Source organism: Macrotis lagotis, chromosome 7, assembly GCF_037893015.1.
Source record: "Macrotis lagotis isolate mMagLag1 chromosome 7, bilby.v1.9.chrom.fasta, whole genome shotgun sequence".
Classification (NCBI taxonomy): Eukaryota; Metazoa; Chordata; class Mammalia; order Peramelemorphia; family Peramelidae; genus Macrotis; species Macrotis lagotis.
In genome coordinates this window covers 182,734,230-182,878,408 of record NC_133664.1, presented here as the reverse complement: position 1 = coordinate 182,878,408, position 144,179 = coordinate 182,734,230, and the positions used below count along the sequence as shown (strand labels likewise).

The window sequence follows — 144,179 nt, the reverse complement described above, 5'->3', positions numbered from 1 at the left end:
CAAGCTTTTTGTGCTGAGGCCAGGTGTCTGGCTTACTATGTCATTTCAGGTGGTAGTGTTTTGTCCCTTGCATTTGGGTAGCCCAACCCAGTCCTGTATGTTTCCTCAGTATTCCTGGTGTTTAAACTTTGTTTTCTGAGCTAGGATTGGAACCGTCACTGCTGGCCTTCTACACCACTGGCTTGCTGAGCCCAGTCCTGAGCTGCACTGTGGCTAAGTCTCCCATGGCTTTCCAGTACTCCCATTTCTGCTAGGACATACCCCCCCCCCGCCCCACTTTTACCCACATAAGATAGACATTTTCAGAATTTTCTTCATGAAATTTTGAATTGAGAACTTGTTTCACATTGGGTTTTTGTGAGTTTTCTTGCTTTAGGATTTGTTTAAGGGCTATATATAAAGTTATTTTGGGAAAAGCGCCAGGAACTTCTTAGTTTCATGCCACTGTCTTGACTCTACCCTCAGAAGTCCCCCTTTTAAGAAAGAAAAATTGTCCTCATATTCTAGAATCAGAGGGTAAAATAGAAATTCAGAATCCAGTGATCAACTCCTAAAAGAATCACAAAATGATAACTTCCAGGAATATTTTAGTCAAATTCCAGACCTCTAAGATCAAGAAGAAAATGCTGCAAACAATCAAAAAGAAACAATTCAAGTTTCATGTAGTCACAGTCAGGATAACATTATATTTAACAGCTTCTGCATTAAAGACTTAGAATATGATATTACAGAAGACAAGAGAACTTGGATTGCAATCAAGAATGTTCTAGCCAGAAAAATGGAGCATATTCTTTCAGGGGAAAAGATGAATATTCAATGAAATAAAGCATTTATTTGAAAGTAATTGAAATAAAGCATTTGAGTATCATGATAAAAGAAATCAGTGCTGAATAGAAAGTTTTCTTTGAAATACAAGAATCAAGAGAAGTATAAAAATATAAATAGGAAAAGAATATCATAAAAGACTTAAGTTTAAACTGTATATTCATACATGGAAAGATGATACTGGTAACTTATAAGAACTTTTTCATTGTTAGATCACTTAGAAAGACTATATCTATAGATAGAGGGCACAGGAGTGAGCTGAATATAAAAGGATGGATCTTAAAAATTGAAATTAAAGGGTTAAAGAGGAATGTACTGGGAGGAAGGGAAAGGAAAAGGTAGAATGGAATAAATCATCTCATTTAAAGAGGAAATGAACAGCTTTTGTAGTAGAGGGAAAGAGGGGGGGAGTTGAAGAAGAATGAGTGAACCTTACTTTCATAATATTTGACTCAAAGAGGGAATAAAATTCACACTCAATTGGGTAAAGAAATGTGTCTTACCCTACAGGAAAGTATGAGAGAAAGGAAATAAGAGAAGGGAGGAAATGGTAGAAGGGGAGATAACTTTGAGTTGAAGGTAGAAGCAAACCACATTTGAGGAAGGACAGGGTGAAATGATAGAGAAAATAGAATAAAAGAGGGGGGGAGGTTAGAGAAATAGCATAGAGGGAAATACAATTAACAATAGTAATTGTAAAAAAATTGAGGCACATTTCTCTGATAAAGATCTCATTTCTCAAAAATCTAGAAAACTGAGTCAAATGTATAAAAATAAGAACCAAAAGATATGAACAGTTTTCAGATGAAGTAATAAAAACTATAGCCATATGAAAAAACCTTCTAACTCACTATTTATTGGAGAAATGTAAATTAAAACAATTTTGAGACATTACTTCATACCTTTGAGACTGGCAAATAGTACAGAAAAGGAAAATGACAAATGTTAGGGAAGATGTGAGAAAAATGATACATGACTGCACTACTCATTCAACCCTTCTGCAGAGTAATTTGGAACTATACTCAAAGGGCTATAAAATCATGCAAATCCTTTGACCTATCAATACCTCTAATATGTATAAAAAAGATAAAAAAAACAAAAAGGGAAAGGTTCCATAATACACAAAAATAGTTATAGCATCTCTTTTCTGGTAGGAGAAGAATTGGAAATTGAAGGGATGTTCATCAATTGGGGAATTACTGAATAAATTGTGGTATGTGATAATAATAATGGAATACTATTCTGCTATAAGAAATAATGAACAGGATATTCTTAGAAAAACCTGGAAAGACTTAAAAGAACTGATGCAAAGTGAAATGAGTAGAATCTAGAGAACATTGTACACAGTAACAATATAGCAGGATGATGAGCTCTGAATGGCTTAGAGATTCTCATCAATACAATGGCCCAAGACAATCCTGAACGACTTCTGATGAACAATTCTGTTCATCCCCAGAGAAAGTACTGATGGTATCTAAATACAAATGAAGCATACTTTTTAACTTTATTTTTCTTGAGTTTTTTTTTTTGGGGGGGTCTTTGTACTTTTTTTTACATGACTATTATGGACATGTTTTGAATGACTACACATGTATATTCTATATAAAATTGTTTGACTTCTCAATGGAGGTGGAGGAGGGAAGATAGGAAAGGAGAGAATTTGGAACTCAAGGTTTTAAAAACAAATATTAATAAAAGTTTACTGACTCATGGTGATCATCTACTCCATGGATACAATTCATACTATCTTCTAGAATTTTACCAGAGTTGGATAGGAAGTTTCACCCGGTTATATAACTCAAAGCATTCACCTTCTTTTTGAAAAATCAAAACAATATTTGTCTGTCTGTTCTGACAACACCACTCCAATTTTCTGTGATTTCTAACCAAAGTTCAACAATCATATATATAAGTTCTTTCCATACTCTGAGATATGATTTGGGAGACTTGAAGTCATTTTGGGCCACTAGCAGTCAATTTTTCATCTTTTATATCCTATCTCACCTTCTAGTTTCCTTTTCTAGTTTTTATTCTCTTAGGACTTCTGTCCACTATCATTATCCCAAAACAAAGGTAAAAATCTCTTACTCCAACATAGCTTTTTTTTTTTTAGTTTTTGCAAGGCAGTGGGGTTAAGTGATTTTCCCAAGGCCACACAGCTAGGTAATTATTAATTGTCTGAGGCCAGATTTGAACTCAGGTACTCCTGACTCCAGGGCCAGTGCTCTATCCACTGTGCCACCTAACCACCCCTTCCAACATAGGTTTTAAAGGAGAGCTTCCTGTCCCTGGCATTTATCATCTCATTTCAGGTATGAGTCTTCTTGATACTGTTCTCATTTAGAATGGTACAATTTTTTTATATTATTTTTACAAGTACTTTTAAAATGTGAAATCTCATATGATCTGGTCTCATCTACTTTTTTGAGCTCTCTCATGTAAGAGGAACCTCCTTTTTTCTCTCCTTGGTGGAGTTATTTATAATTTTAGAGGTAGAGACTGGACCTTTGATTTCTTTTTTTTATTGTCGTTATAGAAAATTTCTAGGTGAGGAAATATTCTATACCAATGCAGACCTATACCTTCTTTGCAACTTGTGATCAAGTGAGTTGCTGAGAGAACAGAAGGCTTAAGTCACTTACTCAGAGTCATAGTGTCAAGTTTAGTACTTGAATATAGAAATGTTTGGCTACAAGGCTGGTTATCTATCCACTTCTATACACTATGTAGTTTGTAATTAGAAATTGTGATCAGAAATTCTTTCTAAGGAGTCATTTCTCTTGGTTGATTTCTATTTTAAAGCTATATCCCATAGGATACTATTTAGTCTATTGATGAGTTCTTTACGAGAAAATTTCCTAAAGTCTAGGTACATTAATAATTTATATTATATTCACTTTCTTAACTATCATGAACTCTTTGATGCTACTGCTTCCCAAGGTTCCCATGATTTCCAATTCACCAGCCAGTTCTCCTCATTGTCTAGAATCCAGTCCAGAATTGCAATTCTTGTTTCTTTATCTTTAAAATAGTAAAATTATCACCAAGGTAAGTCAATAATTTAATAACTACTTAGTTTAAGAGAGTTCTAAGAAATCTTTAGAGAGTTGAAGTGCCTCCCTCCCCATAACAACTCTACCCTGTATCTCAGTTACAGTGTTGAAATCTGTTAGGAACTTATTATCTGCTTCCTACAGCTGGTCTGGTAACTTGTAGTAAAATTCCACAATGATATTGCTTCTGCTTTTCACTCCTTTGATCTTCATGAAAATGTCCTCATCATGCTTTTCCTTTTGAGACTAAATTTTTACATGTAAACAATGATTTTATTGATGTATAAAATACTACTCTTGCATATGTTTTATCTGATCTGTTCTTTATGAGCAAAGCATAACCTTCCATTGGTCATGCTGAATTTCTCAGCAGCTTTTATTTTTACAATATAAACATCCTCTTCTTAATATTTTCATGGTAACCACTCTAGTTCAGACTTTCATTACCACTCATCTGAACTATTAGTTTAAGCAATATCCAGTTGTATCTCCATATTCTCACCATTTACCACTATAAAGCCTATACATTACCCACAACTGGTCATATCCCTCATTAAAAACCTCCAGTGGCTTTATTTCTTGCTCAACATTGTAAATTAAAATTTCTTGACTTTTGATGACCTGATTCAATTCTACCTTTCCATGCACTTATGTCACATATTGTCTTTATATACTCTGGGCTCCAGCTAACCTGGATTATTCCCTAAACATGTCCCATGCTTTCTTATAATTGCCCAGTCTTCAAGATGCAAATTAAATGCCAACTCCTCCTTCCTTACCTTCCTAAAACACATTGGGTAAAGATTAGAGTGTTAGCTTTGAAATCATCTAGGACCATGGGAGTCCTATGAGAGAATAAAGTGTTGGGTGAATGACAAAACACAGATGGTAGAGTAACTCATAATTGTACTGATTTAAAGACTGAATATTGACATTGGTACTTATAGATAGATAATTTATTGTGAGATTGTTTGATTTCTAGGTTTTGAAAATAATTTCTAGTTTTGATAACAGTGATATATTGCTATTCTTAACAGAGAGATTTAAATTCTACCTGAAATATTTACTAGCTATTTGCCATGGGCAAATTATTTACCTTTTGTGAGCCTCAATGTATTTATATGTTGAATAAAGATAGTATTAGCTGTATTGCCTACTTCAAAGGATTATTTTGAAGATCAAATGAGATAATGCATAAATTGTTCAGTCATTCAGTCATGTATGACTCTTCATGACCAGTGGACAACACCATAGATTTTTCTTGGCAAAGATACTGGAATGATTTCCCAGTTCCTTCTCCAGTCAATTAAAACAAACAGACATTAGGGACTTGACCAGAATTATACAGTTAATAAGTACCTAGGATCAGATTTGAACTGAGATCAGGAAGATCAAGTCCAACACTCTATCAACTGAGCCTCTTAACTGCCTCTACTGCACATAGTAATTGTTGTTCAGTCATTTCAGTTGTGTCCAACTATTCATGACAATATGAAAACCATGGGGTTTTCTTTCAAGGATACATAAGTGGTTTGCCATTTCCTTCATCAGTTCATTTTACACAGAAGGAACTGAGGCAAATAGGGTTAAGTAATTTACCCAGGGTCACACATCCAATATCAGATACCAGATTTGAACTCAGGAAGATAATTCTTCCTGACTTCGGCCCCGACCCTCTACCTACTATGCCATCTAATTGTCTCAATAGTAGGTATTATGTAATATGGTTGAAATAATGAATATAAATACAGCTTAGTAATTTTCCAGTCTTTGATGGCATACATGCTGAAATTGGAAATGTTTAAGAAATTGGTTTATCTTTTGCATGTGGTCTGTTTATTAAGAATCATTGAGTTATATAAACTTACATATTTAAAAATATATTGAAATGATATAATTGGAAAGAAAAATGGACTTGTGGTAAGGAACAAACTAAATTAAAAATATGATTCCAAAATTTACAATCTATCCTCTTTGAGTTTGCTTCCTAATCTGTAAAATTGGCATAATACTCAAATTATATACTTCAACTAATTGTGTTGATGAAAAATGCAATGAAAATGTGAAATTGCTGTGTAGTTATGAGTATCATACCATTGTTACTATCTTTTTCATGAGGTATATCCTTGCCACAGAAAATAATTCTGGGGGATTATGGATTGGCTTGACTAGACATTTCTTACAAGGTTTACTATTCAAGGATATAGGATTTGCTATTCAAGGATATGGTTCTTTCCCATCCAAAGGAAGAAAAACAAAGCAAAATAGCACACACAAAAACCCAACCCTTCAGAATATGACATTTTATAAAAATAATGTATCTAATGTATCTTTTCCACTTAATCCTAATTCCTCATACTGAAAATAAACAATCTGTAAACATGTTATCAAAAATATGTATGTACAATGCTAACCTGACTGCTCATCATTAAGGGGAGTGGGTGGGAAGGAAGGGTGAAAGGAAATTTTGTAACTTAAAAAATGTACATGCGCATATAGATGAAAATAAATAAATCGAGGATATATGATTCTATTTTGTCACTCTTAAGAAACAGAGAATTGAAGTATGTAGGAACTTGATGGGATCTTTATGTTGGCATGGAAGTCACAAAAATTCTATAGAAAGCTTCCAAAATGTGAACCAACATTTACAAGAAGGTTGGGTCACTACCTGGCCAGGGTTTTTTTATTTCTTGGTTCTCATAAGTTATTTTTGCAGGTCTCTCTTAAGAACTTTGGAACTGATTGTGCAGCATGGGAGACAATGGCAGAGTACCAAGCAGTTCAAAGGAAACATGAGATGCATAAGTTTACAATAATTATCCCAGGTGTTTATGTGAACTATTTCTGCCTGACTTGTGGTAGAGCATTCTGAGACCATATTGATCTGATCACACTGTAACTTATCCCTATGTCTTTCTATCATTTTGGTCTTCTTCAATAACAAAGACAAGAACTGACCAATCTCTATATAAACAATTAAGTTTAGAGATGTATATATTTTTTAAATAAATGATTAGGAACCTTTCTTTTGCCTTCATTTTCTTCCTTTTTGTTCATTTGTTTTATACTATTACAATAATTTTGTCGTGAGAGTAAACATAAACCCCCTCCCCACCCAAAAAAATGAGAAACCTCAAGAATAGTGAGAGAGGGGGACAGCTAGGTGGCATAGTGGATAGAGCACCGACCCTGGAGTCAGGAGTACCTGGGTTCAAATCTGGCCTCAGATACTTAATAATTACCTAGCTGTGTGGCCTTGGGCAAGCCACTTAACATCGTTTGCCTTGCAAAAACCTAAAAAAAAGAATAGTGAGAGAGGAAAAAAGTGTACTTCAGGCTCTGTCTCTGAGATGAATTACCTTCTTTATCGTAAGTCCACCAAAGAAATTGCTTCAATATTTTTCCCACAGTCACTATTACTAGCTGCATTTCCCTCCACTCTATTCTTTACCACTCTAATTTATTTTTTTCTCTTTCCTTTCACCCTGTCCCTGTTCAAAAATGTGTTGTATCTGAGTATCCTCTCCCATGATCTTCCCTCTCGCTATCACCTATTCCTCCTCTACCCCCACGTTCTCCCGTATCCCATCCATCTCTTTTCATTTTTCTCTAGGTTAAGATAGATTTCTATACCCTATTAAATATGTATGTTATTTCCTCTCTGAGCCATTTTGGATGAGAATGAAGGCTCACTCATCCCCCCTTGCCTTCCCCCTTTCCACTCAATTGCAAAAGCTTTTTTTGACTCTTATGTGAAATATCTTAGCCCCTTCTTCCTCTCCTTTCCCTTCCTCCCAGTACTTTCCTTTATCATTCACTGACTCCATCTTTTTATTATATTACACCATTATATTCAGCTCCTTCATGTGCCTTGTCTATATTATGCTCCTTCTAGTAGCTCTTATAAATGAGAAAATTCATATGAGCTATCAGTATCTTCTTCCCATACAGGAAAACAAACAGTTCAACATCATTAAGTTCCTCATCATTAAATTCCTTCTTTTCCACCCTCTCCATGGTTCGCCTGAGTCCTGTACTTGGAAATCAAACTTTCTGTTCAGCTCTGATTGTTTCAGTAGGAAAATTTGAAAATCCCCTGTTTCATTGAAAGTCCATCTTTTCCCCTGGGTAGCTGATTCTCAGTTATAAATCAAGATCTTTTGTCTTCCAGAATATCATATTCCAAGCCCTATGAGCCCTTAATTTAGATGCTGCCAGATCCTGTGTAATCCTGACTGTGGAGTCATGGTAGTTGAATTGTTTGTTTCTGGCAGCTTTTAATATTTTCTCTTTGACTTGGGAGTTTTGTAATTTGGCTATAATATTCCTGGAAGTTTTTCCTTTGGGATCTCTTTCAAGAGGTGATCAGTGAATTCCCTCAATTTCTATTTTACCCTCTGCTTCTAGGATCTCAGGGCAATTTTGCTGTATTATTTCATGAAAAATGAAGTTCAGGCTATTTTCCTGGTTGTGGCTTTCAAGTAGCCCAATAATTTTTAAATTATCTCTCCTGGATCTGTTTTTAAGGTCAATTGTTTTTCCAATGAAATATTTCACATTATTTTCTAATTTTTTAAAATTGTTTTGTTTCTTCTTGATTTCTTGCAAAGTCATCAGCTTCCTTTAGTTCTATTCTACATTTGAAGGAGCTACTTTTTTCAGAGAGGTTTTTTCCAGCTGGCCAGTTCTGCTTTTTAAGGCATTCTTTTCCTCATTTGCTTTTTATTTTCTTCAGTATTTTTTTGTATTTCTTTCACCAAGCTTCTGATTTGGTTTTCATGATTTACCTGCATTGCTCTCATTTCTCTTCCCAATTTTTCCTCTACCTCCCATAATTTCTTTTCAAAGTCTTTTTTGAGTTCACCCATAGCCTGAGCCCATTTTCTATTTCTCTTGGAGGTTTTGGATACAGAAGCTTCAATTTTGTAGTTGTCTGAATCTTCCATGGGACCAAAGTAGTATTTTATGGTCAGATTCTTCTTTTTGTTTTGTTTGCACATTCCATCAGTCTATGACTCATTTACTGCACTTCCAAGGCTTTGGGGGTTTTGGGGACATCCACAGGGACCTTAAAAAAGGTCTGCCCTGGAGCTGTGAGGAGGGTCCCTACTCAGCTATGATGGTATAGGGGCCCAGACTGTAACCTGGATCTGAGTGTGGGAAAACAGCTAAGTCCTGCCCTAGGGAGAGCAGAGGATCCCAGAAATCTGTGGGCTGTGCTCTGGAGGTGCAGGCTGACTTCCCCAATTCCTGCTGCAGGCTTACACCACAGGGCTGCCGAGGCCGGTGCTTGCTCCACACTCACTCTGGTTCAGCAGAGTTATCTCACCATCCCTTCAAGCTGTTCCCAGGAATCCCTCAGCCAGGAGGTCTGGAAACCACCCCCTTTTTCAGGTGCCCCAGGGATCTAGGCACCTGGCCTGACTGCACAGCAGCTTTTTCTAATTCTTGGTCCCGTTGAGACAGACCTTTCCTGAAGAACTTCTAAGTTGCCTTGAACTATGGAATTGTATCACTCAGTCTTTCTGTGGGTTCTGCCCTCTAAATTTTGGCTAGTCATAATTTAATGCCTTTTGGAGTTTTTGGGGGAAATGAATTTCTGGGAATTCCTACCTTCATGCCACATCTTTCTTTTGCCTTCATTAAAAGTCCAAAGTAAAGTTCCAACTTGTAGTCACATATGGTTCTCTACACTTCATTTCAAGGGCTCCCTCATGTAGAAAAAGCAATAAACACCAACGACTCAAATTTAACTCAATTTGCGAGTACATAATTATAATAGTCCAGGTTTCCCCTACCCATTATCATGCAAACTTAGATTTTGAAATTTCAAACTACAGGTTCTTGTCTTGCTACCCCAATACCATTATTTACTAGCAGTCCAATCCAATAATTTGGATTAGGTGTTTGGCAGTTATTAAGCAACTAGTCCTCTGTCGTTAAAGGAATTCTCTAATGAAAGTCAAGAAACATTTATTAAGTGCTTACTATGAGTCACACATTGTGGGAGGAAATGCTGTGATCTGATCAGGGTAAATTAACTTTGACATTTGCAAAAACCAGAAGGAAACCATTAAACTGAGACGAGACAGCAGCTCTATTTTGTAAAAGTTTGCAGATACTCATTAAAGCTTCCCACAGCAATTGCTTTCAGGGTTGCTCATCCCCCTTGTCTTAACAATGAAATCTCATTACCTGCTACTCTCAGCTGTCACCAGCATGCCATCAGATCTTGATCAGGGCAACAAGTGGGCTCAATCCCCCAACAATGCCAATGCCAGATACAGACGAATGACTTCCTGGTTACTGCAGCTGGATGAAGAAATGGAAATACAAAAGGTATATTGCAGGGAACAATGGCACAGATAATTAAAGTCCTATTTGAGTTCCAATATGGCTGGATACATATTGTATAGACAGATGTTGGAAGTGTTATTCATTATAAGAAAACAAGAGGAATAAGCAGTAAGTAGAAATGCCTAATGATCCATTGAGCTAATTAAGACTAAGGCTAAAGGACAGGACTCAGACTTAATCCTGAATTAGTGTCAACCTTTCCTAGATTAGACACATAACTCACATTAATGAACTTAGTGAAATAAGCATACCAAAAGGCAGAGATTCTGATTGAAGGAATATTATTCCAGCAAGAGAATGGTTTCATAGCAAGAAGAATTAAAAGCATTTTGGTCATATATTTTCAAATATTTTGAAAGGTGAATGAAATGACAAGGAAAATTAATATTTTAGTCATGGTTATGATGAACAAGGAAGAACTATTTGCTAAAATAAAAATGATTATCACACAACAATTGGGGAATGGCTAAACAATATGTAATGCACATTACTGATAATGTTTCACAAGAAATGGGAAGACTTCAGGGTAGCATGAGAAAATGTATATGAATTGATGCTAACTGAAAATTAATAAGTCCCATGTCTACAATAATGTAAGTGAAAAGAATAATAAAAGAACACTATATGATTATAATTATCAAGGGAAGCCCAGGAGAAGAATTGAGAAAATGTACCTTTCAGGCTTCTATACAGAGGTGACGAGACATATATGGGTAGAGAATACTGTATATAATATTAGTATTAATTAATGTATTGATTAATTTTGTGGAATTGGGTTTTTAAATTTTTAAAAATGATTATTACAAGGAATGGCTGACTGGGGAAGGGAGGTAGAAATAATTTAGAAATCAAGGTGACTTGAAATCAAATGAAATCAATGTGTTTAAACTAGATCTTAGGAGGAAGAATTGTTGGATGATACAGTTCTTTCAGAGTTGTACTGTTTTTGTTCATCATTGGTTACACATGTTGCTATTTCCACAATATTTAGAATTTGAATCCCAAAGTGAATTCCCTGTGTAGCTTCATTACTCTTTATCTTTTTTCCTCATTGAAGTTCTTCATGATTATATAGTCAAAATTTCTTCCTTTTAGAACCCTACAGCAAAATTTCTCTTTTTCTTCATTTTATTTTTTGAAATATCTTTCCTTTGCTGACTAATTCTGTAAATTACCAAAAGAACCATGTGGAGATGATCAAAGCCCAGAGTGATCAGAAGCTGACAAATAAACTCTTCTTATTTTAATGCAGAAGAAACAATATCAGAGGACATAAAGCTCAGAACAAAAGCTAATACATTCAATGACAGATTGCTAACTGAGTTGACTGCTTAAAACTAACAAAATTACACGTAACAAGATAAATGTGAAATTCTCCGTTGAGGTAGAAAAATCACTTGCAAAATAAACAAAATGTAGGATTCTTGAATCTGCAGTTATTCAGTCATGTTTGACTCTTCATGATACCTTTTGGAGTTTTCTTGATAAAGATACTGGAGTGGCTTGCCTTTTCCTCCTCCAGCTCATTTTACAGGTGAGTAAACAGAGGCAAACAGGGGTAAATAACTTGTCCAAGGTCCTCCAGGTAATAAGAGGTCAGATATAAACTCATGAAGATAAGTCTTCATGAAGATAAGACCCCAGGCCCAATACTCTATTCACTGTACCATCTAGTTGCTCTTTGATTTAGGTGATTGACCATGAAAAGAAAAACAGAGTGGCATAGATGCCAAAAAAATTATCGCAATCTTGTAGTACAAAAAATCAAATATAGGTCCTGATCAAGGGAAGTCACAGGTCCTTCATTGGTGTTCTACTTAGACTTCATTTGGAGATTTTTTTAAACATCTCCATGTCATATAGATAATAGGTTAAAAATAGAACTGGAAGGTATCTTAGAAATTATCTAGTCTAACCCTACCATTATGCAGATGAGAAACATGATGCATCAACAATGTTTAGTGCACATTTTAAGAGGGATTTCATAAACTAAAGAACAACCCTATTATATAAAGAATGAATGAATAAACCATAAATATTCAGCCTGAATTTAGAATAAGGAGGTCATAGTTGTCTTCAAATATTTGAAGGGTAGTCACATGGAAATGCAATCAACTTGGAACTAAAACCAATGAATGAAAACTGGAAGAATATAAATATAACATTTCCAATAATCAGAGCTGTCCTAATAAGGACAGATTTTGGAAACTAGTGATGTTGGGCATCATTTAATTTATTTCTTATTATTTCTTGCATTAGGTGGGAGGTTCCCCTAGATCTTAGGATCCTCTATCTTAAGCTAGAAGCAATCTTAGAGACCAACTAAACTAAATCACTTATATTAGAATGAGGAATATGAGATCCTTGCTCTTCGCCACACAGGTAGTAAGTGACAGAATTAGAATCCAGGTTCCTCACTCTTGATCCAAAATTCTTGCCTCCTCTTCCTTAATTACCCTAAATTACCTTTAAAGTCTAATTTAACTCTCAAATAATAAATTTTTGTGAAAAAACGTTTGTGTACTTTCCATGGTTATGCAAGGAAAAGACTATAATTAGGGTCAGAGTCTTCAGAGGAAAATTACACTATTTGTAGCTACAGAAGTCACAGTGAAATCAGACCAGGAATCTTCTACAAAGACTACCTGCATCATATTTTGTTACATTCACATTAAATATAATTTTATAATGGCTTTAATGATGTGTCATTATTTTTTATATACTCAAGTGATTATGACATGATTTTTATTTGCCTATTCTTCCAGCCTTACATTCCAGATTTTTTGGTTTTGCTTTGGGTCACAGTTACAATGTGTCTGAAACTAGATTTGAACTCTGGTTCTGTGCTCTATCCACTGTGTCACATAACTCCCCCTTTTACATTCTAGATTGTGACTTTGCATTAAGGCTAGGACCTGCATGTCTAGAGGGACATGTCAAGGCCTTGGTCCTGGGTTGAGTCCTGAATTCTTTAAATATCTCAGGGTTCATTTCAGGCCAGAAGAGCACAAATTTCCTTTTCTTCTTTTCTTTTTTTTTGGTGGGGGGTTGCAAGGCAATGGCATTAAGTGACTTGCCCAAGGTCACACATTTAGCTAATTATTAAGTGTTTGAGGCTGGATTTGAACTCAGGTCCTCCTGACTCCAGGACCAGTGCTCTATCCACTACAAATTTTCAGCGAGTCCTTTGTGTTTTGATCTAGATTGAGGTTTGATCACTGCCTTCATGAGGTTTCCATGTTCTGGACCTCAGTTTGGTCTGGGCAAAACAGCCCATGTCAGCTGGAAGGTTCTGTAGGTTGATAATTAGAATTGCTGGTCTAGTTCTATTCTGAGACCAGTGACTGAGTCTTTGATCTTGACCCATTCCTGATAGTAGTTTCTACATTGGTTGTCTATGGGTCAAAATTGTGATTTTGGTTTCAAAAGATGATACATTATCTTTTCTCAATAAATACTTTGGTGTGGTGTTTTTCTTAGATCTTCATCACGGTAATTGTGAAGGAAGACTGGGCTTTACCAATTCCTCCTATTACACTATCTTTGCTAGTCTCCCATTTTAAAAATTCATCAGAGTTCAAGCAGGTTGAGCATCTTACATAAAATATGTAATTTGATCATCAAATTTCATTATGAAATTTGACCAGAGAATCCATTTAAATGTGATATTTCTCAGTTATATTAAAAGATCTGTCTATGCACTTTACCAGCATATATGCAATTATAGATATAGACAACTTTCCACAATAACTGTTTCCAAAACCCTATAATTCAGCTTGCAGACTTGTTGTAGGCTTGACATTTAACTCAAAAAAATGTAAGCTTTAGACTAGCTGTGGGGTTTTACTTTATGTGTTTGTAGAAAGGTTAGCCATTAGGAAAAAAAATATCTCTTCTCTATAAAAGCTTCAGAGTGTTTGAAGTTAGACAGTGGCACCAGAAATAGTCAATACAGTTTACTCATTTTTAAATATCAAGTATGTGAAATTAGAAATATGATTGCGAGATCAAATCAAGAAGCAACTTGTTGTGATGGACAGGCTGAGCAAAAAATAATGTTGATTCTCTTTTTCATGGGTCACTTTGACATACTGCTGTAGGTAATGAGACTGCTAACCTCTGTTTACTCTAGGAACTGAACAATGAAACAGAAAAGATATGAGTAATTTATATTTTCAAAAGGTCAGTCCTATTTTGTCTGGCTTGGGTACACATAACTAGAACACTTAGAAAAATAAATCCATATGCAAAGTAGTATCTGAAAAAGTATTGTAGTGAGGAGAAAGGGAAAATATGAATTGAGGTCTTTGGTTTAGGAATGTCTAGGATTAGAGACCTCAGAATCATTTCAATTTTTTGATTTGGATGGGGCCACAGTTGTCATCTGGAGCCCATATCAATTAAATCTTTAAAGACTTGAAAGTAAGGGAAAAATTTGTTACTCTCAAAACATCACATCAGTTCCTCTTTTGTTAAAAAGTGTTTTTTTTTCCTGACATTGGGTTTTAAGGCACCTCTGTAATTTATACCTATAGTTCTTTATAACTATCATTTAGCAGAGTGATTGGTATGCAATAGGTGATTAATCAGTACTTTTATTAACTGACTATTCCTTTATACTTGCTGATTTCAGACCCCCCCAAAATCTAATCCTTTTTCTGTGACAGTGCAAATCCTTTTGCCCATCTAATGTTCTCTGCCCCTTTTAACTCTTGAGTATTCTATTTTCCTATTTGTGGTCTTCTGGCCTGAACCGAAGCCTGAGATATTTAAAGAATGCAGCACTCAACCCAGGACCAAGGCCTTGACATGTCCCTCTAGACATTTAGATCCTAGCCTTAATCTCATATAACAGACTCAAGAACTGTCACCATCCTAGTTATCATATTCATGACACTCTCTAGCTTAGTCCTTCCTAAACTGACAACCAGAACTGTCTACACTATAATTGGCTAATGAGATGATGAACTTCCTATTGCTGCAAACTCTCTTTTTTAATATAGTTTTAAATCACTTTAACTGTTTTGACTACCTAGTAACACTTGACTCATATTATGGTCACAGCCCTTGGAATACTGCACATATCTTTTATTTCTGATAATATCATTTTTTATTTTCAGTTCCAGAGTCTCATCCTACTTTCAATCCTTCACCTATCTATTGGAGAAGTAAGAAATATGAAACATTGTACATATGAAGTCATGGAAAATATATATATATATATATATATATATATTTATCAGGTATGTTTTAGGAAGAAAAAAGGCAAGAAAAAAAGAAAAAAATGTGCTTTTATTTCCTATCTGTGCCTATAATTCTCTATCTGGAGGTGTATTGTATACCATTTCTTTCATAATAATTATATCTAATCATTCCTTGCCCACTTTGTCGGGAAGTAGACAGAGACACCAGAAGTAAGCTTTTGAACTCTATGGCATAAGACAAGAGCCCTAGGTAAATCACTAAGACTATACATTGCAGAGCAGGTCCCAGTCAAACCTGGTAGAGGGATTTCCCTCATCTAGGGGGGTTCCTTTTATCAATGGAAATATATTAATATTCATCATATTTGAAATTAAAACGGATAATTTAGAGAAATTTATGTTTATTTAAATATATTTATTTTAGCATATTTTAAAAATAAAAATAAATTCATCACATATTAACATAAATGATATATTTGATGAAAAAGAACTATTTTTCCAAAACAAAAAATAAGAAAAATGGATTTGTTTTATATTTTTACATAACTATTCAATATCTGACTTAATAGAAGATAGTTAGATGCTCATATCTGTATTCTCATATCTGCTTCTGCATTCAATCTATTGGAATGATATTTTGGTTGAAAAAATATTAAGAAAATTCAACTTCACACAGGAAGTTGGAAATGGGACAAGTATTTTAATAGACAGATAATGTCTTTGTATTATTATGAAAATGTTTTTGATCTCACATACCCTCTGAAATGGTTACACCCCAAATGTCCACAGATCTCCATTTGAGAATCAATTGCTCTTGACAAGACAGTTTTAGATCATGGCTCTGTCATTCTATGAGTTACTTATTTCTCTCAGGTTTGATTCATCTGCAAATTTGATGAACATGCCATCTGTTCCTTTATCCAAATCATTAATAAAAAATATTAAACAACAAAAAGCCAATACAGATCCCTTGGGCACTTCACTGGAGACCTCCTGCCAAATTGATATCAAATCATTAATGAGCTATTGTTGGAGTTTGATCATTTAATTCATTCTATTACCATTGAATAAAACTTTAATCTTGGTACCACATCTCTCTACATTTTTTCCCATAATTTTATGATGAGATACTTTATAAAAATTTTTTTTCAAAAATCTAGGTAAATTATATGTGCAACATGGTTCTAATCACCAGCTTTAAAAGTTCTGGTAGTAAAGAAAAAGCCAGTTTAGTTCAACCTGTTTCAGATAAAACCATGTAAAAACTAACATCATCACTTCCTTTTTTTAGACATTCAGTAACTCACACAATCAATACACATTTATTAAGTAGCTACTATGTGACAGATACTTAGCTAAGTGTTGGGGAAACAAATGCGGATTTTTAAAAAGTGTGTCTTCAAACAGTTTACAATTTAATAGGTTAAAAACAATATATAAAAATAAATGTGAAATGGGAGCTAGGGTTCACTATTTCTTTAACAGCATGACATAGAGGTTTGCCAGGAATCAAAGTCAAGCTTATTTTTCTTCAATTTATATTAATGGGGATAGGGAGAAGGAGAGAGAATTAGAATTGCTGCTTTTCTCCATTCCTGAAATGCCTTTCCTGTTCTTCCCAAATGTCACTGACAGTTGCAAAGCAATCACATATATCAAGTCTTTCAGTACCTAAGGAGTAATTCAATTGGTCCAGAAATTTTAATTTATTAAAGGTTTAGGTGCTTCCTTATTTTTTCCTTTCTTTCTTTTGCATCAGTTCTCTTTCCAAAGACAGAAACAAACAGAAACAAAGATAAGATCTGAATGGCTTTCTCTCTATTGACCTTGCTCATCTAAAACAGTGTTTGATTCTTCAGTTTTCCAAATATGGCAAAAATATCTTTTTTTAAATAAAAACCATTTTATTGTCCTTAGCTTTTCCTACCAACTTAAACTCACTCTCAACTTTAGTATTACTGACAACTATTCTTAGAGTAGTATCAAAATGCTTTTTGTATTCATCCTATCACCTGACCTTATTTCCATCATTGTATATATCCATTTAAAATCTAATTTGATCCCAGAGTTCTTTATGCATCCCCATCAATTTCTTCAAGCAACTCTTCTTTTTTCCCCAGCTTTGTGTTTTCATTATTATTAAGAATATTTTGCATCCCACTTGAGTGAACTTTCAATATAGAATTTTAGTTTATTGCTGTCTTTGAACCATTTGAAATTTGTTGTCCATAAATCTTAGGTTTATTTCAAACTTTACCTAGCTTTCTTCTGTCACAAACTCTTGCTGAAGAAGTCAATTCTTTCAATGGTTCTCTATCCCAGGAACCAATGTTTACCAGAGAGAATCAGATCATGAATGGAATACATCCTTGCAACTAAAAATACATAGTCAAGTAAAACAAATTCACATATTGACCATGGCTGAAAATGAATTTCATATTCTGTGTATTTTGTACATCACATCTCTATCAAGAGAATGGTACCATTCTGATTTTTGATCCTCTGGAATCATGGTTGATCATTGCCTTAAGCAGTATATCTAAGTCTTACAAATTTTTTTTTCAGTGTCACTGTAGCATAAATTTTTAATCTGACTATTCTATTTAAGTCAGTTCATATAAGTATTCTCAGATTTCTCTGAAACTCTATTTCATAATTTCATATACTTTGATAGCATATTTGAAAGTATTTCTCCAATGAGATCTTTGGTTTATACCAGTCCTTTCCTACCCCTCTCCCATAATGGGATAACAGTAAAGGATGATCAAGTAAGACTTGGAAGGATTTGGAGCAGATGTTTTTAGCCTAATCTTTAGGTATTACATATTTTACTTTCCCTTTCAAGGCAGTAAATATAATTTAACTTAAATACTGGTTGTGTAAATTCTTTGGGCTGGTTAATGAGAGAAAACAAAATAGGAATGGGAGAAATATGCTGTTATGAATTATTATTTGGAATATTCATATTCCTAGATAGGAATCTTAGCAGACAAGTAGGGAGGTATAAAGACTCAAAAATAACTAGTGCTATCTGAACATGAATAGATTTAGTGAGGAAGTAACTTGGGGCAAGATCGGAGTTGTTTACATATGGAATTTGAGCATAGCATAACACCTAAAGATTTGCACCAATGCTACTGTTTGAGAAACTACACCACCGACATCATTTTAGTATAAATATTAGTTGAAACACTGACTTGGGTTGGAGAACGGGTGCAGGAGTGGAGTAGGATGGGAAATGCTTTACAGCTTTGACTTTTTGATCTCATTCAATCCCATATTCAATCAGTTTTGTAGGTTCAATGAGCCTCTTAACCAATACAGTCATCACTCTAATTCAATTTCGATTATGTCTTGTTTTGACTACTTTAATAACTCTTGACTCCAGGCAGTCCCATCTCTAATCATGCAAATACCAAAGAATCTTCCCAAGGCACAGATCTCATCTTGTTACTACACTGCCCACAAACCTTTGATGGTTCCGTATTTCCCCTAAGATAAAATAAAAATGCCTTCATCTACCTTATCAGCCTTTTCACAATCAAGCTCCTTTTTAACCTTTTTTTAAAACTTCATGATACTCATCTTTAATGAACCCTATTTTCAGAAATGAAGACATTGTCTGTGATGCTATTGGTTCTCTTAAAAAATGGATGAACATTAAAAAATTAAAAGAAATTTGTGATTTACTTGTATTACTATTTTCTCAATTAAATTTAGCAATTCTCATCTCCTCCATATAGGTTATAGTGCACTCCATACTTATCTCTGTCTTTCAGTCTTCATCTATTTTAGAAAGATTTTATTCATTTTGAGTTTTACAATTTTCCCCCCATTCTTGCTTCTCTCCCCCACCCCCAACCCCACAGGAGGCAGTCTGCTTGTCTTTACATTGTTTCCATGGTATACATTGATCTCAGTTGAATCTGATGAGAGAGAAATCATATCTTTAAGGAAGAAAAATAAAGTATAAGAGATAGCAAAATTTATTACTAAGGTAACTGGTTATTTTTCTAAATTGAGGGTAATAGTCTTTGGTCTTCATTCAAACTCCACAATTCTTTCTCTGGATACAGATGGTATTCTCCATTGCAGACAGCCCAAAATTGTCCCTGATTGTTGCACTGAAGGGATGAGCAAGTCCATCAAGATTGATCATCACCTGCACATTGCTGTTAGGGTGTGCAATGTTTTTCTGGTTCTGCTCATCTTCCTCAGCATCAGTTCATGCAAATCCCTCCAGGCTTCCCTGAATTCCCATCCCTCCTGGTTTCTAATAGAACAATAGTGTTCAATGACATACATATACCATTTGTTAAGCCATTCCCCAATTGAAGGACATTCACTTAATTTCCAATTCTTTGCCTCCACAAACAGAGTTGCTATGAATAATTTTGTACAAGTGATGTTTTTACCCTTTTTCATCATCTCTTCAGGGTATAGACCCAGTATTGGTATTGCTGGATCAAAGGGTATGTGCATTTTTGTTGCTCTTTGGGAGTAATTCCAAATTACTCTCCAGAAAGGTTGGATGAGTTCAGCTCCACCAATAATGTATTAGTGTCCCAGATTTCCCACATACCTTCCAATATTGATCATTGTCCTTTCTGGTCCTATTGGCCAGTCTGAGATGTATGAGGTGGTATCTCAGAGATGCTTTAATTTGCATTTCTCTAATAAGTAATGATTTAGAACAATTTTTCATATGACCATGAATCACTTTGATTTCCTCAGCTGTAAATTGCCTTTGCATATCCTTTGACCTTTTTTGAAATTTTGACTCAGCTCTCTGTATATTTTAGAAATGAGTCCCTTGTCAGAAATACTAGTTGTAAAAATTGTTTCCCAATATACTGCATTTCTTTTGATTTGGTTAGAGTGGTTTTGTCTGTGCAAAAGCTTTTTAACTTAATGTAATCAAAATGATCTAGTTTGTTTTTAGTGATGCTCTCCATCTCTTCCTTAGTCATAAATTGCTTCCCTTTCCATAGATCTGACAGGTAAACTAGTCCTTGATCTTCTAGTTTGCTTATAATATTGTTTTTTATGTCTAAATCCTGTATTCATTTGGATCTTATCTTGGTATATGGCCATCTTCATCTTTTTAAAAGGGTCAAGTCAGCAGCCTTCCCATGAAGTCTTCCTCCTCTGAGACAACAGCTGATATTTTTTTTCATTCTCATTCTCAAATATTTTTTTTAGGTTTTTGCAAAGCAAGCAGGGTTAAGTGGCTTGCCCAAGGCCACACAGCTAAGTAATTATTAAGTGTCTGAGACCGGATTTGAACCCAGGTACTCCTGACTCCAGGGCTGGTGCTTTATCCACTTTGCAACCTAGCCACCCCCCGCCAAATATTCTTAATAAACTTTGTTTAATTATTTGATCTCATCATTTTATTTGCTATTATACTTATTTGTATGTAAACAATATTCTATCCCAATAAAATGTAAATGCTTTTAGGAGAGAAAGTGGGCTTTCTTTTTGGACTATATCTTCATTAACTACCATTTTGTCTTACATATTGCAGTTGTTTAATAAACATTTATTTTATTTAAACAAAGAAACCTTTAATAATATGACCAATAATCACCTTCATTCTTTATATGTCTGGGATTTTTTCATATCTGATTTTCTTCAAGTGGAGCATAACATAGATAACACCTTTTCAAGTTCAGGTTCTTTTTAACTGACTTCATTTTCTACAAGATAGAGATGAGCAGGCATTACCTCAATTACCAGTTAAGGAAATTATGTAGCAAAAGATATAGCCAACAGAGCCATGGAATTAGAGTTAAAAACAATATAAAACAAAAATGAATTCTCTTAATGATTTTGCTGCTAATTGATTTTATGACTTTGAAAAAAATCACTTGATCTTTCTTGAGAAGTTGAACTAGATAGTGCCTGAGGTCCTTTCCAGTATTTGAATTCTCTTATTCTAGTAAATTCTGCCTTAGCATAAGCAACGTCTTTCCTGGGAAAATGTTTATATGCACAAAAAGGGCAGGTGGTAACATTAAAGTGACAGGGATTTGACTCCCTTATCTTGCCCCCAACTAGATATAGATAATTGTCCCATTTTTAATCTAGTAATTTATTTCCACTGGTCTACAACATTGGATTAATTATCATGCTTGTGGTCTATTAACTTCAGAAACTAATATGCCCTATGAAGAGATCATGGGTTTTATCCTCTTCTGGGACAGTTAGCTTTGCTTTGTCTATCACTGACTATCTCCCCCAACCCTTAAAATTGTGTCCTTAAAACTCCTAAGGGAAGCTGAATTATAAAGGATTGGGGGGGGGGTCAGGTCTTCTTGATCCATCAATTCTATTAAGAAAATGACTCAAAGTTTAAGTACTGTTGATGGTGGATCAGTAGAGCTAAACTCATATAAATTGGACAATTTATTACCATTATGAGGATGAGTAATGCTTGTCTTGCCTCTATAAGAAAGAGAAAAGCAATTATGAAATCACCTGAATGAAGAAAAAGTAAGAAATAGAGTGTCAATAATGTGCTCAAGATTATTCAGTAAGTCATTGAAACTGTTATGATCACAACCTTGCTATCTGGCTTCCAGCTAACTAGATTATGCTGCTTTTTTTGGAAGTAAGAAAGGAAATAAGCATTTATAAATCCCCTAGAATGCTCCAGACTCTATGCTAAGCATTCAACACACATCTCATTTGATTCTCACAACCACCTTGGGAAGTAGATCCAATTTTTTGCTCCATTATATATTTGGAGAAAGTGAGGTAGAGAGGTTGAGTGACTGTCCTAAAATCACATGACTAGTATGTATCTGAGGACAAACTTGAACTCATATTTTTCCAACTCCAAGCAGTGTTCTATCCTTCTTTGAGGACTATTACTCATTTTCATTCATTAATTCAGAAATCATATATCAGGACTTCCTATATCTTTCCTTAATCTCCTTTTTCTCACTGACACACTTAACTCTTTGAAGTCAATTCCAAAGTGCTAAAATGGAGTAGAGGGAAGCAAAGCAGCTGAATCCTTCTACCATTCTTCTTGAAACTATAAAATAACTCCTTAAATTGAATTTTGGAGTGGCAAAGACAACAAAGGATCAGGATGAGACAATTTTTCCAGTCCAAAAGAACTTAGAAGATCAGTAAGAATCTGTCATGCAAGGTGTGGGGCCATCCACGAACACACCCAGTGGGGCAGCAGAAGTGGGTATCGCAGGAAGACACACTAATGGCAACAGAGTTTACTGTCTCTCAGCCCAGAGACAGTAAGAAGTTCAGACAACTGTTCAGAAAAAAATTACAGGGGATCCTGGACTGGCACAGGAATTGGAAATGTTTGACAACACCATTGCCCATACACAGCTCTGGCTTTCAGTTTCAAGACAGAGAGAAGAGCTAGTACTAATAGATGCAAAAATCCAGGGGACACAGTCAGAGTCTCAGAGTTGGAAGGAGTATGAGTACCTGTGGCAGCAGAGGAACAAGAACCCTTTCCAGATAAAGACAATATAAAAGATCAGGAGAGCAATGATGAGGCCTCTCCCCAGATCACACCATCTTGCAAGAAATGGAAACTTACAATCTCCCAGAAGTGCCTCAGAAAAGATCAAGGCAAGAAAGCATGAAGCTTAGGACAGTGCCTCCCTACTACCTGCTGAGTAGAGTCCCAACAATTATATAGTCAAAAATCAAGAAATAAGTTGGAAAAATAAGCAAATAACAACCTAAAGCACTTGACTTCAAAAAGCTACTACAGTGTCAAGGAAAAAAACAAGACAAACAAAAAAGATAGCAATGTGAAAACAGAACTAAAGTTCTCTCTGACCCTGAAGCTTCTTCACCTTGGATTGTTCCTGTGCCATAACCCCCTCTCATTGGTGAGTTCTTCTGGGGTCTTAGATTAGTCCTTCTTTATTGCTCTTCAGACTATACTTCTAACTGTTCACACTTCAACACCATCATAACCCTTTGCCTCTCTACTCCCTTCTCCCCCAGTGTTTTTCTTACACAATATCTCTCACATTCACTCCCAGAAAGGGTCCTCTGATACCACCCCAGGGTAGACCCTCAACCCTTTCACACTTGGACTATTTCAAGAGCCTTCTGCTTGTTTTGCCTCCTCCAAATCTCTTCTCACACCAGTACATCTTCCACTTAGCTATCAAATGATTTTGGACTTAACATGTCACTACCCTATTAACTGAACTCTAGTGACTAACTTCACATTCAAAAAAAAAATTCTCTGTTTGGCATTCAAAGTCCATTTGTAATCTGTTCCCTGACTACATTTCTAGTTTTTTTACACCTTTCACTTCTCCATGCACTTTTCAATCCAGTGACTCTGGTCTCCTTATTGTTTTTCTCCTAAGACACTCCATCTCCTGCTAAGGCATTTTCACTAGCTGTGCTCCATCCTTGGAACACTCATCCTCCATCTCTATCTTCTGTCTTGACTGGCTTTCTTTAGATCTCATCTAAAATCCCACCTGCTACAAGAAATCTCTCCCAATTCCTCTTAATTTTAGTGCCTTCTGTTTTGATTTATCCTAATAGTTTGCTTGATAGTTGCATGTTAGATTCTGAGCAAGGACCTATCTTTTCCCATTGCATCTTTAGCATATAGTAGTACTTGACAAATACCTGACTGTAGCCTTCTTTTATGAAGGAACGGATTGTCTTTCTTTTTGCATGTGCTTGTATACTCATTTCATAAATGCCTATTGCCTTAACCTGTTGTCCCTAAGAAGCTGGAGTAGAAGAAATCGCTCATGTTCCCTCTCCTCCTAACCAGAAGAGAGAGATCAGCTTACACTGTGAACAAAAATGATAATCATTTAGGAACTATAGAAATACAAATGCAGAACGATGGAAACAAATCACATCACCATCCTCTCTGTATTGGCTTGAGTTTTATTGTAGTTACTGTTGACTTAAATACTTGTAGGCTTTCAAAGATTGCATGACTGGTTATTAACTGTTAACAGCTTGACAACCCTATTCAATTTCCTTGCCTTAGACTCAACAACTCCATAGGTGCACTCCCAGTTCCCCTTCTGTCTTGCATCAAAACCCCATTCATTTCATCTTCTCTCCTATCCACCAATCTACTCTATCAATTTGTTTAACTCTCCAATTTTTCCACATAGTAGGCACTTAATAAATGTCTCTTCCATGAGCTAAATTAATAAACAATAAATCATTCAATTAAATTGAATGAAGTGACCTTTATTCTAAAGTAAATTTGACATAATAATGATTTATATGGGACTGTAAAAGGAGCCTCTTTTCCCTTTTGAAATGCCATCCTAATGTTATGTTTGGTCATGATATTTGGTTTGTACTTGTGCTAGCAGTGGGCTAGTAATCAGGGAACTATTGTTTAAGTCATCAGTCCACCACAGACTAGCTTTGTGATTGTATTTAATACAGTTACTCAGTTGTGTGCTTTAGTTTCTCCATCTATATAGTGGGCACCACAGTAATCACTTAGCTCTCTACCACATTGGAAACTGATGAGGTTGAATTGAGATCTCAAATTCTCAAAATGCTCCACAAACATTATCATTTCCCATGTTTTTCATTTTCTCCATGATACCATGTATTCTACCAACACTGTCCATTTCTAATAACATTAACTTGTTTTGTCCTTATCATTTTTCTGTCTCAAATGCTTTTTGCTCCTCCCTCACTGCAAAAGGGTTTCATTATAATTGGAAAAGTGAACTGTAGCAGCCTAGAGCAACCCATTAATGCTGTATCCCTGAACAGAGAAATGTCATTTGTATCCAATTGTGCTTCCAACAGTCAATACCTACCACAGTCTCGCTTATGTTACAAACCCAGGACTTTAATTACCATCATTTGATAAAGTCTAACGTATTTATATCTGAGCTGTACCCTTGGTGGGAAACTGTCAGCAAGTATGAAACACATACTATTCTTTTTTAATACAATATTTAAAATAGCCATTAATATTTAATAGAACTATTCTGGTTATAGAACCCCAGTATCTCACAACTTCTTTGCCTCAGTCTTTATTTCTTCTTTTTATTTAAAGGGATTGGAAACACTTTTTTTTAAAGCCATCAAAAACAAATCCCAAGTTCTCTTCATAAATATACCATTAGAATTGTATTTTTGTTTTGACATATGAGTGAGTTTATTTATTAGGTCTTTTTGTCTGAGACTTGCGCTATTTTCCTCTTCTTCCTGGCTCATGAGTCTTTGTTATGATCTTACCAGTGTTAGAGTTGTGTGTGTTTCTGTGCATTTGTGTAGAGAAAAGCAGGTAAAGAATATAGTCAATTCTTCATTGTATCCTTTGGAAGAAGCATATAATAAAAATTATATTACCTAGTAGACATTCAATAAACTCTTGATTAGTTAATAATATTTAATCATTTAGTAAAGAATTCCATTAATTATGGTAGTAACAAATAACTACCACAAATATCTCTTAAATACTACTGTGCATGGGATGCTGTGAGGCCCTAGGAAGCTATAAACCAGACCTGGTGGTAGCTGTCTGGACAACCTCTACTTAAGGTTTTCCCTGATTTACAGCTGTAACAAATGAAGTAAGCTTTGTTGAGCATATATATTACAGTGATGTATTGCACAAGGGGGTGGGGCAGGGGGAAGGAATCTACCTCTTCAATGGCAAGTCTTTTGAAATTCTACCATTGATCTGAATTATTACTCAAACAGGACACTGTGATGATTAGTTGGTGCTTATAATAGCTTTGGTCCTTTGAATGTCATGGACCTGAAATTATGGCTGTCAGAGTGAGAGGAAATTCACTTTCTTATTCAATGTGAAGAAGGTGTTTTGGGACCCTCCTTGCTTTCCACAACCAATGAACTATATAGCTAAGACCTAGAAGGCACTCAGTAAGTATTGACTGATTCATCAGATGCTCTATTGAAAGCCAGTATGTTAAAAAAAAATTTTTTTAAATAAAATCCTACTTTAAAAGCATTGTTGTTCAGTTGTGTCTGACTCTTCATGACCCTGTTTAGGGGGTTTCTTGGCAAAGATACTGGAGTGCTTATCATTTCCTTCTTCAGTCCATTTTACAGAAGAGGAAATGGAGGCAACCAAATTTTAAGTGACAATGCCTACAGCCACATAGCTTCTAAATGTATGATATTAGTTTTGAACTCGCTGACTTCATGCCCTGTGCTCTATCCCTGGTACCACCTAGCTATCAAAAAAAAAGTTTTAAGGAAATTAAATTTATTAGGAAGCACAAAAAAGTTTTGTATAAAGATGTTTCTAAGGTAAAATTTCTTTTGAAATGAGAATAATTGTTCTCTAGGTTATCTAATTATTAGAAGTTATACTAGATTTCCATCATGAGCCCTATGCCAGCTCTGGATTTGACTTGATCAGGATGATGACCTGACAGATCTGATGATCCCATGATTTTATCTATGACTTATCTAGAATGAAAGGTCATTTTATTAAGGATCAGGAATCCTAAATTCTAGTTCTATTGCAGTCTCTAACTATATGTGTAGAAATGACATAAGTTACTTTGCCTCTTGGGTCTTTAGTTCCTCAAATATAAATTTAAAGATTGGACTGCTGAAGGAATGAAAATAACTTTTACCAAACTGTACTAATATTTCAATATTTACCCACTGGCATATTGTCATAGATATAGGGCAGAAAGGGTCCTCAATTGCTATCAAATCCAACCTTCTCATTTTTAAAAGGAAAAAACTGAAGCAGTACTCTACTCACAACAGTATATTGCTTCCCAGTAGAGTTTTTTGAGTTGTAGAAAGAAAATGCTCTTTTTTTTCTTGAGAGTGTGTTATACATCAATGGAAGTCATTAACTACAGACAGATGTCAAAGGTGGGGTAGAGGGGATTCAAGGTTTAGGTAGGACTTAAGAGACCATTCTTTGTTTCCTTTTATTTTTACCCATCTTAATCACTGAAAAGCATTGTCCTCAGTCAAACTGAGACTTGTTAAAGACCTTAGTCTAAAAAGACCAAGTCTCCCATTGCATTTAGGGCCCATCTCAGTCATTCTGATCCACTTTTGGCCACCAGACACAGATGATTCCAGAGGAAAAATGAGGTTGGTGAGTTTGTAAATTCACTTCGCCTATCACTTAAACCCAATTAATTTGCATGTCATGGCATCACACCTCTTATGTTATGGTCCTCTTCAAAATGAAGAACAAACCACAATAATAAGAGCTTAAGACAAAAGATAGAATTATAAATTCCTGAGATTTTACACATTTTACAGTTGAGGAATACTAAGCCCTCTGTGGTAAATGGGTTTATCCATAGTTATGCTGGAACAACTTGGTCCCAATTAGTGCAAATAATGAATCTCCTGACATGGTCCCGGATATTCAAATTTGTAATATTCAAAACTGTTAGTTATAAAATATGATAATTGGTTCCAGTCCATTGGAAATATTCAGACTGAATTCAAATAATACAGCCTCTTTAGGGGATTCATTATTTGCACGAATGGATACCTACTTATCTGTAAATGAAATGGTTGGAATTCAAACCTAGGTATTCCAATTACAAACCTAGTACTCTTTCCATTATACTGCTTATTATAATCTCTTATTTTTGACCCTGTTTCTACTTCAGGCACTTCCTCCTGTCTCTGGTCCTTTAAACTCAATTATTCATCTGCCTCATTCTTATCCTTGCCGTAAATATATTATGATTTTTCCTCACGTGGGTAAAAGTTCTCCTTTCTGCTATTCCCCCTTCACCTTACCTTCCTTCTATCATGTGGTCCAGTTTGTCCAACTCTTCATGATTCTGTAGAGTATAACATGTCAATTCTGTTCTTGGGAGTTTCTTGGCAAAGATACTGGAGTGGTTTGTCATTTCCTGCTTTAGTAGATAAAGTCAAACAGAGATTAAATGACTTTCTCAGGGTCATATAGCTAATACTGTCTAAGGACAGATTTGAATTTAGGCTTTTTTAACTCTAGGTCCAGCACTCTATCCACTGAACCATCCAACTTCACCTCTATTGTACTATGTGATCATTTTAAACCACTTCTCCACAAACTTGGGAGTGTTCTTCTAATATTATGTTGCAGCCCTTGATGGACCCTGGCACTGATCCTACCTTGGGATAGAGTGGGAACCAATGGCACAATGTCCCAATATATTATAGATCAATCTTGCCACCCCTAGTTATGGGTAACTGGAACCTTCTAGAAGAGACTATCATAAGCACATAAGCTCCTACTATATACTATGGGAGTAATCAGGTCACCCTGCACATAAGAATTTGACATTTCAGGACAGGGACAATGATCACTAACTAAATTCGAATGCCTGCCTCAATGGAAACATCATAGTAGTTAGCATTTTTATAGAATTTCAAGATTTGCAAAGCATATTGAGAATATTAGCTCATTTGATCCTTACCACAAACATGGCAGGTAGATTGCTAGTACTATCCTCATCATAAACAGGAAGAAACTGAGGCACAGAAAGCTTTATATGACTTACAGATAAGCATGGGAGGCCAGATATGAACTCAGTTCTTTGTGAATCTCTGTAAATTTAGATCCAGAATTCCTTCCATCACACAATGCACACACTTAGTGAATAACATCTGAGGTTCCTTGCAGTGACTAGAATAGCTCTAAGATACCCTCAAGTTATGTTATTCCATGCTATATTGAAAAGTATGATATACTGAAACTGGAACTTATTGGACTTGGAGTCAGGAAAAATCTGAATTCTAATCCTCCTGCTGACAATTACTAAAGTGATACCCTGGATGAATCACTTAACTAAGAGTCTCAATTATTTTCATCTGCAAAGCGGTGATGATTAAAACAAGCACACACAAAACTTGTATTTGGGGGAGGCAAATGAAAACAACATATAAAAATTGCCTCAAAAACCTTAACATTCCATGAAAATATCAGTTATTGTTTAGATTAAAAGGAAGTTTCTACAGCAAGCTAGAAAAGAAAATTTTACTTACATACAGTGATTTATTTTTTCCTATTTGAAGTATACTCAGCAATGAATTCCATGTTTCTTGAGCAGGGGCTTTCAATTCTATTGATTTCCTTTAAGATGTAAATTCAGGTCAGACAAATCATGAGCTGGGTTATTTTAACTGAGTTCCTGACAAGAGAGACAATTAGAGCTCTCTCTCTCTCTCTCTCTCTCTCTCTCTCTCTCTCTCTCTCTCCCCCTTGCTCTCCTCTCTGCCAGTCCTCCTTCCTTTCTTTCTTTCTTTCTTTCTTTCTTTCTTTCTTTCTTTCTTTCTTTCTCTTTCTTTCTTTCTTTCTTTCTTTCTTTCTCTTTCTCTCTTTCTTTCTTTCTTTCTTTCTTTCTCTCTCTTTCTTTCTTTCTTTCTTTCTTTCTTTCTTTCTTTCTTTCTTTCTTTCTTTCTTTCTTTCTTTCTTTCTTTCTTTCTTCCTTCCTTCCTTCCTTCCTTCTTTCCTCCCTCCCCTTTCTCTCTCTCTCCCTCCCTTCCTCCCTCCCCTCTCCTCCCTTCTCCTCCCCTCCCCTCTCCTCTCCACTCCTGTTGCTTTACCCATACTAGTGGGAATGTTGTTGGGATAGGGGGAGCTGGGCAAGCTTTGATAAGGACGTAGCTTCTTTGACTAAATCCAAACTAGCCCATAATTTTTGATGAGTCCTAAGTGAAGTCCACTCCATAAGGACCTATATTGCTAATGTTAATTTAATGGCAATGTCATGGCAGTTCAAAGGAGAAAACATATTTACATTAATGTTCTGTTTGTGTGTATGTGTGTGTGTGTGTGTGTGTGTGTGTGTGTGGTGGTCTGGTCTTTTTATGACCTCTAATGATATCATGTGATCATCAGGAGCTGATCCATGTGAAGAATATTATGATTCTAATTTTACATTTGGGGGGAAAAGATGTAGAGGGATAAACAGACTTGTCCAAGCCCATGCAGTAATTCTGGAAACAGGCCTAAGCAGGATAAGGACCAGAGTCTCCAAGCTCCTTTTGCAGCTCTCTAACATCCAACCTACCTTACATCTGGATTAATAGTCATGTAAAACATTACTATATATTAAATCCAAATTGGGTCTCCTATGGGGAATTCTGTCTCTTTGAGATGAAGTTATATCACTGAGCAACTAGTGAGGGAACTGCAATTAATTTTCCCCTCAAGAGTAAAACCATTATATAAACTATCTCAGCAGCCTCAGGGGCCAAATACAAGACCCTGAATTATGTATTATTGAAACTGATCTTAACATCAAACAACTCCGGCTAGAGTAAAAACTCAGAGGGCAATATTGGTGTATGTACCCTTGCCAGCTTAATGGGCAAAGCCAGCTTTCTAGTCAGTTCAAAGATTTAGAATCAGGATAAACCTCAATTCCCTTCAATTAGGAAATGGTGTCTATAGCATCTTTTTTGAAACCAGCAGGGAGTTAATAAGATGATCTAATGTTTTAGATTTTGGTTAGCTTTAGTTGATGAAATCCTTCAGACTCCTTTTTCCCCCCACATCATTTCCAGTATTTATTTAGGATGACATTTTAGAGGTAGGGAAAACCTTTCAGGCCATCAGGCTCAAGGCAAAGAACTTATTCATAAGAAGGCCAAAAGTTATTCCAAGGAGTTTCCATCTGGTAACAAGCCATAATGAACAACAGAAATGATATACCAGAGTAAACAGATTATTGCCTTTGCTCTATGATGCATATGTGTAAGACCAAACATACACACACACACACACACACACACACACACACACACACTGCTAATAACCATGTATTTGTTCACATTAAATTAAATTCAATAAATATTTATTAAGCACTTTCTTTGTGCAAAGCATTGTAATAGGTACTGGGAAATAAATGGAAAGGAACAGAAACACATTTATTAAATGCTTACTACGTGCCAGGAACTATATTAAACACTGTGAATACAAATAGAAAAAAAAAGAGACAATCTTTACTCTGAAAGATATTATGTTCTGATTGGGAAAGAAAATAGTTTGGCCACAGGATTCAAGGAAAGGCATAGTGGTCTTGCAGGTGCTACTGAAAGAAGAAAAGAGAAGGAAGAATGGAAAGAAGGAAGGAAGGAAGGAAGGAAGGAAGGAAGGAAGGAAGGAAGGAAGGAAGGAAGGAAGGAAGGAAGGAAGGAAGGAAGGAAGGAAGAAAGGAAGGAAGGAAAGGATAAAACATAATTTAGTGATTTTTTCTTTTATTGTGAACTAGGAACTTAACATTTGTTTCCAGGACTATTGTGTTTGGTTTCAAATGGCCTTCCAAGAGAAAGTCTGTCATCCCTGATCACAGACAAGGCCTTTGAGTAAAGCCCTGTCAAGATATTGATTGACAGCAGAACTCTTAAATTGAATGAGATTCCCTTTAAACAGTGAAGCAGTGTAGAAGAGTTTTGTATTATTATCATTTTAACTCTTCCTTCAGTGGCAAAGGGAAAAGAATTGTTGAATAAAAATTCACAAGCTTCAGGGTGTTTTGTTTAATTGGATTATTCAAGCTCATCATAGATTGTCCAAATAAATGTGTAGACAAAAGGCTGCTCTAAGGAACATAAAGGGATATTGTGGAGTTCATCACCTCTTAACAGTTCAAATCCCTCATTTTAAGGAGAACATAACAGTCCTGGTGACATGTCACTTTCCCAAGGTCACACAGCTAGCTAATTAAAGAGCACAGTCTAGAAACAAGACTTTTCTGTGCAATACTTTCCCATTGCACTGATTTCATTTTTTAAAGGGCTTTCTGATCGCTATAATGTAACACAGGTTACTAAAAGTACTGAATCATGAGTATTTCTTCCCAAGTCAGTTCCATAGCTTTATTCCTCTTCTATTGGGAAGCCTTAAATGCAAGGATTCGATATAACAGTGACTCATTTTCAGAAAAATCTGAAAAGTTTCCCTTCTGGAAGCTAAGATGGCAGACTAAGAAGGAAATTATCAGAACTCTCATATTCATCTCCAAACCACTATAAATTGTTCCTGCAGATGAATTCTGGAATTCACCCCAACAAAATGATGGGATGAAAGAATTTTCTAGTCTGAGCAGTGTCCCTACAGGTCATCAACAGACCCTACCTCACCTCATCAGAGTGAGAAACTGACCAGGGGTCAGAAAACAGCCTCATGTCAGCATTGGGCTCCCTCCCCCACCACACCCCTCAGCAAAGCATCAAGTTAAATGGACAGACTTTTGCAGCACCACCTAGCACCAGATACCACCACTGCCATCCCCACCCCCTTAGAGCAGCACCAAGAAAGCTACCAGTCCCCTACAATCCCAGCACAGAACAAATGATGCAGCAGACAAACATTCAGATTCTGCAGCCCTATGGCACAAGACTTTTTCATCAATGCTTCTTCCACCTTGGGAAACAAAGTTCAACTTTAAAAGTAATAAAATAGCTTGGATAAAGATAAGCAAAAACAAAAATAAAACAAAACAAAAATCTGATGATGGAATGTTATTGTGATGACAGTAAAGATCAAGACATAAACTTAGAAGATAGTGTTAAAATGTCTACATGCAAAGCTTCAACAGTTAATTATGAATTGGTCTCAAGCCCAAAAAAGAACTCCTCAAAGAACTCAAATAAAGATTTTTAAAAAATCAAATGTGAGATTTCAATACATCACCCTCCTTATATCATTAATCTTCTTTGAGAATGAAGGGCAAACAACAATCTGTGAATAGTTGTCCAACTAGGGACCCAGCTGGTTATTTCCAGTTGGGCAATGTTCCTTCCTTACTTGTTCCCTTCCTTTCCTTCCTTTCTCCCTCTTCTTCCTTCTCTCTTTCCTTTCCAAATAGGAAAACATGGGGAGTACTCTAATGTGTGGGTGCATTATTTAAAGGAATTTAAATTTAGATGTCTGAAATTTTGGAAAATATCTCTGAGTATATGGACTAGATATTTTTCTCTTCCCTTCTTATTTATTCTAGCATAAAAAATACCTGAGACAATTAACTCTTTTTTTCCCCCATGTAGTATCATTTATGATTCCTTGAAATAGAGCATTGGAACAAAGAAAATTTTGATCTAGCCTATTGGGATTCACATGGTGCTACCTGATCATGCCTTAAAGCTAATAACTCACTCTCACAAATAATAGGTCTCAGACCAAGACATACTTGGTCATTGTTTGGGTTTTGATGACTCAGAGAGAGTATAAATAGCAATTGTTTCTGTTCTAGCTACTAACTGAGGGTCTTTTCCCAGTTTGATTTCTTATTATTTGAATTAGGCAAATTAGGTCATCTTTTGCCTCACAATTTACCTAGTCTCAATCCACTGAATGAGTGTTGCTTCCAACTGAAACCTCAGAAAGATCTTAGCTTATAAAGATCATAGTCTCCCACTGCAACCAGAGGTTATATCTAGTCATCCTGATCTAGATTTCACCACTGGACTTGAATGACTCTGGAGGAGTTAGTAAAGCTGATGATTTTACACAGCTCTGCTTCACTTAATTCCAATTCATTTTCAACTAAGGACATCACCCTCCTAATGTTATTCATCCTCTTTCAAAATGAAGGACAAACAGCAACAATGAGACATAGAAAAACTGGAGAAAGAAATGAGAATGATGAAAAAGAATAATAAAACAAAGTCAACAGTTTGATAAAGGAGGCACAAAAATGGAAAAAGATGTAGAAAAATTGATGAAGAAAATAATTTCCTAAAAAGTAGAATTGGTCAAATGGAAAAGGGGGGATCTAACTGAAGAACATAACTCCTTAACAATTAGAAACAGACAAGTAGAAGCTAATGCTTCTATGAGACACCAGGAAGAATCAAACAAAATCAACAGAATGAAAAAAATAGAAGAAAATGTACAAAAAACTAAAAGACCTCATTAAAAAATAAAACTGACTTGAAAATAAATCCAGGAGAACTAATTTAAGAATCCTTTGACTACCTAAAAGCCATGATCAAAATAGGGCCTGCAGATTGTACTTCAAAAATTATCAAAGAAACTGTCCTGATATCCTAGAACCAAAGGGTAAAATAGACATTGAAAGAATCAACCGATTACCTCTGGAAAAAGATCCCCAAATGAAAACTCTAAGGAAGACTATAGCTAAATTTCAGAATTCCCAAGTCAAGGAGAAAATATTGTAAGAACCCAGAAAGATATAATTCAATAGGATTTAGCAGCTTTAGGATTATGGAGACGCAATGATGGCATGGAGCTAGTATGGCTCCAGACCTTTTCCTAACATATCATCAAAAAAAGACAAAATCAAAAGAAGTTTTCAACTGAACACATCATGGAGGATCTTCAGTGAAAGTCTGTCTCTTTGGGAAAAGGGGAAAATAAAGTCCAGTTAGGTAGGAAAGCAAGAAAGTCAGAGAAAGGCTTATAGCCACAGTGCAGTCCAGGTCTTGACAGTTTGACAACAGCATACCTCTGGCAGCTAGATAGCAAGCTAACAGGGAGCATCCCTACCCCTAACAAAGACTGAACCTTGGGAACATAGGGACAAAGGACAGGACCAGGTTGGGAACAGCATAGGCAGAGTTTGGACATAAAGGAAGAAACAAACCTCTGCAAAGGAAATGCTTGGGCTGCATAGCCAGGGATCAGAGCTCAAACCCAGCACAAAAAAAACCTGGGTTGATACTACATATTCCCCAGAAACAGAGTTCAAATAATGAAAATGAGTAAAATAGGCTAAAATAGAGCTAACCATAGAAAACTACTATGCAGGTTAATATGATAAAAATATGTCACTTCAGGAAAAGAAAAGAAAACAGTGAAAAATGACATACATGAGAAGTCTCAAAGAAATCTATGAATTGGATGCAAATTAAAAAACTAATAGAAGAGCTTTAAAAAGAATTTAAAAACCAAAGAAGAAAGGATGAAGAAAAATGAAAAAAAGAAATGAGAGCCATGCAGGAAAATTATGAAAAACTGAACAAAAAAATTCAGCTCCTATAAAAGTAAAAATAATCAACTGGAAAAGGAAAGTAACTCTTCAAAAAATAAAATTATCCAACTAGAAAAAGAATACAATTCATCAAAAACTCAAATTGACCAATTGGAAAAGAAATGCAACATCTAAAATTCAAATTGAACAACTGGAAATAGATTGCAACTCATCTAAAAGTCAAATCAACCACCTGGAAAAAAGAGAGAGCAACTCAGGCAAAACTAAAATTAACCAACTGGAAAAAAGTAATTAGATAACTTGAATGAAATAGATGAATATTTACAAAAATAGAAACTGCCCAGATTAACAGAAGAGGAAATAAATTACTTAAATAACCCCATTTCAGAAAAAGAAATTGAATAAACCATCAATTATCTCCCTAAGAAAAAGTCTCCAGGTTTAGATGGATTTACAAGTGAATTCTACCAAACATTCAAGGAAAATTAATTCCTATTCTACATATTTTAAAAAATAGGAAGAATTCTGCCAAACTCTTTATATGACATTAGCATGGTGCTGATACTTAAACCAGTAAGAACAAAACCAAAGAAAATTATAGACCAATATCCCTAATGAATATTGATGCAAAAATCTTAAATAAAATTTTAGCAATGAGACTTCAGCAAGTTATTACTAGGTTAAAACATCATGATCAGGCAGGATTTATAGGAGGTAGGCAGCGATGGTTCAATATTAGGAAAACACTCAACATATCAATAGCAAAACCAAAAGAAAATATATGATTATCTCAATAGATACTGAAAAAGTTTTTGATAAAATACAACATCCATTCTTATTAAAAAAAACACTAGAAAGTTTAGGAATAAATGGAGTTTTCCTTAAAGTAATAAATAGTATCTATCTAAAACCATCAACAAATATTATATGTAATGGGAGTAAACTTGGAGTATTTCCAATAAAATCAAGAGTGAAACAAGGATGCCCATCATTGCCATTACTATTCAGTATAGTATTAGAAATGCTAGTTGTAGCAATAAGAGAAGAAAAAGAAATTGAATGAATTAGAATTGGCAGTGAGGAAGCAGTTTTCACTCTTTGCAGATGATATGATGGTATATTTAGAGAAGTGAGAAAATCTAAAAAATTCCTTAAAAAATTAACAAATTCAGCAAAGTAGCAGGATATAAAATAAACCCACATAAATCATCAACATATATATATATATATATATATATGTATAGATATATAAACAAAAATGTTCAAGAGCAAGAGATAGAAGAATTCCATTTAAAGTAACTATAGAAAACATTAAATACTTGAGAATGTATCTTCTAAGCCAAACAAAGAAACAGTACAAACACAATCCTAAAGTCAAATATAAATAATTGGGAAAATGTCTATTGCCAATGGTTAGGTAGAGCTATTATAATAAGAATGATAATTCTATCCAAGTTAAATAACTTAATCAGTGACATACCAATCAAACTAGCAAATAATTATTTTACTGAGCTAGAAAAAGTAGTACCAAAATTCATATGGAGCAACAAAAGGTCAAGAATAGCAAGGGAACTGATGAAAAAATATGTAAAGGAAGGTGGCCTAATTCTACCAGATCTAAAACTCTACTATAAAGCAGCAGTCATCAAAACTGACTGGTACTGGTTAAGAAGTAAATGGTTAAGAGTAGTAAATGACTACAGTGATCTTCTGTTTGACAAACTGAAATACATTAACTTACTATTTGACAAAAATTTTGGGGAAAACTGTAAAATAGTATGGCAAAAACTAAGCATAGGCCCACATTAAACCCTATACCAAAATTAGGTCAAACTGGGTACAAGATTTAGACATAAAGGGCAACACCGTAGATAAATTAATAGACCAAGAAATACCGTATCTATCAGATCTATGGAAAGGAGATAAATTTATGAGTTGAACAAGAATCAGAGTACATTATGAACTGAAAAATTAAGGATTTTGACTATATTAAATTTAAAAGGTTTTGCACAATCAATACTGTCAAAATTAGAAGGAAAGAAAAAAGCTGGGAAACAATCTTGAAAACTAGGAGTTCTTTTTTTTTAAGAGAGATTTTATTTATTTTGAATTTCACAATTTTTACCCTGTTCTTGCTCCCCTCCCCTCCAACCCCACAGAAGGAATTCTGTTATTCTTTACCTTGGTTCTATGTTATACATTGAGCTCAGTTGAATGTGATGGCAGAGAAATCATATCCTTAAAGAAGAAAAACGAATTGTAAGAGTTAGCAAAATTACATAATAAGATAATGAGTTTTTTCCTAATTTGCAGGTAGGTAGTAGTTTTTGGTCTTTCTTCAAAGTCCATAATTCTTTATCTGGATACAGATGATATTCTCCATTGCAGATAGCCCAGATTTGCCCCTGGTTGCTGCACTGATGGAATGAGGGAGTCCATCAGGGTTGATCAATACCCCCATGTTGTTGTTAGGGTGTACAACGCTTTTCTAGTTCTGCTCATCTTGCTCAGCATCAGTTCATTCATATCCTTCCAGGTTTCCCTGAATTCCCATCCCTCCTGGTTTGTAATAGAACAATAGTGTTCCATGCCATACATAGGCCACAGTTTGTTAAGCCATTCCCTAATTGAAGGACAATCACTTAATTTCCAATTTTTTTGACACCACAAACAGGGTTGCTATGAATATTTTTGTACAAGTGATATTTTTACCCTTTTTCATCATCCCTTCAGGGTATAGACCCAGTAGTGGTATTGCTGGATCAAAGGGTATGCCCTTTGGGTATAATTCCAAATTGCTCTCCAGAAAGGTTGGATGAGTTCACAGCTCCATCAACAATGTATTAGTGTCCCAGATTTCCCACATTCCTTCCTGTTGGGATCCAACATCTCTTGACTTTTCTCCATATAAATTTACTTACAACATTTTCTAACTCATTAAAGTAATTTTTTGGAATTTTGACTGGTAGGGTACAAAACAAGTAATTCAGTTTTGGTAGAATTGCCATTTTTATTATATTAGCTCAACCTACCCATGACAGTTGATGTTTGGCCAGGTATTTAAATCTGATTTTATTTGTGTGAGAAGAGTTTGCTAATTATTTTCAAAAAGTTTTTGAGTCTGCCTTGGCAGGTAGACTCCCAGGTATCTTATTTTGTCTGAGGTTACTTTGAATGGAATTTCTCTTTCTAGCTCTTTCTGCTATATCTTGCTAATCATATATATATATATATATGTATATATATATATATATATATATATATATATATATATATATATAAAATGTTGAGTATTTATGAGGGTTGATTTTATATCCTGCTACTTTAATGAAGTTGTTAATTATTTCTAGTAGTTTTTTTAGATGACCTTTTGGAATTCTCTAGGCATACCATCATGTCATCTGCAAAGAGTGAGAGCTTTGTCTCCTCCTTCCCAATTCTAATTCCTTCAATTACTTTTTTTTCCTCTTATTGCTGAGGATAATATTTCTAATATGATATTGAATAGTAGTGGTGATAATGGGCATCCTTGTTTCACCCCTGTTCTTACTGGGAATACCTGAAGCATATCCCCATTGCAAATAACAGTTGTTGATGGTTTCAGGTAGATACTGCTTATTATTCTATGGAGCAACCAATTTATTCCTACACTCTCTGCTGTTTTTATTAGTAATGGGTACTGTATTTTATCAAAAACTTTTCAGCATCTTTTGATATGATGATATGATTTCTGATAAGTCAGTTATTGGAAATAATTAATATATTAACAGTTTTTCTAATATTGAACCAACCCTGCATTCCTGGGATAAATTCTACTTGATCATAATGTATTATCCTAGTGATAGCTTGTTGTAATCATTTTGCTAATATTTTATTTAAGATTTTTGCATCTATATTCATCAGGGAGATAGGTCTATGATTTTCTTTCTCTGTTTTAACTCTTCCTGGTTTAAGTATCAGCACCATATTGGTGTCATAAAAAAAAGTTAGGTAGAATTCTGGCTTCACCTATTTTTCCAAAGCTTTAATATAGAATTGGAAACAATTGTTCCTTAAATGTTTGATAGAATTCACTTGTGAATCCATCTGGCCCTGGAGATTTTTTCTTAGGGAGTTCAAAAATGGCTTGTTGAATTTCTTTTTTCTGAGACAGGGTTATTTAGGTTTTTAATTTCCTCCTCATTTAATATGGGAAATTTATATTTTTGCAAATATTCATCCATCTCACTTAGATTGTCAAATTTATTTGCACAGAGTTGGGCAAAATAATCCTGAATTATTACTTTAATTTCCTACTCATTGGTGGTGAGTTCACCTTTTTTATTTACAATACTAGTTTTGGTTTTATTTATTAGTTCAATATTTTTCTTGCTTTTGATTTTATTAATTTCTCCTTTAATTTTTAGAATTTCTAATTTGATATTTTATACCAAATTTGTTTAATACCAATTTATTCTTTATCTACTTTTTAGTTGCACATTTAATTCATTGATTTCTTCTTTCTCTAATTTATTCATGTAAGCATTTAAAGATATAATATAAGGGGCGGCTAGGTGGCATAGTGGATAAAACTCCGGCCCTGGAGTCAGGAGTACCTGGGTTCAAATTTGGTCTCAGACACTTAATGATTACCTAGCTGTGTGGCCTTGGGCAAGCCACTTAACCCAGTTTGCCTTGAAAAAACCTAAGAAAGAAAGAAAGATATAATATATCCCCTGACAGAAACCTTGAGTGTATCACATAGGTTTTGGTATGGTGTTTCATTATTGTCATTATCTAGGATGAAATAATTCTTTCTATAATTTGTTGCTTGATGCACTTATTCTTTAAAATGAGGCTATTTGTTTCCAATTAGTTCTGAATATATATCTCCCTGGTCTTGCATATGATTTTTTTTTTGCATTATGATGTGTGAAAGATATATTCACTATTTCTGCCTTTTTGCAATTGATCATTAGGTTTTTATGTCCTAGCACATGATCAATTTTTGTGTAAATGCCATGTACTAAAGGAAAAAAAAGTATATTCCTTCCTATCCCCATTCAATTTACTCCATAGGTCTATCATATCAAGGTTGTCTAACAATCTATTTTCCTCCTTAATTTACTTCTTGTTTATGTTATGATTCGATTTATCTAAATCTGAGATTGGGAGGTTGAGTTCTTCCACTAGTAGAGTTTTGCTGTCTATGTCTTCCTGTAGCTCTTTCAACTTCTCTTCTAAGATTTTCAATGCTGTCCCATTGGGTGCATACATATTTAGTATTAAAATTACTTTATTGTCTATAGTACCTATTAGGAGGTTGTAGTTTCCTTCCTTCTCTCTTTTAATGATATCTATGTTTGCAGCTGCTTTTTTCACTTTAGCTGAAGCAAAACATATTTTGCTCCAACCTCTTTCCTTTACTCTATATGTATCTCTAGACTTCATCATTGAAGTCTTGTAAGCAGGATATTGCAGGATTCTGGTTTTTAATCCACTCTGCTATTCACTTATGTTTTAAGGGAGAGTTCATCCCATTCACATACAAAGTTATAATTACTCTTTATTGTCATCCATGCTATCTTCCTTCTGTTTGTATTCCCCCCTTTCCCTTTATCCATATTTGCCAGGGTTTTATTTCTGAATACTACCACCTTCAATGTGTTTGCCCTCTTATATCAATTCCCCCTCCATTTTCTTTCCCATTACCCTTTTCCCCTTATACCCTTCTGTTATTTCCCCTTTTCCTCCTCCTCCCCCTCCCCCCTCCCCTTTTAATGCTTGAAATATAAGTTTCTTTTATTTTTTTTACGTTTTTGCTAGGCAAATGGGGTTAAGTAGTTTTCCCAAGGCCACACAGTGAGGGGATTATTAAGTGTCTGAGGCTGGATTTGAACTCAGTTACTCCAGACTCCAGGGCTGGTGCACTATCTACTGTACCACCTAGCCACCTGTAAGATAAGTTTCTTAACTGAGTGTGTCTAAGTTAACTTTAATCAAAGTCTGATGAGATGAAAGTTCAGATGGTTCTCACCTCCTCCCTTCTCCCCCTCAATTACAATAGGTCTTTTGTACCTCTTCATGTAATGAGATTTACTCCATTCAGTCTCCCTCCAACCTCCCTTCTCCTTACTGCCCCCCTTTTTAAGGAGGTATTGTTTTTAAATCATTCTATCTGAGTAACAGAAAAGTTATGAGTGTCCATCACTTCTGGCTATGTATATTCTCTCTAATAGAATTATAATTCTCAAGAGTTTTGAGACTCTCTAAAGTGGGTATATAGTCAGTTTCATCTTACTGGATAGTAGTTTTTTTTCTTAATCTTTCTTTTTAACCTATTCATATGTCTCTTGAGCCTCCACTTGATATCCAAATTTTCTATTTAGTTCTGGTCTTTTCATCATGAAATTTTGGAAGTCTCCCATTTCATTAATGTCCACCTTTTCCCCTGGAAGAAAAGGCTCAGCTTTGCTGGGTAGTGCATTCTTAGCTGCATTCCAAGCTCACTTGCTCTTCAGAATATCTCATTCCAGGCCCTTCAGTCCCTTAATGTTGATGTGGCAAGGTCCTGTGTAATCCTTACTGTGGCTCCTTAGTATTTATTTTTTTTTCTTTCTGGCTGCTTGAAGGATTTTTCCTTTTATCTGATAGTTCTGGAATTTGGCCACAGAATTCCTTGGGATTTTCATTTTAGGATCTCTTTCTGGAGGGGATGTATTCTTTCAATAACTATTTTGCCCTCTGGTTCCATGATCTCAGGGCAATTTTCCATCACTAAATTCTGTCATATTTAGTCCAGGTTTTTTTTCTCTTCAGGTTTCAGGAAGGCTGATCATTCCCAGGTTCAACTGTCTTGATTTGTTCTCAAAGTCAATGGTTTTGCTGATGAGGTATTTTACATTTTTTTCTATTTTTTGCTTTTGTTTAGTGCAATCTTGTTGTCTCATGAAGTCATATGTTTCCTCCAATTCCATTCCTTTTTTTAGAGAAGATTTTTCTCCATTTATCTTTTGCAACTCCTTTTCCAGTTGGTCAATTCTATTTTTTTAAGGACTATTCTATTTGCCCAAGTGTAGTTTTGAGAGAATCATTTTCTTTTTGTATTTGCCCAAATGAAGATTTTAGAGAATTATTTTCCTTTTGCATTTGCCCACTTGAAGATCTGAGTTTTTCACATTTTGTATTTGTCCAATTGTATTTTCCAAGAATTTATTTTCTTGTTGTAAGATGTTAATTTTCTGTTGCAACATGTTAATATTCTCTTGAGTTTCTTTTCCCAATTTTTTCAATTGATTTCTAAACTCCTTCCTGATTTCTTCAAGGAAGTCTTTCTGGGCTAGAGAATAATTCATATTCTCCTCAGCAGTGCTCCATCTCTCTGGGTTAGAAACTGTTCTCTAAGTATTTCTTCATAAGCCCCCCCCCCCTTTTCTCTGGCCTTTTTGCATTTTTCTAGAATCTTGTGTTGGGGGGGGGGGGGAGCTGGCTCTCAGAGATGTGCTTTTGAAGATCCTAGAAGCTTTGTTCACTTGGCTTAGTAATTACAAGTGCCAGGCAGTAGGGGGCGCTGGTTGCTTTCTCTGGAGTGTTTGAGGTCCTCAGCAGCAGCGTCTTAGTTGACCTTGAACACTGGGCTGGGCCCTGGGGGAGGGAGTTAATCTTTCTTTTGAGTGATCTCTGTTGTCCTGAGGGGGTGGTAGTGGTGGTGGGAGTGGTGGTGGTGGTGGGAGTGGTGGTGGGAGTGTTTATTGTTTGTTCTGGGCAAAGGACTCTGCTGAAAGTATGGAGCTCAGGTTGTTCTCCAGGCATGCTCTGAGACCCTGTGCTAGAACTCACCCTCCTGTAGCTCCTGTCCCCCTGGTCATGATTCTGTAGCTGACACTCATCACTCACCAAAGTCTCTATGGCTAAGGCTGATGCTGTCCTTCCCCCAGCTGCTGTCACGGTGCTGATCCTCTACTTTCATCTCTTGGTTTACCCACAATCCCCTGAGACAGGCCTTCTTGGTAAGTGTTGTTCTCCTAGCTTCTCTTTCTGGGTTTTGTTGATTGAATTTCTGTTAAGAGGCTTCTCTCATGTTATTTTTGAGGGGAAAGGGGAACACTTATCACAGTGCCTGTCTTCTCTCCACCATCTTGCCTGGAAATTCACAACTAGGAGTTCTGATAAAGGTCTCATTTCTAAAATATACAAAGAATTGCATTAAATTTCTAAGGTTACAAGTCATCCCCCAACTGATAAATGGTCAAAGGATAAAAATAGATAGTGTTCGAGTGATGAAATTAAATCTATATATAATCATATAAAAAAATGTTCCAAATCATTATTGATTAGAGAAATGCAATGATGAGATATCACCTCACACCTGTCAGATTGGCCAAGATGAGGAAAATGGGAAATGATCAATGTTGGAGATGTTGTAGGAGGATTGGGACATTGATGCATTGCTGGTGGAGTTGTGAATGGATCCAACCATTCTAGAGAGCAATATGGAACTATGTCCAAAGAGCAATAAAACTGTTCAGTCCCTTTGACCCAGCAATTCCAAATTTAATTCTATATCCAGAAAAAATCATAAAAAGTGGGAAGAGTCCTATATGTTCCAAAATATTCATAGCAGTTCTTGTAGTGGCAAAGAACTGGAAATTGAGGGAATACCTATCAATTGGAGAATGACTAAACAAGTTATGGTACATGAATACTATAGAATATTTTAGCTTCGGGGGGCGACTTGGTGGTGCAGTGGATAGAGCACTGGTCCTGGAGTCAGGAGTACCTGAGTTCAAATCCAGCCTCAGACACTTAATAATTACCTAGCTGTGTGGCCTTGGGCAAGCCACTTAACCCCATTGTCTTGCAAAAAAAAACTAAAAAAAAAAGAATATTATAGCTCTATAAGAAAGCATAAATGATCAGACTATAGAGAAGTATGGAATGAATTACAGGATCTGATGCCAAGCAAAGGGAGAAGAACCAAGAGAACAATGTATACCACATTAACAACAACATTGTGAGATGGTCAACCTTGATGGATGTATCTCCTCTGAGCAGTTCAGAGAGCTAGGATAACCGTATTAGATGGGCTATGGACAATGTAATCCCCAACCAGAGGGAGAAAAACAAAATAAAACAAAACAAAACAAAAAACAACCCTTCAGAATCTCATGTACACTTTATAAAAATTACCTCTTATATATCTCTTTCCCTTAAACCTAATTCCTCATACCGAAAAAGACCAATTTGCAAGCATGTTTATCAAAAACATGTATGTACCATGCTAAATTGACTGTTTGCCATTGAGGGGAGAGGAGTGGGAAGGAGGGTGGAGGGAAATTTTGTAACATAAAATATATATGTGCATATTGATTAAAAATAAATAAATGAATTTAAATAAAAAGATCTAGATGAATCTAACTATAAAAGAAACAAGAAGGAAATTAAGAAGGAAAATAAACTCTTAGAAAACTTATATATGATAGAGACCTCTCAAGAAAACTTAATGAGGATAGAAAAGAATATACCTTTTTCTTTGCAATACTTGTTATATATTCCAAAGACTTATGATCAAATGCAGAAAGGCAGAAATAATAAATGCATACATTTCAGATCTTAATACAATTAAAAATTGCATGTAATAAATCATCATGGAAAGGTAAACCAAAAATAAATTGGAAAGTAAATCATTTTAAATAATGAGTGGATCAAACAACAAATTATAGAAGTAATCAATCATTTCATCCAAAAAAATGATAACTATGAGACATCATTCCAAAATGTATGGTATGCAGCTAGATAAGTTTTTAGAGGAAATTTTATATCTCTAAATGTGTATCTGAATAAAATAGAGAAACAGGAGGTCAATGAACTGGTGGGCAACTAAAAAAGTTAGAAAAAGAACAAATTAGATATCCTCAATTAAATACCAAATTAGAAATATTGAAAATCAAGGGAGAGATTAATAAAATTGAAAGCAATAAAATCATTGGCCTAATAAATAAAACTAAGAATTTGTTTTATGAAAAGTCAAAAAATAGATAAACTTTTGGTTAATCTTATTTATAAAAAGAAAGAAGATAACCAAATTACCAGTATCAAGAATGAAACAGTGAACTCACCACATGAGGCAAAAATTAGAGACAATTCTGTTATTTTGTTCAGCTTTATGCCAATAAATTTCATAATATGAATGAAATGGATAAATATTTACAAATATAAAAACTGTCCAGATTAACCAAAGAGGAAATAAATTATTTTAAAAAAATCCATTTCAGAAAAAGAAATTGAAGAAAGCACCAATAAACTCCCTAAGAAAAAATCTCCAGGTCCAAATGGATTGACAAGTGAATTCTATCAAACATTTAAAGGAACAATTATTTCTACATAAACTAAATAAAAAATAGAAGGAGTTTTGCCAAATTCCTTTTATGGCACTAATATGGTACTGATACCTAAACCAGGAAGAACCAAAACAGACAGAGAAAATTATAGACCAATCTGCCTAATAAATATTCATGCAAAAACTTTTTTTAAAAAAAGATTGTTTTTAAATTGTTAACTTTCTTTTCTTTTTAAATTCTGAATTCCAAATCCCCCCTCCCCATAAACATAACCTGTGAAGACAATCAAAATTATATCAATTATACATGAGAATGCAAAGCATATTTCCATATTAGCCATATCACACAAAAAAACCAACAACAAAAACAAATTATACTTCAGTTTGTACTCAGACTTTATCAGTTCTCTCTTTCTCAAGGTAGTTAGCATTTTTTTTCAATTATTGTGAATGTTTGTATTGATCAGACTAGCCAAATCTTTCTCAGTTGATTGTTGTTATAACATTGCTGTTACTCTGCACATTGATCTCCTGGTTCTTCTCCATTTTATTCATGCAAAAAATCTTAAATAAAATTTTAGCAAAGAGATTACAACAAGTTTTTATTCAGATAATACACCATGATCAGGTAGGATTTGTATCAGATAGTCAGGTATTATTCAATATTAGGAAAATACTCAACATAATTGAACATATCCATAACAAAACTAACAGAAATCATATGATTATCTCAATAATTGCTGAAAAAGCCTTTGACAAAATATAACATCCATTCCTATTAAAAACATTAGTGAATATAGAAATAAATGGAATTTTCCTTAAAATAATAAACAGTGTCTATCTAAAACATCAACAAATATTATTTATAATGGGGATAAACTATAGGAGCATTTCCCAAAAGATCAGGGCTATAACAGGGATGTCCATTATCATCATTACTATTCAATATAATATTAGAAATCCTCACAGTAGCAAGAGAAGAAAAAAGAAATTGAAGGAAACAGAATTGACAATGAGGAAGCAAAGCTTTCTCTTTTACAGCTGATATGATGATGTAATTAGATATAATTAGAAGACCCAAGAAAACCTCTTAAAAACTTGAAAAAAACAAATTCATCAAAATAGTAGGATATAAAATAAACCCATATAAATCATCATCATTTCTATATATGAACAACAAAGTCCAAGAGCAAGAGATAGAAAGAGAAATTCCATTTAAAGTAAATGTGGACAAATTTAGATACTTGGGAATCTACCTCCCAAGACAAATCCAGAAACTGTACAAACACAATTACAAAGCAATTTTCACACAAACAAATGTCAGATCTAAATAATGGGGAAAATATCAATTACTCATGGATAGGTTGAGCTAATATAATAAAAATGACAATTCCATCCAAATGAAATTACCTATTCAGTGCCATACCAATCAAACTACCAAATAACTATTTTACTGAGCTAGGAAAAACTAGTACCAAAATTCATATGGAGCAACAAAAGATCAAGAATATCAAGAGAATTGATGACAAAAAATATAAAGGAATGTGGACTAGCTCTACCAGAGTTACCTAAAACTATACTATAAAGTGGCAGTCATTAAAACTGCTTGGTACTAGTTAAGAAACAGAGTAATGAATAAGTAGATTAGGATAGGTTCCAAAAAACAATAGTAAATGACAACAGACATCTACTGTTTGTCAAACCCAAAGACATTAGTTTCTGGGATAAGAACTTAATATCCAGCAAAAATTGTTGGGAAAATTGGAAGATAGTATGGCTAAAACTAGGCATAAACCCACATCTCACGCCCTATACCAAAATGAGGTCAAAATGGGTACAGGATTTAGGCATAAAGGATGATGCCACAGACCAATTAACAAATCAATAAACACTCTATCTGTCAGATCTATGGAAAGGAGAGAAATTATGATCAAACAAAAAATTCAATTTGCAAAATGAATGATTTTGACTTTATTCAATTAAAAAGTTTTTGCACTAAGAAAACCAATGCTGCCAAGATTAGAAGGAAAACAGAAAGCTGGGGAACAATTTTCACAAGTAGGCGTTCATTTCTAAAATATACATTGTATTACATTAAATTTATAAGGCTACAAGTCATTCCCAAATTGATCAGTGGTCAAAGGATATGAACAGGTAGTTTTCAAATGAAGAAATTAAAGCTATATAATCATATGAAAAAATGCTCCGAATCAATATTGATTAGAGAAATGCAAATTAAAACAACTATGAGGTTCCACCTCACACCTTATAGACTGGCTAAGAAGACTAAAGGAAAATAATCAACGTTTAAGAGATTGTGGGAAGAATGGGACATCAATTCACTGTCCATGTTGTGAACTAATCCAGTCATTCTGGAGAGCAATATGGAACTATGCCCAACCCAGCAATACCAATACTACAGATATATCTGGAAGAAATCATGAAAAGTGGGAAAAGTCCCACAAGTTCCAGCATCTTCATAGCATGTCTTTTTTTCTAGTGGCAAAAAATTGGAAATTGATGGAAAGACCATCAATTGGAGAACAGTTGAACATATTATGGTATAACAATGATATGGAGTACTATTGTTGTATAAGAAACCATGAATGATCAGACTGTAGAGAAGCATGGATTGAATTACAGGACCTGATGCTGAGCAAAGGGAGCAGAACCAAGAGAACATTGTTTACATTAACAACAATATTGTGAATTGATTAACCATGATAGATGCAGATACTCTCAGAAGGTCAAAGAGCTAGGACAACCCTAAGGGATCTGCTATGGATGATGCTATCCACATCAAAAGGAAGAAAAATAAAACAAAAACAAAACAAAAAACTCTACAGAATGAATACCTAATTCACTGTTTATAAATTTATATTATGCTTTTCTTTCCTATCTCATTGTTTTCTTTCTTTTCCCTTAATCCTAATTCCTCATACAGAAAATGACTAATTGTTAAACACATTAAACACAAATGTATATGTGCAATATTCACTAAACTGTTAGAGGCTGGAGGAGGAGGGGTGTGGGAGGGTGGAAGGAAATTTTGTAACTTAAAAATATCCATATGTATGTGGATGAATGTTGAAAACTTTCATTATATGCAATTGGAAAAATAAAATACCAATTGGAAAAAAATTTTAAAAATAAAATGGGGTTTAAGAAAACCTATAAAAACAAAAAAAAATAAAGGATCAGAGGGCATGGAATATTCATAAATATTATGTTTTATTTTGTTTTTAGGTTTTTTCCAAGGCAATAGGGTTAAGTGACTTGCCCAAGGTCATACAGCTAAGTATGAAGTGTCTGAGTTAAATTTGATCTCAACACCTCCTGACTCCAGGACCAGTGTCTAGTCAAACTGTGCCACCTAATTGTTGCGATACATGGATATTCTGGAAGGCAAAGGAACATGGACTTCATCCAGGGATTATATACCCAACAAAACTGAGCATAATCCTTTGGAAGGAGAGGGAGGAAAGACTACTCAATGTCATGGGGACTTGAATTCAAATCCAACCTCAGACATTACCTAGCTGTGTGACCTTGGGCAAGTCACTTAACCCCATTGGCATATATATATATATATATTTATATTTATATTTATATTTATATATTTTTTTTAAATGAGGGAATGAATGAAAGGAGAGAGGAGGATAAATAGGATGGAGGGAAATACAGTTAGTAATCATAAATGGATATGAATGGGATGTACCCTCACATGAAATGGAAAAAGAGTGTGGAATGCATTAAAAAAAAGAGTCCTACAATATATTATTTACATGAAATTCTCTTGAAACAGAGAAATAGTAAAAGTAAGGGGATGGAGCAGAATCTATTACATTTCAATTAAAGTAAAAAAAAGCAGGAGTAGCAATCACGATCTCAGACAAAACTAAATCTAAATTATATCTAACTAAAAAAGAACAGAAAAAATATATCTTGGCACAGACAATGAAATAATACAAATATTTAACAAATATGTACCAAGTAGAATAGGATAGAAATTCTTAAAGGTTTAGTGAGTTACAAGTGGAAATACACAGAAAAAACCATACTAGTTGAAGATCTTAATTTTCCCCCTCTCATAATTAGATAAATCTATCCACAAAATAAACAAGAAAGAAGTTAAGAAAGTAAATAGAATTTTAGATAAGTTAGATATGACCAACATCTGGAGAAAATTGAATGGGATAGATATGAATGTACCTTTTTACTCAGTCTTACATGGCACCATTTATTAGACTGAGGATATATTAGAGCATAAAAACTCAATGAAATCTAGGTACAGCTAGGTAGTACAGTGGATAGAGCACTGGCCCTGGAGTTGTGAGGCCCTGAGTTCAGATTCAGCATCAGACACTTTTAAAAATTTATGTTTATTTTATTTTTGTACAGATGATGTTTTTATACATTAATAAAGTATTCTTGTTTAAGAGTAAACATAGTACCTCTCCCCCCAAAAATAGACCCTCAAGAGCAATAAAGAGGAAAAAATTAAAATTAAAATAAAAAAACATTGGGGCAGCTAGGTGACACAGTAGATGGAGCACCAGCCCTGAAGTCAGGAGTACCCAAACTCAAATCTGGCCCCAGACACCAAACACTCACCCAGCTGTGTGCCTTGGGCAAGCCATCCAACTCTATCTGCCCCATAACCCTAATAATAATAATAATAATAATAATAATAATAATAATAATAATAATAATAATAATAATAAATGTGCTTCAGTCTGTGTTCCAACACCACCAGCTCTGTCACAGGTGGACCACATTCTTTAGGATAATTCCATCACAAAAGTTACTTCCATATTTTTCCACTGTTGCCATTACTGATCTCAACTCCCTCCATTTGTACTTCCCCACTACCATACACTATATTTTCTCTCTCCTTTAACTCTGTCCCTCTTCTTAAATGTGCTATAGGGTAGCTGAGTGGTGCAGTAGACTGATCATCAGCCCGGGGGCCAAGAGGCCCCAAGTCCACATACCACCCCTAAGGCCCAGCAACCACCCAGCCCTGTGGTGCTGGACAGGCCATCTAATCCCAGCCCCTTGCAAGAAGTATAAAAGAAAATGTGTTATATCTGACCACTCTCCCCCATGGTCCACTCTCTCCTCCATCACTCACATCCCCCTATCCCCGTCCCCCTTCTCTCCTTCTTACTCTAGATGTTTATACCCCATTGAGTATATATGCTGTTTCCTCTCTGAGCCACCTCTGATGAGAGTGAAGGTTCCCTCATTCCCCCTCACCTTGCCCCTTCTATATCATTGCAATAGCACATTGTAATAGGAAAAAAATCTTATTATATGAAATATCTTAGCCTATTCCACCTCTGCTTTCTCTTACTCCTATTACATTTCCCTTCTAGCCATTGACTCCATTTTTACACCACAGTATATCTTCAAATTCAGCTCTCTCCTGTGCTTCATCTATAAAAGCTCCTTCTACCTGCTCTATTAAATGAAAAGTTTTTTATGAATATTATCAGGGTCATCTTTCTCTGCTGCAATACATGTAATTCATCTTCATCATCATTAAGTTCTTCATATTTCTCCCTTTTCCTCCACTCTCTATGCTTCACCTGAGTCCTGTATATGAAGATCAAACTTTCTGTTCAGCTGTGGCCATTTCAACAGGAACATTTGAAATTCCCCTGGTTCACTGAAAGTGCATCTTTTACCCTGGAGGAGCACATTCAGTTTTGCTGGGTATTTGATTCTTGTTTGCATTGCAGGCTCTTTTGCCTTCCGGAATATTATATTCCAAGTCCTACAAGCCTTTAATGTAGTTGCTGCTAGGTCCTGTGTAATGCTGACTGCAACTCCATGATACTTGAATTGTGCCCTTCTGGCTGCTTGTAATATTTTCTCTTTGACTTGGGAGTTCTGGAACTTGGCTATACTATTCCTGGGGGGTTGTTTTTTTCAGATCTCTTTCCAGGGGAGATCGGTGGATTCTCTCAGTTTCTGTTTTGCCCTCTGCTTCTAGTATATCTGGGCAATTTTCCTGTAGGAATTCTTTAAAAATGATGTCAAGGCTGTTTTCCTGATCATGACTTTTCATGTATCCCAAGAATTTTTAAATTATCATTACTGAATCTGTTTTCCAGATCAGTTCTTTTCTCAATGAGATGTTTCACATATTCTTCTAACTCTTCATTCTTTTGATTTTGAAGTATTGTGTCTTGACTTCTCATAAATTCAGCAGCTTCTTTCAGTTCCATTCTACTTCTGAAGGATTTGTTTTCCTCAGAGAGTTTTCTTATCTCTTTTTCCATCAATTCTGCTTTTCAAAGCATTTGTCTCCTTGATAATTTTTTAAATTTTTTTAAGGTTTTTGCAAGGCAAATGGGGTTAAGTGGCTTGCCCAAGACCACACAGCTATGTAATTATTATGCGTCTTGGACAGATTTGAACTCAGGTGCTCCCAACTCCAGGGCCAGTGATTTATCCACTGCACCAACTAGCCACACCCTCAATAACTTTTTGAATTGTTTTTCCATTTATCCATCTCAGACACTTAATAATTATTTAGTTGTGTGACCTTGGGCAAGTCACTTAAACCCACTGCTTGGCAAAAAAAAATCAAATTTAGAAAGTAAAAATATTAAATGCATCTTTTTTAAGAGTATAATGCCATAAAATTATATATAATAATGATCAATGGTAAGATAACTGAAAATTTAATTTAAAACAAAATAGCATCAATAAAATAGAAAAAGAACAGATAAAAATTAAAAAATCACCAAGTGAGCAACAAATTGAAACTCCTAAAAATCAAAGATAAATTTAATAAAATAAGCAAATATTGAGCTAATAAATAAAACTAGAAGCAAAAAAGAAAAACAAACTAGAAGCAAATAAACTATTGATTAATTTGGTTTAAAGAGGAAAAAGAAGAAAACCAAATGCCCAATATCAAAAATTCAAAGGTTAAATTCACCTTCAATGAGGAGGAAATTAAAAATTTTCTCAATTATATGCCAATAAATTTGACAATCTAAGCAATCTAAGAATATTTATAAAAATATAAACTGCCCAGGTAAACAAAAGTAGAAATAGAATACTTAAATTACCCCATCTCAGAAAAATTTGAATAAGTCATCAATGAACTTTCTAAGAAAAAATTCCCAAGGCCAGACTTCTTCACAAGTAAATTCTACCAAACATAAAGAATCAATTCCAATATTACATGAACCATTTGGAAATTCTACCAAATATATAAAGAATCAATTCCAATATTACATGAACCATTTGGAAAATAGACAAAGGAGTCCTACTAAATTTATTTTATGACACAAATATGAGGCTGATACCTAAATCAGGAAAAGATAAAGCAGAAAAAGAAAGCATTAGAAAGGAAATAGATACAAAAAATTTAAATAAAATATTAGCCAAAAAGATTGCAACAATATATCACAGACCATAACTATGATCAGTAGGATTTATACTAGGACTGCAAAATTGGTTCAGTATTGGAAAAACTATCTGTGTAAATGACCAAATCAATTGCAAAACCAAGAGAGATCATGTGATTATCCCAAAAGATGCAGATAAAACTTTTGACAAAATACAGCACGCATTCCTATTAAAAGCACTAGAGAGCATAGGAATAAATGGAGTTTTCCTTAAAATGATAAATAACATCTAAAATTATCAGGAAATATAATTTGTAATGAAGATATGCTAGAAGTCTTCCCAATAAGATTAAGAGTGAAGCAAGGATACTCATCAGTGCTAACATTCAATATTGTACTTTAAAATGTTAGTTTTCTTGATAAGAAAAGAAAAAAAATTAAACAAATTGGAATAGACAATAAGGAATCAAAGGAATCACTTTGTTAATGGTATGTCTATACTTAAAGAAATAAACAAAAAATTGTTGGAATATTTAACAACTTTAGCAAAATTACAGGATATAAAACAAATCCACATCATTAGTGTTTCTATATACATTACCCACAAAGCCCCATATGGGAACAGTTAGAAAGAGAAATTCCATTAAAAATAGCTGAAGATAATATAAAATACTTGGAATCGGTCACAACACAGGAAATATATGAACAAAATTACAAAACACTTATTACACCAATAAAGTCACCAATTGGGAAAATAACAATTGTTCATGTGTAGGCCAAGCCAAAATAATACAATTTTGTCTAATCTACTTATTCAGTGCATTACTATTCAAACTAATAAAAATTATTTTATATAGCTAGAAAAGTAATAAAAAAGTTCATCTTGAAGAAAAAAGATCAGGATTATCAAGGGAATTAATGAAAAAAATGCAAAGGAATGTGGTCCGGCCATATCAAATCTCAAACTATATTATAAAGCAGTAACTATAAAAACTATTGAGGGGAATGGAGTGTTTGAGGTCCTCAGGAGCAGGGTCTGAGTTGACCTTAAATACTGGGTCTGTACAGGGCAAGGGAGTTAATCTCTTTCTGTTAGTGAACTCTGTTTCCCTGAGGTTGTATTGGTGGTGGTGGGGATGTTGTTGTTTATTGTTTGTTCTGGGTAAGAAATGACAAGATGATGAACTTCAGAAAAAGGTTAATATGGACTGGAAAGGCTAATATGAACTGTTGCAAAGTGAAGTGAGCAGAACCAAGAGAACACTGAACAAAAGTATCAGCAAGATTGTACAATGATTAACTATGGATGGTTTAAGTATTCTCAGCAATGAATCAAAGGACTCATGATGGAAAATGCTATACACCTCTAGAGAAAACTGAGATCCAAACCTAATATTTTCCCTTTATTTTTTTATTTTTTTGGCCTGTTTCTTCTTTCACCATACAACTAATAGGAAAATATGATCTCCATTACATACATAAAGTACATACATAACCTGTATCAAATTAAGGAGAAAGGAGTGAGGGAGAAAATTTGGAAATCAAAATTTTTCAAAAATTAAAAATGTCCCCACTGTTTTTTTGAAATTTTATTTTATTTTTTCAAGCTTCTGACCAAGATGGTGGAGAGAAGGCAGTGTCTGTGTTAAGTGCTTCTCTTTCCCCTCAAAAACAACATGAAAGAAATGTCTTAACAGAAATTCGATCGACAAAACCCAGAAAGAAAAGTTAGAAGAAGAACACCTACCAAGAAGGTCTGTCTCAGGGGACCATGGGTGAACCAAGAGACATGAGCAGAGGGTCAGCCCATGGACAGCAGCTGGGGGAAGACAGAGGGCCAGCCTCAGGAATAGAGACATTGGTGAGTGGAGGGTGTGAGAACCAACTTTAGCTGTAGTGGGAGAGGAGCTATGGGAGGGTGAGTTCCAGCACAGAGTTTCAGAGCATGCCTGGCAAGCAATCAGCTTGATGGGGGACCAGAACTCCTTACTTTCAGCAGAGTCCTTTACCCAGAACAAACAATAATCAACAACACCCCCCCACATACACACACACCACCACCACCACCACCTCAGGGCAACAGAGTTCACTCAACAGAAAGAGATTAACTCCCTCCCCCTGTACAGGCCCTGTATTTAAGGTCAACTCAGACCCTGCTGTTGAGGATCTCAAACACTCCAGAGAAAGCAACCAGCTTTCCCTACTGGATGACCCTTGGAATTACTAAGCCAAGTGAACAAAGCCTCTAGGATCTTCAAAAGCAAACCTCTGAGAGCCAGCTCCCTCCCCCCACAACACAATAGCCTAGAAAGATGAAAAAAGGCCAGAGAAAAGGGGACCCACTGAGAAATACTTGGAAGAGACAGAGTCTCACCCAGAGAGATCTAGCACTGCTGAGGAGAATATGAATTGGTCTCTAGCTCAGAAAGACTTCCTTGAAGAAATCAGGAAGGAGTTTAAAAATCAATTGGAAAAATTGGGAAAAGAAACTCAAGAGAAAATTAAAATCCTTGCAACAAGAAAACAAATCCTTAGAAAATACAATTGGACAAATACAAAATGAGAAAAACTCAGATCTTCAATTGGGCAAATGCAAATCTGCTCTTTGATAAACCCAAAGAGTCCAGCTATTGGGATAAAAAACTCTCTCTTCAATAAAAACTGTTGAGAAAATTGAAGGTTAGTATGGAAGAAACTGAGATTAGACCACCACTTCACATCCTATACCAAGATAAGATCCAAATGGATACTGGACTTAGACATAAAAAAATATTATAAGCAAACTAGAATATTAAGGAGTAGTTTACCTGTCAGATCTATGGAAAGGGAAACAGTTTATGACCAATTAATAGATGGAGAACTTCATTAAAAACAAACTAGATAAATTTGATTACATTAAATTAAAAAGCTTTTGCACAGACAAAACCACTGTAAAGAAATGTAGTAAATTGGTGAACAATTTTTGCAACTAGTGTTTCTGACATATATACAGAGAACTGAGTCAACTTTTCAAAAAAAAAAAAAACAAGCCATTCCCCAATTGACAAATGGTCAAAGAATATGTAAAGGCAATTTATAGCTGAGAAAATCAAAGTGATCCATTGTCATATGAAAAATTGCTCTAAATCATTACTTATTAGAGCAATTCAAAGCATCTCTGAGATACCACCTCATACCTCTCAGACTGGCCAATATAACCAGAAGGGATAATGATCAATGTTGGAAGAGATGTGAGTACTCTGGGACACTAATACATTGTTGGTGGAGCTGTGAACTCATCCAACCTTTCTGGAGAACAATTTGGAATTATATCCAAAGGGCAAGAAAAATGTGTATAACCTTTGATCCATCAATACCACTATTGAATACCATAAAATGATTTTGAAAAAGAGTAAAAACTTCACTTGTGCAAAATTATTTATAACAGCCCAGTTTGTGGTGGCAAAGAACTGGAAATAATGTGAATGCCATTAAGTTTGGGATTGGCTCAACAAACTGTGATATATGTATGTCATGGAATTCTACTGTTCTATTAGAAACCAGGAGGGATGGAAATTCAGAGAAGCCTGGAAGGATTTGCAGGAACTGATGTTGAGCGGGATGAGCAGAACCAGAAAACATAGAACACCCTAACAGCAACATGGGGGTGTTGATCAACCTTGATGGACTTCTCATTCCATCACTGCAACAACCAGGGACAATTTTGGGTTATCTGCAATGGAGAATACCATCTGTATCCAGAGAAAGGATTGTAGAGTTTGAACAAATACTAAAGACTATTACCTTTAATTAAAGAAAAATTATCTTATTATGTAATTTTGCCATCTCTTATACTTTATTTTTCTTCCTTAAGGATATGATTTCTCTGTCATCACATTCACCTGAGATCAATATATACCATGGGAAAAATGTAAAGACTAACAGAATGCCTTCTGTGGGGGAGTGGGGGAGGGAAGCAAGAATGGGAGAAAAATTGTAAAAACTCAAATTAAATAAAATTTTTCTAAAAAAGGAAATTTTATTTTATTTTTCTAATGACAGGCAATGACAGTTTTTCAATATTCATCCATCTGCAAATCTATAAGTTCCACATTTTTCTACTACACTCCCTTCCCTACCCCCTCCCAATGGCAGTGAATAGTCTGGTAAAAGTTGTACATGTAAATTTGCATTCAACATATTTACATATCAGTTATATTGTAAAAGAGAAATTAGCAGCAAAGGTAAAAGGGAGGAAACATGAGAAAGAAAAAGCATAAAAGAAGTATTATAAGAAGTAAACATAGTATACTTTGTTCTGCATTCAGACTCTATAATCTTTTTCTTTGGATGCGGATGTCATTGTCCATAGCAGATCTCTCAGGATTGTCCATGATCCTGAACTGCTGAGATCTATTATTGTTGATCATCTTACAATGTTAGGTTAATGTGCACAATGTTCCTTTGGTTCTGATCACTTCATACAGAATTAGTTCATGCAAGACTTTCCATGCTTCTTTAAAGTCTGATGGTTCATGATTTCTTATAGAACAATAGTGATGTCTCTCCATTTAACTGGGGGAAAAAATGAAAACTCTGGAGTACTGACTTGCTTTTGCTTTTAGATGATGTAGGCCCATCAACATGAGGAATGGTATCTGTTCAGCATCAACTTTTCCACACAGTCACAGAATATAAATAAACTCTCTATGAGGATTTCCACACTGACTATTATATTCAATTAAACAAGAAACAGGCTCCCTTATTAAGCACCTACTTTATGCCAGGACTTGAGCGACATACAGGAGATAATAAATATAAAGAATGAAACAATCCTACTTGCAAGGAGCCTTCATTCTGATAGGGAATAATACAAGTACAATTATAAATATATTTATAAAACATGTATAAGAACAACCAAAATAAACCAAAAGAGAATAGTTACAAATAAATACAAAGTATTTATTACTTATTCAATATGTATACTTATTACATAATTATTACAAGATGGAGAGCACCAATAATTGGAGAGATCAGGAAAATTTCTAAATAGAAGGCTATGTATGAGCTTCATCTTATAGAATAATCGAGACTATGAAATGGAGGCAAGAGAGGAGGGCATTCCAGTCACAGGAGATGACTAATGCAAAAGGTATAGAAATGGCAGATGGAGAGACTTCCATAAGCACTAGAAAAGCCAGTTTGATTGGATCACATTGTGTAGCGGTAGAAAAAATGTTCAGTGAAATTAGAAAGGTAGTTTGAGACTATGTTGTATAAGTTGTTAAGCTCTATAAAAAGGAATCTTGTATTCTAGAGTCAACAAGAAAATATTGGCATTGATTAAATAGAAGGGACTCATTGTTAAACCTATGTTGAAGAAAATCTACTTTTTTAATAGTGTGTAATATTTGCAGAGTGAGAAGTGACAAAGGTATGAACTAAAATGGCAGGAGACAAGAGGCTGGCTGGAAGTAACTCGATAAAACTTGTTAACTGGTTGTTATTTGTCCTTTGTTTTCAAAGAGAACCAATGACACCACAGGATGGTGTCTTGACATGTGTGAACTGGTTAAAAGCAAGACAGAATTGCACAATGTCATCAACCTCAATCTCTTCAGGAATCATCAATGTCTAATGACAAGATGAAAGTCAAGAGAATTAGCATGAGTGGATAATCTAAGCATCTTTGATGGTTGATCAAGCTCTAAGTGCTTCATGACCACAGGAACAAATTGCTCTCATCTGCCCATTCTACCAAGGGACATCTTCATGTGCTTAGAGTAGACATCCTGATAATTTGCCAAAGGATTTGAGACCCCTCAGTTACCCTCAATCTGGGTTAGCTTATCTGTTAGACAGTTTTACCATGATGTGGCTGCTGCATATACTACTAGTTCTTGCAGTTACAAGAAGTGAATACCAAAGAATGAATAAACAGCCCTGAAAAGGGCTCAACACTCACATCAGAGGTACTAGTTCTGCTTGAACACCTTAAATACCACTGGCAACTTGTTAGATATATGGAGTAAGGAAAGAGTGAAGAGTACAGGAAAATAGTGGGTTTAAAAGCTTTAGTTGATAGAAGGATAGAAGTGTTTTTGATTGAAATAAGGAAGTTTGGAAGAAGTGAGTGTTTGGGTTAAAAGATAATAATTATGTTCAGATTGGCACCTGGTGGGTTTAAGATGTCACCAGGTTATCCAGTTTGAAATGTCCAATGGGCAATTGAGAATGGGGCTCTGAAGCTCAGGAGAGAGAATTGAACCAGATATACAGATTTGTGAGTCATTTAAATAGTGAGCTAAAAAGATCAGATGACTGAGAACATACAACTATAAATGTTGATTTCAAAGCAAACTGGCTCACACCATCTAAAAAAGGTTAAAGTTGAGAAGTAAGAGAAATAGAAACTTCTCTATATCATGGTAAGAAAGATATGTTATAAAGCCTTCAACATACAGAAGATACCAACATCAAGGAGCATCCTCATCACCTGTATAGTACTGGATCTTCTGCATTAAAAAATAATATTTAGAAATGACATTTCTGGATTTGGTACAATGATATTTCCAATTAGAAGCATTTCTTGCAATGACAAAGAAATGGAATCATGATATCAAAACCATTAACTGAATTCTCAGTGGCACAAAACAAAATGCTTTTCCTTGCACAAACAGAAGCAATGTCTCATCCCTTGCACTCTGAGTATAAGGGAATAGAATGACATATTTATTTTGATTCATTCTCTTCCTAGAATCACTCTATAATTCCCTTTGGGCAACTGACTCATGAGATAGGAGATGGAGCATCTTACATGAACAATAGAGAGATCAGTTTGACTGCATCAAAGGGGGAGAGGAAAAAGCACATTCAAGCCTGGCTGAGCCACTTGCTACCTTAAATACCTTTCCCTATCTTTAACCTCTAAACCTTTCTTTCTTGCATATGTAGTGGGACTGAATTTGAATATATATACCTTTAGTAAACATTTATGAGAATGGATCATGTCAAAAACCACATATTAGTGCTCCCATGGAAACTGCCATGGATTTCAAGAATTTACAAATGAGTGTCAACCTTAAGGGGCTTATACTTTGAAATGACAAAGCAATAACCTTCTTAGTCACTCCATGGGAAGATATGAGTTTTTGGTTAATTGTGGAAGTGAACTCTATGCCTATACCAGAAAATCCAATAATTCTCTCTAAACAGTTGGTCTTTGTCTTTCTATGTTTCTCCATCTGTCTCAGATTCTCTGTTTCTATCTTTAAATATAAATTATCTGTCTCTCTCTTTCTCATTTTCTTCCAATAAGGATCCTGTCAGAACCATTTGATTCCATCCCTGAAGGGGTAGAGGGAAATGACTGATACCTTTCTCTCTATGCAGGCATTATGATGAATTCTCACACATGCTATGAAATTATCATTAATGCCTTTACTAAGAAATAATTATGCATACTACGTAACTGTAAGAAGAAATATACTAATGGAGACTGTTTAGCTACAATTTTCAGAGAATAGAACCATAGACTATTTCCTTTAATCTTTGAATAGTTACCCTCTGGAGACACAACTTCTTAGTTCAGTTTGTATAAATACTTCAAATGAGAGAAAGGATTTCCAGATCTTTCCTCACACACAAAAAAGTGCTATTATGAATAGCTTGGTATATATTTGGAGTAGTAATTTCTGACTTTGATCTACTCAAGGTTCTTGACTAGCACTGGAATCTCTGTAACACAGGGCATGGACATATTACTTATTTTATTAAAAGAATTTCAAAATCCTTTCTAGAATTTTCGTACTTTTCATAACTTCAGAATTAATGCATTAGAATACACCATTCAACAGCTCTTTCAGGATTATCTATTTCCATCTTTTATAATTTTTTATCAAATTTACCAATTTTTTGACTATGAAGTGGGTCCTGAGAGTTATTATTATTATTAGACAATTTATTGTAATCAAAATTATTTATCTTTTGTGATCTCTACTATGCTTTGTTTATTTAAAAATGCTTTCCACATTCATAATTATCAAAGTTACTTAATCTTGTTCTCTCCTAAATTTAATCCTAGTTCTATATCACCTGTTATTTTCAGGGCATGTATTTATTTTAAGCATATATATATATATATATATATATATATATATATATATTGCAGGTGTTGATTTAAATCTATTTTATAACAAACTGTTTTCCAGCTTCCTTGGCATTTCTTGCTGTGGTGAATCTTTCTTTTTTTTTTTAGGTTTTTGCAAGGCAAACGGGGTTAAGTGGCTTGCCCAAGGCCACATAGCTAGGTAATTATTAAGTGTCTGAGACCAGATTTGAACCCAGGTACTCCTGACTCCAAGGCCGGTACTTTATCCACTATGCCACCTAGCCACCCGGTGGTGAATCTTCTGTAAGTAATTTATATTGTCAGGTTTACTGAATAATAGGTTATTTAATTTGATTACTTCTGATTCTTCTTCATGTAGATTGGTTCACTGATTAATTTTTTCTGTTTTTAAAGTAGTAAAAATTGTCTTGAAGATTAGTGTTTTAAAATTTAATTTGAGGTATGCTAGCATTTTCCCCCCTCATTGATACTTTTCCCATTATTACTTTTAATTCTCAGAATAAATTTTGTTAGTGTATTTTCTAACACTTTGAAGTACATCCCAGGTCATTTGATTAATGTAAAACTAAATCTGTAAATAGAACAATCATTTTAATATTACTGATACTGCCCAACCCTAAATAATTGATACCTCTCTAATTTTGCAAATATTTTTTTCAGAGCATTTCTAAATAAAATTTCAAAAAATATTTTTGTGCCTTGGTAATCAAATATTATGCTTTTTATATGAGGACATATTTGAAATTTATATTTCAAATGAAATTTCCCTTATATCTTCCAAGGTTTTCTTAGTACTATGTACAAATGAAAATGATTTGTATTGATTTATCTTATATTTTGTAACTTGATTGACACTATTAATTCTTTCAATTAATTTCTTTGATAATTTTGTGGAATGTTCTCAATGAACTATTATGATAAAGACAGTAATAATTTTGCATTATATTTGTTATATCTGTACATTTAATTAATTTATTTTTATTAATATAATTGTTAAAATAATTTTTACTTTTACTATTTTGAATTTGACAGAGACACTTGAAAAAAGAGGGTAGCTTGCTTTTTAAAAATATGATATATTCAACACATTAATTTCAAAGTCAGCTTTAGTCCATTTTTGTTCTGTCTATTGTAAAAAATAATGCTTCAATTACATCTTATTCTTTCTTTTCTAGCATTCTATTTTGGGATACATTACTAATATTTATAAAACTACATTAATTTATCATAGTAAAGGAAAGGATTTCCTTATCATATACTTAGAATCTTGCAAAAACATAGGGAATTTTTTATTGTAAGTACTTTTAATTTCTGATTTTAGTCAATGCTATTTCATATTAAAATTTTCTTTTTAGTCTTTATTTTTAGAGTCTTAAAATAACTGATAAAACTTTTCAACTTCTTAGCTATGCATGTATTGTATTGGTTTTAATTATTTTTATTTTTAGTATGATTAATCATTCTAATTACTTTTCTAATTTTGAGTCACTCAAATTTGAGTCATAAATTCAATTTTTGTGGGGTTTTTTTACTATTTTGTTGAAGTCTTTTTGTTAGGTTATTTAAAATTTTTGAATTAATATTCAATAGTGATTCTGATTTAAATTTTTCTTCATATGTTTTATCTTACTCTACATTAGGACTATATGTATCACATAAAATAAGTTTGATTGTTATTTCTGTTATTGAAAATAATTTCATAGGATAAATATCAATTGATTGTATCCAATAAAATTTAATTGTGAGTCTCCTTACTCTTCTTCCATTTCTTAGTTCCTTTGTATCTTGTTTAGTTTTTGTTTTCTGAGTGTAGGCAGTCACATTTTTTCTTTAAAATCTTGGATTTCATGGGCAGAGCCAAGATGGTGACAATAGAGGAATGTCTCTTAGAAGCTCTCTCATAAAACTTCAAAACTAAGGACTCTAACTAAACTTTTGAGAGACAGAACCCACAGAGGAACCCAATGAGGCAGTTCTCCTACTCAAGGTAACCTGGAAAAGAGCAGAAAGACTCTGCTTCCCAGGGTTTGAGGGGTGGCCGCCAGAGGCCCACCAGAGCTAAAGAACTTCAGCCTTCCGGAGGCAGCCCCAGGGTGCTGGGAGCCAGGGCTCCCAGCAGCAGGGGAGTTCCCTGAGCTACACCCCCGGGGAGCACTGGGCACAAAGTGGGGGAATGGGGGGGGTCCTCTGCCAGAGGGAGCACATGAAGTGAAGCCCTCAGGGCACACAACCAGCAACCTGGTCTTTCCACAGCCCAGATCCAGGAATAGAAGCAGGCAGGCAGTAAGCAGGAGCCCCCAGGGCATGAGCCCATTAAACCTAGGGAGGGGAGTGAAGAGAGACTGCAGAGCTCTGTCCTCTGCCCCTGGAACAGGACTCTGGGGCTGTGACCACATTCAGATCCTGATCCCAGTCTAGGCTCCCCCCAATAGAACAGCAGGGGCCCCCTCCACCTCAGCCCCGTGGCAGAGGGGGGTGCATATGGTCATTCACAGACCAGGAGGGAGGACAGAGCCTCACACAATGAGACCCTTGTGGGAGTGTCCCAAAAGTTCAGGAAGCACCCCAAAACCAGGCTCAGGCTGGGAAAATGAGCAAGCAGAGAAATAAGAGGAAGACCATTGAGAAATATTTTGCATATGAGCCCAAGAAGGATCAAAATACTCAGTCTGAAGATGAGGAAGCACAAGCTCCTGCATCTAAAAACTCCAGGAAAAACAGAAATTGGGCTCAGGCTATGACAGAACTCAAAAAAGACTTTGAAAATCAAATGAGGGAGTTAGAAGAAAAACTGGGAAAAGAAATGAGAGACATGCAGGAAAAACATGAAAATGAAGTCAGCAGTCTAGTCAAGGAAATCCAAGAAAAATGCTGAAGAAAATAGCATGCTAAAAACCAGCTTAGGTCAAATGGATAAAACAGTTCAAAAAGTTACTGAGGAGAAGAATGCTTTAAAAAGCAAAACTGGCCAGATGGAAAAAGAGATAAGAAAACTCTCTGAGGAAAACAAATCATTCAGACAAAGAATAGAACTCAGGGACATTGATGAATTTATTAGAAACCAGGAATCATTACTTCAAAACCAAAAACATGAAAAATTAGAAGAAAATGTGAAGCATCTCATTGAAAAAGCAGATATGAAAAACAGACTTAGGAAAGATAATTTAAAAATTATTGGAATACCTGAAAGTCATGATCAGGAAAAGAGCCTTGACATCATTTTCAAAGAATTACTACAGGAAAATTGCCCTGATATTCTAGAAGCAGAGGGCAAAATAGAAATGGAGAGAATCCCCCCATCCCCCTGAGAAAAAGATCCCACAAAACCAACCCTTAGGAATATTATAGCCAAATTCCAAGAACTACCAAGTCAAAGAGAAAATATTACAAGCAGCAAGAAGGACACAGTTCAAATACTGTGAAGCTGCAGTCAGGATCACAGAGGACTTAGTAGCAACTACTTTGGAAGCTCATAGGGCTTGGAATATAATATACCGGAAGGCAAAAGAGCTTAGAATGCAACCAAGATTCAACTACCCAGCAAGGCTGAATGTCCTCTTCCAGGGAAAAAGATGGACTTTCAATGAACCAGGGGAATTTCAAATGTTCCTGTTGGAATGGCCAGAGCTGAACAGAAGGTTTGATGTTCAGATACAGGACTCAGGTGAAGCATGGAGATTGGAGGAGAAGGGGAAAATATGAGGGAGTTAATGATGATGAACTGCATGTATTCCTCTATAGAAAAATGACACTGATAATACTCATATGACCCTTCTCAGTTAATAGAGCAGGTAGAGAGAGCTTTTATAGTGGAAGCACAGGAGAAAGCTGAATTTGAAGATAAAATATGGTGTAAAAATGGAGACAATAGAAAAAAGGGAAATGTAATGGGAGAAAGAAAAGTAGAGGGGGAACAGGCCAAGATATCTCATATAATAAGTTTTTTCTTTATTACAATGAGCTATTGCAATGATATGGAAGGGGGGAAGGTAAGGGGGAATGAGGGAATCTTCGCTGTCATCAGATGTGGCTAGGAGAGGAAACAGCATGTATACTCAATGGGGTATAGACATCTGGAATAAGAAGGAGGTGGGGCAGGGGGAAGGGGAGAATGTGAGTGATGGAAGAGAGGATAGACCATGGGGGAAGAGTGGTCAGATATAACACATTTTCCTTTTTACTTCTTGCAAGGGGCTGGGATTGGATGGCCTGTCCCGGACCATAGGGCCAGGGGGATACTGGGCCTATGGGGTGGTATGGGGGCTCAGGGTCTCTTGGCCCCAGGACCAGGGATCTGTCTGCTGCTCCACTCAGCGACCCTACAGCAGAGTGAAAGGAGAGAGAAAATATAATACATGGTAGTGGAGAAATATGAAAGGAGGGAGTTGTGATCAGCAATGGCAACGGTGGAAAAATATGAAAGTAACTTTTGTGATTGACTTAGCATAAAGAATGTCATCCACCCACAACAGAGTTGTTGGTGTTGGAACAAAGACTGAAGCACATTTTATTATTATTATTATTATTATTATTATTATTATTATTATTATTGTTGGGGGGGTACAGGGCAAATGGGGCCGGGTGGCCTGCCTGGAGCTGCATAGCAGGGTAATCATTGGGTGTCTGAGGCCAGATTTGAACCCAGGTGCTCCTGGCTCAAGGGCCAATGCTCTGTCTGACATCCAGCTACCCCTACTATTATTACTATTTTATTTTATTTGGGGTCTTTTTTTTCTTTTTTTTTTTTTTGGTTTTTGCAGGCAGTGGGGTTGGGGTGGCTTGCATGTCACACGGCTGGGTGATTGTTCGGTGTACAGGGCCGGATATGGCCTTGGGTGCTCCTGGCTCCAGGGCTGGGGCTCCATCCATTGTGCCACCTGGCCATACCTACAATTATTACTATTATTTTTTTAATTTTAATTTTTTTTCTCCCCCATTTACTTTATCGCTCAAGTGAGTCTATATTTTGTGGGGGGAGGGGGCATTTTATTTACCCTTAAACAAGAATATTTTATTAATGTATAAAAATTATTTGTACAAAAATAGAATAAATAAATATTTTTAAAAATAAACACACACAAAAAATAAAATCTTAGATTTCCTTGTACATAATTTTATGAAGTAGATCCTAATAATCCTTTTCATTCCCTTTATGTTCCTTCTGAGCTCAAATTGTGCATTTCTGTTTTAATAATTTTACTTTTTCTTTTTTAAAGTGGAGTTTAATACAGCTTTTTAAAGTTTTTTAAAGTGGCTTTCAATTTTATCATTATGTATATACTTCATTATGTATATCTATGTTTTGTTTATATTCTACACTGTAATGACTACTTTTATTTCATCAATATCCATAAAGATTGTATTCAGCATTTCTGATATTTGCATTTATCTATAATTTCTCTATTTACAACTTAAGAAAACTAGAAGTTCAGCATGTGGGTGAGAGAGGAGCTCAGTTCAGTGCAGGCCTTGAAAACATAAAACCAGACCCCAACAACCAGGAATAGATCTTGGAGTGACTGAATCAGCAGTAGCAGCAGCAACTTCCAGAATTCTCAGCCTACAGACAGTAAAGAGGTTGAAAAACTGGTCAGAAGGAGATAACAGGGTCTATTTGCTGGCACTGAAACAGGCTTCTCCCAGTATTTCCAGGGCAGAAAGAATGCCTGTGGTTACTCACAGACCAGAGCATATGCCAGGAGAGTAGTAAACACAACTTTCCTTATATCATACCACTGTAATACTGAAAGAAGAACCTAGAAAAACAGCTGTACAAAACCCCAGAAACTTGGAATAGTGTGCCCCCCACACTAGAAGCAGAGCTTTACTTCAAGAAAGAGTCAGAATCAAGTAATAGGCTAGAAAAATGGGCAAGAAACTGCAAAAATAAATCTGACTAGGGAAAATTACTCTGATAACAAGGAAGATCAAAACACAGACTCAAAAGGAAAGAACAAGATCAAAAACAGTATATCCAAAATGTCCAAGAAAAATATGAATTGATCTCAGACCATGGAAGCATCAAAAAGAATTTTGAAAATCAAGTAAGAGAAGCTGAGGGTAAAAAATGGGAAGAGAAATGAGAGTAATACAGGAAACTTATGAAAAATGAATCAATAACTTGGTTAAAAGAGATAGGCACATAAAAATGAAGAAAATAATGCCTTAAAAACAGACTTGGCCAAATGGTCAAAGAGGGTATAAGCCATGAAGAAAAGAATGCTTTAAAAAGCAAAATCAATTGATATTTATCATATAAAATTATTTTCAATAACAGAAATAACAAAGAGACACAAAAATTCACCAAAGGAAAAAACTCGATAAAAAGTAGAATTGAGGGGCAGCTAGGTGGCACAGTGGATAGAGCACTGGCCCAGGAGTCAGGAGTACCTGGGTTCAAACCAAATCCGGCCTCAGACACTTAATAATTACCCATTTGCCTTGCAAAAATCTAAAAAAAAAATTAGAATTGAGAAAAATTGAAGTCAATGATTTTATAAGCATTCAAAATTAATAAAACAAAATCAAAAGAATGAAAAAAGAAGGCAATGTGAAATATCTCGTTGGAAAAACAACTGACTTGGAAAAAATGCATCCAAGAGAGATAATTTGTGAATTGTTGGATTATCTGAAAGTCATAATCAAAAAAAATAATCTAAACATCATCTTTCAAGAAAATATCAAGGGAAATTGAGATGATATTCTAGAAAGAGGATAAAATAGAAATTGAAAGATCTACTGATCACTTCCTCAAAGAAATCACAAAATGAAAACTCCCAAGATTATTAAAAATTCCAGAGCTCCCATGTCAATGAGAAAGTATTGGAAGCAGCCAAAAAAAGGAAGTAATTTAAGTATTGTGGTGTTAGTCAATAAAACACAAGATTTATCAGCTTCTACATTAAAGGATCCTAGGATTTGATATTCCAGAAGGTAAACAAGTTTGGAGTATAACCAAGAATCAACTCTCCAGCAAGATTGAGCATACTCTTTCAAAGGAGAAGATGGACATTCAATGAAATAGGAATCTTTCAAACTTGATAAATAAAAAGATCAGCTGAACAGAAAATGTGACTTTCAAATACAAAATTCAAGAGAAGCATTGATAAACAAGAAAAGGAAATCATAAGGGTTTTAATAAGATTAAACAATTTATATCCCTACATGGGAAGATGACACAGGTAACTCATAAGAACTCTCTTATCAGGGCAGTTAGAAGGAGCATATATGTAATTATTTCACATAAAAGAAGCAAAAACAGCTTTTACAGTGAAAGGGAATGGGAGGAGATGAGAGACAGTGAGTGAATCTTACTCTCATCAGAATTGGCTCAAAGAGCAAATAAAATCAATTGGAATAGAAATCTATTTTATTCTAAAGGAAAGTAGGAGGGGAAGGGGATAAAAGAGGAAAGGGAAGTGATTATAGTAAATGTAGATTGGTTAAAGGGGTAGTCAAAGGCAAATTTTTCTTAGGATAGACAGGGTAAAAAGAGTGAGAGAATAGAATAAATTGAGGGATTCAGATGGAGAAAATACAGTTACCAATCATAACTATGAAAAAAATTAAAGCAAGTTTCTCTGATTAAAGCCTCATTTCTCAAACATATAAAAAAGTGAGTCAAATTTATAAAGACAAGTCATTCCCCAATTGATAAATGAACAAAAGACATGAAGTTTTTGGATGAAATATTCAAAGCTACCTATAACCATATGAAAAAATGTTTTAACTCACTATTGATTGGAGAAATGCGGAGTAAAACAATTCTCAGGTACTACCTCATACCTACAAGACTGGCTAATAGGAAAATGAAAAATATTGGGGGGGATGTGGGAGAAATGAGACATTAATGCATTATTGGTAATGATGAGAAGTAATTCAATCATTCTGTAGAACAATTTGGAATGATACCCTACCCCTATTAGGTCTATATCCCAAAAGAGATAATAAAAAAACATGAAAAGGATGTATAAGTACACAAATATTTTATAGCATTTTTTTTTCTGGTGACAAGGAATTGAAAATTGAGAAAATGTTCATTAATTGGGGAATGGTTGAACAAATTGCAGTACATGATTAGGGTGGAATATTATTCTGCTATAAGAAATGATGAGCAATATGAGCTCAGAAAAACCTGAAAACACTTACATGAGGTGATACAAAATCAAATGTACTGAGCACAAAAATAACAGTAAATTATAAGTTAGGAATGACTTAGCTATTCTTGGCAATATAATGATCCAAGACAGCTCTGAAGGATTTATGATGAAAAATTCTGTCTATCCCCAGAGAAAGAACTGATGGTGTCTGAATATTTATTGAAGCACACTTTTTTTACTTTATTTTTCTTTAAGTTTTTTGCCTATTTTCTTTTACAACATGTCTATTATGGAAGTGTTTTGCGTGGATACACATGCATAAGCTATATTGAATTGCCTGCCTTCTCAGTAGGGTAGGGGGTGTGGAGATGGAAGAAGGGAGAGAATTTGGAATTCAATTTTTTAAAAATGAATTTTAATATTGTTTTTACATGTAACTGTGAAAAAATAAAATACTAAATACAATTGTCTAACATGTATTTTTTCCAGCTCATTTTCATTCTACTCTATTTTGTTGCTATTGCTTTCTCCCCTTCTATAACATTCTTTCAATATCCCATTAAACACCTATTAACTATTCCCATTCCTTATTCCAAACAACCTGACCTTAACTAGGTGTTAGTTATTTATTATAATATTTTTGAGGATGGATGAACAGGCAAGTTCTTCACAATGGGAACATAAAAGAGTAAAAACAACAAAGCTTCTTCCTTCAAGGTACTCATTAATAAGTGGGTGAGGTAATGCACTTACAATGTTATAATGATTACAAATTCATTATAAAAAGTATACATTTATCTACATTTATCTAACATAATTAAGAAATGGGGTATATTTATTATTTAAACATTGAGAGCAAAAATTATTTGTCATCAGTATGTTATAATGTAACTAATTTTAAAAATCTATATAATATATACAATCTAAATGTATATTCCTTTCAAAGCCTGTTATATGCAAAATGAAGTTTCAACATTCACCTTTAAAACCTTGAGCTCTGAATTCTCTCTTCCTCCCACCCCTCCCCCATTGAGAAAGCAAGTTATTTGCTATAAATTAAATGTATGCTGCATGAAAAACATTGCCACAATAGTCATGTTATAAATGTAGACATAACCTCCTCACCCAAAGAAAGATAAAACTCAAGAAAAATGAAGCAAAAAAAGTATGCTTCAATCTATATTCAGACACTATCAGATGACTTTGGTATGGACAGTATTCTTTATCATAAGACCTTCAGAGTTCTCTTGGGTCACAGTATTGCTTTGAAAAGGTCAGTCACCCACAGCTGATCATCCTACAACATTGTTTTTACTTTGTACATTTTCCATTGCATCTCATGAAGGTTTTTTTTACTGAGAATTCTGTTCATTATTTTTTTTAGGTTTTTGCAAGGCAAATGGAGTTAAGTGGCTTGCCCAAGGCCACACAGCTAGGTAATTATTAAATGTCTGAGATCAGATTTGAACCCAGGTACTCCTGACTCCAGGGCCAGTGCTTTATCCACTGTGCCACCTAGCCGCCCCTGTTCATTATTTCTTATAGCATTTCATCTTAATCACATAACACTATTTGTTTGACCACTCATTAACAAATGAGCATACCCTCAATTTCCACCAGAAAACAGTTGCTATGAATATCCATATAGATAGATAGATAGATAGATAGATAGATAGATAGATAGATAGATAGATAGAGATATATAGATCCTTTTCCTTTCAGCTTTTCGTCTCTTAGGAAATACAGACTTGGTGGTGGCATTGCTAGGTCAAAGAATGGGCATGGTTTTATAGCCTCTTGAGCATAATTCCAAATTGCCAAAGTCCTCATCTTAAGGACCTATGATCTTATTTGATCAAAAACAGACTATCCTAGTCTGATCTAGGAATTTGGGAGCCTAAAGATTTCTTCAAAGAATGATACCAGCCTTCCAGACATAAAATAACTGTCCTTTAGAGCAGCATATTTTAACCTAGAAAAGACACAGGACTCAAGAACTCTCAGCAGGGCCTGTGGAATGTACAAATATCAAACACAAAACAAGGGAGGGTTATAGAACATGTCCATAGTAGTCTTCAGGCCACCAAAGAAGGAGCAAGATGGTCATTGATAGTCTGGGAAGAAGCTGCCCTTAGATTTGGCATACTCACATTCCACCAAATTCTTACCCTTCTTCCTGTTCATCATCTCCATATCAGGGGAATTTTTATAGGTATGGATAGAGGGAAATAAGGGTTTTATGGGAAGAGGACCGATTCTCCGTGTCATCTGATTGACTTCCCATTCATCTGTTAGAGGCAGGTCCTAAAGATTGACTTCTGCAATACAAGCATGGGACACAGACATTTGCAGAATGAGTCACGGAAGATTCAAAAAAAAAAGAGATAGGTAAAGATGTCAGGCAGGAATAGAAGATAGGTGTAAAGAAGAAATACATTATCATAAGTGTACAAAGGTGGGCTATGAAGCCAAAATTTTTTTTTAAGATTATTACATTGATATTGCTCACAAAAGATCTGGAATTCTCTGGTAGTTGCCTCTAGAACTACTTTGCTAGTCATGACAGAAAACTTATCAAACTAAAATACTCTCAAAATATTTTTATCTATCTTTATTACCCATTTATTTCACTGATAAGAATTAGATGAGAATGATTTTTAACTGTTCATAAATATTAAATTGCCTCAGAGGAAAAGATGAACCAACTCAGAAACTGGTCACATACATGCCAAGGAGTTTCAGGTTCTTTTTAAAGGTAAACTTCAAAAGTGTTTTAAGTAATAGCAATATCTCTAAAGGAACTATAAAACTTCCTAGATTTCTAAGGATAACACTAATTCAGATTCTCAAGTCAAATTCCTTAGTTTCATGCTTTCAACTTTATTCCATCATCTTGTACACACGTCACAAGAGTTGCCAATTATGAAGCAATCATTAAGATTCAGTTAACACCAAAGTTTATTGAATATGATTTAATTTCTGATTCTTCAAAAGATACTTCACACTTACCTCCTTGTTGTTCCTCAAAAAAGATATTCTATCTCCCAGATCCAGGCAATTTCCCTGGCTGTCTCCTGGCTAGATATTCTTGTTCTCAATCTCCTGAGTTCCTTACTTCCTTCAGATCCTAGCTACAATCTTTACTTCTTCAGGAATCTTTCCCAGGCCACCTTAATTCTTGTGCCTTCCATCTGCTGATTATTTCCAATTTATCTTGTATGTAGCTTGTTTGTATGTAGTTGAAAACATTTCCCCTGAGCTGTGACACATTTTCCTATTTGGTCCCTAGAGATCAGGAGTTTAAGACTTAAAGTGGTTATGAAATATTCCTTCCATCAAATTCACTTCCAGCATGGTAGAATTGATGAATGCTCCCCCACCCCCACCCCAGTTAGCAGGACACAGTGTCTTTGTTGCCGGTTCAATTCCCCTGCTTGATTAGAACATGCGTGTCACTCTTCTGTTTCAGGGATTCATAAGGATCAGCAGATTCTGCAATGTTTCTCGTTGTTGGACTTCTAATGACTCCTTTGACTTTTCAAAGCTCCCAAGATCATTCTATATTACCTAGGCTATTCTATCATTCCACTATTCACCTAGAATTAGAGAAGAATAAATACAATAGAGACAGGACAAATAAAGAATCATGAATTTGAAGCCATAGTTATCAGGTGAGAGACTCCTCCACTCAAAGAATTACAGAAGTTTTTTCCTCCTTTATTTTTCCTCCATTTTTCCCCCCCACAGGTTCAGTAGCCAATTAAAAGACTTCATTATCACACAGTAATAAGTCAAAAGGAAACAGACCCAGAAAACTCATTCATTCTCTGAACTGGAGGGTGGGGTCATCTAGTAAATCTACTTTGAAGCAAGCTTCTCAAGTCCCTCACATAGAGTAGTCAGCACACAGAGGATCTTGTATATGCTCAAAAGAGCAAACCTCTATTGACCCATCCCCTATTACATTAGTAGCTGCTTTTTTATTTTGGAGAAGTAAATGGAGTATAGAAGGTCAGGTAAAACAGACTTTATTATGTTGTTATTTGAGCAGTGATTGCTATTTATGTACATAGAGAACTTTATGATATTTTAACTGTTTTAATGTCATTGGGTAACAGGTTGATTTTTTTATTTTGTTTTGTTTACATATATGTGTATATATGTATGTATATAACTGAATTATTAAAAGATAAGAAGAAATTTTCAAGTGCCATACAATCAGAAGACCCAAATTTTCTTCATTCTACAGAAAGCTTATAGTCTATCATCTTATGTTCAAATGCATTGTCCTCATGACTTCTCCAAGGCAAAAGGGTTTCAACCTTAGCTTCTTCCACTTTATTGTGAAATGTAGTTTCTCTTCAACCCTCTATTTCCTAGAAACTGTTCCTGGAGAGGTATTCTTCAAAGTCAGCTCTTATTCCCCCACAAGAAAATCCATTTTCTTTAATCTCACCATTTTCATCCCTGCATCAGCTTTTGTCATTCTTCTGCCCTTGGGACTTTAAGAACCACACTAGACTCCCTGTCTTCTCCCCTTCCACTTCTTTAACCACTCAACAATGGCAGTCTACCCTTCTAAATCAAAGAATCAAGTTATCTTTCTTTTTTACTTTGGGGAAACTCTTTTAAGGTTTTCTGAATTCTCTTGAAATCTCTTCTGTACTCTGTCTGGTTCTTTCTCCATATTCTCAAACATTTATTCTTTCTGGCACTCCACCCACTACTAATCTATAAAGCTATTCTGATTTGAAAGAAAAAATGCACGCAATGATGTAATTTAAAGAATTTATGAACACTTTACATTCGGGTACCTAATATCAACACCTCTAAGCTGCTCTACTATGACAGAAGATGATTTTTCTGAGTTCTTTGATAATTTATAAAAATGCATTTAGTGAGATTACTTCCCCCAACTAGCCAAAGTCACCAATTAAATACTTTCTTAAGTGTTCAGTTAAGATATAGAATCACACAAGAAAAATGTTGACAGTTTATTTCCATATTTCTTCTCTTTTTTTCTTAAGTCCAGGCCTTTATGATTTTTTAAAAGTTATATTAATGTATTTTGTTTTTATATTGCAAATAATTACAGACTACCCCCAATTCCCAAGAAAGTCTCTTGAAAAGTAATTGTACAAAACTAACAAAATTATGACATCATCTGAATATACATGCACATAGAGCAGTCAGTACAGTCAGTTAGTATGAATCTATTTTTCTCTCTTCCATTCCCACTTTCCTAGAAGAAAAAGGGAAAAGAAAAACAAATTCCTTGAATTCAGTATGCATAGCTAAATAAAACAAATTTCCTCATTGGCTATATGCAAAAACATGGTACTTCTCAGCCTGCTCTTTTTAATCTGTCACTTCTCTGATGGGAGATAGACATTAGTATTTATCATCATTCTCTGGAACAGTGGAGAGCAACCATATATACTTGTATATCTTTGCAATGTTGTATAAATTGTTTTCTTGATTCTGTTCATTTCATTCTTCATCAATTTATTAAAGTCTTTTAAATTATTTTTATGATATTAAATAAACTATTTTTTGGTTCTGCTTGTTTCACTCTGCACATATTTAGTTCAATGTCTCTTTGAAATGTTTTATTTCATCATCTTTCTGTATAATAGAATTATATCACATTCATATACCACAACTTACTTAGCTATTACTTGACTGATGGATATCCCATTAGTTTATAGTTTTTGAAAAATACTCCAAAAAGAGCTGCTATGAATATTTTTGCACATATAAGAACTTGGATATATTGAATCAAATACTATGATTTCATATTTCTTTCCCCAATTCACAGGAGCCATTCACATGTCTACCAACAGTTTATCATTGAACCCATTTCTCCATTCTCTTTCCAAAATTTATTTTTGTCTTTGTTGTCTTTGTCAAATTGATAAGCATGAAGTGGAAATTCAGAGTTGCTTTAATTTGCTTTTCTTTAACTTGTATGAGTATAAATATCATGGTTTTCTTCCCTGGAGAAATGCTTTTTAATGTCTTTAGACCATTTATCAACTGGGGAATGGTTCTTATTCTTAGCTATCTGAGAAGTTTATTGCAGAGACATTCTCCAGTTAATTACTTCCCTTTTAATCAGTCAGTCAGACTAAAACATTTATTAAATGATCACAAATTACAAGCAAAAAGAAAGACAATCCCTGCCTTTGAAGAAATTATATCTTAATGCGATAATACCTAAAAGAAACTTATAAAGTAAGTCTTTGCAGGGGCTTGGGTGGGAATGGGGAGGAAGAGGAAAAAGTAAAGAGAAGTAAATAAGAATGAAGTCTGATGAAAAATGAAGAGTTAGCTATTCTCCTCAAATGGAGGAACTTTCTATTTAATCAGGGGAGGGGCTCCAGGGTCAAAGGGTACTACTAAGGGGTGAGTTCCCAGGCTAAAGTAATCTTCTAGGATGAAGAAGTTTCTAGGATATTATGAGGAAGTCAGGAGGAGTGGATAATAAAGTGGATAATAAAGAGAATTAAGTTTATTGTATTTGTTCATGCAAAAACTTTAATTTCTAAAATATCCAGATCTGAGGCTTTTTTTTTTAGCATTGAAATCTTTCAGTTACAAGAATTTCTAACTTTATTCCCTCTGCTCCCAATGCCTTTCATTTTCATCTCTTAGGGGATCTTTATCATATTTTCTTCTTGTCTGTTAGGAGGAAGTGGTTTGGCAATCCAAATTGTTTAGTGGTAGGATAGAGTTGAACTTAATATTTTTATTATTCTTCAATTATTGTCTCTTTTTATCTTTCTGTCTTGTATTACCTTGATCTATAATAAACAAACCACTACCATGAAAAAACCCTAAATAACATCCAGAACCAACTAAATAAACATATAGAGAAAGATAGGAAGGAAAGAAGGGAGGGAGGAAGAAAGGGAAAAGAAAGAAAAATAGGTAGAATATGCAGTTGTTTTGGCAAAGTATTGAGATAATCTATCAGTGGAATGTGTATGTGTATATGTATATATTTATAAATATTCACACATATATATATGTTATATATATATACATGTATATACATATAATTTGTGAATTTCTGTGCATACATGATTTCATATAAGTCTCTATATATCTATATATATAAAGCTTAGAAGACATTGGAAATATATGAAGTGCTTATATATATATGTGTGTGTATATATGTATGTATATTTGTATATAGTTATTGTTCAGTCATGTCCAACTCTCCATGACCCTATTTGGCTTTTCTTGACAAAGATACTAGAGGGGTTTTCTATTTCCTTCTCCAGTTCATTTTACAGATTAGGAAACTGAGGTAGACATGGTTTAATGATTTGCCCAGGGCCACACAGCTAGTAAATGTCTGGGGTTAGATTTGGACCCAAGAAGATGATGTTTCCTGTATCCAGATACAGCATCTACCACTGTGACACCCAGTTGTCTCAAATATATATACATATATACATATATGTATATATATATGTATATAGATAGATAGATAGATAGATAGACACATACACACACACACACACACACACACACATATATATATATATAGTCTTATTTATCTATATCTTTATCTATCTATTACCTATTTGTCTATATGTCTGTCTATCTAAGTTTGGAGGATTTTAGGCTTCTCATCTTCTACTCATTGCTTTGCAATATCTCTAAAACAACTAGTTATTTTACACCTGGAAAAACTGGACAAGATAAGAAAAGAGAATACAAGGCTCACACACACACACACACACACACACACACACACACACACTCAAAACATATGCATACATATTTATATATATATATATATATATTTCAGTTTCTTTGGATAACCAAATAGCTTTAACAAAAGGAATAGAGGAAAGACATAATACTAGATCATGTTTGCATGTCATAAGCTGAATAGCACTGCCAAGTTAGGCCCTTAATATCAGTAGTCTCCTGTTTTGGTTTGTTGTCAAGAAACCATGGGATGCCATAACTTTAAAAGAATTAAAATGTCAATGTTTGATAAAAGAATTTCTGGCTTAGCTTCTTACCACTGTTTACTTAAGATTAGTAGGTCACATAACTAGATAGAGGCTGCAAAATAGAACTGGAATATCAAATATACCCATGGTGTCAGCTGGTTAGTTCGTACTCTTGCCTGCAGATTTAAAGCTTGAGTTCCATAGCTCCAATGTTTTCAAACTAGTATACTGTTTTATCTTATACAGATTTTTCCCTTCTGTCATCTGTTCTTTTGATATGATCTTCCCTATGGGTTTCTGTAAAATTCCATGGAGCCTATTCTACCCCTGTAACCAAAATCTGTATAAAATTGCTTAAAACTGCTGTGTCTGAGTCCACTTAATTTTTTGTATACACTTAATCTGTCTTTTAAGCATAACCAACCAATTTCTCCATATCTCTGTATTCATTGTTGATGTGGCAGTATCCATCAACAAACCCCTGGATAATTTTTGTCAGAAACCCAAAGGTCATTGGAAAAATGCATGACAGAGTTGAATTGGCTATAGAATATTAAATATAAAAACATGCATATGAAAGGGTATAAAATTTATCTCCAAAGATAGATGCAACTAAAATACAGTCATGTATAGCAAGCACATTCTCTCAATACCCTTCCAAACCTCATTCATTGTAGTAGGTTGGATCTCCAGAGCAAGTGACTGGGAAGAAAATCTTTGCAGCAAGTTTCTCTGATAAAATTCTCATTTCCAAGATACATAAAGATGGATTCAAACTTATAAGAATAAATGTGACTTTCAAATTTATAAATGGTGAAAATTATGAGCAGCAGTGTTCTAAAGAAGAAACCTATTTCTATCATTAGCAATATGGAAAAAATGTTCCAATTCAATAATAATTATAAAAATGGAAACTAAGAATTATATTTCATTCACATAAGATTGACAAACAACAAAAATAGAAAATGACAGATGTTGGAGAAGGCAAAGGAAAATAGTTACTCTTGGTATGGCTAAGAATTTACTAAGTCATTCTGAAAAGCAGGCGGTCTCTATCTGAGAGGCAGAGCCAAGATAGTGGCAGGAGAACAGCCTTTCCTAGAAGCTATCTGCAAAATATTTCAAAAACATTAAAACTATGACTCTAACTAAATTTTTGAGAGACAGAGCCCACAGAAAGTTTCAATGAGGCAATTCTCCAGACCAAGATAACCTGGAAAATAGTGGGAAGGCTGTTCTACAGGGTTGGAGTGGGCAGTAGCATGCCAGAGTGAAGGAGTTTCAGCCTTCTAGGAGCAGTCCCTGGGTGCCTGGGTCCCTGGAAGTCCTGGCTTCTGGCAGCAGAAGCAGTTTTCTGACCTGCTACCCCAAGAAGCACTAAGAACAACTTGGAAGATCAGCGGGGAAACCTCTGCCAGAGTGAGTGTGAAGCCCAGGCCAGCATGGCTCTCCTCAGCACAGCCGGGCCCTCAGCGCAGCCCAGATCCCAAGAAACAGAAGTAGGCCTTTGGAACCGCCCAGCAGGAGCCACCCAGCAGCTGCTCCCTGAGTGCTCAGTCCACAAAGGTAAGGGAGTGGAAGGAATCTATCAACGTCTATCCTCTGTCTCTGGGACAGGACTCTGGACTTTTGACCATATTCAGATCCTAGTTGCAGTCTGGGCCCCCATAGAGCAGGGGCCACCCTCCTCACAGCCCAGGACAGAGGGGTGTGTTTGTTGTGATCATCCACAGACCAGAGCACAAGTAGAAGAGCAGTCAGAGCCTCACATACTGAGGTCCTTACATTGGGTGTCCCAATAAGATTCAAAAGCTCAGGAAGCACCCCCAACCAGGCACAGGCTGGGGAAATGAATAAATGGGAAAAAAAGGAACCTGACCATAGACAATTACTTTGGTCCCATGGAGTATCAAAATATACACACTGAAGATGATAAAGTCCAAACATTTGCATCTAACGCCTCCAAAAATATAGAAGTTGGGCTCACTCTATGACAAAGCTCAGAAAAGATTTTGAAAATCAAGTAAAGGAGATAGAAGAAAAATTGGGAAGAGAAATGAAAGAGAAGCAGGAAAAATATGGAAACAAACTCAGCAGCTTAGTCAAGGTGATCCAAAAAAATGCTGAAGGAAACAACATGTTATAAACCAGATTAGGACAAATGGATAAAAAAATTAAAAAGTTTGATTAGTTATTTTCAGTATGAAGAATTAGGATTAAGAGGAAAGAGGTACATAAGAGATAATTTTTATAGAGTGTTCATTAGATTTTGAAAAGGTGTTTTGTTTGTGTGTGTGTGTGTGTTTGTGTGTGTGTGTGTGTGTGTGTTTTATTCTGCTTTGTTTTTCTTCCTCTGGATGGGGATAATATTGTCCCTAGTTGGTGTAATACAGTTCTATTAGCTCTCTGAACTGCTGAGAGGAGCTGCTTTCCTTAAGGATGCCCATCCCATAATGTTGTTGTTAATGTATACATTATTCTCTTGGTTCTACTCTCTATGTTCAGTATCAGATCCTACAATTTGTTCAACGTTTCTCTAGAGTCTGACCATTTATGGTTTCTTATAGCACAATACTATTCCATAGTATTCATATACCATAATTTGTTTAGCCATTCCCTAATATATGGGCATCGCCTCAATTTCCAATTCTTTGTCACTACAAAAAGAGCTGCTATGAATATTTTGGTACATGTGGAACTTTTCCCTTTTTAAAAATTCTTCTGGATATAGACCTAGAACTGAAATTGCTGAGTCAAAGGCTATGAGTCTTATTACTCTTGGGGAATAGTTCCATATTGCTCTCTACCGATATGGAACTCTACCAGCATTGCATCAATGTCCCATCCTCCCACAATCTCTCCAAAATTGATCATTTTCCTTTTTTCTCACCTCGGCCAATCCGATAGGTATGAGATGATACCTCATTGTTGTTTTAATTTTAATTTCTCTAATTAGTAATGATTTGGAGTATTTTTTCATATGATTACATATAGCTTTAATTTCTTCATTTGAAAACTGTCTTTTCATATCCTTTAACCATTTATCAATTGGGGAATGACTTGTAACCTTATAAATTCTCTATATATTTTAGAAATGAGACCTAGTTGTGAAAATTGTTTTTCAGCTTTCTTCTTTCCTTCTAATTTTGGCATCATTGATTTTATTAGTGCAAACCCTTTTCAATTTAATATAGTCAAAATCATTCATTCTGCAGTTTATAATGTTCTCTACTTCTTGTTTGGTCATCAATTTATCCCCTTTCCATAGATCTGATAGATAATCTCTTGGTCTATTAATTTACCTGGTGTCACTCTTTATGTCTAAATCCTTTACCCATTTTGACTTTATTTTGGTACAGGATGTTACATGTGGATCTATGCCTAGTTTTTGGCCATACTATTTTCCAGTTTTCCCAACAATTTTTGTCAAATAGTGAGTTCTTATCTCAGAAGCTGATGTCTCTGGGTTTGTTAAATAGTACATTTCTGTAGTCAGTTACTGCAATTTCTTTTGAATCTATCCTAATCCACTGATTCATTAATCTATTTCTTAACCACTAACAAGAAGTTTTAATGACTTTCGCTTTATAGTATAGTTTTAGATCTGGTAGAGCTAGGATACTATCCATTACATTTTTTTTTCATCAGTTCCCTTGCTATTCTTGAAGTTTTTTTGCTTCAGATGAATTTTTTCACTTTTTTTAGCTTGGATAGTTTGATTGGTATAGCAATATGGATCTGATGTGAAAGAGGGATTTTTCTGCTCGGTTCCACTAGTGAGAACTATAAGTAAGAGGAGGACTTTGCAGGGAAACAATTTATATTGGTGTAAGAAAAACTTTTCTGACCACTAACAACATTCCAAAATGGAATAGACAGCCTTTGGAGATAATGTCTTTCTTCTCACAAGAGGTTTTCCAGCAAAGGCTGATGACTTAATTGCCAGGAATATAAGATGTGGCTTCTCCATCATGTTAATCTTGGAACTGATGGGCTCTGGAGCCCATTCCAACTCTCACATTCTATGACTCAACATGAAATAGAGGAACACATGTGGGAATTGGAGTTAGAAGACCTGGGTTTCAGTCCTGGTTCTGTCACTTAGATTGGAGTGCTCTTGGACAACTCAATTAACCTCTTGTATTTATTTCCTTCTTTGAAAAATGAGGGATTTCTACTAGATGAATGCTAAGGTCCCTTTACAAGTCTATCTATGAGAATAGAATATTGTAGGTGACAACTAGTGATGAAATCAATCATTCATTAATAAAAACTTCTTGATTTCATATCTAAAGTAACCAGCCAATTCAATTATAAAACAGTATTACCAGTGAAACAAGCCAATACTTTACAATGGATATGGGCCATTGTATGAAAGCATGGCACTGATCACCTAGATAAGGCACATAGCAACACCTCCCAAAAGGCTGCTCATCCTAAGGAGAAGGAATTTAAATTAACTTAAAAGAAAAGACATTATTTCCAGAACCCAGTAAACAAATCCTACATAAGCTTAAATGTGGTTTTTTTAAGTTCTTCTTAAGAATTAGTGGTATTTCTAGTTTGTTTAAAAATCTTTGAAAAAAAATGATTATGGGGGCGGCTCGGTGGCACAGTGGATAGACCACTGGCCCTGGAGTCAGGAGTACCTGAGTTCAAATCCAGCCTCAGACACTTAATAATTACCTAGCTGTGTGGCCTTCGGCAAGTCACTTAACCCCATTTGCCCTGCAAAAAACTAAAAAATTGATTATGGTAGTTACAGTTTACTTTCTATTTCAAGCATTTGCACTAGTATTTAACTAGCAATAGTTAATTGAAGTGTTTGTCTTCAGAAAATGAAGCCAAACAATAATTTCAGACATTTACTGAATGTTACATTGAACAAATTGCTTAACCTCTCTGTACTTCAGTTTCCTCAGCCACAAAATGAAGGAGAATAGACTCAATATTTTATAAAATCCCTTCTAGTTCTATATCTATGAACGTTTTATGAATTCCTTTTGACATAGGAATGTCAAGCATTTTATTGTTGATTAATCAAAAACAACCACAAAAATTGATCCAATAAATGAGAGAGAAGAGGGGAAAATGATAGAAAATCTGACCTGAAAAGATAATCAGCCTAGAAATCTAGAAAGCAAATGACCCAAGAGGGGGATTAAGCTTGCAGCTAAATCTCTCTTTAATTTTATTAATCAGACATTTCTCAGTACAAGGTTTTTTGCAATTGCTGAAAAAAACTAAAGCTCATGAGTAGAGCTTGACATAGCTGATTATGCTAACTCTCACTGGGGAACCTTTCAAGTTGAATTTTCTAAAATTTAAATTCAACAAACAGTTACTGTGTATGCACTATATTCAAAGAACTGTGGGAGGTGCTAAGGGAGATACAAAAAGAAATAAGATTTCTGCCTTGGAAAAGTTAATAGTCTATTAGGGGGAGATTAAAATGTATATCCATCATTTAACTGCAATTTTAAAAAGAAATATTCCAATGTAATTTCAATCTGTCTATAACTTAATAGAAAAGCTGAGAGAGCTGTCTAAAGCTCAGAAGGGTTAGTGATTTGCCCAGATCAGTAGGCAATAAGTAGGAGAGGCTGGGTTTGAATCCAGACTCCCTACCATGCCATGCTCCCTCTCCAAACACCTGAAAAGAAATTATGATAATATATTATATAATCTTCCATCAGCAGTAAAATGTGAAAAAAAACTCTACTAGACAGTCCCACCTACCTTTTAACCCTATATCTATTATCTTAATCCTGTTATTAAGATTAATGATTAATGCTAGTTGGTATAGTACATTAAAAATTATGATAGCTCAGAAGAAGAAAAGATCATCAGGCAAGAGAAAACTGTTAATTTGAAACTTAAGGAATACTAGAGTTTAATAATAATCAAAAACCAAACATTCCAGATGTGAGGTATGAGGCAGCAAAGCTGGAATGTTTGGGGTAGGGTAGGTATGGAAACTGATTTTTCATCTGCTATAAACAAGTCAAGTCAAAAAATGTTTATTAACTGCTTACCATGTACCCTGGTACATAAGTATTGGGGATAAAATAAAGATAAATAAGAATAAGAAAACTTGCCTTCAAAAAGGTTACAATCTACTAGGTGAAGACAACATTAAGGATCAGTAAAATGGAAGAGCAGAAGGGAAATATGATGGCAAAGTTCAGAGACAGAAGCAAAGCTGGGAGAAGAATGAAGGAGTTAGAATGGCTGCCTTCTGGAAGTTCAGGAAGAACTCATAAATTGGGGGTTTCAAGGACGGAGATCTTGCAAGGCAAAAAGGCTTGAGAGGATGAGATGTCTTCCAGGATGAGAAGGGTGGGTAGTGCCATTTAAGTGTCAGATACTGTGCTGGGTGCTTTACAAATATTATCTCATGAAGAGAGATATTGGGCATCATACAGTAGTCCAGAGAATCAGTAGTGGAGTCAGGAGAGTGGTGGTGGGAACCTGGGTATGTCCTCAAAAATGGAGATTATAAACAAGTAATGAAGAAGTCAAATTCTGAATGGGAGAATGGGGGATGAAAAATTCACATCATTTGGCACTGTCAAAAAGTATAATGAGCTGTCTTAAGAGTTAATGAGTTCTGCAGCACCAAAAAACTTCAAGCTCAACCTGGATGTCAACAATGTTAAAGAAGAAATTGCTTCTTGGTTATATCCTTGTTTGATAACCACTGATATCTTTCTAATTTTGATATTCTTTGATTTCTGTCAAGCTAGGTAATCTAACCTTTCCTGTCTACCCATCCAACGCCCACCTACCTTAAAAAAAAAGACGCTCCATTATAAAATTACAGCAAAGCATGCAGTGATTCTTATCTCTTTTGCCAGAAGCTTGGACTAGAGCTTGAGTTCTGAAATAAAGTATTTCTTCCATCTCTTTCTCTATCTCTATCCATACACACTTGTGACATAACCAAGCAGAAAATGAAAAAACAGCCAGTTATTTGAAAGGCAGTCAGAGAAAAGGAAATAACAGATAACAAGTTTCCCTTGATTTCATCCTCTGGGTGATCTGCTACAACAAGGTGGTGGGATAGAACAGAGGCCAACTTGTAACTAAATAGATTAAATTATTGTAGTTTTTCACAAATTTTGCAGAGGCTTAATTACCTTCTGGCTGTTCTAGTCCATGTTAGTCTATTCTCCTTTTGTTTTGCCTATGTTGATTTTTCAAACCTGGATTAACAGTTCTAGCATCCTCCTGAGAGGTAATTCTTGATCCCCTGAGGCTCCAGTTATCCTTATTTATAATATTAATGATAACTGTAACCACCACCTGGGTAGTGCTAAAAAGGGCATTAACTTAGAAAACTGAAATTCATTCCTGGTTTTTTCCTTTTTTTTACACACTGTTATGCATGACAATTTTAATGGGGTGCTTCCTACCAACTGGTTCACAAAATTCTTGTCATTTTTTTACAAGATTAAATAAAACCAGTCAGCAGAGTGTGTAAAGCATAAATTACAGATGGCAGTGGGGCAAAGACATTGTGTGGTGAATAAATTAAAGCCTTCAATTATCAGACCAGGAATGGAAGCAAGAGGAAGGAAAGATGAGCCAGCAGGAGGAAATGTTTTCAGGTGACATCTGAGATTAGATGAATACATGAGACACCAAGACCCACAGATGCACAAGTTTTTGAAAAAAAAAAAAACAGAAAGTTATTCCCACTGCAGGAATTTTTCTTTGTTTACTAGTTTAGGGGAGCAAGTATTACAAAGAAATATATGTTGTTGATTTTTCTTCTTTTACTGAACCCTAAGATCCTAAAGGGGGTAGTTTTATTCTTTTCGTTATTAAGTGGCTTTAAAAAAATTGCTTTGCATTTAGGTATAAACATGAAAAGTCCTGAAAAGTTATGCATCTGCCAGTGGCTTTTGTAGAAATAGTGTGCTGTCTTCTGACACCCCACAGTTGGCAGGTAGGATGGTGATAGACTCAGACTGCCAAGGTGATGAAGTAATAGATAAGGAATAGTAGGGAATAGAATGGGTCACTGTCAATGCTGTGGTAACATTAGTGTGTACTCATTACAGTTTTGGAGGATGGGAATGAAAAATGGTGTAGAGTGGGGTAGTATTGAATTTAGAGCTAACAGTCATCATACTTTTAGTTGGGGAGGGAAAGATCTGTTTACAGTTTACATATTGTATACATTGCCAGAATAAAAATGTATAAAAATGTTCCCATGATATGTTTCAAATAAAGTCTTCTTTTAGTTTAATATTAACCCTGAATTAAATTTGAGTTCTCCTTAAGGATTGGAGACCTGGGATGTAGTGGGAGAGTGAATGGGGGGGGGATGAATTTGGCCATTTTCCAGATCTTCCTCTATGTTTTAATGGAAGTAGGTTGAACATCAAGTCTATGCTTTAACTCAATACAAACAGGTAAATCTATACTTTACAAAATTATAATGTATAATGATGATGGAAACTTTAACAACAATCCATGAAAATGACCCATTTATTCCTGAAAGGGACATGTCAATAGTTAGCTAAAGCAAGTCCAAGACCTCCCTTGACCAAGGCCATGTGAATTTCCAAGTTTCTAGAGGAAAAAAGAAAAGAGAGAAAAAGAAAATTGTTGGTTCCTCTTCTGCCTTCCCAAGGAGTGGTCTTCTATCATATACCTCTGCCCCTGCAGAATAGCTAAAAAAACTTTCTGCTGCCTATTACACCAACTTGCATTAGAGGGATACTAACAAATCTTGACCTCCAATTCGGGACTGTCCCCTTCTTTCACATGGGGCTGTCCCTAAGTGGAGATAAAAGATTTGTGTGCTACCTTACCCCCAAATTCAGTATTCCACCTCCTTCTCTTTCATCTTTATTCAGGATCTCAGAATTACCAACAAGAGAGCTAGAGAGTTCTCTTGCTGCCAAATAAATGCACATTTGCAATAGTTATAGTGCACTATTTCATCTTCCTCATGTTGTTAGAAAACAAAGCACCTGCTATCCACACTATCCTTTGCTCTCCTAAAACATTTCTAAGAAAACGTTGTCTGAGCCACCCCAGAGGAAAAGAAGCCCATGAATCATACGGAATTTAAGGTTTTTTGTCTAGATGTACAGAGTCCTTTGAAGGGTAAGGACTGATGCCTAGATGATTTTGCACTGGGTAAGGGGAAGGAAGGGAAGGAGAAGGTCATCTGGAACTATATACAAAAATCAGTCCATTCTTATCAGGTAAGACTTCCTGGAGATTGGATTCAAGAAACCACTGGACAAGACAGTCCTCCCCCTTCTGGAAGTAGTTTGATTTCTCAGAGAAATGACTTCTAGGAGATTGAACATTTGACCTTGGGTGGTCTGTGTATAATGATGCAAATGATGATTGGCAGAGGCAAATCTCTTGCCCTAAGATAAGACAGTCATCTAACCAGTGGGGGATAAATTAAAGGGCCATTTGGATTAGGCTGACATTCCAATTGGCATATCCTCATTACACAGAGATAGTTGCTTTATCTTTAGTTAGGAGAAATTGTATGATCCAATGCTTAGCACAATGTTCCATCACCACTCTAATGTCCAGATTGGCAATGAACCCACCCTCCAATCTCTGCTGTTCTTATAATGTTTTCAGCATATGAATCCTATGGGTCCTGACATATTCCACAAACAACTTTACACAGTGGGAGAAAATAGTGACTAAATTCTTCATCAATCCTGACCCCAAAGCAAAAAATTTTGATTGTCTAATCTTGTTCTTTCCAGACCCCAGAACACTTAATCATCCTCCATTCAATTGCCAAAGTAATCACAAGACATAGATCTGTCCATTCATCTTTCCTGCCCAGTAGTTTTCAATGCCTTTCTCTTACATCTAGCATAAAATGCAAAATGTCTAACCTGGCATTTAAAAGACTCCACAATATAACTCTAAACTCCTTTTCCAGGTATTTCTAATTTCTATCCTTCATTCATTATGCAGTCCATGCAAACTGCTCTGTTAACTTTTTCCCCGAAACTCAGTAATCCATCTCCTTCTCTCTGTTTTCCTATAGTTTACTCCCATGCCTAGAATAAGTATTCTCCTACTCTCAGTCTATCAGAATTCATAGTTTCCTTCAGACTAAGATAAATTACCACCTTCTTCAAAAAGCTTTTGAATTTCCAGTTCTCAATAGTCTCTTCTTTTTTATTTAGTATTTTATTTTCCCTTTGTTGCATATAAAAACAATTTTCATATTAATTTTTAAAACTTTTGAGTTCCAAATTTACTTTCTTTCCTTCCTACCTCCCCTCCTTGAGAAAGTAAAAAAAATTGATATAGGTTATAAATATGTAGTCATGCAAAACATTTTCATAATATACATTTTATGAAAGAAAACACAGATTCCTCCCATCAAAAGGAAACCTCAAAAAATAAAGTTAAAAAAAGTTTGCTTCAATCTGTATTCAGACATCATCAGCTTTTTCTCTGAGGATGAATAGCATTCTTCATCATAATTCTTTCAGAGTTGTCTTAGGTCACAGTATTGCTGAGGAAAGTTAAGTCATTAACAATTGATCATCTTACAATATTTCAGTAACTTTGTACATTGTATATTCAATACATTTTGTTTTGTACAGATGTACATTCATTTTGTACAAATGTCCATTCATTTTGTACAATGTACATTCAGTACATTTCATTTTGTATCAGTTCATCTAAGTCTTTCCAGATTTTTCTGAAAATATCCTCAATGAGTCTTCTCCTTTTAATTACTTTGTGCTTTCTTATATGTATTCAAAGTAAACACTCTTCCTTCTTTCCCAATGGAATGTATATGTATCTTTAGGATGTTATTTCATTTTTCTTTTGTGTCCTTCCTCAGCACTATGTTTTGAACAGAGTTGGCATTTAATACATTTTTAGTGAATTTAGTTGACATGAGTGAACATTGGAACAACCTACCTAAGAGAAACTCTGACGTCTTTCTTCCTGGAAACTCTTAAGGAAAATGAAGACTGTCAAGTGAGTTGGATGGCTTTGGTCCAGAACTGGATGACTTGATATGATAACTTTCCCTTACTCTGAGGCCCCAAAGTACAATGAAATGTTGTTAGTTAAGATACTAATATGTTGTGGCAGCTAGGTGGTGCAATGGATAAAACACCGGTCCTGGAGTCAGGAGTACCTGGGTTCAAATCCAGTCTCAGATACTTAATAATTGCCTAGCTGTGTGGCCTTGGGCAAGCCACTTAACACCATTTATCTTGAAAAAAAAACCTAAAAGAGATACTAATATGTCAGTACTCCAAAGAATCTATCATCTTCTCACTGTTACTATTTTCTCCAACAAAGTAGAGAACAAACCATTTCCATTGATTTATCTCTCTGATTTGCACACTGCCTGTACATCAACTGATCATTAAGTAATTAGTTATAGCCTATTTGTGCCCACTGTATACCTATCCATTTCCCTTTGGCTTTCCCCACTATTTTGATTCCTGGAAGATTTTGATATCCCCAAATTCAGAGATGTGTAGCATTCCTAAAATAATATGATTCTTAAAAAACTGATCTTTCATTTCAAGAAGTTTAGCTTGAAAATACTACATGATTTCTCAAGTGCAACTTCTCAAACTAGAATAGACCTACTCTAGTCTATTCAATTCTGGATTAAGTTCATTGGTCATTTGTAGGACCTGCCCAATATACATGGAATGATGGACCAGTTCTGTCTTTATAACTATATATCACAGTCTAGAAAATATACATTTTTCATCCCACTGTGGATAGTAAGACTGAAGCCTTCTGAATGATTATGGATTTCATTTATGAAGTTCTGTGAAATTCTAGGACTTAATATAATCAGTCCAATGCCATTTATACACATGAACACATGTAGGATCTCATTTCCATAGGAAATCCTCTTTCATTTGATGGATCTTCTTCAAGACAAGTGCAAGCAGGTTTGGAGAACATACATTGTCTTATTCTTCATATCATATTAAAAAATTAAACTAGATTTAAAATGAATAACTATAGTGAATAGTGATGTTGTCCATACCCTTGTGAAATTTCTCATTGGGAAAAAAAAAAAACATTTAGCACAGGCAATTCATATATTCCCAGTTTATTTAAAATGCAGTCTATGAAAATGTCCCCCTAAGCTTCAACTATGAATGCCTTTCTTGTGTGAGTTTTTCCTACTACTTCCCAGAATTTAGCCTCAGGCCGTAACATTACTGCATAATGCAAAAGAACTGGGCCTCCAGACCTAATCACAGGGAGGTCTTTCTCTCCCCTTCTTCCCCTCCCTGGCCTTTAGAAAAGTAAGTTACTATTAGATATTGGTGCTTAGCACAAATTCTCAGGTGCCAGAGAAATAACTAACTACTGGCACTAGTCCCCAAATAAAGACCCTACATCATTTGGGGAAAAGATGGACTAAAACACCTGAGGTCAGATTCCATATATTTAGCATTAGTTAATGAATAATTATTAATTAATCAGCGTAGAAACAAATAGCTGCCTCCAATTTTTCCAGAGACTATTCACTACCAAATTGTTCCCTCATTACTAGTAACAACCAATTTAGAAGCGGTATTATTGCATCAATTTTATTAATGCCACATTCCAAAGGCTACCATAGCAATAAAACTGCATACGGCTGTTAAAGGAGGTTTTCTGGACATATTAATAATGCATTTTATGGTAGAGGTTAATATTCTGTGTCTCAAACTGAAGTGCTTTATAATCAGGACTGGCAAAAAAGAAAGACTAATCAGTAATGATAACCCATCACTCTTAAATGTTCTAATAATAGAGTTCTGCATCACTCTACATATTGCAATGATATATGTGTGCATACTACAGTTGCCAAAATCTTATTATTAAACAATTTTATTAATTACAATTTGCTAGATTGCTCAATAAGAAGCTTAGTTACATATTTCTGCATGATTTATGGATCCTTTTGAAAAGGAAGCAGGTACCAGAATCTTTTTGTTTGTTCTAAATTTGGCTCTGAGAAAAAGGTGGGCTGTAAGCAGTTTTCACAGTGGCTATTTCAGCTAATTAGGGATTCTACAAGGTAGACTATCCTATCTCCTGCTATTGTTTTTTTGCAGGGAAAGCCAGGGAGGAAGGGGAAAGGGAATAGAAGAACTGCTAAAAAATTTTTCTTTTAAAAAATTGTAAGAAAAATCCTTTAACTCAGGAAGTTATATATTTTGCCTTCTTATTGGACCAAATAATAATAAAAACAACTAGAATTTATCCAATTCTTGAAGTTTGAAAAGCACTTTACAAATATTATTTCATTTGATTTACACAGCAATCCTGGGAGATAGGTGCTATTATTCTTCCTATTTGTAAAAATGGGGAAACTGAGATGGAGATTACAGAGATTCATGGGTATTAAATATCTGATGCCTTATTTGAACCAACCACCTTGCCAAAGAGAAAAAATAATGTAACACAAGAAACACATGAGAAAAACTCAATATACATGAAAGATAATTAAAAATACTCTAGCTAGAGGGGTAGCTAGGTGGTGCAGTGGATAGAGAACCAGCCCTGGAGTCAGAAGGACATAAGTTCAAATCTGCTCTCAGACACATAATAATTACCTATCTGTGTGACCTTGGGCAAGTCATTTACCCCACTGCCTTACAAAAACTAAAAAGAGAGAGAGAGAAAAGAAAAAAAAGGAAAAAAAATGTTCTAGCTAGGGATTTTCTGTATAATAAGAGTCTACTGAGAGAATCAGATAGTCAATAAGCAGATCACTGCTAAGTTCTGGGGCAAAGACAGGCAAAAGACTCCTTGATCTCAAGGAGCTCGTGATCAAATAAGGTTGATAAGAAGCAAATATGTACAAATAAGTTATAAACAGGAAATAGTTAAGAGAATATAATTATTATAATAAGTAATTTAATTGATATAATGATTAGAGGAGAGAATTTTGCATGAGGGGAGAAGTTTGGAAGTTTATTTGGGGGCCAGAAAGAGACAGAATTCCCCACCAATCTTGGGGATATAATCCTAAAACTTAAGTCAAAGTTTCAGAGGGAATTCACTGCTATTTCATTTTGTCTAAAGCACTTAAAAAAATCTCTCTGAAGAAGAATCTCTTTGGTTAATGGTTGAACATGGTAAATATCTGTTGAAGGCTTACTTGGAGTGGAAGGAAATCAAAATTTATGAAAACAACCTCCTTCTCTCTCCCCAACTCCTTGTATCCTTGTATTTTTTAACCATCCTTTCTTATTTAGCTTTGTCAATTAATTGATTTTCTTACCCTTACATTGTAATTATATTTGATATCTGATAACATTAATGAATCTGGATTCACATTGACTTCAAGTAGAAATCATATTCAAAACTATGGGGGAAAATAAGACCTTAGAGCAAAGTCTGAGAGTTAAGTAGCTTCTACCTTGCATCCTTATACAACTACCAGGGACCTTCTTATTCTATATCAATAAAGAATATCTCCTGTCACTGGTTGACTGAAGAGTCATGATGCTAGCTAGTAAAAGTCATAATGTTTGTGAAGCATAGTGACCATTGATAGATCAACCAGTCACTTGTAGAGGGAAAATTTGTGTGTTCCATAAATTAAGCCCATCTAATACAATTATTTCTTTAAGGTCTTAGTTATCATAGAATGAAGACAAACATCAGAGAACGTAAACACTCCATTTGTCCAAGGTCAATGGACTTCTAGAGGAAAAATCTAGCTATCTGGTAGCTTCTTGTCTTAAGCAAATTTTCTTGCTTGCTCATTGGCTAAACTTGGATATTTCTGCTTGCTGGTCTGGAATGACCTTTAAATTTTAGCACCCTGAGGAGGAGCTGTTGTAATTCCCACTCTAGTTATACATCTTTTAGTCAAATCATCACTAAGTTGAAACAAAATTTAAGACATTTTACTAGCGGTCATGTTGACTCAAGTAACCTGTTTCTAACATATATTGATATTATTTTGCATCTCTAGTTTGAGGAGTCTGGTTTGAGGATTCTGAACTGAAATATCATCATTGGGCTAGTGTAGTCAATTTTTTATAAGACAGTTAGGCGTAAGGTATGGCATTAATTACTCCAAAGAGTTCAGCAAAATGTGACATGGGAACATCTCCTTTTAACTGCATTGCCAGGGCAGGAGGAGGAAGGAGGGAAAAAAATAAGCAAAAGAAAAAGAAACTTTAGTGATGAAATACTCTGGAGTTCATAGTAGCAGCAGTGTATTTTAATTCATCTTTATTTTTGAACTTAAAAATCATCGATGACAGAAACTTTACAATGGAAAAAAGAACAAGAAAGATTGTATAAAAAGCTATGAAATTCTATTAACTATATTTTTAAAAGGATATATCAAATTTAACAAAATAAAAATATTACCCGGTTTGTGTCCTCTTTCTATAATTCTCTTTCTTTTCTTCTTTGAATTTTTAAATAATGTTTTATTGATTTTTTAAAAAGGATTTATCGTTGTCTACTTATTTATGATTTGAATGGAAAGTGCCCTCCGGTCAGCCCAGTGAAGATTATAGTTTTACCTGACCTGAACTGCTACAAATCCCAATACTTTTTCCCAATTCGTGTCTAGCTTTTTGTTTCCATCTAAGGGAAAGAACAGCATGAAATTCCCACAAAGGGATGATCGAACAATAATAAGTGGCCTCCTTCTTGTCAAATGGGTGCTGGAAATCACCAGACATAGGTCACTCCACATGTTAAAAATGGCAGTAACTCCTTACAGTGAGAGAAATGAAATGGCAAAGACAGGTCAGAGGATAAAATGGAGTGAGCAGATGAAAGAGGATTTGTGGGTGAAACATTGAGCCGATGTTTCCATTTTCCCGTCACTCCTGTCAGAAGGCAATTGCTCCTTTGTTCATGTAAATGACAGGCTTTTAACAGACCAGCCTCAGCCATTAATTTTAAACAAAAGCTGTTCTCAGTTCCTCTCATGTGGGTCTCCGTGTGTCGGTGAAATCACACCAAGTTGAAACTCTTTCTGTTGGATTACCGGTATTACCTCTCCCACTCTTAGTGGTCTGGGTAGATTATTTTTAGAACAAAAGAGGTGTGGGCTTTCAGTTCTTTTTATTTCCCATTCATTCAAAAGTCATCTTCTACTATTCTAAAGAAACACATCTTGTTAGAGCAAAAAGTATCATAAAGTCGTAGTGTAGGAGATTTCAACCACTTGAGTCCCTCATTTTACAGCTGGGGAAATTAAGGTCAAGAAATTAAGTACATTACTCCGGGTCAAACAAATTGTAATGGGCAGAATTATGATTCAAAGTGGTCCTATACTCCAAAATCAACATCTAACATTTAGTCAATGTCACTTCCCCCAATATTAAAAAAGCAAAAGTGAACAGAAAGAAACTATGATTTGTTCATTTTCATTTGTTCATGAAAGACCCAGGAAGAGAATCCATATCTCCCTAATAAATAATCAAATTTTTTTTTTTTGCACAATCCCATGGTTTCCAAGATGCCAAACCAATCTTATCTTTTGTATGTAAAGGTTTCTCCCATTTTATTACAACCCCTATCTTTGAATCTCATTTCTTTAACTTGAAGGAAAACTGGTTCAAAGGTGATGCCAGTGGACAGTGTCATAAAACACTAAGGGAGGGGCGGCTAGGTGGTGTAGTGGATAAAGCACTGGCCCTGGAGTCAGGAGTACCTGGGTTCAAATCCGGTCTCAGACACTTAATAATTACCTAGCCGTGTGGCCTTGAGCAAGCCACTTAACCCTGTTTGCCTTGCAAAAACCTAAAACCTAAAAAAAAAAAAAAAAACCCACTAAGGGAACAAAGACTAAGGACTATTACCTTAAATTTAGGAAAAAAATTGATATCTTATTGTCTGATCTTGCTATCTCTTATACTTTATGTTTCTTCCTTAAGGATGTGATTTCTCTCTCATCACATTCAATTTAGATCGATCTATACCATGGAAACAATGCAAAGACTGACAAATTGCCTTCTGTGGGGGTGGGGGAAGGGAAGTAAGAGTAGGGGAAAAATTACAAAACTCAAAATAAATAAAATCTTAAAAAAATTAAAGCATCACTTTAATTTTGAAAAAAACATTGAGGGAGCTAGTTCATTCTGGTTTTGTCACTACTTTATCAAGTGGACCTGGGCTTTAGATACCACAAATATTGAGTAAAGAAGAGAAATGATCATAAGCATTCCTTCCTTCTCTCCCACAACATACACACATTATACATCAAAATACTAGGGATTGGTGTGACAAAAATCAGTAGATTAATGGAATGGAGACCACATGTCTCCCAGTCCTAGAAATTGAAATGAATTTTAGAAGTATCCTAGTAATATCCCAAATATAAGAAGTCATTTTTAAAAATGTCAAATAAACACAACATGAAGCTATACCACAAAGGATGCATTCTGAGTAAATATATTCATTCTCAGATTCTTAAAGAAGTCTAATAAATGATAATATAGAACTCATGAATATTTATATTATCAAAATGAGGAACTGTCAGTTTCCTCAGGCAGAGGTTACAAATCTAAAGTCTAATTCAAATCACTTCAACCTTGTTTTGTTTTGTTTTTTTCCTCAAGGGACTCTAGAACTAACCATAAAGTAGAATCTTGGAATGGAGACATTTTTATCTGTTTATAATCTTTTTATTGATTGTAACCATACTGTTTGCAAATATCTTTGTCAGGGAATCTGTCCTTTTCTATGTACTTGATGTGGAAGGATCAGAGTCAAAGCTGGAGGCAGAGGAAGGCCTGGAAGAAAGACTAAAGGGTGGAGCAGGACCCTCTCCTCTTATGGATTGAAAAACAAAGAGAAAAGCAAAACAAAAATGAATTTGGAACTTCCAGAGCTGGATAAACTGAGTGATTAGCTAGAAAAGGTGCCTTCATCTTTCCAACTTTGTGTCTATCTGTGACACATCTCATCTCACTTAGTCAAGCAGTTGTCAAATCTTGTTATTTCCACTTCCACATCTCTTATATCTGTCCCTTCTGCACATTGGATCATCATTGTCAATCTGGCCTTTATCACACATCTCCTGTACTATTGGAATAACCTAATTAAGTTTCCTGCCTCAAGAGTCTCCCCTTTTATTCATCACTTCATCCATGTATCCATCCATCACATACCCGCTTAAATGATTTTCCTGCCCTACTGGGTAAACTTTAGTGGCTTCCCCTTGCCTCTAGAATCAACCATAAACTCTATGTGACTTTTCCAGATTTACTATACATCACAAATACTTCATATACTCTACAAGTCAGTCAAATTGTTCTTCGTACTACACTCATGCCATTCCATCTCTTGTCTCCATGTCTTGTAATTCCTGTGTCCCACTTCCTTACCCCTTCCCTCCCAGAAACTCTTATTTTTTTAAAGTGATTTTTCTTGAAACTTAGCTCAAGAATCAACTTCTATATGAAACTTTCCCTGATGGTCCCAGCTACTAATAACACTTCTGATAACTTTTTTATTTAATGTCTGTATTTTGTAGAGAAGCTAGATAAATGAAACACCAGACCTGGAGTCAGGAAAGCCTAAGTTCAAATTTGGCCTCAAGATATTTATTAGCTGTGCAAGTCACTTAACCCTGCTTGCCTCTTTTCCTCTTCTATAAAATGAACTGGAAAAGGAAACAGTAAAACATTCCAGAATCTATACCAAGAAAAGCCCAAATGGGGTCATGAAGAATCAGATATATCTGAACAACAAAAATATATTTTGTATATATTTGTATGCATTTGTGTAAATATGTAAAATATTGTAAATGTAAACTACTTGAGGGCAGAGGAGGTTTCATTGTTGTCTTTCTAGCATCTGACATAATATCTAACAGGTGGTAGGTACTTAATAAATACTTGGTGATAAACTGACTGACACATTGATTGATTGAATAGTCCAGAGACAGAAGGTAATTTCAAGGCAAAATCAAGATCAGAACCTGAAGTTGAAAATGACAATGGAGATAAGGCTGGGAAGAAAAAAGGGTCTCGGTTTTCCGCCTGAAATGTTTGGTACATAGAGAGAGATCTATGGGACAGAAAGCTACACAAAGTACATCATTTGCCACAATAACTTTTTGCAGTGTCTCTGCTCTCAAGTCTCTTTGAATATAATCAGCTAGGCAATGTATGGTTACTTAGCTTGTCTCTTTTTAGTCTTTTTAGTATCTACAAGGTGGAGGTTTGAGCCTTCACAGAACTCACAGTGCATTGGTCATGTTCTCAGTTTAACAGCAACTTCTTTAAGGTGAAGCAGATTGAAACTTCAGACTTACTGTGATTAATATGATGTTGAAGGTGTTCATTGGCCAAAAAGAAAAACCTATCCATTAAAAACTATGAAGATCAACATAGTCAAGAAGTCAATAAGAATTTATTAAATACTCTTATTTTCAGACACTGTGATAAATTCTGGGGATTTGAAGAAAGGCAAAGAGGGTCCCTCCTTTCAGAGTTTATAGTAAAGGGAAATATCAAATTGGCTCCAACTTGAACTAAGCAATATACATCAAAATGAATTCATTTTAAACTTGAAAATTATGCAGGCTTTGAGGACTCTACAAGCAATGAAGTCTAGGTTCCTCTTGTACATGGAGTTTATTTAACTTATGATCTTTTTGGTATACTAATCAAACATATATATATATATATGTTTTTAGTTTTATTTTATTTTATTTTTATTTCTTTCATTTTTATTTGTTTGTTTTTTAATTACTTATTTGGTTTTTGTTTATTTTTATTTATTTATTTATTTATTTATTTTATTAGGGGGATATGTGTTTTTCAACTGCATTGGAGAAATTTATGGTGGATGTAAACAAAACAAATAAGAAACTCTGAAGAACAGGCATAAAAGATTTCATCAAGAAACATGTAGGAGGGGCGGCTAGGTGGCATAGTGGATAAAGCACTGGCCTTGGAGTCAGTGGTCTTGGGCAAGCCACTTAACCCCATTTGCCTTGCAAAAAAAAAAACCTAAAAAAAAAAAAGAAACATGTAGGAAAAGAGGATGAGCCTAAAGTGAAGGATGACAACCGAACAGGAGAAGGCTTTCACTGGTACCCTAGTGATGAAGCTCTCCAATTTCCCCTCAGCATCTTTGCTTGGTTTGGATTCCAAAGAACAGCAATTCTGTGTTGCATTGTAAACTCATTGAGAGTAGGAAGTATCTTTTTATATGTTCTTAATTGTATCCCAAGCACTTAGCATGGTATCTGGAGCATAGTAGCCACTCAATAAATATTAATTGACTTGAGTTGAATGTAAGGAGAAAATGAAGAATGTTTCTGATATATTGGGTAAACCACCTATGGTGAATTTTTGAGAAAAGATGGACCAGACTGAAACAAGATGGGCAAGCCTGGATGGATTACAATCTTCATTTTGTAACGAAGTCCCAAAGTTATTACAATTTTGATGCAGTAAATAGAGCGCTAGCCCTAGAGTCAGGAAGACTTGAATATAAATCCATCCTTAGACATTTATTACTTGTCTGACTCTGAAAAAGGCATTTAACCTATTTTCCTCAGTTTCTTGTAAAATGGAACAATCATAACACACAGAATTATAGAAAGGATCAAATTTCTGTAAAGCACATATTATGCATTGTATATTTTTACTATTACTATTCATTAATATTACTATTGTATCAATATACATATATGAAAGAACATGTCTATATACATACTTCCTTCTTAACCTTTGCAATATGGCCTCCTTTTCTTCTACTTTACTAAATACACTCTTACAAAGTTTCAAGCTGTAGTTTCCTTTACTCTAGAAAGGTTGATCCCATGAAACTATTGTAGGCAAAGTACATTTCAAACATAAAGGCACCATGCTGCCATGCTGATCTGATTTTTAAAAATCAAATAGACATTTTTTTCAGCAGAATAAAGCACAGTTACTGAAAATCTCATAAAAATAGCCAAACACCAAAACAGTAATGCAAGCCTTTTGATGCCAGAAAAGAGTGAAGGCACCCTTAAGAATAGAAGATTTTCTCACATTTTAAGGAACAAATCTGAAGGGCATTAAAGTGGCAACTTTTCTTTCCAGGACTCTAATGTTATTGTTTGTTCATTTAAAAAATAAACATTGCTTGAGTCCCCAATAAACTACTCTAGCCATGCGATTAAATTTGGTATTTATTGCCCCTTGGAGTAAAATGTTACTAAATAAGCTGTGTTATGTGATTTCACCCTAATTCAACTGGAAGAACTAATTTGTGCTGTTTAAAGGCAAATTTCTTCCTTTAATTGTAGGACATACAGTAAAGTAAATGAAGTGGTGATACTAAGATACAGAACATGAGACACTGAGAATAATGGAAAGCAGTAGTTTAACTAGATAACAGTAGTAATAACTATTGACATTTATATATATCATTTCATTCAATCCTGAGGTGGGTACTATTATTAAGGTCATTTTACAAATGAGAAACCTGAAGCAGACAGATGAAAGACTGGGTCACTTAATGACTTATCCAGAGTCATATAGCTTGTAACTCTCTGAGGCTAGATTTGAACTCAGGTCAATACTCTATTGCTGTGCTTCCTAGGGATCTGCAATACTGGAAATCTTTGCATTGAAGCCAGATGATATTTTTGTACAAGATATTGCAATAAAGGACACTTGTTCATCATGAAACTAAAAATAATGCAAAGATTCCACAAATAAGGGGCAAAGAATTGATCTAAGTTAACCTGCTTCTGAAGTGTAAAGAATCTTCTAGAATCTGCTTAAAGACCTCTAATTATGAGGAAATCTATTTTCCACCTCCTAAGGAAGTCCATTCCAGTTTTAGACAACTCGAATTATTAGCAAATTTTCTTATAAGAAGCCTTATTCTGCCTCCACCTATCCCAATGTCTACCCATTGCTACTTACTTGGCAGAATAAGTTTAATACTGTTCACATAAATGCTTAAGAAAGTTCCTGCTTCCTTAAACCTCCCTAAGACATTATTTCTCTTAGCTAAAAGTTGCAGTTTATTCAATGGATCTTTCTATGGCATGATATTTTGAAGGAGAAATCATTAAAAAAAACTGGGGAAAGCAGGAAAGTTTTCATAGAGGAATGTCCAGTTTACTTATCTTCATTCAAATTGAGTGGAACACAGGTTATGAAGGGGGAATTTTGTTGTTTTTTGTGTTGTTTTCAGTTGTGTCCATTAAGATAGGAGTGATTTGCCATTTCCTTCTCCAACTCATTTTATAGATGAGGAAAATGAGACAAATAATGTTAAATGACTTGGCCAGGGTCACACACTGTGTTTGAGGACATATTTTAAATCATTATGACTCTAGGCTCAACACTCTATTCATTACACCACCTAGATGCCCTGCATGAAGGAGAATACTAGAGCTAGTAAGATAGATAGGAGCCATACTACACAGAATGCCAGAAAGAATACTTTTCTTCTTAATGGTAGTAGGAAGATATTAAAGGGTTTTGAGCAAAGAAAATTCACAGTCAAATCTAAGGAGAAGCATGATTTCTTACAGGGTATCTCTGTGGAGAATGGATTAGAAGTGAATAGAAATTTGAGCCAGAGTGAGAGCTGAAGACTTGAAATAGAGTACTGGTTATGTTGGGAGAGAGAAGGCAATGCCATAGAAGGAGGAGGGACAGCATTTGGTAATTTAATGGGATGAGGAATGAGGGAAAACTTCAAGGCTATCAACCTGACTTGCAGGCTGATGGTACTTGCAACTGAAATAGCACATTTCAGGTAAAGAAGAATTAATAATTATCACTTTTATGTTTAATGCTTGCATGCAAGATGCATTATCTTATTTGATTATCACAGAAAGAAGAGCAAACAGTTTAGCTCCATTTTACAGATAAGGAAACTGATGCAAAAAATGATTATGACACGTGCACATGTTTAAGTAGTCCTGATTCAAACTCTAAGTGTTTAGCCAGGGTTCTTGATATGACAGACAATTGCTTCTCCCGTTTCCTTCTTTCTAGACCACTGTTCACTAGATATGACTCAGGCAGATTACAGTCAAATTACTTTTATCTCAACACTAAGCAAAGAGCAGTAAATGAAAAAAATGAAAAGGATGATCAAAACAAGAAAATGAAGAGATTGAGGTGGGGGGCACTTCAATAATAATTAGAGAGATATTTTGATTCTTTGTGTTTTTCTTTGAGTGTGTCTCTCCTCTCCCCCTCCTCCACTTCACTTTGCAAAGAACTTAAGCTTCTTCCTCTTTGCCATCTTTTCCCTTGTCTCTGTCCCTTCTTTTCTCCCTTCCTTCCACTTCCATATTTTTTCTCCTCCCATCATAATTGCATATGTGCATATGCTCATTTCTATCTACAGATGGCAGCAGCTTTCTAAAGCAATTGCCAATGTCAGTTAAAGGGTTTGTATCTAGGAGACATTCTTAAGAGCTCTGGGCAATGTTGTAGGTTGGACAGTGGACAGAAACTGTAGTAAACTCTGTGTGTGTGTGTGTGTGTGTGTGTGTGTGTGTGTGTTGTGTGTGTGTGTGTGTGTGTGTGTGTGTGTGTGTGTGTGTGTTTTAAAGGGAGGGTCCAAATCACCTCCACCACACCCACCATCATCAACCAGTTGGAATAAATAATCCTAGATGATCAAAAAGGTTTCCATTTTTTTCTTTGTAACTTTGGACTCAGTGCCCCTTGTCTGCCTGTGAGAGTTGCTTCTAACATAAGTCAGGCTCTTATCATTTTCCAGTAGCTTCCAAGAACAAGGAAATAACTCCGCAGCCCACTCTGGTCTATAATCAGTTAAGCACACACATCCAAATAGATGCCTCTTCCACTAAACCTTAAATAAAGATAATTTATGCTGAGTAAACAACAGTGAGTGAATTTGCCCAAATGCAGATGGCACTGCCTGATAGCAGTGTATTATAGGGGTCATTAAGCGTGAAGGTTCAATAACATCACATCGAAATATGCTCTTTTACAAGACAAATAGCTGATACTAGTGCTATTGAGTCAGTCTTTCTGCATTCAATTTGGCTACTTTTCCAAATAGCTCTGCAGACTGCAAGTCCTAATCGAGCATCCAGAAAAGCTGAATCCGCCCTATAGAGACCACCCCCTCCACATCTGCTCAGAAATGATTCAATTTAAACAAAAAAAAAAAAAACCAAACAAACACAAGAAACTAGAAGGTTGAAAGAATTAGAAAGTAGAACAAGTGTTTTTATTTAAGGCTGAGAACAGAAGCTTTGCACTGGTGTCTAGGGATCCTACTATCAGACGAAAACAGCTTTCTAAAAGGCTTCACCCCTGAACCTTCCTGGTCTGCTTCTGACTCCCAAGATAAGGAACAGTGATAGATAAACTAGTTAAGGATGGTATGAGAACTGGTTCTTCATTTGCCTACTGACTGATGTTTTTGATAGATATTCCAACTCTGTCAGTGTGATCTCAACAGTTCTGAGCTGGAGGGGAACCTTAGGATCAAATGAGATAATATTTATGAAGCTCTCTTAGTCTGGAGTTCTTGTTCCCTTCTCCCCATTTTTTTCTAAGAAGTCATTTTGTCCAACCCCTACCTCATTTTTCAGATGAAAATATCTAGGGCCAGGAGGTAGATTGACTGCTCAGGTCTCCTGACTCTTAATCCAGAAAATTTTCTTTTAAATTGACACTGTCTTTTGAGCTTCTTCATTATCCTTTGCATTGGCTTCTGCAGTGAGCCACTGGTTCTGCCAGACTTTTTCATGATAGTTGAAACCCCAATATAATTTCCCCTCAGATATTTATAGAGTCATACAACTGGTGTTAGAAGGCACCCCAAGGTCATTTAATCCATCCCCCACATTTTATACAGGAAGAAACTTAGAAAAATCTTGTAAGGCAGGTTTCCTGGCTTCCTTCAAGTCCCAGATAAAATCCCATTTCTACAGTAGGTAACCCCCCCCCCCCCATCATTCTAGTGTCTCCCTTCTATTGAATATTTCCACTGCATTCTGTATATAGGCTGTATTTTATACTTGTTGGCATACTGCTTCCACCATTAAATTTTGAGCTCTTAGAGAGCTTTCTTTTATACTCATCACTTAATACAATAATACAATACCTGGAACATTGTTGGTTGGTTGTTATCCTTCATATAAAGGACAAATGACATCATGATGTTGGATCCAAGGAACAATGTGTTCACCTGTGACTGTTTAGACTAATTTGAGTTTGGAAGCCTTCACCATATGTCAAGCACAAATAATCCATTATGAACCTTTAATAGACAAATGATGAATGCTCATTGACTAGTTAGTAGAACTGTTATCTGAAGTGAGGTCCTAGGATTTTAAGTCTTTCTCTTTCTTCATTTTTTCCATAGCTCTTTTTTTTCTTATTTAATGTTTTATTTTTTCCCAATTACATGTAAAAATAACTTTAATGTTTGTCAAATTTTGAGTTTCAAATACTCTCCCTCTCTTCCCTTCCTTCCCATTAAGAGGGAAAGCATTTGAAATAGTTATACATGTGTAATCATGCAAAACACATATCCTTGTAAGTCATTCTAGGAAAGAAAACACAGGAAAAAAACAAGAAAAATAAAGAAAAAATATTTTTGATTTGTGTTCAGAATACCAGTTCTTTCTCTGAAGGTGGGCCACAGTTTTCATCATTAGTGCTATAGAATTGCCCCAGATCATTGTATTCCTGAGAACAGCTAAATTATTTATAGTAGATCATCATATAATATTGCTATTACTGTATAAAATGTTTTCTTGGTTCTGCTCATTTCACTTTGTGTCCATTTATATAAATTTTTCTGTGTTTTTTGAGAGCATCCCCTTCACCACTTCTCAAAGTATTCCTTCACAATAATATACAACTTCTTCATTCAGTTCCCAAGATCTGTTATAAATATTTTAGTAAATACAGGTATTTTTCCTTTTTATTTTTAATCTCTTTGGGAGACGTATTTTGAAGTGGTATTGCTTGGTCAAAGGATATGTTAGGCACAGTTCCAAATTGCTCTCCAGAAAAATTGAATCAGTATAAATTTTATCATTAGTCCATGTGCTTTAATTTTTTTCACACTCTTTGAACAATTGTCATTTACCTTTTCTGTCATATTAGCCAGTCTGACAGGTGTGAGATAGTTGTTCAGTTGTTTAAATTTGCATTTCCTCTCATCAATAGTGATTTAGAGAATTTTTAATATGATTATAGATAGCTTTGATAACCTTTGAAAACCTCTTGTTCCTATCCTTTGACCATTTATTTATTGAGGAATGGTTCTTATTCCTATAAATTTGATTCAGTTTTCTATAAATTTGAGAAATGAAGTATCAGAGAAATTCACTATGATTTTTTCATAGTAATTATTACTATGTATTTTATTCCATTCTATTCCCCCTGTTTATCTCACCTTCCTCTCTCCTTTTACTCTGTCCTTTCTCAAAAGCTGGTCTGCTTCTGATTTTTACCTCCTTTAAATTGATGAGAGAAATATTAGCTCCCTCCCCTCCCCTTTCCTACTTCCTTTTCTTCCTATTTTCCTATATGATAAAATGGAGTTCTATAGTAGGCATATTATTGCCTCTTTGAGTCAATTTTGATGAGAGAAAGTAAGGTTCATGTGCTCACCTCCCCCACTTCCCCATTCCCCCCTTTTGCAAAAATCTCTTTCAGGTATTTTTTATGAGAGATATTTTTTCCTATTCTATTTTTCACTTTCCTCCCTCTCCTGGTGCATTCTTGATTCTCAGTCCTTAATTTTATTCATTTATTTATTTATTTTTGAATACTACCTGGTCTCATGAAAGAGGGTCACTCTGAAGGGAAGGAGTAGTGCTGATCTGGCTAGAGGGGAAAAGATTTCCAAGGAAGACTATAAACGTGGCTATAATCCTCTACTAATTGGATTTAACTTATTTTTTTTAGATAATCATCCTATCACATTCAACATACATTTCTGTTTTCTGTCTATGTATATTACTTTTAACTGCACTAATAAAGAGAAAGTTTAGGCTATGTGTAGGAATATAATTTAAACTTATTAAATCCTTTATGATTTCTCCTTCCTGTTTAGATTCTTATGTTTATTTTGCAACTTATATTTGAAAGTCAAATTTTCTATTCATCCCTGAGCTTTTCATCAGGAATATTTGAAAGTGCTGTGTTTCACTGAAAATAATTCATTTTTTTTCCTCTGAAGAGGTAAATTCAATTTTTCTATGTAGGCCATTCTTGGTTGATTATAATCCTAGCTCTTATTCCCTCTGGAATATGATATACTAAGCTCTCTAATCCTTTACTGTAGAAACAGCTAAATCCTGTGTTATCCTGATTATGGATCCATGATTCTTGATTCATTTCCTTTTGACTACTTGAAGTATTTTCTCCTTGATCTGAGAGGTCTGGAATTTGGCTATAATATTCTTGAGAGTTTTCATTTTGTGATGTCTTTCAGGAAGTGATTGGTAGATTCTTTCAATTTCTATTTTACTCTCCAGTTCTAGACTATCAGGGCAGTTTTGATTGTAAATAATTTAAAAGATGATGTCTCTAAGCTTTTTTTAATCATGACTTTCAGGTAATCCAATATTTTTAAAAATTATCTAACTAGATTTACTTTCAGTTGTTTTTCCAATGAGATATTTTAAATTTTCTTCTATTTTTTCATTCTTTTGATTGCTTTTTTCTCAAAAATTTATCAGCTTCCACTTTCTCAATTCTAACTTTCAGGAATTACTTTTTTCAGTGAGCTTTTGTACCTCCTTTTCTATTTGACCAATTCTATTGTTCAAGGCATTCTTCTCTTCATTGAATTTTTGTGACTCTTTTACCATTTTACCAATTCTGATTTCAAGGTATTATTTTCTTCAGCATTTTTTCCCCAAGCTGTTGACTCTCTTTATCTGATTTTCTAACCACTCATCTCTTTTCCCATTTTTTTCTCTACCTCTCTTATTTGATTTTTAAAATTCTTTTTGAGCTCTTCCATGGTCTGAGGACAATTTAAATTTTTCTTTGGGGCTTTGGATAAGGGAATTTTGATTTTGTTGTCTTCTTCTGCTTGCATATTTTGATCTTCCTTGTCACCATAACTTTTTATGGTCAGCTTTTTTTCTGTTGTTTGTTCATTTTTCTAGCCTACTTCTTGACTTTTAACTCTATAATATAATATAATGCAACTGCTTCCAAGATGAAGGGTGGGCACTGTCTCAAGCTTTAGATAGTTTGTGCAGTTCTTCTCAGAGGTAATTCTGGGGACCTGTAAGTTTTTGACTCTTCCAAGGTGGTATGATCCAGGGAGAGGTGTGTTTAATACTGTCCAATACTGTGCACTGTTTCTGAGTGACCACAAGCACTCTTTCAACCCTGGAATTGTGGCTATATTCCCTGATCCCCTGTGGCTACAAGTTCTGCTGTGCTAGGGCTCCTCCTCTCACTTGGATTAATACTCAGGACTGTGACTCAGATCTAAGGATATGCAAAAGTGTCTTTTTCCTTGTGACAGCAAATGGACCCTTCCTTCTGACCTGATGTCCAACACCCTTTCCATCTGTCAACTGCAAGATCAGATTTTTTATTGCTGTCACTGATCGATTCAGTCTCCCCAAGTCCTGCTCCTGGTTTGCTGGGGTACAGTCTGCTCTGGCCCAGAGAGCATTTCTCTTATAATGGTGCTACAGAATTTTTCCCAATGACCTTCTAAATTTTCTTGGCTGGAAAATTATTTTATTTCAAATTTGTTTAGAGGGAGAACTCAGGCACCTTTACTCTGCAACCTTGACTCTACTTTTTAGCTTTTGATGTCTTTTCAAATTTCAAAGTATTTTCTAAAATACCACCTTGTTTCAACTACCTTATCAATTCTGCCAAGAGGTTGTAGATATTCCGTTTATAAAATAGATTCCACAAATTAAGTTGATTTTATTTATTAGCTTTACCTCACAGTTAAATTTAAAGTCTCTAACTTTAATAAATATTTACTGAATCTTCTGATATTTTTAGCATGGAGTTAGATAAATAATAACTCATATTTCTATAATATTTTAAGTGCCATTTCCTATGAGAAAATCAGAGACAGGTCATTTAATTCATTATTTAACTATTATTTATTTTACGACTGAGAAACTCAATCTTACAGGCAAACTTACTTGCATATGATCACAGCAAAGTCAAAATGACTACCCAAATCTCTTGATTTCAGATATAGCCAGTGTGCCTTCCTCTTCCTTCTGAAATCCTTGCATGAAGACCAAGTTCTTTTAGAAATATTATATTAGGTAAGTGTTTAACAGTTGCTTGTTGATTGACTGGTCCTGGGCTTTTGTGATTTTTGCTTAGCTTAGAGTAGCTTACCTTTGGTTTGTTTTTCTTTAACTAGTTTGAAATAAAAGAAAAAGAAATATATATATATATGTGTGTGTGTGTGTGTGTGTGTGTGTGTGTGTGTGTGTGTGTGTATTCAGGATAGAGAGGACTGAAGATTTACAGTGGAGTCAAGAACACTTGGGTTCAAATCTTGCCTCTAACACATAGATTCTAAGACCTATTAGTGATGTGGCAACTCACTAAAACCTGTAGGAATGCAGGCAAATCTCTGAGACTATAAATTATAGACATGCATCTATATCAATAGAGGGTATTTCTATCCTGAAACAGTTCAATTACAAAGACATAACACCATAATGTGCTTGTGTATAAACATATGCTTACATGAGTCCTAAAGAAACTCAGATTCATTAGAATCTCTGAAACTAAGCTTTGAGGTTTCGATTTTCAAGTATGTTTCTTGGTAATCAGATTTTCTATCCCAGGAAATGGGTGTAATTCTCTACAAAAAAAACAAAATTGTTTTTCAGAAACTGACCCTGAGTGAGTGGAAGTCAAAACCAGCTCTGAATACAAATCTGAGAAGTTAGAAATCTCAATTGCTGTTGTTCCCCATGAAAGGTTTTGCAGCCACTAAACAGTTTATCTCCATGACAACCATAGGAGGTGGGTTTTTCAGTCATATTTTTTCCCCTTCTTCACATGTGAGGAAATTATAGTTAAAAGTGATTTGCCCAATGCCATACAATAGTTTATTTGATGGACCAGTCTTAGAATCTACTGTCCCCAGAGTTATCCTGTGGGGTTAGCTTGTTGCCACAAAAGCAAACCAAGCATATTTTTTAAGATGTTAGACCCTCTAGGAGACATTTAAAGGCAGCTCATACATTAGAAAAAACATGCATATCTACATTTTCTGTAGTAGCAAAAAACTGGAAACATAATTGGTATCAATCAGTTGGGAAATAGCTAAATAAAGTGTGGCAAATTAATATAATAGAAGACTATTGAGCCATTAAGAAACAACCAACATGAGTAATTCCAAGAAATATGCAAAACTTGTATGTAAATATGGAGACTGGAAAAAAATAGTTTCAAGAGAATAATGTAATGACTCCAAAAATAATGAAAATAACACCTAAAGTCAAGTGAACTCTCAGTAAATTCAATGAATAATTTCGATTGTTAAACTGCCCTTAAATCAAGACATGTTTCACCTTCCATAAAATGATCATTTCCAGCCATTTTCTTGCCATCTGACCTGCCACTGACCTCTTCAGAGAACTAACCCTGAAGGAATCCATCCACTCAACTTTGGAACTCCTGCATAGGGCAGAACAATCAAATTGCTGAGACACTTAGTATAAACTCAGTCAACAACCACATGGAGTTCCAGGTACTCACATAAACTATTATATTTTAGCAACCACTAGGCCATACCATTCAGCCTCCGCCATCTTATTACCATCTAGCCCAGTCTACAGAGGAATAACCAATATAGTTAAATCAGGTCAAATAGGAACCTATAATTCTGCCTCTCTGAACCAGCAGAGTCCTCCAGCTCACTGAGAGTGGCTGAACATAGCAGCAGAATGCTCTTGCTTTGACCCAAACCCAAATTTTGAAAGCTCAGAACAAAGAACAAACTTTTCCTTTCATCAGACTACTCTGAGAGCACTGAAAACGTTTTAGTTACCAGCAGATCCTGGGATATCATAATATTTGGTACTTCCAAACAGCAACAGAACCAGCTAAGACTTTCTTCCAAAACTGTCCCAAAGTCCAGCCCATTTATATTAAGTCTGAAATCAGGCTAAAAGAATTAGGAAACAAACAAACTAAAAAAGATTTTCACCATAAAAATACTATTATGGTGGCAGGGAAGTTCAAGAACAAATCAAGAAAAAACTCCAGAATAACTACAAGCCAAAGAATAGTTTTGAGCAAAAAATCAACTAGAATTCTGAAAGAAAAAATTAAGAATTAAAAAGTATTTTTATGTGAAATAAGAATACATGAGAAAAAATGGAAAAGAAATGAGTTATATAAAAACAAATTGGAAAAGGAATTAACATCTTGACACAAGGAGTTCAAGCATCCATCTTCAAGAAAATTAGGATGGAAAAAGTAGAAACCAATGTTTCCATGAGGCAATAAAGAAATATTAAAATTAAGGCAAAAGACTAAAAATATACCTCACAGCAAAAACAAATAACATGGAAAACAGATCAAGAAGAAAAAATTTAAGAATCAGTGGACTATATGATAGACATCACCAAAAAAGAGAATCTAGAATTTTTATTTCAAGAAATCTTAGAACTGTCCACACATCTTATAATCAAAGGGCAAAGTGAAAACAGAAAGAATCCACCAGTCACCTCCTGAAAGAAACCTCAAAATAAAAACTCCCAGGAGCATGATGGCAAAAATCCAGATTCCATGTCAAAGAAAAATACTGCAAACAGCTAGAAAGAATAACCTAACCAGTAAAACAAAGTATGATGCTACAGGAAAGAATTATGAACCTTTAATGGAAGAGTGAACTTCCAAGCATTCCAGAGGAAAATGATCAGAACTATGTAGACACTTTAAAGTGCAAACACAGGAGTTAAGAGAAACATAAAAGGTAAACATGAATAAACAAAGACCAACCAAAAAAGATTAAACGAGGATAAACTATTTGCATGAGAGAAAGGGGAGAAGGGAGGAGTGGATTTTATAAAGAGGGTAGATTAAAGAACAGACACTAGATCTGTGATCCTTGGGCAAGTCACTTGACCCTATTTGTCTCAGTTTCCTCATCTGTAGAATGAACTAGAGAAGGAAATGGAAGCAGGATCACAAAGAATAAGACATGCCTGAAAAAAGATTTAACAACAATAAAAAGATTAGATTTTCATAAGCAAAACAAAAAAGATCACAGCTGAATGTGTAAATGAGCTTTAGAGCTTTTTATTGAAATGACAGAATGGGAATCTACGGGGACATCCAAAATTAGGAAATGGATGATAAAATTGCAGTATCTAAATGTGGCAGAATACCATTTGATAAACTCAACATCATAATGACCAACAAAAAGTTCTAGAGGACTAATGAGAGATAAAACATGCTTCACACCTGTTGATAGAAAGGTGAAGGACTAATAGTGCATGATAAGACAAATAAATTTTTGGACATGGCCAATGAGAAAATTTTCTTCACTTAGTTATATATGTTTGTAATGAATTTTGTTCTTATTGTGTTTTCATTTAGTGAAGAGAGATTGATGTGGGAGAATAAAATGGATTTTGCTGATTAAAATAAAATATTTTAAATAGTTTTCCTGAAGTTTTAATAATTAAGTAAGATCGATAGCTAACATATCCTTGGGGTATAACAATAAAACAGATATTATTGTTTCTTCTTTAGTGTAATTTCCACTCATAACACCTTATCAGTTTCTTATTTTGAGGAAGACTGGTGGCAAAAACTTTTTTCTAGGTCTTTAGTAGGTGTGTCTATAGCACCTGCAGTGGTTGCTTCCCAGGATAGGCTAGAAGCATTGCTATTTCCAAGGCTTTAGGGCTTTAGGGTCTTGGGTTATCTCCATTAGGGATGATGGTGGTCAAAGTGGTGGTCATGGTTTGACTTACCTGTTCCATGTCACTTCCCTTCATCTATCCTGCTTTGCCTATCTGGTGGGTAGTAATTACATCAAAGCTGGATAGAAAAAAAGAATATACATACATATATATATATATATATATATATATATATATATATATATATACATATATACACAAAATGCAAAATGAATGTAAGGTAATGTACACGGTGGCACTGGGACCATCTTAAATGGCACAAGGATTTAAAGAGATTTCATGGGGATCCCAGGATGTTTCCCATTCCAGTAATAGTAAATAACCAGAGAAACTTGGAGACAGGAAATAGAGACTACATGTGTAGGAAAGTAACATAGCCAGTTGAATGAATTATGGAGTTCATGGAGAAGAGTGAAATATAATGAAGCTAGAAAGTTACATTGAGCCTGGTTTTGAAGGACTTTAAATGCCATATAAAGACGTTTATATATGATACTAAAGGAATTAGGCAGAAAATAGTTTATCAAGTAGGACAGTAACACGGTCAAACTTGTGTTTAAGAAAAAATCACTTTGTAATTTTAGTGAGGATGCATTAGAAATGGAGAGAAAATAGATATGGATATATAGATCTGGGCATCATCTCATGCATAGAGATGATGATAAATGATCCTATGGAAGCTAATGGAGTAACTAGTAAGAAAAAAAGAGAGAAAAGGACTCAAGATACAACTAGTCACAGTTAATAAATGTGAAATGGATGGTGAACCAGCTAAGACTGAGGAGTATCCACACAGATAGGACAAACGAGAGAGCAGTTTCAAAGACCCAAAGAAAATAACAAAGATATATCAACAGTGTCAAATTCAATTGAGATCTCAAGATGATTGAGAAAAAGCCACCAGATTTGGCAATCTAGAGATCAAAGGTAACTAACTTTCATAAGATAACTTTTTGCTTTTATTTAAGATATCCTAAGGGGAATTATTAGTCAATCCATCAAGTTTGTTGTTAATTCATTTTCAGTCATGTTCAACTCTTCATGATCTCATCTGGAATTTTCTTGACAAAGATACTGAAATGGTTTGCCATTTCCTTCTTCAATTCATTTTATAGGTGAGTAAATTGAAGCAAACAGAATTAAGTGACTTGGCGAAGGTCATACAGTTAGTAAATATCTGAGGCTGGATTCAAACTTGGGTACACCTGACTCCAGGCCCAGCACTCAATCCACTGTGCCACCTAGCTGCCCCAATAATCTATCAATAGGCATATAGTAAACATTTGCTATGTGCTGAAAATTTTACACATTGGTAGACATTGGATTGAGCTACCAAATGAATTAACTTCCTGAAGATATCAAAGAGTAAAATAATGATTTGTCTGAGATAATTTAGAACCAAATCTAATTTTGCCTAAACAAAAATCTACATGTTGATTGGAAGCTGCTTCTGGCCAAGTTAACAGTTGAGAGTTAACTGCTAAATTTTCAGTATAAGCATTTATATCTTGGAAATGGGGTAAATGCTACAAATCAGGGTTTGATATAATTTTTTGGTCTACACTTAAGAAAATGATGGGGGAAATGTTAATAATGCATATTAAACTTCAAAGTTTGTTATAACTACTTTTCTGTTTCCCATAGAACCAATTATTAAACATTTACCAATACATACCTGCTTTCAGCCCTAGTATTCAATGATCTTTAAAACACATATCACATATGATGAATTCTCTGAGTTTAGATACTTTTTAATATTTTATTTTTCCAATTACATGTTTTGAAATTTTTTCAACATTCATGCACATGCATATGCATATTTTTAAGTTATATAATTTCTTTCCATCCTCCCTTCCCACTCCACCCCCTCCTCAGTGGGCAACAGTCAGGTGAACATTGTACATACATATTTGCATTTAACATGTTTGCAGATTAGTCATTTTTGGTATGAGGAATTAAGATTAAGGGAAAAGAAATAAAATTATGAGATAGGAAAGACATTTTTTAAAAAGTGAATGAAGAGTTCATTCAGATTCTACAGGATTTTTTTTTTTTTTTGGTTTTGCTTATTTTTGGTTTTTCTTCCTCTGGATGAGAATAACATTACCCATAGCTGGTCTCCACGGGTTGTCCTAGCTCTCCATACTGCTGAGAGGAGTTGCATCCATCAAGGTTAATCATGAGTGCAGATTGTTTAGAGGCCTGAATTATAATTATAATGATAACATGAGTGTTATCATTACAGCTATCATTTATATAGCTAATTCTATCCAATCTGCAATCAATATATTTTTATGTATTTCTTTGTAATAGTTAAACATTTTTCCAGTCTTCCTGTTTCTCCCCCATTGTTAAAGTAAGTTATTCCAGAGCACCTGTCAGACTTCAGCTCTTGTTCAGTGTTGTTCATAAAACACTTGGTTCCCTCTTCCTCTATTCACCATTTGCCACTATAGTCCCATGTTACATGAAAGTTGTCAGCATTAACTTTCATTTTCTTAGCATCATCCTAGTTAAAGCATAGAGCAGGTCTGGATCTCCAATCATTTTCAGCCTTCTGTTCATGCAGTGTTATATAATGCTCAGCCCCTGGCCTCTTGAATCTCTTTCTGTGCAGACTCTTTGGATAACATATTAAAATAGATTAGCAATAGCCAGAGTCCCACATTGACCAGGGCAATGAAGGCCCACTTAATGTTTTCAGGTTCTTTTCCTCTTAAAGTGCTTTTCTCTTCTCTTTTTAAATCATGTCTTCATATATGCTCTTCCCTGCACCAACCCCTGTAGCTTTCAGATCAAATAATGCTTTATCATGTGAAATACTATTGAATTACAGAACTTCCAAGACTGTTTAGCACCCTCTGCCATACCTTGGCTGTGCCTGAGGTTACTGAGGCAGAATTTTCTTTTTCTTTGTCACATTTTACGCTACTTCTCCTTTAGAGTCTCATTTTTTTTTTTCCTGAAGAAAGGCATACTCATTCTTAAGTCCACACAGGCAAAAGGGAAAAAAACCCTAAAATAGTCGATAAAGTCAATGTAAAGCAGAGCCACAATCACTAATTTGGCCAGACACAATCTTAAACCTGGGCAAGCAGGACACATGCAGCCTCAAATCAATTTTGTATTTCATGATGTGACCATAATAAAATAAAGTCATCAAGACTCCAGTGAGTAGGAGAGAAAATTAGCATGCTAGAGTTAATGGTACCTGAATTTTACCATTCTATGTAAATTGGGGCCCATTAACTTTCTATTCTTCCAGGGGATCATCTTTCTTGCACATGGAAGGGAAGGAATTAAGCAATTATACAACTCATACTATTTGCCAGACAAAGTAACAAGAATTTTACAGATATCTCCTTTGAATAAAAATAGTGTGAATGGTCTTTACCTTTGCTGTAGAGAAGGATAACTGTTAGTGAAGTTGGGAAGGTATGGGAGGGACCACCATCTTCACATCTTATGTCATGATAAGGTAAAAATGGGTATAGGACTTAGATATAAAAGGTGACATAAGCCAGCTAGGAGGACAAGGAATAGTTTATCTGTCAGATCTATGGAAAAGGAAGGAATTCATGGTCAAACAAGAAAAAGGAGACATTATAAAATGAATGGATAATTTGGTTATATTAAATTTAAAATGTTTTGCACAAATAAAACCAATACAACGAGATTAAAAGGAATGCAGTAAGTTGGGAAACAATTTTTATAGCTAGTGTTTCTGAAAAAAAAAGACTCATTTCTAAAATATATGGAGAATTAAGACAAATATGTAAAAATACAAATCATTCCCCTATGGATAAATGGCCAAAGGATATGAAAAGGCATTTTCAGATGAAGAAATTAAAATTATCTGTTGTCATATGAAAATATTCTATATCATTATTTATTAGAGAATTGCAAATTAAAACAGCTTTACACCTCATACCTATCAGATCATTAAATATGACAGAAAAGGAAAATAATGTTAGAGTGGAGGTGAGAAAATTGGGACACAACTTCATTGTTGGTGGAGTTGTGAACTGATTCTAACCTTTCTAAATAGTAATTTGGAACTACACCCAAAGGGGCAATAAAACTGTGCAAACCCTTTGATTTAGCAATACCACTATTAGGACTGTATACCAAAGAGATCATATGAAAGGGAAAAAGACCCACAATTACAAAAAAATATTTGTAGTATCTTTTTTTTAGTGGCAAAGAATTGAAAAATGAGAGGCTGTTCTCAATTAGGTAAATGGATGAACAAATTATGATATGTGAATGTGTTGTAATACTCTTGTAAAAAATCATGAGCAGACAGACTGGAAATCATGAACAGAGAAGCTTGGAAAGACGTACACAAAGTGTTCTTAAGAGATATGACCAGGGGTGGCTAGGTGGCTCAGTGGATAAAGCACCGGCTCTGGAGTCAGGAGTACCTGGGTTCAAATCCGGCCTCAGTCACTTAATAATTACCTAGCTGTGTGGCCTTGAGCAAGCCACTTAACCCCATCTGCCTTGCAAAAACCTAAAAAAAAAGAGAGATGACCAGAACCAGGAGAACATTATATATTTTAACAGTAACAATATGTGATGATCAACTAGGATGGACAGCTTTTCTCAGTGGTTCAGTGACCAAGAGCAATTCTAAAAGCCTTGCAATGGAAAATGCCTATTCAGAGAAAAAAACTATGCAGTCTGAATGCAGACCAAAATATAATACTTTCATGCTTTTAAAAACTTGTTTCATGTTTTTTTCTTTTTCTCATGTCTTTTTTCCCTTTAATTCTGATCCTTTTTTGCAACATGACTAATATGTAACTATGTTAAAAATGATGGTACATGAATAATATATATTAGATTACTTGCTGTCACAAAGAGGGGAGGGAAGGAGGAAGGTAGAAAAATGTGGAACTCAAATGTTTACAGAAGAATGAATGTTGAAAATTATTTTTGCATGTAATTGAAAAAATAAAATAGGATACAAAAATAAAACAAAACAAATTGTGGTATATGAATATGATGGTATATTATTGTTCTGGAATAAATCATGAGTAGATGGGTTTCAGAAAACCTGGAAAGACATGAATTGACACTGAGTGAAGTCAGCAGAACCAGGAGAACATTGTACTCATTTGTTGGATGATCAGCTATGAGAAATGTAGCTCTTCTTAGTAGTGCAATGATCAAAGACAATTTGAAAAAACTTGTGATGGAAAATACTCACATCTAGAAAAAGAACTATGGAGTTGAATATAGAACAAAGTATACTATTTTCGCCTTTTTAAAATTTTTCATTTTTTTCTCATGTTTTTTTTTTCTTTTGTTTTGATTCTTTTTTCTCAACATGACTAATATGGAAATGTTAAATAAGATTGTGATTGTATAACCTATATCAGATAACTCACAGTCAAGGGAAGGAGGGGAAAAAAGGGAGAGAGTTAGAGAAGTGTGAAACTCAAAATCTTATGAAAATGAATGTTTACATGCAATTGGAAAAACTAAAAGGATACATTTTAAAAAGAAAAGAAATACAAGATATATAGTTGACACATTTCTCTGCAAGGTAAATTTCATCAAGATGACTGATGTCAGTGAAGTAATAATAAGACCCAGGTATCCCACTTGCTGAGCATATACCTCAAAGAGGTAGAGAATACAATATTGACAAAAGCATTTTTAGTTTTAACAAAAACCCTAAAAATAACAAATACCCTAAAAATAAATTGGATGCTCACTGACTGAATGAATTGCAGTATATTAATATGATAGAATATTATTCATGTAAGGAATTCAGAGAAATGTGAAAAGATATGGATGAACTAATGCAGAAATAAACAGACAGGAACACTTTAGATACAATAACTTCAGTATTACCTTACTGAAAAAGAACACTAAAACTAAGTATAACTGCAATATGCAATTATAATGATCTATTTTGAGTGATAGAAAAGGGAGGTAGATTTTTGTGTACAGGATACTATCAGAAATTGGTTTGCTTAGCTGCTTTACTTTGTTTAAAAAAGGGAAAATTTAATTGTATTCAGTAATAGCAATATCATACAATAATCAATTATGAATGAATTAACTTTCTGCAAAAATATCATGAGACAATTCCAAAGGGCTCATGAGAAAAAATACTATCCATCGCCAGAGAAAGAATTTATGGAGTCTGAATACAGATTGAAGCAAACCAATTTTTACTTTATTTTTTCAATGTTTTTCCCCCTTTAGGTTTGTGCCTTCTTTCAAAACATAGCTAATATGGAAATATGGGTTTCATAATTGCATGTGTATAATCTATATCAAATTGTTTACCATGTCAGGAATGGGGAAGGTGAGAAAGGGAGAGAGAAAATTTGACACTCAAAATTTAAAAAAAAAAAGAATTTTAAAAATTTCTTTACATATGTGTGGGGAAAAATAAAATATTTAAAATAAAAGAGAAATTTCATTGAATGGGACATCACAGAACATTAATTTTTAAAATAAATTGACAAATAGAATTTTAAAAAAATTCTCTATATAGCTGGATGTAGTCTGTAATGCTGGAGAGGTTGAGGGCAGTAAATCACTTGAGGTCAGAATTATACTGAATATATACCCTTCCACAAACATGTGAACATATTGTATCTCCCCAAGAGAATTTGGGAACAAGGACTTTTTTTTCATTTTGTCTGTTTAACTCCTACCATCTAATATAGGACATAGTAAGTTCTTAATAAATGCTTATAGATGGGTTGATTCATATTTTGCAGATGTGATGATAAAGTAACTATCTCTATAGGGACCTTAAATGTATTTCCTATCCTGGGTACTTCAAATCATTGGAGGCCTGTATATCTCTCTCTAGAAAAATGACAATATCAGGGAGTTGATAGACAGAGAAACCTGAGGCTAATGATGGATCCCTAGGCAATCCTCCCTCCTTTATTCAGAAAGCTAGGTTCCCAGAAGTATTGGCTATTAATCCCCTCTCCACAGATACCATCTTTTAGTCTGTAAGTTTCCATCCCTGCCTTTCCATGGCTGGGACCAGGAACTTGGAGTCTAGGCATTCTTCTTTCAGGTTATATGGGTGAGAGAACATGCAGTTGCCGTATCTCTGTACCAAAGTAGACATTAGTGGCTATGGGAGACCATGTGTGTGGACCAAGGACTTATTTTTAGTTTTGTCAATCTTTCTCCTAAAATGGAACAACAAATCCCAACTACATGATTCTTTTATGTAGGCTAGCACAAAGGGTTTGCTTGGATCCACAATTGTATGGCACCAACATGTTTCAAATAGAACCTCTTCTCTTCTCTGATACTGCCACTACCCTGATCTAGGACAGCATCATCTCATGCCTGAACTACTGCAATATCCTGCAGTTTGGTCTACCTGCCATAAATCTCTCTCCATCTCAGGCCATGAGATTCAGCTGCCAAAGTGATTTTTCTAAAGCTTCAGACCAATCATATTACTTCCCTATTCACTAAACTCCAAAGGCTAATTTTTGTCTCCAGGATCAAATAAAAAATGTTCTATTTAGCATTCAAAGTCCTCTATAACCCAGTCCCGTGGTTCTACATTTCTAGTATTTTTAGCCCCCCACATAATCTTCATTCCAGTGATATTAACCTTCTTAATGATCCATGAATGAGGCAGATCCATGAATGAGGCAGACAAGATAAACCTTTTATAGGAAGTCTTTCCCAATTCCTCTTCTAGAGTCTTCCCTCAATTAATCACTTCCACTTTAACCTGTATTTAGCTTGAGGGTATATCTTTTTATTTGTTTGTTTTTGTCTCCCCCTTTAGATTTGAGACATCCTCGGGGCTAAAGAATGTCTTTTGCTTCTTTTTGTATTCCAGACTTTCACATAGAATGTAACTTATAGAAGTTGATTTTAAAAAGTACTTAATGGTCTGACAGATTTACCTTTTCCTCCATTTGTATTTTTTGTCTTTATTTTTGTTCCTTTATATTTTTATCAATACTTTTCCTCTGTGGTAAGTATTTTTTCATTACACTAATTTGATAATAATCCATTTTCATAGGTATACCCTCCTTTTCTCATTTGCCTAGGTTCCTTGAATTTATTTTATTATTTTATTTGTCTTTCTATTTCTAATCCACATTACATCCATATTTTTACCCTTTCATTTCCCTGTCTGAAGGCTTAAAATCCTTTTTTAGTTTAAGTGGTATGCATTTGTGATGTTCTTTACCAAGAAATGTTAATTCTTTTTTTTTTCTTCCTTATTTATATTCCCTTCTAATCTATTCAGAATTGTGTTTTTTCATTCATTTTCTATATACTTATATATTTCTTCTTTCTGCTCACTCATGAAACCTAAAGTTTTGGGAACATGTAATTTGAAGTTTCTCCTCTACCATGTGCATTAGTAGATCTCAACTATTTTTTTTTAATTTTGGTTGCATGGTTGGTAGTGCTTTCTTTTTCTTTATCTCCAAGAAATATCAATTTGTGAAGGAAGTAGTATTATATGTTGGGAATAATTTGTAACTTTAGTCATAGATCCCTATCTTGCCCCATACCTTTTCCTTGACCACTAAGGGCAGTATATTTTACCTCTGTATCTATGTCCCCTACAAAATGAAGAATGGTTCAGCTTTCAGAATTTATATACCATTCGTCTACAGTCCTGAGAAGTACAACCTTTACTTAGAAAGAAAAAAAAAGCTATATGTTCTAAAATGTTTACAACAACTCAATTTGTGATGACAAAAAATTGAAAACTGCAGGAATGCCCATCAATTGGGGAATGACTGAAGTTGTGGTATGAGATTGTGATGGAATACCACTGCGCTATAAGAAATGCTGAGCTCATGAGGATTGTGTGTTCATGGAGGGTACTTGAAAATGGGCATGGTACAAAACTGATTATAATTTGATGTGATTTATGACTCTTGAAAAGTTTAATTCTAATGAGACAAAAAGAGAGGAGGGTACTTAGTGAATGGCAGGCAATGATGCTTATCAATCAAGCAATAAATTTTATATCTCTAAATGTTATATAAATAAAATAGAGAAAGAGGAGAATAGTATTTCTAACAGGACAGATACCTTTTGATAAAAGGTTTGTAGGTACAAGATAGGGTTAAAACAATAAAAACAAAAAGAAGGATTTTATGGGTAAATAGCACTAGGAGAAGAGGCACAAAGATCTATTACAGTAGAGGGAAAGAAGGGACAGTGTGAACACTAAGTAAATCTTACCCAATAGATTTGGCCCAGAGAGGAAATAACATACATTCCCAATTGGATTTAAAAATCTACCCTACCCTACAGGGCAGGGGGAGAGGGAAAGAAGTGACTGATAAAAGGAAAGTAAAGTGAAAAGTAAAGCTGTTAAAATTTAAAAGAAAAGTTAAAGGGGAAATGGAGCAAAACATTGGCAAGGAGGAATAAGAGGAAAGGAAGAGGAAAGTGTAACAAACAGGGAAAGATAACCTGGAGGGAAATAATTAGTTAGCAACTGAAAATATGAATGGGATGAATTCTCCCATAAAATGGAAGAATATATAAAGTGGATTAAAAAACGGAATCCTACAATATATTGTTCACAAAAAAACACATCTGAAGCATAGAAATACATACAGGGTGAAAGTAAAACACTGGAGGAAAATATATTATATCAACAGAAGTAAAAAAAAATCAGAGACAGCAATACTGATCACAGACAAAGCAAAAGCAAAAACAGATCTCATTAAAAAGGATAATAAAGGAAACTGCATCTTCTTATAAGCCATAATCGGCAATGAAATTATTTCATTATTAAACATATATACACCATATAGTATTCCAATTCTGAGAACCGAATTACAACAACAAGGAGATATATATATAGCAAAACTATATTAGTTTTAATAAACCTCCCTTTCTCAGAATTAGACAAATCTAATTACGAAATACATGAGAAGGAAGTTAAGAATGTGAATAAAATCTTAGCAAACTTAGGTATGATAGACTTCTGGAAAAAACTGAAAGGGGGATAGAAAAGAATACATATTTTTCTCTGCAGTACATGGCACATATTCTAAAACTGGCCATGTATGGGGCATAAAAATCTTACAAACAAATACAGAAACACAGAAATAATAAATGCATGCTTTTCAGGTCATGATGCAATAAAAATTACATGTAATAAAGGACCATGGAAAGAAAATCAAAAATTATTTGGTAACTAAAAACCCCAATTTTAAAGAATGATAATAGAAATAATCATTTCATCCAAGAAAATGATAACAATGGATATCATGCCAAAATTTTTGCGATACAACCAAAGAAGTTTTTAGGATAAAGTTTTTATCTCTAAATATTATATAAATAAAACAGAAAAAAGATCAATAAACTCCACATACAACTAAAAAAACTAGAAAAACAAGAAATTAAAGAGCCCTAATTAGAAATTTCTGAAATCAAAGGTGAGAAAAATAAAACTGAAAATAAAAAAAGAACATTGATCTAATAAATAAAAGAGTTGGTTTTATGAAAAAAACAATAAAATAGATAAGCTTTGGTTAATCTGATTTAAAAAAGTAAGAAAATATCAAATTACCAGAATCAAAAAAATGAAAAGGATGAACTCACTACTAATGAAAAGGAAATTAAAGAGATAATTCAGAGCTATTTTGCCCATTTGTATGCCAAAAAAATTGGACAAACTGAATGAAATGGATAAATATTTACAAAAAATATAAACAGAAAAGGAAAGAACATACTTAAATAATCCCATTTCAGAAAAAAAATTTGAAGAAATCATCAATAAACTCCCTAAGAAAAGGTCCAGGTCCAGATGGATTTACAAGTGAATTCTATCAAACATTTAAGGAAAAATTAATTTCAATTCTACATAAACTGCTCAAAAATTCCTTTTATGGTCTTTTATGATATTGATTCCTAAAGCAAGAATAACCAAAATCAGGCAAAGAAAATTATAGACTAATCTCTCTAGTTATGCAAAAATCTTAAATAAAATTTTAGCAATGAGATTGCAGCAAGTTATTAGCTGGATAATAAACCTTAATTGGTTAGGATTTATGCCAGGTAGACAGGGATGGTGCAATATTAGGAAAACACTCAACATAGTTGAACATAGCAATAGAAAAACAAGTAGAAATAATATGATTATCTCAGTAGATGTTGAAAAAATCTGTCACAAAATACAACATCCATTCCTATTAAAAACACTGGAGATTATAGGAATAAATGGAGTTTTCCTTAAAATAATTAGCAGTATCTAAAACCTTCATCAAACATTCCATGTAATTGGGATAAACTGGGAGTATTTGTAATAAGATCAGGAGTGAAACAAGGATGTACACTATCACTTCTACTATTCAATATAATATTAGAAATGTTAGTTTTAGCAATAAGACAAGACAAAGAAATTGAAAGAATTAGAATTGGCAAGGAAGAAGTAAAATGATATGAGAGTATATTTGGAAAACCTTAGAAAATCAACTAAAAAACTACTTGAAACAATTATCAGATTCAGAAGGATATAAAATAGTATAGAAAATAAAGCCACATAATTTATCAGCATCTCTCTATATATGAACAACAAAGCCCAAGGGCAAGAGGTAGGGAAATTCCATTTAAAGTAACCACAGGCAACATAGAATACTTTGGAATCTACCTCCCAAGACAAACCCAGAAACTATATAAACACAAATATAAAATAATTTTCACACAGATAAAGTCAGATCTAAACAACTGGAAAAACATCAATTGTTCATAGTTAGGTCAAACTAATATAATAAAAATGGCAATTCTAGCTTAATTAAATTACTTATTCAAACCAATTAAACTACCAAAAATCTATTTTACAGAGATAGGAAAATAGGAATAAAATTTATCTGGAGCAAGAAAAGGTCAAGAATATCAAGGGAACTGATAGGAAAAATGGCAAAGGAAGGTGGCCTTGTCTTCCAGATCTAAAACTATATTGTTAAAGGAACAGTCATCAAAATTGTGTGGTACTGGTTAAGAAATAAAGCAATGGACTAGTGGATTAGAACATGTATAAAAGATACAGTAAATGATTATAGTTATGTATTGTTTGACAAACCCAAAGACATTAACTACTGAGATAAGAACTCATTATTTGACCAAAACTGCTGGGAAAACTGGGAAACAGTAAGGCAAAAGCTAGGCATAGACCCATACCTCACACTCTATTCAAAAATCAGGTCAAAATGTGTACAGGATTTAGACATGAAGGGTGATTCACTTAACAAATCAAGAAATACTCTATCTTTAGGATCTATGGGAAGGGGAGATATTTATGACCAAACAGAATACATTATAAAAATGCAAAATAGATGATTTTGACTACATTAAATTAAAATCGTTTTGCACTATAAAACTAATGCAACCAACATTAGAAGGGAAAAAGAAATCTGGGAAACAATTTTCACAGTTTGGGATTCTGACTAAGGTCTCATTTCTAAAATATATAGAGAATTGAATCAAATTTATAAGAAATTTGAGTCATCCCTAATTGAAAAATGGTCAAAAGATATAAACAGTTTCAAATGAAGAAATTAAAGCTATATGGAGTCATATTAAAAAAATGCTCCAAATCATTATTGATAGAGAAATGCAAATTAAGACAGCTATGAGGTACAACCTCACATCTATCAGATTGGTTAAGATGACTAAAGGAAAATGATCAGTGTTGAAGAGGTTGTGGGAAGAATGGGACATTAATATTGGTAGAGTTCTGAACTAATCCTATCACTGTGGAGATGAATTTGAAACTGTCCAAAGAGCATTAAGAATTAATACCGTGCGACCCAGAAATACCATTTCTAGATCTATATTCAAAAAAAATGGGAAGTCTCCCATGTTCAAAAATATTTATAGCAGTTCTTTTTATAGTGGTAAAAATTTGAAAATTGAGGGGATGCCTATTAATTGGGGAATGGCTGAATAAATTGTGGTATATGTATATTATGGAGTACTATTGCTCTATAAGAAACCTTGAGTGACCTTTAGAGAAGCATGGAAAGAATTTTGCAAACTGATGTCCAGCAAAGGGAGCAGAATCAAAAGTATATTGTACATATTAACAACAACAAAGTTGACCATCTATGATGGACTCTGATCCAATCGGCTGTTCAGAGATCTAGGACAATCCTGGGACACCTGCTATGGATAATATCATTCATATCTAGAGGAAAACAAAAAACAAACAAATAAACAAAACAAACAATATAATCTGAATGGATACTATGTTCCTTTTAAAAAAACTTCTCTTATGTGTTTCGTTCCTATTCCATGGTTTTCTTTCTTTTCCCTTAGTTAAAATTCCTCATACACAAAATGACTACTATGTAAACACGTTAAACACAAATATGTATATGTACAACTTTTGCTAGATTGTTAAAATTAAGTGGGGAGGGCAGCTAGGTGGCATAGTGGATAGAACACTGGCCCTGGATTCAGGAGGACATGAGTTCAAATCTGACCTCAGACACTTAATAATTACCTAGCTGTGTGACCCTGGCCAAGTCACTTAATGCCATTTGCCTTGCAAAAACAAACAAACAAAAAGTTTAAAAAAGGAGTAAATGGGAAAAGAGGATGGTAGAAAAATGTGTAACAAATATAGAAATGGATAAATGCTGAAAAACCTTCATAAAATGTAATTGGAAAAATTAAATAAAAATAAAAGAAATGATGAGCTTAATGATCTTAGAAAACCCCATGGAAAGATTTGAAGATAATAGTGAAGAGTGAAATGAACAGAGCCAAGAGAACATTGTATAGAGTAACAGTAATATTGTTTTTAAAATGACTTTGCAGGGCGTCTAGATGGTGCAGTCGTTAGAGCACCAGTCCTGGATTTAGGAGTACCTGAGTTCAAATTCTGCCTCAGACACTTAATAATTACCTAGCTGTGTGGCCTTGGGCAAGCCACTTAACCCCATTGCCTTGCCAAAAAAAAGAATAAAATAAAATAAAATAAAATAAAACCTAAAAAACAAAAAAGAAAGAATGACTTTGAATGAATAATTAATTTTGACTATTATAAATGCTCAAATTGACTATAAAGAATAAAGAAACCCCTTATCTGTATCCAGAGAAAGAACTGATAAATAGAAGTAAGAAAATACGATAGAAGAATTTTTACACTTATATGTATTTACACACATATACATATAAGTATGTAATACATATACATAGACACACACACACATGCCTATTTGTGTCCAATGGTGACCATCTTTAGGACAGAGTGGGGGAGAGAAGGAAAAAGAAGGGTAAAAGAAATTTATATGATAATTTATATATTTAAAAGGAATAACAATCTACAAATAATAGATCTGTAGTTTCATGTGCAAATATTTTAATTATACTATTATAAAAATGCTTGTTTTATTCCATAAATTATAAAATAACATTTTTTTAAAAAAAGAAAAAAAAAGAGAAAGGGTGATCTCCAAAAGGTACTCATTCATTTATACAGAGTTCCCTTCTTTAGTCCCCACTGAACTCTTTTAAAATGTTCCTTTAATGGTCTCCTTTATTTTTTTTTAATCTTCCTACCTCTTACCTCATTGCTTTCATTTTGCACTATATTTATTCTAATCCCAATACAAAACATATTATGGAACTAAAATAATCACTATCCGTTTCCTTCCCTTAGCCAGGTCAAGTAGCAGTCCATCTTTAAAATCTCCCTGTTCTCTGGATCTGTTGGGCTAGAATCATCTTGCATTCGAATAAAAGAGCTTTCATCTTAACTTGCCCAGATCCAGGTCTCCATCTCACTCCAAAGTCATCAACTAATCCACACAAACTCTGCTTTCTAACCCCTTCATATATGTTGTCATCCCTCTTTTTAAGGCAAGGGAGAGTTTACTTGCTTGTATTTTTGTTGCCAGTGTTTAGCAGAGTGCCTAGTCTAACTCTGATCACTGCCACACCTCAGCTGCCTTCTTACCTTGGAAGACTCTTCTATCCCTGAGGTCCCCTTCTCCCATAGGAGAGTTCCTCCCAGAAACTCTATTTTTATGAACTATTCAAATTGATATTTCTCCTTAGCTAAAGACTTTTCTCCTGGATATTTGTGAAATATGTTGTTTGACACTGAGATTCTAAAATTTATATGCTTTAGACTTTCAAGGGTAGAGATTTTCACTCATTGCAATCTGTGAATTCAATCAATCATTACTTTTTTGTCTGTATTCAAAAGTTTGGGGCAGCTTTCTTGTATTACGTCTTGCCATATGTAATTCAGTTTTATTTTAATTTATTCAATTGTTTTTCTGGGAAACCTATGCTCCTTAAATTAAATGTCTTCAAAGTCACTGACTCTGCTTGCATAAAATTTCTGTTTTCTTTCAAATCTATTGCCCTTTGCTTTTGTTGGCCAATTTTTTTCCCCACATGTATTTTTGAATTTCAAATTTTGCATTCCCTTTTTTGGAACATGTACTATCTTGGAGAGAATCTCTATTTCAAGCTTTAATTTCTTTTATTTTGCCATTGTCTTGTTTCTTTGAGTAATTTGATTTTTCTTTACTCTGATTTTTATCTTAAAATCTTCTTTTAAAAGTTTTATTTCTCCTTTGAAAGAGTCTGAAGTTAGTCAATGCTGTCTAGGATTCCATGCAATTCTTTTATTATCTGGTTTTTAAAATTAATTTCATTTTAAAAGAATAATGTATATTCATTATGTTTTGAACTTCTAAAAAAATTCTTCCTGATTTTTCTTTCTGTCTCTTTGAATCCTATTGGTGGTTCATCATAGATAGACTTGATATAAAAATTTGAGCTTTATAAAGTATTTACATGTGTTTGTCGCAAATATATTCACAATAAGCCTATAAGGTAGATATTACTAAAATTCCAATTTGCTTGAGAGATAGACTCATACCTACCCTTTTCTTGTGAACTTTTTGTCTTTCAGTCTTAATTCCTCCACCATCCCTGCTCATCATTTATCTCACCATCTTTCCATTATTATGGCAAGTACCATCTATTCTACCTCAGAGTAAACTATACTTAGCAACTTTGAGTTAGGTAGAAGAGAGATAGAGAAGCTCCACTGTCTATCTGGCTACAATAATTATATGAGAGAGAAAGGACTGATCACAGGTTTTTGGTTTTCTTTTTTGTAATCATGGAAGTCCTTTCCCTTTATAACAAGCTTAGAGTTGCTACGTTCTTGCCTAAATCCCAGTTGCTTGCTCTCCTTTTTACTTACAAGGTTGAATCAGTTTTTTGTTTCTTATGGGGTGGGGAGTTTCCTAAATAAAAAAAAAAAATTGTTGTGGAGGGAACTGGAATGAAAAACAAACACAAAGGAATCCTTAAAATATTTACATTTTCATAGTACATACTTAGGACTGTAGGTCTTTTTGCCTACATTTTATGAAAAATCTCAGTCTATTTTCATAGCAGGTAAATTATTCTCTCTTATGAGTCATACAATACTACAAAATATTTTCTGAAACAATGGGGCAGAAAACTTTTTCTCATTATACTTGAAGTTTTCTTGATCCTCCATTCTATTAGTGCTTTCCTTATGCTCCCATCCCTACTGCCTTGCATCTATTTTGCACATAATTTAATATACATATATTTTATTTATTATATAAAGTTATTATCTACATTGTAAGATCTTTAAAGGAAGGAACGTTGTCACTTGTCATGCACTGAGTTCTTAGTAGGCATTCAAAAACTACTTGTTGGTTGATCAATTTTTTTCTTTTCCCTTCTCTGAGAATTCATCATGTAAAAGGGGTCTCATTAGCCATCACCTACAGTCTTCAAGATCTACTAGCCAAAAGTGATTAAAAGACCTGATCCAAGTAGACCAATGCTTCATTTCTGTTTGATATCAGATTCATAGAACCTTAAACATTATAAAGGATGTAAGGTATCATGTGGTTCTTTAATTTTATTTTACAGAGAAAGAATCTGAGACCAAAAGAAAGAAAGCAGCTTCAATATCACAAGACTTTAAAACATCCTTAAAAACTAGGTTTTTCATTTTCAGGCTACTGTTCTTTCCATTATGTTATAATATGTCTCCCAATACAGATATAAGCACTGAGGTCCTGGCAACAGTTAGTCTTAATTCAATTAACCTGATACTTACTAAGCATCTAATAAATAGCAAATAAGAATATTTGTTTTTCAAAACTGCTAAACACAAAGTAGGATTTTATTCCCTTTCCCCTTCTATTCTGGTCCATGCACTGGACCAAGTACTGGCGGTACGAAGATTAAAAATAATAATAGTAAAGGACTGCCTGCCCTTAAGGAACATTTGAGACTATTCAACATATTTCTGTTTAATAGGTACAGGTAACTTGAGAAGAGAAAAAGCAATAAAAATTAGGAGGATTTCCAAAAAGCTTCTTGATAGTACTCATATCTAAGCTGAGACTTGAAAGATGATAAAAAGTAGAAATAGAAAATTATTCCAATTACAAATATTAAATTATAAGAGGTAGAGATGATAATATTCCAATAGGAGCATATTCTAGGCATAGGAATATCCTTTGTCAGATCTCAGAGAACAGAACTGGAAGGCCAAGTTCAAGGAATAGTAAGTAGTCTTGTTAGACCGGAACACAGAGCTAACAGAGTCTTATGAACTACAGCTGGAAAAGTAAACTGAGTCAGACTGCAAAAGCTTTTAAACACCAAATGAGGAGTTTGCACCTATCTTGGTTATAATAGGGAATCACTGAAGATTCTTAGGCAGAGAAATTACATGGTCAGATCTATAATTTAAGAAAATGATTTTGACAGATGCTTGGAGGATGAATTAGAGAGGGGAGAAACTGGAAACAAGAAGAGCAATTATAGGCTATTGCAATAGTCCATAAATAAAGGAATGAGAGTCTGAGCCAGGAAGCTGGTAACGCAAGTGGAAAGTAAGGCACTGATGCGAGGACTATTATGGAAGCAGAATCAACAAGATATGGGAGCTCATCATTTACTCCTTGGAGATAAACTGGGTTGTCCCTGTGATGTCAGGACCCTGACACTATCCTGAGGACTTCAACAAACAAAATGAATGAAAAAACCTTAAGTGCAAGGTACTGTGCTAAACTCTGGGAGGACAATAGAGAACCAATACAATGCTGACTCTCACAGACTAGTGGGAAAGGCATCATATATATTGGGAGGTTTCAGTTGTAAATTAGGTGGAAAGTCTTGGTGGTCCAGAAGCTAAGTATCTTTTAAAAACTTTTTATTTATTTTATTTATAGTTTTACTTATTTATAGTTATTTTATTTTAGGTAACAAAATATGCATATCTATAATATATAATAAAAAGGTGATTGCCATGAATTCATAAATCTGTTATGCTTAGGCATATGCTAGCTTATACTATTCCTTTTAAATATATATAAAGTGATCAAAAATTCTTTTTCCTTTCCCTTATCCTTGAGATGATTACCATTAGACACAAATAATATATGCATAGAAGCAATATATCATATATACCCACATATCTATGCAAAATTGTTCTATACATACTTCTATTTATCATTTACTTCTCTGGATGAAAGTAATATATTCCTTCATATATCCTTTGTATTTATTTGATTTGGGCATTTCTAAACAACTAAAATGACATTCTCTCAAGTTGTTCATAAACAATATTGCTATTACTGTGTACAACATTCTCTTGGTTCTGCTCTTTTCACTCTTCATTATTTGGTGCACATCTATGCATGTTTTACTGTGATGATAGAACTCATAATTCCTTGAAGCATAGAAATATTCCATCCCAAATGCAATGCATTTTTAAAACAATAGTCTTCTGGGAAGGATGGGGACCCAAGTCCAGAAGAAAAACTCCCATTTCAGAGATGTGTGTTAAACACTACCCTCCCTATTATTAAAGGTAAACTCCTCTTTTCTAAAATCCACTACCAGGAGGTGAAGGGAAGAGGAAAAAGTGAGACCTATATTGCAAAGTTGTCATTTTATGTAGTATGGAGTAATAGAAAATCTAATGGATTTAAATGTCAGTTCTTCTACTTCCTTCCTATGTAACCTTGGGCAAGTCAGATAACTTCCATGGGCCTAACAAGGAAAATGAGGGCAAGGAAAAGAACTGGATAATCACTAAGATTTCACTGAGTTCTAAATGATATGATACTATATACTAGATTGGCCAGTCCTCATTTTGTCAGAACTGCTCTTGTGGTTCACAGGCTTCTTTGCCCTCCATTCCAACTCAACTGCTCACATATATTTCTTTCCTTTCAATTAATTATTGTATGCTAGGTCTAAAATCATTGATGGGTCTTCCTCATGCCCTAGACCAAGCTCAAATCAAATTCCTTTTTGGGAATTGGGAATGAGGTTCAGTAACTCTCAGTGTTCTGGAAACCTGCTTAAATGTAATGAGCTTTCCAAAATAATTAGCACTGGCCCAAGGATTTCCACCTTGGTTTTCTTAATATGCTAGGCAAAATCCCATCTGGAACTCTGTTCTTACCCCACCCCCCCTCCCCTTTTAGCATTGTTCTAATTTGCTTAATATTTCTGCCTTACTGATCATAATTCATCCAGGAAGATGAACACACATACCAAGTCCCAGGTAACCACTGTTTGGGAACTCTGCAGTGCTTTTCAAATCCATTTTTTCCATTGTTCACTTGACAAAGTGCTGCAGCTTTTCCCTTGCCATTGGAATTCAGTAATTCCATTGTCTTCTTAAGGGATATGGTCAAAATTCCTGTAATATCTTTGGGGAGAATTAGCCCAACTAAAGGAAAAGGATTATGTTGAAGAATCTAATTAGGGGAGTGGGTTGAGGAAGTGATCTGGGGAATTAGGGAAGGGGCTGGAAGCTGAGAGAACTAGTTCAAGTAAGAAGCAGTTTGGTGTAGTGGAAAGAATACTTTATGTACTCAAAGTTAGGAAATCTCAAATCCTGACTTTCAGAGAAGGGAAGCAGTGATAGGGCAAGTGGTAGTAGGATATTTCTACAGACCCAGATTTCTTATACCCCACAATTACCGGCCTAATTGCCTTGTCACTATATCGCATTTCTTTATGCCTGATATAACAACATCCCACTATTGAGTCCAAATCACAAAATTACAATTTCCCAAGTGAATGCTAATAAATGAGCTTTTTACCTTTTTGATCCATGAGGCTTGTAAAGTTAATGCTTATTCTCATGCAATAAGCTTCATTCAGGGAATCTTGGTTTGAATCCTGTTTTTTTTCCCACAGACAAGTTATATGACTGAAAATTCTTATTTTATATTTTACTTTATACAGTCAAGAAATGAGAATGTGAGGAGCAGGTTGTGAGGAGAAAATTAGATTGTATACATTTATATAAAGATGGTTTGAAAATTTTAGTTAAGGTTCTGTTTAAATATAAATCTTCTCTCTTTATAATTTTAGCTATTACCCTTTTAGTATCTTTTGATTATCACCTAAATGTGTCCTTCTTTTTTAAATAAGCATCTAAAAATCATTTCTTTTCCTAAACACAAATTAACAGGATTCCACACTTTGGCTATTTGCCTTAATTCCTATCAGTTCTTTCTCCTTGAACTACTATTCCTTTCTTCACCCTACTCTTTTTGTCAGACTGGCTTCTCAGCATTTTACCTTGCCCTCATCAAAAGTAGCAAAGCCGTACATACATGTAGTTATATTTACATATAGACATATGCAGGAGTAAGGGTCATAATTTTATTGAATTTGCCTCTTGGTGGTCTTTTTTTTTTTTTAGGTTTTTAAAGACAAATGGGGTTAAGCGGCTTGCCCAAGGCCACACAACTAGGTAATTATTGTGTCTGAGGCCAGATTTGAACTCAGATACTCCTGACTTCAGGGCTAGTGCTCTATCCACTACACCATCTAGCCACCCCTAAAACACCCTTTCAAGTACTTTAATAATTTTTTTTAATCCTAGACCCTTAGTGTCTTCTCCCATATTACAATTCCATCATGGACAATTCATAAAAAAAAATTTTAAATTGCCCAGTTATATCCCTGAGTTCTCATTTACAAGCAAACCAGAATAAAGGAAGCTCAGAGAAGGGTGCATTAGTAGGAATATGCTAAGAAATGCAAAATCACAAGCAACCTTAGAAATCTTCTGATCCAAACTTCTCACCATCTAGATAAGAACTGAAACTCAGAGAGGTAAATTATTTGCCCAAGGTTATATGGTTGGGACCATAGCATTTAGATCTAAAACTGAAAGGGATATCAATGACCATCCAGTCCAATTTTCTTACTTTATCAATGAGGAAAATGATGAACATGGAGGTTAGATGACTTGTCCAAAATCACACAGCTATCAACGTATCAGAGGTCAGATTTGGCCCCTGGTCCTCAGACAGCAAAGGTAGCATCTATTCCAATGCAGTTCTAGATGAAGTTACACTAGATGATCTCAGATACCTGCTTACCCTGACTTCCAGAATCTCCTCTTCAGCCAATCATTGGCTGATATCAATGAAATAGCTATGTAAAAAAACAGATAGTGATTGTTCCATGAGCAAAACACTTCCAATTTCCACGTACATATGACTTTAAAAGATAAATCTCAAAGCACTTCTTGTATTATGCATTTCTCTTTCAAGATAACAGCATGATTTCTTTTAAGACATAGCCTTTTGCATCATCTGTTGCCATGGTGATTTTTTTCCTGATCCCAACATGTGTTCTAACATTGTCTTTAATTTAGGTAGATTATAGCACAATGAGCAGCCCAAACTCCCACCTGGAATCTTACATCTGTACTTTGTGATGGTGTCCTTTTCTGTGTGTATAATTTCTTGATGTCTGTGTGTGTGTGTGTGTGTGTGTGTGTGTGTGTGTGTGTGTTTTAACTTTTCGTTGACTTGCTGAGGCCAGTGACTACATTATATCTGTGGCCCTGATGCTGTTCTTTCTGCCCCCCATCAAGTGGAAATAAAGATAGCCTTCAAAGGAAACCACAAAGACGAAGACTAACAAAGTAAAGAGGAAATGAACACTTTTTTGGAGGTACAGTAACAGTTATAAATCAGCCATTTAAATAACACTTTATAACCAGTAGAATAACCAGGGGAAATGGTAATTACTAAAATATCTGAAAAAAGAATAATCCATTCATGTCTCATTCTACCCAAGAACTAGGTATAGAATACATAAGAATTGGCTAGATTGATCAATGGATAGAATTCTGGTCTTGGAAAGACTTGAGTTCAAACCCTAACAAGTTCAAACTCTAACAAGTTTACTAATCATATGATCCTGGCTTAATCATTTAATCTCTGTTTTTCTCAGTTTTCTTTTCTGTAAAGTGGGCATAATAGAATATACCTCCTAGGATTGCTGCAAATATAAAAATAAGATAATACTCATAAAGTACTTTGCAAACCTTAAAGTGTTCCAAAATGTTTATTTTCATTGTTGTGATTATTATTATCAATGGTGAAGGGGAAAATATTTACCTTGGGATTAAACTAGTTGAACAAGACTCTAATTCTTAGCCACTCTAGCATATGATCTAACTTCAGTTCTGTTAGAGTATCTTTATCAGCAAATTGAGGTGTTTGGATAAAAATCAATCAACCAAAACAGTTATATTTGTGCCTACTACTGTCCTAGGTCCTGGAAATACAAATACTAAGGAAGAAGATATCACTACTGAGAAGGAGCTATATTCTAATGATAACCTGAGGTCCCTTGCAGCTCTTCTGAATCTGTGATTCTATGATCACGTACTAAGTAGTTAGTTAGTGAAAGTTAGCATTTCTAGAACACTTACTTTGCTACAGGCATTTAACAAAGTACTTTCAAAATCTATCTCAGTTAATTCTCACTGGGAGGCAGATTGTTACTAATATCCTTATTTTACAGTTGAAGAAACTGAAGCAAACAGAGAATAAGTGACTTGCTCAAGGTTATGCAGCTAAACAGAGACTAAGGCTGGTTTTGAATTTAAGAATTCCTGAATCCAGGCCCAGCACATTGTCCATGAGCCATTTTGGTGCCTGCTATTATGAATATATTATGAATATGAGGAATCTGAATAAGGACATATTATTTTTGGTTGAAAGGATCTGAAAAAGTTTCGTGTAGGAGGCAACAAAGATAGTGGGTGGAAGAATGGAGTACATTATATGAAAGGGGTAATATGAGAATAAATAATTTCAAGGGAGGTCAAGTTTAGTTATTTATTTTGTCACAGTCTTAATTACAGAAAGTAAAAGATTGAGATAAGATGGAAAAGCTGGTTGGACCTAGACTGGTAGGACCCTAAATGCCAGACTAAGGAAGGACAGACAGTGAGAGATTCTTTTAATGGTCCAAGTTTGATATTCTGAGCGTCTTGATAATAATAGTAGTGAAAAGGAAAGAATGGATATAAGAAATCTTGAGCCTAGGTAACTGGAGAGGTCATGGTGCCATCAATAGCAATAAAGAAACTTGGAGGAAAGAGATATATAGGAACAAGAAAGAATGAATTTGGGTTTGGACATTGAGATTAACTGCTGAAGGAGCAATCAAGTGATATATTTATCTCACCATGTCCTGTAGATTTTGCTTTTCAGAGGAGAGAGCAAATAAAATGACCAGTTGAGAAGGGAAGAATTGGGTTAATAATTTTCACCTGCACAAAAAGTCAAATGAAAGTCTTCTGAAAAAGAATACAATCTGCTCCTACTAATTCTGACCCACTTCACCATAAGATTAATGGATTTACCATTTTCTTTTTCTATTTGATGAAAATAATTATTTTTATTCTTTAAACTCTTCAAAAGTAAAGGAAGACATTTGATTCAACTGATTTTAACATAAGACATTAGTTTAATAATCTAATAAGAGTGGTGCAGAATCCTACTCTCATTTGCTTTATACTTCTCCCTAGCTTATTTAAGCTTTGGACCTTATGTGCTTAAGCCAGTGGATAGAGCTCTGTGTTTCTTGTGTTTCAATTTGTGTTCCATAGGAAAAGCAGCACATAAATCTATAAATAAGAAAGAAGTAGAAATATATATATATATATATATATATATATATATATATATATATTTCAGTTTTGATTGATGTAAAGTTGTTTTAGTTGATATGCTTTTGTTTCTCTTTGAAAAAGTCTACCTTCTATGGGATCACTTGTTAGGAAGTTAAAGGGAGAGGTATATATTTAGAAGAAAATATAAAAACAAAATATATCAATGAAAAAAATTAGAGATCTTTAAATTTCTTGTCTATTCAAAGCCCTGAATGGGGTAATATTTTAAGTTATTATCAATTGCTCATCTTTTTCCTTCAGGCAATTCCCAATGGCATTTTAACTCTGATTTTTCTTCCAAGTTTCATATTTATGATATGTGACAGCCTATTTAGAGCCTCCATTTCCCCCTCCTTCATCCTCTATGTGATACATATTTTTAATTCTCCAGAAGCTTCAATGTTCCATGACTTGCAGCTATACTACACAAGTGTGTATGAACAGTGTCCTGAAAGTATGCAGATCTTTCTGCTAAAAATAAGAGCATATAACATTCTAATATGGTTAGTAGTTGGGTTTTTTCCCCAACTGAGGATTTCTGAATTTCTTTCTGTAAACTTGATCCAAAACCAACAAATGGAGAGTTTGCTTCCTCAGATATGAATTAGCCCGCAGTGGAGTTAATGCTTAGGGAATCTCACTCTTTCTTCTGGGTTAATGATTTATCATTTAGTGAACTAATTTTTTAATTGACTTGCCAATGATATCATTTTATTGTGAAACCAATTTTGGATTTAAAGTTGAAAGATTTGTATTCAAATTCCATCTCTATCACTTGCTGTAATGAGATCTTGGATAAGTAACTTAAATTTTTTGGGCTTCAGTTTCCTCATCCACAAAATAATGGAGTTGGATTAGATGGTCCCTTTTGGCTACATTAACCATGATCATAATATATACATGGGATTGAACTTGGCAACATGATAAAATGTAGTTTAATGGAAAACCCTAAGTTCTGTAAGTTCTGTGTCTTCCTCAGTAAGATAGATATTACTGAGAGTCCTAGGCAGTAAAGAGACTTGGAACCCAACAACTACAGATTTTGTAAGGACAGTGATGTGAGCTCTCATTAAACCCCATTTAAAGTTTTGAATTATATGCATTCCTGACAACTCTTTCTTCCTTGCCTCTATCTCATCCATTCCTATTCACCTGTATGGTGCCCAGACCCAATGTACATGCACATACCATCTCCAATGTAAATGCCTGGCTTGGGAATCTGGCATTTCAGGGAGATTCTCCAGAGCTGTCAGTCTAGCAAAAAAAAAGCAAAACTAATAACCAGCCTGTATTACATGTTGGTGATGTGACAATGGTGCTGATGCTATTGCTTTGGGAGAACAATGGCAGTGTTTCTTTGATTGCTTGTGGGAACACTTGATGGCAGAAATATAATTCCATTTATTAGAAGCCGACAGCCTTATAAAAAATGTGTGAAACAACAGGCGCTAGAGGCAAAGCTGAAGACTCTAATGAGGCCATGAGAGCTTGGTGGTAGAGAAGGCAAGGCATTCAACTGGTCCTGTTTGCATGTCTTTTTAAACACAGATCAATCAGAACCTTCAAATCAGATTATCTCAGCTCATTGCAGCAAGGCTTTTTCATCTGAAATTAATGATGACTTCACTGTTAACAAGGCAAAGGAAGAAATAGGAAAAAGGATACACTGCCAAGACATTGGTCAGAAGTCCAAAGGAAAACACAACCTATTCTAATGAGGAAAAAAATTGATCAAAATATATAGGGTATCATATCATTCAACCAAGATTAATAGGAAATGAGCATTTTTCCAAATAACTAAAAACTTATTAAAAAAAGAAAAATTTAAACATTTTAAAGGAACTCTTTCAACTTTGTGACTTTATGGACAATTCACATGGTACTTTAAAAAATATACAAAATTTAAAATCGGTAGTCTCTACCTGTGCATACCCTTGGAAAAATCAATTACCCTTCTAGTCCTCAGTTTCCTCATCTATCTTTTGTTTTTGCTTTTAGTTTTTACTAAAGGCAGTGGGGTTAAATGACTTGCCCAAGGTCACACAGCTAGGCAATTATTATATGTCTGGGACCAGATTTGAACTCAGTTCCTCTTGACTCCAGGGCTAGTGCTCTATCGACTGTGCCACACTTTCCTCATCTATCAAATGAGATTGGGTCATCGAGCTATAAATCTTGATTCTAATATTTCTCTCTTCTTAAACTACGAGTCACTATTCCTATCTATTAATATATAGCCTTAGAGAATTTTCCAGGCTTAGAGAGATTAGTGAGATGCTTAAGGGTCGGAATTAGGATTTGAGACCAGATCTTTCTGACATCCGTTCCAACAGTCTCATCCATTTGGTAACATTCCTCTCCAACAAAGGGGTGGGGAAGCAACTAACCTTTTTTTTTATTGAATCAGGGTCTTCATTTTCATGTAATTCTGTAAATCTGTCTGATGACAGGGACTGTGTTTTAAAATCCATTTCTCCTTTACTTCTGGGTATAGTACACTCAGCATTATTAGATGCTTAATAAATATTTGGATTTTTTCTTTTTAGAATCCCTAGTGAATATTCATTGCTTTGTAGCTGTTGTTTAACCACTTCAGTTGTATCTGACTCTTCATGACCCTACTTGGGGTCTTCTAGGCAAAGATAATGGAGTAAATTGCCATTTCTTTTTCCAGATCATTTAACAGATGAGGAAACTGAGACAAATAGAGTTAAGTGACTTACCCAGGGTCACATATCTAGGATATGTCTGAGTCCAGATCTGAACTCAGGTAAATGAGTAGTATGTCCATCTCTATCTTTTTTTATTTTGTTTTTGCCTTCTCTCTTAATGGCAGGCTATCAGTCATCTTTTAAGCTTACTGGGTGAGCCCCTTTTCCTCTCTCCTAATTTAGTATATCCAATTTTCTGTGTCCTAAGAAAAGAGATAACTAAATTGCTTAAAAATTGCACATTAAATAAGAATTAAGAACTTAAGAATAACCCAGATCTCTCTTGCGCAGTGTTCTCATTGCATCTAAATAATCAAAATAAAACCTCCCAGCTTTATACCTTAGTTTTCAATTACCTGAAGACTTATCTCCAGATAAGTGAGATATCACTGTACCTATTTTTTTATATGAACAATGCCAGCTCTCCTGGGATAAGTGTAGTTCAGTGTAATAGGAATCTTCTCCCTCTGGCTGCTTTTGAACAAAATCATATTAACCCCAGATATCAATTAAGCATTTACCTGGCAACTTGTGGTATAAACTAGAAATTTTTTTTAATGAAATCGGGTGATGAAAATCAGTGGTGATTTCTTTCTTTGGAATTCTACCAAGTACACTAGAATGCTAAGATTTATTCTGATGAGAATTTCTGAAATCCTATCATTGTGACCTCAGCATCAAAATGACTATTTCCAATTTTTTTAAATGCAACTATGGCAAGTGGCTGATCACTGTGGCCAGAGAGAGCTGTCAGACTTTTCAGTCCTAGTCTGACTTTTCTGTATAAGAGCTGGTGTCCTGATATACTGAACAGACTTTTGGTCCTCCCCCACCATCTGGTTACAAGGGGTGAGGGGCAGCTAACTAGCTGACTTAGTTGATAGAACATTGGACTTGGAATCAGGAAGAGTCATCTTCCTGAGTTCAAATCCAGCCTCAGACACCTGGTAACTATAATCCTGGTCAAGTCCCTTGGCTGTACTGGACCCCAAATGGAGTCATGAAGAGCCGGATACAACTGAAATGATTGAACAACAATGACCTCGCTGGGGGAAAGATTAACAGTCTATCCCACAGCTACAAGTTTGAATGATCTCTTATAATTTATATGTCTTAGAATTTAAAACCAATATACTTCCAGTTAGCTGGCACTATGAATAGACTGCTATGCCTGGAATCAAGAAGACCTACATTCAAATCCAACCACAGACACTGTGAGGTACTAGGTAAGTCACTTAACCTCTGTCTGTCTCAGTCTCTTCATCTGGAAAAGGGGAATAACAGCACCTATCTCTTTTGGCTGCTTTGAGGATAAAATGAGATACTTTTTTTAAATGTTAAATGCTTTTGTTGTTGTTGTTGTTGTTCATTCAAATCTGATTATTCATGACCCCATTTGGAGTTTTCTTAGCAGAGACTTGGAGGTTTTATTTTTCTTCTCCAGTTTATTTTGCACATGAGGAAATTGAGGCAAACAGAGTTACTTCTCCAAAGTCACACAGTATCTAAGGCTGGATTTGAATTCAGGAAGATGAGTCTTCTTGACTCCAAGGCTGGCACTCTATCCACTCTGCTACTTAGCTGCTATATTAAATTCTAGTAATTGTTATTAGCTAAGATCCAGGTACTTCCAGTCCTTCTTCTATTACAATCAGACTTTGTTATATGTCTGTGAAACCGTAATCTACCAATATACTGACAGATAATTTAACCACTTCCATTTGAACTGTCTTAGGAAAATTCTGAAGATTCCCTGGCAAGATTACATTGCCAGATACTGAGGCCCTTTCCTGAGTTAAACTGCCAACCATTCAAACTCTAATGCAGAGAGCAAAACTCTGATGGGCTGGCTGTGTTGTTCAAATGCCAAACATACATTTACCTAAAAAACTATTTTGCAGAAAACTTTAAATATGGCAAGCACTCTCAGGGAGATCAGAAGAAGCCAAACAAGGACACCCTCAAGGTCTCTCTGAATAACTTAAGTATTGATTGTGCAATGCAGGAGACACCTACACAAGACTGCCCTGGATGATGTACCTGCATCAAAGAAAGAGCTGTATTCTATGAGCAAAGCACAATTGAAGTAGCACAAAGGACACATGAAATGTGCACATCCAGAGGCATATCCATCCCAAATGTTCAAACTATTTGTGTCCAACCTCTGGTAGAACTTCCAGGCTGGTACTGAAATTATCAGCCACAGTTGAATATGCTGTGAATACTGACCCAACATCATGATGCCATTGATCCCTTTTGAATGAGAAGGGCCAAAATCAACAACCAGAACTTAATGTTCACCAAACCATTGCCCTCTCAATAGCAATCAAGAATTGACCTCTATGTCCTATAAAATCAAAAATCCCTAGGTGAAAATTATGGTAAATTGTGGATCAAATATTTTTCAAGTCAGAATAAGGAACTTGGTACACTTCAATATAATCCTTCAGTGATGCATATTTTAGTCAATCTATGCCTCGAATCCCACACAGTTCTTATCCATGTTCTTCCATAATTTGGGATATATGTGGAACATACCCAAAATGCTTGCTGACACAGTATGGATAGCAGTGGAGTTTGTGAGCATCTCAAATGCTCAAAAGAGAATGGCAATGGAGTTAGAAAATAACTAAAAGTAACATCTATATTGGGGGATGGAAGGGAAGAGAGACATTTAAGTCACTAGTCATTTAAGTCACTTGAACTCATTTAGCTATCCTTAGGGCCTGAGTCATGTGGTGAGAGAAAGGTAAAGAAGACAGAGATGTGCCTCACATGTGTCTCCTCTCTGATAAAGTGTTGAGCACATACATCTTAAGAAGCAAGTACCTAATTTATGTGCACAGAGGTGAGGCGCAGCTCTGCCTCTTCTACCTCCCCATCACCATGTACCTGCTCAGAGCTAATAATTAGAGCCTCTACATGTCTCTGAAAACAACAACAACCACAATAGCAACAATTTTTTTCTCATTAGATGCACAAAACAACTCTAGGAGAGAGTTACTATGATTATCCCATTTGACATATAGAGAAACTGAGGCAAGCAAAGCCTAAGTGACTTGCTCAGGGTCACATCACTAATCCAAGTCAGAAGTGGGATTTTTAACACAGGATCTTGATTGCAAACCCACTGTGCCACCTTTTGTTGTTGTTCAGTCATTTTCATCATTTTTGACTTCATGATCCCATTTGACATTTATTTTCAAAGATACAGTAGTGATTTTCTATTTCCTTTTCAAAATCCTCAGGTAGCCCATGCTGAGGTCAAAGATATACAAGCAAATACCTGCTCTTGGCAATTTTGACTAGATTTTACTCAAAATCACCAATTTGCTTTTTGGGGAGTTAGAGCCTTCCAGTGATAGAGATGAGGACAAGAATAATTGTTTCATTAATTAATATATTTAAGCTCTGTGACCTTGGTCCCTTTGATATCATGTCACTCACTGAAGCAATATCCTATTTCTTTCATTTTTGCCAAAAAAAAAGAATCCACAGGCACTCACACTCTCTCCACCCCATAGCTGCTGTCCTAATTAGCATGCTACATTTGCCAAGCAGATTCTGTTAAGAATACAAAGATGGCTCAGCTGTGGGCTAGGGGTGATAAAGAGTCAGCCTCTTTTCAGAGTACTTCCCATTGTCTTTTCTAGTCATTTATTTGTTAGATACCATTTTACCCTTAACATCAAGCACATGTAACAAGTGTGATTTAATTTTAACATGATACTAAGATCTTCAAAGATGAGGTCTTTATGCTATTGCCACATGATTAATCTTTTCCTCTGACTGATAAAAACAGTCTTAGGGAGACTTTTCTTTTATATTGGCTCAGAGAATACAAGTAACATAAAAATAACAGAATCACAAACTTCCCAATTTCCAAAGGGACTGTGTTATAGCTATTGAGTCCAATACACTCTTTTAAAAAAGAATCACCTGTAAAACATATCTTTCAAGAAATTTTCTAGCCTTTACTTGAAGACCCATAGTTAAGGGGAAACCTACGATATTTGGAATCAATCTATTCCACTTTTTAAAAAGGTCTAATGGTTAGGTAAGAGTGTTTTTTTTCCCTGACACTAAACCTAAACCTTACTTTCTTCAACTTCTACATATTGTTCCTAATTCTTCCCTCTGTGGATATTAGAATATATCTAATTTCTCTTTCACACTACTTGAAGATGTTTGACATATTGTGTTCCTATCTTTCCTCTTTCCTTCTGCTGCTCCTGACCCAACTGGCTAAACAAACTTAGAACATTTCATTGATCCTGCTAAACCATAAACTTGATACCTTTCACTATCTGGGTTTATACTCTTCAAAATATTCTCCAGTTTATCATTGTTCTTCCCAAAAATACAGTGTCCAGGACTCAATACAATATTTGAAGATGTGACAATCCTTGGGTAGAGTGCAATAGGACTATTTATACCTTCATTATGGAAAATATATTCCTTCTTAAAGCACTCTAAAATTACAATAGGTTTTCAATAACCATATCATATTATTGATTCATGTATCCAAAAATCATTTTAGGATGAATTTATTACTTAGTTACATCTTGACTAGGAAATTAAGTGGCACAGTAGATAGAATGCTAACCCCAGAGTAAAGAAAACCTGAGATCAAATCTGACCTCAGACCTTTTTATCTCTGTGACTTTAGGCAAGTAACTTAACTCTACCTCAGTTTGCTCATCTATAAAATGAGCTGGAGAAGGAGATGACAAACCACTTCATTATCTTTGCCAAGAAAATTCTAAGTGAGGTCACAAAGAGTTGGATGTGACTGAAAATGACTGAACAGCTTATATGTCTTCTCCACCCTGTAATTGTGAAGCTGATTTTTAAATAAAAATATCAAATTTTTCATAAATCCATATTAAACTGGCTATTAAAGAGTCACATCAGTGATCAAAGGGCAAAAGGGGTTTTTGTGATATTATAAGTTATTTAGCCCTCTGAGAGTGTTCTGGAACCAGTCCAAACCAGCTCTTTTGAGAAGATAGCTGAATTTTCATTATGAAATCAGGTTTCCAATGTGTAAATCAAATTAGAAATCAGGGCTTGATTTCTTGTTTTGTTGATTCTGTAGACTAAAGGTAATGGCCATAATTCCAGAAATAGATTCTACTGTACTAGAAAATATTTATCAAAATACAAAAAAATATCAAATATAGTAGATTACAATATACTAGAACATTAATTTGTGATTTTCTAAGTCAATATGCAACATTCAGAGAATCTTATGTATGGGTTTAGTAGGTCGATTTCTACTTTAGTTTGACACTACTGGTGTAGACTTAAGAAAGAGATGGAAAAATATTAATAATGCAGATTATATTTAAAGTGTGTGTCACGAAATCAATGTATGCTTTTTTTTCTGGTGCAACCAGTCATTAAACATTTATCAGACATCACTATGTCTTATGTCATATGAAAATTGAATGCTTTCCTTGTTACTTATATAAAGAACCCTCTTCAAGTCTCTCCTGAAAATCATTCCATAGAACTGAAAGGAATAGGTTTAATAAATGTTTGCTGATGAGGCTTGATGGATTAAGAATTATGATGACCAATATGAATATTATTCTTCCTTATCTCAGTCTCTAGATTCCTCCAAAGTACAGTTCAAGTGTGATCCACAAGAGCCCATGCCTGGCTTCCCATGATATCTCCACCTCTAAAATTAAATAGATTCCTATAGTCAAAGCTTAAAGACTCTTGAGTCTAGCTCCCTCATTTTACATATGAAGATTCTGAGGCATAGATAAGTGATTTGCCAAGATCATAAAGTAATAAACTTCTCAGGATGGGTTTATTCCCAGGTATTTCTGACACTAATTCCAGTTCTCTATCCACTATTCCACAATGCTTCATATTTATTAATTTTTTCAACATTTTCTCCTCTGAATATTTTTTCTCCCTTTGTTGAATGGAAGTTTCTTGAAGGCAAGGACCTTTTTTATCTTTCCATCCTTTATACCAATGATCATCATACAGTAGATGTTCAATGAATTCTTATTGAATTGGAAAGGAGCATCAGGAAGACCTTTCCTTTCACAGGGAATCCTCTTTCCTTTGGATTCTGCACTGAGCATTTTCTATGAGAAAGTACAGAAAGCACATGGTAAATTGTAAAAAGCATTATATTTGGAGTCAAAAGTCCTAGGTCCAAGGCACAGCTCTGCTTCTGATTATCAGTGTAATCTTAGGCAAACAATATCTTCTAGCTCTAAATTTGTGACTATGAATTCTAAACTTTAATATCCTCTATGAAATGGAGAATTTAGACTGGATATTATCTAAAGTCCGTTTTAGCTCCATGGTCTATGATTCCATCATACAGGAAATAACTCCTGTTTCTGGATAATGTGATAGGAATATAAGTCCCAGGCCACTGATTCCCTTTTAAATGGGATCTATAATCATTTTAAAAAGTTTAACATAACTATCCATATTGGGAAATCCAAGTGGATGAAGAATGGTTGTTATGCAAACTATAATATGCATGAAATGGTCAACCTAACTGAGTTAATCCAAGTTGTTTGACAGCAAATAAAATTTGCTCAAGTTCCTAAGATTAAATGGTCTAATTTTCACAAATGATCACTAAATCCAATTCTTCTGGAAAGAAAAAAATGGACAAAGAAAAAGAGATAAAAGAGCTAAAAATTAAAGGGAAAATGAACTAAGGAATTATCATAGCATTACTAAAGAAAGGATTATGTTTAACAAAAATGTGTGAGAAATGCATTGATTATTTTGCACTGGAGATGGGATAGTAGCAACAGTTTATGAAAATAATACTTGTAAACATCAGTGACTAATTACCTTAACACATTTTATTTTTTTATAATTACATGCAAAGATAATTTTCAACATTTAACCTTTTGCAAACTTTTGAGTTTAACATTTTTCTATCACCTTCCCTTCTCTCCTTCCTCCCCATGGCAGCAAACAATCTGAAATAGTTTGTACATATAAATGCACATGTGCTTTTTTCTTAATTTCATCTTAATCATGTTTAACATGTTTTGAATAAAATTTTTGTAAATTAGATACTTGGAGTAAAAAAAGAGAGAAAAAGAATTGAATATGATAGACAAAAGAAGGAAAAAAAAGATAAAAGAAAGGAATCAATAGATGAAAAAAGATAAAATGGAGTTTTTCAGCCAAGAAGCTATGAGTGTGTAGAGAGAAGTGTTAAGGTTAAAAAGATAAGGATTCTCAAGTCTAACTATCAACTTGGAAAATATATATGAAGAATAGAGAGGAGACTCATAATCTGAGAATAGTATGATCAAACAGAATAAATAACAAGGTTCCCAAGTATTTTAAAATACAGTGAAGATGAGCTAAAAAACAAAACAAAGCAAAAA

At 34.7% G+C, this 144,179-nt stretch overlaps 1 long non-coding RNA gene across 2 annotated transcripts; it reads left to right on the top strand.

Moving 5' to 3' along the window:
- The first annotated feature begins 78,282 nt into the window (after positions 1–78,282).
- On the top strand, positions 78,283–128,362 carry LOC141493195 (uncharacterized). Of its 2 annotated transcripts, none has more exons than XR_012470143.1 (5): positions 78,283–78,773; positions 106,371–106,446; positions 107,026–107,161; positions 111,102–111,191; positions 126,997–128,362. It is a non-coding gene; the product is annotated as an uncharacterized LOC141493195 (long non-coding RNA). The 2 variants fall into 2 exon arrangements; XR_012470142.1 differs by lacking the exon at positions 126,997–128,362 and adding an exon at positions 125,993–126,038.
- The last annotated feature ends 15,817 nt before the right edge of the window (positions 128,363–144,179 follow it).